The 144,179-nt window shown below is 39.6% G+C and overlaps 1 protein-coding gene across 1 annotated transcript; it reads left to right on the top strand.

Annotated features, from left to right (window-relative positions):
- Window positions 1-20,463: 20,463 nt before the first annotated feature.
- Window positions 20,464-82,106, top strand: LOC121395542 (cAMP-specific 3',5'-cyclic phosphodiesterase 4D-like). The gene is made up of 2 exons (XM_041569255.1): window positions 20,464-20,561; window positions 81,767-82,106. Exons 1-2 carry the CDS (start codon window positions 20,520-20,522, stop codon window positions 82,004-82,006), a joined length of 282 nt encoding a protein of 93 aa, XP_041425189.1. The 5' UTR covers window positions 20,464-20,519; the 3' UTR covers window positions 82,007-82,106.
- Window positions 82,107-144,179: the final 62,073 nt, after the last annotated feature.

Genomic DNA, 144,179 nt, shown 5'->3' on the forward strand with positions numbered 1-144,179 from the left:
AATAAAGCATTCTGTATGAAAGAGAATCTTCTCTGTAATTCACCCCAAGCTATGGGTTCGGGGCGCTGCACCAGGGCCACCCCTCATCATTGGTGAGTGCGAGCATTTTAACACTGATTAAATTACATGGTTTGGATTATACAGTTTATTACATCTCACCCTAAAGAGATGGACTTGGGGAATTGCACCCAAGTCAATTCTATCATTGGGTGAGAATTTTTGGTTATTTGGCTCATAATTGTCATATAAGATAAATTTCATTCGTTTGGATAGAGCCGTGTGTGTTTTTTTCTGTTTCCATTCAGTATGAAAGCCCTTGGGAGAACCCAGATAGAGACCTGCCTGTCATGCAAAAAGCATATGCTTCTAAGAGTTAAAAATGACAGATGTATTAGTAAGGCTCATAACAAGCCTTTGTTATCAAAGAATCGAAGACAGTATAAATAAATAAATACATAAATAAATATATACTGTATATATGTCATAGCAATGGAGGGCACACAAAAAAAATCTACCAACTGCCTGGGTGCCGGGTGGTAGTTTTGTTCCCTATAGTTGCAGCAGAGGGATGCAGCATATGAGTTAGTCTGTACCCCCAGCATTAGAAAGAGTGGATAAATAATAACATGAAAGCCAATATATTCATCATCTAGTTTGATTCATTTAGCCCTTAATTAGGCTGATTAATGGTAGAGGCAATAGATTCTTCACATCAGTAACTGCACATTATTTCCCATACCAAGCAAATGACAGGAAAGCAATTCTAGTGCCAATTATATATTTAACATAACTGACAAAAACATTTAATGTGAAAAGGTTTCAGAATTAGAGAAGAATTTGGCAAATGGTTTTACATCCATGGTTTGATGAAGAGAGAAAGAAAGAAAGAGACAGAAAGAAAGAAAGAAAGAAAGAGACAGAAAGAAAGAAAGAAAGAGACAGAAAGAAAGAAAGAAAGAAAGAAAGAAAGAAAGAAAGAAAGAAAGAAAGAAAGAAAGAAAGAAAGAAAGAAAGAAAGAAAGAAAGAAAGAGAAAGAGAGAGAGAAAGAAAGAAACGTGCCAAACTGATAAATATTTTCTTGGCTGCCTAGATGAAATTAGCACCTATCTAGAAGGTATTACATGACTTGAATGAGAAAAAAACCCTCGTATTTGGTTTCATTGTCTCCTGTGCTACATATGAATCAAGTCCTTTCCTTTATTATTATGTTAGCTGTCACAGAGATATACAGAAGGGATTTATTTATTCCATAAGAGGAGAAAAACAAATTATGTAATTTCCCCGTGTTAACTCCTATTGACAGCCGTAAGAAGAAGCTTTTCTCCTTGGTTTGAACAAGGTCATTTATCTCCCCGAGGTTCCAATAAACAGCAGCTGGAAACATGTGGGTTTTTTGTGCATTGCAGGTTTAAAGTCAACAGCTATTTTCTTTTGACTTCTCAATGGGCTATAGGCTTTTTGCCAGGGATGGGCTGCACCTGAATGATGATGGGGGAGAAGATGGCGAGAGGGTTGGTGAAGATTTTAAACTAGGTGTGGGGGGAGGGGAGAGGGTGCACTAAAGGTCTAACTATTCAGAAGGGATTTTTTCAGTGAGAGCTGTGACAATGTGGAATTGTCTCCCTGAATCAGTGCTACAGGCTGATACATTAAGAAGGGGTGGGATGGTGTTTAGCAAGTGAGGGAATACAGGGTTATGGGAAATAGCTCATAGTACAAGTTGATCCAGGGACTGGTCTGATTGCCATTTTGGCATCAGGAAGGAATTTTTTCCCCCTCTGAGGCAAATTGGAGAGGCTTCAGATGGGGTTTTTTTGCCTTCCTCTGGATCAACTGGCAGTTAGGGAGGTTATATATAGACTTAAAAGGTTGAACTTCATGGACAAGCATCTTTTTTTCAACCAAACTTACTATGTTAAAATCTTTCTTTCTTTCACATTTCAACTTTCAGTTGGAAACATGGATTTTTGCAGTTTTTTTACATCTGCAACAAATTTTTTTGGAAGTTGAAAACTCTTCACAAACACTTGTAGTTCTTATTATACTGTACAACAAAAACCTTACATTTCAATTGACTGCATAGGACAGAGGTGCCCACTCTTAAGGCTAATGAGGTTGAGATGTAGACTAAATGATTGCTTGCTGCTCTAGACAGTGTTGGAACCACTATATGGTTACTGCAATGTTACAATATATAAATTATATAATATATATCTTTAAAACTCTAAGGGGGAATTCACAAAAACGTCAGAAAAGTAAAATGTTGTGTTGTATTTGTCTTCACAGACCAATTTTCCATATTTTTCTGCCACTACCTACAATTTCCAAAAAAAAAGCATTAAAAAGTGGGTGTGGACATTTTTGTGTTGTGTGCATGACTTTTTGGGTAATTAGTCAAAACCCACAACATTTTGACATAAATTTTTCGACCAAAGGGGCAGAATTAAATAGGGTCGAATATCGAGGGATAATTAACCCTCGATATTCGTCTACCAAATTGAAATCCTTCGACTTTGAATATCGAAGTTGAAGGATTTATTGCTATTCCTACAAACGATCGAAGGAATAATCGTTTGATCAAACGTATGATCGATTTCAATCCATCGATCAAAGGATTTTCCTTCGATCAGAAAATTGTAAGGACGCCTATGGGGACCTTCCCCATAGGCTAACATTGGCCTCGGTAGGTTTTAGGTAGCGAAGTAAGAGGTCGAAGAATTTTTTAAAGAGACAGTACTTCGACTATCGAATGGTCGAATAGTCGAACGATTTTTACTTCGAAACGTTCGATTCGATATTTTTTGACACAGCATTTTCACAATGCAAGAACAACTGTTTTTTTTTTCTTGTGTTTACAACACTTTTTTTTTTAAAATTTGCCGGGATTACGACAAATGCTGTGCTTATGATATTTTTCCAATTTGGTGACCATCACTTTAAGAACTGCTAATTCCCCCACTAAGTGGCTTTCTGAACAGATTTCAAGAGTAATTAATAGAAAAAACTCAAATTCAATTGAAATCTGCAGAGGTTCTTTAAAAGTCAATGGCAGGTGTATTTTCAACATTCAAGACATTTTAGTTATTGAGTTTTTTTTTTAAACAGACTCATTGGAAATGAATAGAATAACAGCAATTTTGTTGCTTAATAAAACCCTTATCTTTCTTCTGTTTAATGCAATCACATTTCTCTGATTCAAGTTGTTCCATAAATATAATAGTGATTGAGATTCGATCACACAGAAAACTCAGTTTAGTTTAGTAGTATGTTTTTCTGCAAATCGGTTCCAAACAATATAACACATTCATACATCACCTTCCACTTCCAATATCCAATTTTCACAACACAATTCTTGCAAAAATACTTGACTGACTATAATTTTTCCAAATATACTCTTCTAGATACTGCACATTATCAAGCACAAATACAAACCTTATTTTTGATGATAGTATCCCATTAAAATTACTGTTGTTCATTTTTCCTGTGCAAATCTTACTATACCCCTTATGTGAACTGATGTTTGACAAGTGATCTCTAAATAAGCAAAACATTATTAAGCAAGATTTTCTATGAATGTCCATTATTGCTGCTGGTGGACAAGCTAAGGCTTTTGTTTCTTTGTCATAGAGGGACAGGCAATACTATAACAATAAATAATGTATTTATGGGACCTGTAATCCAGAATGCTTGGGACCTGGTCTTTTCCACATAATGCATCCTTCCATAATTAAGTCAGGCATGTTCAAAGTCCGACCCACTGGTCAATTGTGGCCCGGTTTCAAATTTACAGAGTCTCCGTCATAAAATTAATAATAATCGGCCGCCGTCTTAGCCTCGCTCATGACTATTCACCTCGTCCACGTACCCTCATCGCAATCTCTTTTGCGTTATGTTATTCTGCCCCCGGACTATACCTAACCCAACAGGCAGCACTTTGCAAGCAAGGAATATCAGTCCAACTTCCGGCCCTGGGGTTAGAATAACACAGAAGAGATTGCGATGAGGGTACATGGACGAGGTGAATAGTCACGAATGAGGCTGAGACGGCGGGCCGATTATTATTAATTTTATGACGGAGGCTGTGGACCAGTGTAAATTTGAAACTGGGCCACAATGGGCCCGCGGGCCGGACTTTGGATATGCCTGGTTTACATGATTTTCTAGTAGACTTAAGGTATGAAGTTCCAAGTTACGGAAAGAACCATTATCTGGAAAACCCCAGGTCCTGAGCATTCTGGATAACTATATCTAGTATAGGTCAATCTAAAAACAACTGGACTTGCTGAGTAATCAATGAAGACGTTTCACTACTCATCCGAGCAGCTTACTAGATATACTAGATATACCATGACCTGGATGAATGAAAATCTTCATAGTCATTCTGGATAACTGTACAACAGGAATATTGGGTACGCGGCCAGACTTGCAGTAGTGAGATTCAGTGATATTGCAGGCACAATTAAAGGAGTAGTTCAACTTTAAATGAACTTTTAGTAAAATGTAGAGCAAAATCTTATCATATTCTTGCTGCACAACATTTCCCAAATACAACTGTATCTTAGTTCAGATACAACCAAAAAACTTATCCAGTCTCTTATTACAGTATCGCCCATCTCGACTAGTGCAACTTACTCCTCACAGGTATTCTAACAAGGCAACTTTGACAACTCCAATCTGTTCTAAATGCTGCTGCCAAACTCATTCATCTATCTCACCGCTCAACATCAGCTGCTCCCCTATGCATGTCCCTTCACTGGCTCCCAATCTCCTCTAGAATCAAAATCAGACTACTCACAGTTACATTCAAGGTCCTTAACAATGAAGTCCCTCCCTATATTTCATCTCTGAACTCTCCTTCACGCAACCTTCGCTCTGCTTCTGATCTTCGCCTCACTTTTCCTCTCATTACTTCTGCCCATTCTCGTCTACAAGACTTCTCTCGGGCCTTTGCTTTTCTCTGAAACTCTCTGCCTTGAGCTGTCAGACTTTCTCCTTCTTTCCAAACTTTCAAATGCTCCTTAAAGACCCACCTGTTTAGGGAAACGTATTCAATGTATCTTAATTAATAAATTATATTATAAATCACAAATTTGTTTCTAAAATTCCTATGTCTCAATTGTACCCTAACGTTTCATTTGTAGGGCCTTCTAATCCTTTGTACTCTGTAAACCCTTGTTTGTTAATTACTGTTTGCTCCCTGTTCATTATCTAATGTAAAGCACTGCGTAAATTGTTGACGCTATATAAATAAATGATGATGATATAGAGTGATATTCAGAGACAATTTGCAGTTGGTTTTCATTATTTTATTATTATTATTATTATTAATATTTTCTTTTAGTTATTTAGCTTTTTATTCAGCAGCTCTCCGGTTTGCAATTTCAGTAGTCTGGTTGCTAGGGTCCAAATTACCATAGCAACCACACATTGATTTGCATAAGAGACTGGAATATATATATAGGAGGAGAGGGCCTGAGTAGAAAGATGAGTTATAAATAGTAGCAATCACAATAAATGTGTAGCCTTACAGAGCATTTGTTTTATGATGGAGGCAACAACCCCAATTTGAAAGCAGAAAAGAGTCAGAAGAAGAAGGCAAATAATTCAAAAATGATAAAAAAGAAAAAATGAAGGCCAAGTGAAACATTGCTTAGCTTAGCCATTCTATAACATACTAAAAGTTAACCAAGAGCATCCTTTAAAGTTACCCACAGCACAGTTTCTGGGATTAAGCCATTAGTTTGATCACTGAATACTCTACTCCTTAATAGGTAACATATCTGCGCCGTGTGGAATTGCATGTGCCCAGATTCTCAAGGACTGCCCTTTCATGTCAGGTATGGGGTCCGTTATCCAGAAACCTATTATCCAGAAATAAGAAAAGGCTGTCTACCATAGACTCCATTTGATCCAAATGATCCAAATTTTTAAAAATGATTTCCTTTTTCTCTGTAATAATAAAACAGTACCTTGTACTTGAGCCAAACTAAGATATAATCAATCCTTATTGGAAGCAAAACCAGTCTATTGGGTTTATTTAATGTTTACATGAATTTCTAGTAGAATTAAGGTATAAAGAGAAACCCCAGGTCCCATTCTGGATAACAGGTCCCACACCATATTGCTATTCTTTATTTAGATAGCCCGGATGCATTTACATTTTCCTAGATGGTTCATCAGTTTTTACCCCAGAGGGGCTTACGATTTTCTGTCCCTATCACATTCACACAGTCAGAAGGGTCAGTTTCATCAGGAGCCAATCAACCTGCCAATTTGTTTTTGAAATGAGAGAGAAAATCAGAATCCCCAGAGGAAACTCATGCAAACTCCTTGCAGATTGTGCTATGATCAGATGACAGCAATGATAACCATTGAGCCACCATACTACCCCCCGTATTATAAACCCCCCAGTGCTTTGGGCAAAGCAAACAATTGTAAGTAGTCACTGTGTAATGGTAAATAAATATATCTGTCTGTAGCAGTAACCCAATAGAAGGAAGGCTCGCAAGTAGTTTCTCACACAGCCATCTTATTGGAAGATAATGAGAAAGCCAAAGTAATTTATAGGCCTTTGGCCATTCTGGCTTCCTAATAAAATGATCCCTGTGACCTTTTGCCAAATGAATGTGCAGATGACAATTCCACGCTCCTATTACATTTTGTGGGAGTAACAAATATATTTCTTTCAAGTTTCTTAACGATACCATTTATATTGTTTTTAATGCCAATGTTATCTTTCCTATAATTCAAGTTTAATTGAATGACAAAAATGACTGCATTGACATTTAGGTCAGAGCGGATCATTGAAATGCTCCAGTGGAATATTTTGGTGAATCTGCAATGAAAATAATGGCATTTGCTAGCCCCAGCGTACGCAAACCCCCCCCCCCCCCACAAATGTAAGATAAATCTAATCAGCAAAAGTTATTTCCAAATAGGGGCGTAACTATTGCCTATTTGCTAAAGAAACACAGTGGGGGCCAGTTCTAAAGTTCACGCAGCGCATATTGTTGTATTGCCCATGCTTTTTCCTGAACACTAATATATTGCACTGCTTTGCCCGTCTTTCCAGTTTTTGCGAATTCACATTTTGAAGAAATTTCACAAATGGCTCGCAAATGAGACGGGAGTTTGTGTAAGTGCGCCCACTGTGTGAGGTTGTTGTGCGTGAAAATAGCTCTGACAGTAACTTAAATTCGCAATTTGCAAAACTGTTTTGCGAATATTTTCTCCGCCACCAAAGTTGTAATTTAATTCAAACGCAGAGTGTGCACATAAATATTAGCAATTTGCGATTGTTGGCGTATTTAAAAAGCAGAAGAGCTTTTTAAATACGCCAACAATCGCAAATTGCTAATATTTATGACATTCGCATTTTGTGAAAAAAAAATGTGCAATTCTGTTTGCACGCTCTTATTCAGCTTTATAAATGTAACCGTGCGCCGGGCAACTATTTCCCATGCAACAAACAGAATTAACCACTTGTACAATATGAGTGCAGTGAATAGGGTTTGTACCAACATACTGCCTTTTGCTTTAATCATGAAAATTCTATGTTTTTGTTTTTTCTATAGCTAAACATGGAGACTGAAAGTACTTTATGTTAAGTCTTTGCAAGGAAGATTATTACATTACCAGTATACATCTCCCCTCTTTCAGCCTTGGTTGTGACAGTTTTTTAGGAGGAGTCTATTTTGCAGGGGATTATCTGTATCCTGATAATCTTATTATCTACCATAGAAGGATAAATCATGAAGTAGCTTCAATCTACCTGTTTAGCCCTGTTCCTTTATAGGGGTTTGTAACCCTCTTAAAAATCTAATTTTTAACAATGAAACAAGATACACTTCTAAGCAATTTTCCAATAAACAATTATTAAATATTTCCAATGATTTGCATATTCAAATTAGGGTTCGGTTCTATATTCAAACAAATCTGGAAAAAGTATATGCGGGGGGGGGGAAATGTAGGTAAACCTAAAAGAAACAATAAAACAATTGTACATTTAAATAAAAATGCAGATATTCTTCTATAGGTTCAATTATAAGTTATAAATGACAGAGCCTTCAAGGTAAATATGTGTTTAAGGACTGAGTTATTCCAAGCTTAACCTTAAAATAGTTTAGGGGCAGATTTACTAAGCTCGAGTAAATTTTCAAAGTTAAAAAAGTTCGAATTTCGAAGTAATTTTTTGGGTACTTCGGCCATCGAATAGGATACTACGACTTTGAATTTACTTCGATTCGAAGTAAAAATTGTTCGAATATTCGACCATTCGATAGTCAAAGTACTGTCTCTTTAAAAAAACTTCGACTTCAATACTTCGCCAACTTAAACTTGCCGAAGTGCTATGTTAGCCTATGGGGACCCGCCAGAGCAATTTTCTAAGTTTTTGGGTATCGAAGGAAAATCGTAGGATAAAATCATTCGATCGTACGATAAAATCATTTGATCGTACAATAAAATCATTTGATCGTACAATAAAATCATTCGATCGTACGATAAAATCGTTCGAATCGTATGATTCGAAGTACGATCATACTACGATTGGAATACGATTGTACGATGAATAAAATTCTCCGACTTCGAATTCCAATGTCGGAGGATTCTATTCGATGGTCAAATTTCGAAGTATTTTCCACCTCGAAATTCGACCCTTGATAAATCTGCCCCTTAGTGTGAGGGATATTATTTTTTTTAGAAGACTTGAGTTTTTTAATGAGTCGTGTGGCATAAGGCACCAAATACAACTGATGGCAATGTTGCTTATATAGGAACTGACAGTTTTGGGATGCATTATTCAGAGACCCATTATCCAGAAAACTCCAAATTATGGGAAGGCCATAGAGTCTATTTTAAGCACATAATTCTAATTATTAAAAGTGATTTCCTTTTTTCTGTAATAATAATACAGTAGCTTGTACTTGATGGTAACTAAGCTGCATGAATTCATAGTGGTGGCAACACAATCCTACTGGCTTTATTTAATGTTTAAATGGTTTTAAGCAGACATAAGGCATCGAGATTCAAATTATGGAAAGATCCACTTATGTGGGAAAACCCCAGGTCCTGACATTCTGGATAATAGATCCTATACCTGTTAGGGATGCACTGAATCCACTATTTTGGATTCGGCCGAACCCCCGAATTCTTTGTGAAAGCTTTGGCCGAATACCAAACTGAATCCGAACCGAATCCGAACCCTAATTTGCATTTGCAAATTAGGGGTGGGGAGAGGAAAAAAAAATGACTTCCTTGTTTTGTGACTAAAAGTCACGCGATTTCCCTCCCCAACCCTAATTTGAATATGCAAATTAGGATTTGAATTCGGTTCGGCCGGGCAGAAGGATTCGGCCGAATCCTGCTAAAAAACGCCGAATCCTGGCCGAATCCTGAACCAAATCCTGGATTCGGTGCATCCCTAATACCTGTACAATAATAAAATGCACACACAAACATGTAAATGAAAGTACCACAATGATCTTGTTTCATGGTAAAGTGTTGGGGTGATACTCAGGGGCAGATTTTCCTCCTCACACTCCAGTTGCTCTTTCCCAGCTCCCTCCTGCCCCACTACTTGAATAGTTCCCTGTCTGATTCTACCCCCTTCCCTATGCATGCAACTAGCAAAAAAACAAAACAAAAGCCACTAAATGCCACACGCTTCAGTTATTCACAGGGTTGAAACTAGGGTTGGACTAGGAAGAAGAACTACATGCCTAGGATTTTATTTTTATCTATATATATATATATATATATATATATATATATATATATATATATATATATATATATATATATATCATTTTGGGGTTGACTTGCCTTTTAAGTCAAAGTAAAAAAAATGATTAACAGGAGAATGTAATTAAAAATCACAAGCGTTATTTAAAATGATGTTTATGCAAATGCTCGCAATGTAAAATGATTCGCTGGAGAATATTACATCGCTCGTTATCGCAAAGCAAAGGTCAGCATTTCGTTAAATATTTTGTCTCAGGTGAAAAAACGCTTTGCGATTGTGAAGCTTTATTACATACATTGCTCATGTTCGCGAAAGCCATCTGTGCGCAAACTTTGCAAGGAAGTCGTTGAGGTCTCAAATCAGTCAATTAGGACACAAACAATGAAAATCTTGGTCGATAATGTTGACAAAGGTTTTTTGCAAACTTTTTTGCCACTAAGGAAACACATTAGCTGAGTTACCATCAAGTATAAGGTTCTGTTTTAATAATAAAGAGGAAAAAATAATTTAAAAAATTGCTCATTTTGACATTTTAAGCAAAGTTATTTGCTTAAAATGGACTCTATGGGCTAATGGGGATCACACTGCACATGGAACAACAAATTCTTCCCTTTGTCAGAAATGTGTGAATCGGAATTTCCCAACCACAGTGAACAAGTAGAGCCAGCAGAACTAGGAATCAACATCAGAGCTTTTTACTTAAATGGTTAGCTTCCAAGATCAAGATGACCTCCACCCAACAGAGCTCATAACCTGGTTTATATTGGAAAAAGCCACCTTTTTCATCTGAGTTAAACGATTATTTACTTAGGAAACCATCCAGCCAGGAATTGCTAGTTTGATATATAAATGTTGTTCTATAATCTGTCACTTGTTTCTTGTTTACCAGTATTGGTTTCGGAGTGCAGGCAGATCAATACCCCAATGTTCATTCTGTCACTCATAGTCTAATAAACTCCAGGAAATCCTCAGGGTTTTCTGTACCTGCTACTCTATTAAACTGTCGCTTTTTATAGGACTTTTGATATTATTTTTCTGCTGTTTTGACATATTCATTATTACAGGGCTATAGATTAAAAAGCTCGTCTTGTGTAGACAGGCTGGTTTTGCTTTCAATAAGGATTAATTATATCTTAGTTGGAATCAATTACAAGGTACTGTTTTATTATTACTGAGAAAAAGGAAATCTGTTTTTAAAAATTCGCATTATTTTGGTAAAATGGAGTCTATGGGAGACAGACTTTCTGTAATTCTGAGCTTTCTGTACGACGGGTTTCTGGGTTACAGATCCCATACCTGTGCCTTTTTCTAGCTAAAACCTCCAAAATCGCCAAAACCTTCCCTTGCATGAGTATTTCCACCACCACCACATTTGTAGGTTTTGTGCATGGTTAATTCCATGAAGACTGAAGTTCACTAGTTTCAAACTGGAATATTTATATTCAAGTAAATATTGCCCTTTTACATCTCTTGATGCCACCATTTCTTGATGGTCTGTGTGCTGCCTCAGAGATCACCTGACCAGAAATACTGCAGCTCTAACTGTAACAGGAAGAAGTGAGGAAGCAAAAGACAGAACTCTGTCTGTTAATTGGCCTAACACAGGGGTCAGCAACCTTTACCATTTTGCCCCCAATTCCACTAATGAAAAATAGTCTAGAGCCGCAAAACTTAACACAGCTAATAAACGTTTAAAAGTTGTAACCTTTTTTTAATAGTAACTGTTACAACAACAGAAAACAACAAACGGAAGTGCAGTGTGTATGTGTAGGCCTACTTTGTAATAAATGAAACACTGAATAGCCCTATTAAATGCTAGTGTTCTCATCTGTTTAATTAAAGATTTTGGGGCAGATGCTATCTGTGTAGTAAAGGGCGTGCAAAGGTCCACTTCAATTATAATACATCAATTAGAAACATGCACAGCTTCTCACTTAAAACATTTATTTGGGCATTTTAACCACAGCAAAATTGCATGTTAACACATTAACAAAACACACCACAGTGCATTGTCTCCCCCCCGGTCTGTTTACCTTGTGTTAGAACAAGAGAAGATCGGCACACAGGCATTCAAATTGCAGGGTATACCATGCTTGACAAAGGGGTGTGACCCCGAAACGTTGCATTCCGCACAATAAACGAGCAGGTATACCCTGCAATTTAAATGCCTGTGTGCCGATCTTCTCTTGTTCTATAGCAGATGTGAGGTTGCTGGAGCCTCTAAGACTGTGCACCAGGCTGAGCTGAATAAGGGTGTGTGCTGGTTCTATCTATTCTGATTTACCTTGTGTCAGCCACACCCTCCTGACGCGTTTCATGCTATTGGGTGCTTCATCAGAGGAGTCTCCTCTGCAATTTTGCTGTGGTTAAAATGCACAAATGAATGTTTTAAGTGAGAAGCTGTGCATATTTCTAATTTATGTTCTCATCTGTTTAATGTGACTTCTTTTTCTGAAGCTCAATGCTGATCTTCCCTCTCTTGTCTGGAGTGTGTGACCGCGGTGAGGACCATGATAAATCATCTTGCTTCGTCTTGGTTTTGCCTGTCACTCCTGGGACGTCTATACAGCCCTCGCTCCTGCTGGCGGCTTCCTGAGTGTGCGCAGTGTCGGACTGGGACACCAGGGCCCACCCAAAAATCCTTGACCAGGGGCCCACCAAGTAATCTTAGACCAGGGACCCACTCTCACTGCTATTATTCTTCCTATTCTCACTTAACCTCTATTCTCCTAGTTTCTTTTCTTTACATGTTATAATGTATTATTCCATCTATTTAGACACTTTGTTCTCATAGAAATAGGGAATGGCCATGAAATAGGCCAAAAGTTTAGCAGCACAAGGGCCCACTGACACCTGGGCCCACCGGGACTTTTCCTGGTATCCCGGTGGCCAGTCCGACACTGAGTGTGCGACTGTGGTGAGCTAACCATTAGCTTACCACAGTCGCACACTCAAGAAGCCGTCAACAAGTGTGAGGGCTGTATAGACAACATGACAGGCAAAGCGGCAAGACACAGCCACAGCAAGCAGGATGAAGAGCCGCATGAGGCTCCAGAGCTGCGGGTTGCCTACCTCTGGCCTAACATGTATGGTTTGTTGGTATGTGTGTGAGCACAGGAAATCGTATGATCCCAGAGGGCGGCCCTTATTTTTTTAAAATGGCAATTTTCTATTTATGATTACCCAATGGCACATATTACTAGAAATGTACATTATTATGAAAATGGTTTATTTACATGAAGCAGGGTTTTACACATGAGCTGTTTTATGCAATATCTTTTTATAGAGACCTACATTGTTTGGGGGTATAGTTTTCCTTTTACTGCTTTAAGGCTGGAATGCCAATGCTGTTCTGTTTTGGAATGAAGCTTAGAATACTGATCTGCATAAACTGTGACCACTTTAGGCCCACTTGGTGCTGCTGCTGTCTGTCCTCATACTGATTTACTAAGCAGACAATATTTGTCATTATTTTCAATGTACCTTTAGCATTAGCTGATAAGTAAAAGTACATACTTCAAATGATAAAGGTACATCCATATAGTTGAGTTCAGTGGTGTAACTTGCCGGTGCGAAAAAATCTTCTGAGGGGCCCAGTGCACAACAATGCCTAAATTCCCTCACCCTCGTACTTCACCTGCTCCCCGGCTGCAAATAGGAAAGTGACTGGGGAGAGGGGATTTCTTTGCCCTTAAACAGCTATAGAGAAAGTAGACTGGGCACCCCTTTTCCCCAGGCCTGCTTCCTCTATAGTTATGGCAATAGTTGAGCTTGGATCTGTGCCTTCTGTACTGAATTGAGCCTATTGACATTGGGGGACCCGGGAGCGACCCATATTCCCACAACAGGCTATGTCAGTACGTGCAACACACTAGAGAACACTTTTGATGCCAAGCGAAATTATGAAATCCCAAGATTTGTTGCACTGGACACAATAGCATCAAGATTATTGGGAAAATGGTTCATTCTATTTGGCACACAGCATTAAACTACACTACATTATTTATTATACAGCTCTTTCTTCTTTTTAGAAACATCATATGGAATATACATTTTCAACAGGCAGGCTATACTGGCTCATTTTCTATTTTAGCCTAACCATGTGGGTTCTTCTCTGTCTCCTTATTGTGCTTATTAGTAGGGCGCTACACCACAAAACGTGAAATTATTATTTGTAGTGATGGGTGAATTTATTCGCCAGACGCGAATTTGCCAAACTGTTGCGAAAATTTGCCAGCGAAAATTTTAAAAAAATGGACACCGGTGTCAGTTTTTTTGGATGCCGGCGTCAAAAAATGAGATTTCGCAAATTTTTTTGCCGTTTCGCGAATTTCACAGGAAATTCGTGAATTTTTTCAGCGAAACGCCCCAAATTCACCCATCACTAATTATTTGCCAGTAAAGAAGGAATGGTATGAGGTTTGACTCCATCAGTACAAACTCACAATGGATCACTGCTAACATGTGTATCTTTACATACAGTGTTCAGGATGTATAAATAGAAATATATAAACTGAAAGAGATGGAAAAAAAATACATTGTAATATATATAAAAAGTATAAAAAACAACTTTACTCACAAAGCGTTTGGAAAACAGAATAGTATTAGTTTTATTCTCTCCGTTATATTGTCTGTTATTTTGCCATCCTTTGGGTTTTTCACAGAGAAGCAAAGATTTGTTTTTCATGCTGTCCCTGCGGTTGTTGAGTCTTATTAAGCCATATCTCAGTTGGACACGAAATCACAGAAAACTCTAGTTTATGAAGCCAGAAAAGGCTTAAAGTCAGAGAATTTTCCCCAATGTTTCCTTTCGTATGAAGATATAAAACAAGTTTTCCCTGAAGGACTGTACTGCTGTACTTTGAGTTTTTGGTGGGGGATAATTTATAGATCAGAGAAAGTGACAAGGCCTAGTATTTTTATAAGGAATTAAGAGGTATTATTTAACCAAATGTCTGTATGTTTTTTTTTTTTGCAAAGAAATAAATCACAAGGTGAGCTAAAAGAAATTGAAGGTACATCAAAAAGCAAGCTGGATGACCTTAAAGGAGAAGGAAAGGCTAAAATTAAGTAAGCTTTATCAGAAAGGTCTATATAAATACACCAGTAAATCCTCAAAGTAATGCTGCTCTGAGTCCTCTGTCAAAAGAAACACAGCATTTCTTTCCTTCTATTGTGTACTCATGGGCTTCTGTATCAGACTTCCTGTTTTCATCTTATTCCTCCAAGGCTAGGACTTGAGCATGCTCAGTTTGCTCCTCTCTCCCTCCCTCCTCCCTGCTGTAATCTGAGCCCAGAGCCATGACTTAGCAGGGAGAGACTCAGGTAGGAAGTGATGTCACAACAAGCTAATATGGCAGCTGCTATTCTAAACAAACAGAGTGGCTAATCTATTGACAATAAACTGCTTCAGTACCTTTCCTTCTCCTTTATACACATTGGTTATAATATATATATATATATATATATATATATATATATATATATATATATAAGAATCCCCAATCCGGTGCACTCTCAACCCAATGGCAAACAGCCTGGGTGCAGGTGAAAAGAAACATGTAATCGATACAAAAAAGCCGCACTCCTAGGTCTTATTAGATGAAAAAATAAAAATATTTATTATTCAACGTTTCGGCAACAACACACGTGCTGTCCTGAAGATATATTTTTATTTTTTCATCTAATAAGACCTAGGAGTGCGGCTTTTTTGTATCGATTATATATATATATATATATATATATATATATATATATATATATATATATATATATATATATATATATATATATATATATATAAATATGACCCATTCAAATCAAATGCCATGCCTCTCATAATGGCCCTGAATCACTTCAAGTGGAACAAGCAGGTGTTTAGGTCAAATTTGGGGAGTATTTATTCTCTCACATGTTTATTTTGAAGCTTAGATATAAGTGAGCCAGACCTTAAATGCTACAGTGCTGCCAGTATACAAATAGGAAATGAAAAAAATCCTGTGCTCCCTGTATAAATCATCTTATACAAACTATGCATGATGGTGCTCAATATCCCAAAAGGGTTGGACTGGACTGGCGGAACACCAGGACAAAACCTAGTGGGCCCCTGCCCCCCACTAATCCAGAACCACTCCCCCTGGCAAGAACTGCAGACATAGGCCCACCCTCGATCGACGCTGCACATGGCAAGTTCGGTGTTGCCCAGGCGGCAGCCCCAGTGGATCCCAGACATCCTAGTCTAACACTGCATCTAGATGGCCTAGTCACCATAGAAATACCAAATTTAATCCAAAAGAAAACGAGGAAGACTCTCACCAGTATATTGCAGCAGAGAATTGTTTAGCAACCAATGAATATACTGCTAGGGTGCCATGAAAAAAAGGGCTAAAGGCCATAGATCTTTGAGGCCATCACACAGTATACATTTTATATCTGAAAAAAATATTCCACCTAACTGTATGTGACTGCTCTTTGTATTTTCAGTTATTGTGCAGTAAGTAATATTGCTCTAATCTGACAGGTTAATCCAATATTGTGTTACAGTGGAACACTATCCAGTTATTATAAGAAACAACAAAGTGCCAATATAATATCAATCACTGGAACAAACTTATTTTTTGCTTATGCCCACATTTGTCATTGGGAAAATCCCAAATCCCACAGAAGATGAAAAGAAATCACATACTGTTATTTATATATTATAACAGACACAATCATCAACACTTAAAGGAACAGAAACGTCAAAAAATAAAATTGTTTTAAAGTAATGAAAATATAATACAGTGTTGCCCTGCACTGGTAAAACTGCTGTGTTTGCTTAAGAAACACTACTATTGTTTATACAAATAAGCTGCTGTGTAGCAATGGGGGCAGCCATTCAAAGGAGAAAAAGCTCAAGTTACACAGCAGATAGCAAATAAGCTCTGTCTGTCCAATGGTGTTATCTGTTATCCACTATTTAACCTGTGCCATATAGACTTTTTTCAATTTCCACCATTGCTCCACAGCAGCTTGTTTATATGAACTATAGTTGTGGTTCCGAAGCAAACAGATCAGTTTTACCAGTGCAGGGCAACACTACATGATATTTTCATTACTTTAAAGCACTTTAATTTTTTGGTCCAAAAAAACGGACGCCGGCGAATCTTTGTGACGGTTCCGCAAATTTATTCGCTGGCGGCGAATCGCGTGAATTCGCCCATCACTATTAAGAAATGTTCATATAGATATAGTTTATATATGTGAGTGTATCATTAGGCCTGTATATGTATATGGGTATGGGATCCATGAACCAGAAACCTGATCTCCAAAAAGCTCTGAATTATGAGAAGACCATCTCCCATAGACTCAATTTTAATCAAATAATCTAAATTTTTAAAATGATTTCCTTTTTCTCTGTAATAATTAAACAGTACCTTGTACTAAATCCCAACTAAGATATAATTAATCCTTATTGAAGGCAAAAACAGCCTATTGCATTTAATTAATGTTTAAATGATATTTTAGTAGACTTACGATATGGAGATCCAAATTAAGACTTCTTATCAGGAAAACCTAAGCATTCTGGATAACAGGTCCCATACCTATATAGAAATGTGCTGAGGGTCATTTGTAACTTGATGGGCTATTGTCTTTTTACAATTAGGTAAATATGTAACTAACTATCCTACCTTATAGGATATCTTGTAGGATTTTAATTACTTAGACTTAAAATAAATCAGCTGCACAACATTTTTAAAATGAAAACCAAGTGTATTTAGGAATTGAGGAAAGGCAAAAATATGCAATGTTAAAAACACAAATAATTTAATAGTAGAAACAAGATGTTCATTTATTTTAAAACACACGTATGTTACCTGCTCATAAGCTCATAAGGAATGCATGCAAGAGACATTGGTGAACTTTCTTGCACCGATATGCAAATAATTACCATTTTTACATTTTAAATGTATGGGTCAGTGAGCCAAGTAATAACATACTCTGCTGCATTTACACTACATAGGTATTTCTTGAGTAGAATACAGACGGTTTACTGATTGTGTGCCATGTAATATGGAGTCTATTACACAAGTGTGTTATAAAATTCACTGACCCATTTATTAAACTTAAAGAGCCACAGCAGGTCAAGCTGAACCATAGACAATGAAAACAGGAGGTGTTTTGGTGTGATTCCATTTGTACTAAACATGAGAAGAATGCAAAAACAATGCACTACAGCAGTAGTGTATTAACTATTTACTTGAAATTCCCCAGGCCAAATGTACTGTAGAGGTGATCAGTTATCCAGAAGCCCGTTATCCAGAAATCTCAGAATTATGGGAAGGCCATTTCCTATAGACTTTTTTTTTTTTAAATGATTTCCTTTTTCTCTGTAATTATAAAACGATAGCTTGTACTTGATCCCAACTAAGAAATAATTAATCCTTAATGGAGGCAATATATTTATTGTTTAAATTACAGAAAGATCCCTTATCCCAGAGCAATCTGGATAACAGGTTCTATACCTGTACTTACTGAGAAAAGGCCGGGGAAACTGAAGGCTGGTATTCTCCTGAAAATTACCCCAGCTAAATAGTGCCTTTCCCATGTCTAGACACTCAAATGAGCTCAGCTCCAAGCTTTCTACAGTGAAGTCTGGTGTATAGAGCTGTAGGCTCTCTGGGAGGACAAAGTGAAAATCATTGAGATATAGCAGCCTGACCCAGCATAGTTGCTGTTTAAAAAGGGAAACTTTTTAACATATAGTGATGCATAAAGGTCCTAGGGGGAAATTTACTAAAGGGCGAAGTGGCTAACGCTGATAAAAATTTGCCAGTGTGACGTCATTTCGGTACTTTGCCGATTTACTAACCACAGCTGGCGTAAATTCGCTGGAGTAATTACGCCAAGGAGATAGACTCTGGCGCAACTTCGCCAGGTGAATTTTCGGTCTGGCGAAAGAGCGTTACTAAGCAAAGTCACTAAGTTTTTGATTTTACTGACCGTTACCTCTATCGCCAGACTTGCCTTCGCCACCTCAGACCAGACGAAGTCCAATAGAGTAGATAGGAGTTCCTAAAAAACGCAATTTTTTTTGGGGTACCCTCCTTCCCCCCTACATTTGCTAACATATGGCACCTAAACTATACTGTGGGCACATGTGTAGGGCATTATAACAACTTTATATACGTTTATTAAGTTCCCTGGCCTTGTGTAGTGTAATGTATTTGCTGCAGCATATACGTCCATTGTAATTTAACTGCAAACCATATGCTAATTAGCCAACGCTAGCGTAACTTTGAACTGCGAATTTACGCCTGGCGAAGTGTTGCGATGTGCGCGAAGCCAGCACTGACTAATTTTCGCCAGTTAGTGAATTTGCCCCCTAGATTTAGTCCACAACATACATCAGCATATGTATTTTTTGTTTTTACCTATATATATTCCTTTATTCTGTCTTCCTCCAATTCAGTGTACAGCCACTATAAGTCTTTCCCTTTTATCTTATTTGCTCCCCTTTGTAATTGTTATCCACTATTTATATAGTGCTGACTAGTTACTCAGCACTTACACTCATTGCTCATCATTCCTTGCCAAGCAACTCTTCCTTTCTTGTGCATGTAAGCTTTTCTGATCTCACTAGAATGTTTTCCAGTTATCTCTCTTTTCCCCATAACTCACCTCTACCTATACTTTTGCTTCCTTTTATATTCTCAATAGTAGGGTCGTCTGTACGGATCTTTCCATAATTTGGATCTTCATACCTTAAGTCTACTAGAAAATCATGTAAACATGTAAACCCAATAGGCTGGTTTTGCCAGAGAAAAAGGAAATCATTTTTCAAAATTTGGATTATTTGGATAAAATGGAGTCTATGGGAGACAGCCTCTCCATAATTCAGAGCTTTCTGGATAATGGGTTTCCGGATCATGGGTCCCATACCTGTATTTGCATTTACTTTTTACACAATAATTTTATCTTTTATGGTTGTGTTTTATATAGTGAATAAACTACCCCCTACTGTAAAATATAAGGATATTATAAGTCACAGAGGAGTTCCATGACCATATAAAAGCATGTATTTGATGAATATAATAATGATCAGCAGGGGAGCTATAATAATTGCAAAACTAGGCAAAATTGTTTGGTGACAGTATTATACTGTAAAGCATTTTCTTGTTTGGCCAAGTTGACAACCGGCAAGATCTATTTTGAAGATCCATGTTGATCAAACTGGGCAGATCTCAAAATTTGTCCCTCGGGCCAACAATTAGAATACATTAACATCCCATGTTGTTGCTTTTGAACTATATCAAACAGGATTTCCCACCTAGCTTTATATCCCTCAAAGATATTCTATATATGAACATTTTGGAGTCAAAATCATGTCTATGGGCTAATGGATTAGCCAACAGTGTCCAAGTCTGCAGCTAATGGGCACCTTCACAAAACTGTTACTTTGTAATCTAGAGAGCCCTTGAGTAGGAGAAATCCAAAGTATTATTTGGAGCAGAGCAATCCAAACCATAACAATGATTGGTTTTGACATGTACAAATATATATACACATAATATAATAAAGTGCCATGAAAAATGGTTATAAACAAAGTTTTATATCATAGCTACAGTATGTGCCTTTACAGACTGCAGAATGAATGTGCATTTTTTCTATTCACTTGTGTGTATTTTATTTTTCTCCATTAATAATCGGTAACTGTTAATCATGTTTTTTTCAGGTTGCCAGATGTCAGGGTGCTGATTGACTTCTTCTGCAATATTATTCTAAAGTATTACCACCATGAACAGGAATACAGACTCCTTGTATGCAAGGGGGAAAAGTGTAAGTTGTTTCTACTTTGTTTGGCTCTTCATATTGTACTATGAATCCTTATCATTATTGTTGAATTAGCTGTTAAAATGAAAAATTGGGAGCTGTGATATGTATGGATACATGTACAACAGGCTTACAGACAAACGGATATGGTAAGTGCAATGAGGACCCTGCTCACAAGGGCAGAGAGCACAAGATTATGCCAACATGTTTGTAGATGAGCCTCTTAGCATTATTTTTGCTCCCCATAATTTCATAGTTCCATTCCAGCGATGCATCAAAATTTTCAACTGTGTATGTGCTTTGGCCTGAACTGAATGCAATTGTTCTGATGGATCGGGTCTCATCATGCACAACTTTCAGAAGTTCAAGAAATGTCTGTTGACTCAAATACCATGACTGAAACTAATGGTAGGCAGTGCCCAGGTGGTGGTGGAGTGCTGGGCATGTTCCTTTTCTGCTTGTGCTCCCCTAGGCACTGGAGGGTCTAAATGATGGGCAAAATTAACAATTGCCTGCACTTTCCCCACTGGTGCCCATCATTGCTCTTGGGTGGGGCGGGGAAGAGCACGGACAAGGGCAGGTTGCCAGGGGCATCCATATAACTTGCCTGACAAATACTGTTGATGAATTTGCCTGACAAATACTGTTGATGAATTTTGCACAACTGTGGCCAACTTAGTATGAAATATATATATATGGTCATAAATTACCCCTATTATTACCCGTATTATCTTTAGTTTACCCATACACTGACCATAGGAAATGTTCTACTGTAAAGGTCCATCCTGGAGTTATGATATATATATAGTAAATACAACAATATTTTCCCTTGGGTTTCATGCCTTTATCAGTGAATTGGGATCTATAAACATAAGCACTAACAAGAAAATATTGAACTGAAATGTTGTGTTGGCAGGATTAGCTAGTCCCTGCAGCATATACTGTATATATATATATATATATATATATATATATATATATATATATATATATATATATATATATATATATATATATATATATATATATATATATATATATATATATATATATATATCCTTATAATAAACAAGAGCCATGGATATCCTGTAAATTATATCCTTATGGTGTTTAGTGATGTCATTGGTTCTATTCAGAGCTTAGTGATGTCATTTCTGTCACTTGTGCTTTTATATGGTCATGGAACTCCTCAGTAACTTATAATATCCTATATTTTACATCCTTTGTCAGTATGCACTGTGTATAAGAGCTAGCGCTGCTTCTCTCTATTTGCAGTTCTTCATCCATTCCTGTCCACCTCCTATCAGACTGCCAGGCTCGACTGTTACTTAACAAGGGGTCATCCTACCATCTCACTCCCTCTCAGTGATGGCCACTCTTTACTTCCACCTCAGGTCTCACTTCCCTGCCCATTCATGTTCACTCCATTACACTTCCCCCTCCCATGATGCCTCACTGAACCCCTTTCCTCTTCACATTGCTTCTCTCTGATCTCTCTTCCCCTCCCTCCCACCCACCATTCCAAGTTTTGCTCCCTGCCTTTCTGTGTCCACTCTGTCTGGGTCCCCCCACCATGATGACTCTCCGGTCTCCCTCCCCCCTTGCATGGTCTCTTTCTGTTTTTGCTCCCCCTCTCTTCCATTCACCACCTCAAATTCCACACAACCTCCCTCAAATCTCACTCCCCCTCCCACCTTCACTCTCCAGTCCTGGTTTAGGTATCCCTCCTTTCTAGGGTTCCCACCTGGCTGGTATTTTACCAACCTGGCCGGTAAAAATAATACTTGATGCTAATGTTATTAATAGGAAAAAACGGCAAGAATATAGGAAGGCCAATATTTTTTTCCAGAAAAGGTGGCAACTCTACTCCTTTCCGGAGGGACTAATGGGGACAGGTTACAGCAAGGATGACAGAAGTGAAACAGACTTATTTTGTATTAAATAAAGCAAAGCCAGAGATCTTTAGGAATCAAGACACTGCACACAGACACTGTAGATTATAATGCATTATGTACCCCCTTACTGTAACAGATATTATTAGATTAGATTAGTATTCAGCTCAGAGATGTGACCTGTATAAAAGCCACATAACTCCTCCGTTACTTATAATATATTTATAAATTACAGTAGGGGGGTACATTATCCACTATATATCCGTGCATTTGAAATAATATAAAAAAGTTAGTAACGTTTCAGTCACGGGTTAGTGAACAGAACTGAACATCATATCTTTAAGTGCCTTCTACAGGCTGAAATCTCTATGCGGAGACCTCTTATTGGACTAAATGAACTCACTCCCATTCAGCTACATTCAATTAGATCAACAAAAATGAATTTTTACATATATTATACAATGCTCCCCTAGACTGCAATGTGATTTTATGAGAATCTGCAAGATAAATTATACAGTTTTCTTGTAAAGCTGAATCTCACCCCACAGGGCACATCATTACATCAGTGTATTTGTTCTAATGGATACAATGGCTACAGAGATACAGAGACCAGCCAGATAAGTAGATGCTAATATGGTTCCAGCCAGATAATTAGATGCTATATGTTTAAAAATAGCTAGGGCAGCATATAAGTGCTTAGCCAAAGTTTCACAATATCATTGGAAGGGTAATTTCACTGGCAAATTCATGCCCTGTGACGTATAATGGATATTTGCAAGGATATTATTATTATAAATATTATTAATATTAACGACTTAGGGGCCTATTTATTAAAGCTCATTTTCTTTGAAGGGGAAAACTTGAATTTTTAGAGGAAATAAAAAATCAAATTTTTAGAGCTTTATTATAACCCAAAGCTGCTAAAAATCCAAATATACTCCAGCTAAAGCCTGTTGAGGTCATGCAGAAGTCAATGGCAGATGTCCCTGAAGATGTTTCTTGACATTGTGATCTGCGCAGGTTTTCATATGATAATTGGGGTTTTCGGGCGACACTCTAAAAAATCGAGCGATTCGGGTGTCATCCTAGTAAATTGCTTATTTTGAGGCAAATTTTCTTTTTTGGAGAAAGTTCATTGAATTTGATATTTCATACTTTAGTATATGTTTCCAGCTTTCAGAGACCGGTATTATAATAAATATCTGGTAACCATAGTATTGACCACCAAAGACCCTTTTTAACGATATATTGAGTGTGATTATCAATTTACACCAAATATTTTGCGGGTTTGAGCAAAATATTTATTTTGTAATATTCATTTCTCAGCCAGCCGCGTTCATTATTTTTAAACTGTTTGGTTAGTCTATAAGTAAAGCCATGTGACTGTGGTAAAATCTTTGAAAGAGCTTGGAGTCTTTTCTAGTAGCAATAATATATGTTCTACACAAATGAGTTTGCCTGATAGTGAAGTATTCTGTGAATAGAATGATAAAACCTGTAGACAGTGTCGGACGGGCCGATCGGGATACCAGGAAAAGTCCCGGTGGGCCCAGGTGTCAGTGGCCCTCATGCTGCTAAACATTTGGCCTATTTCATGGTCATTCCCTATTTCTATGAGAACAAAGTGGCTAAATAGATGGAATAATATATTATAACATGTAAAGAAAAGAAACTAGGAGAATACAGGTTAAGTGAGAAGAGGAAGAATAATAGCAGTGAGAGTGGGTCCCTGGTCTAATATTACTTGGTGGGCCCCTGGTCAAAGATTTTTGGGTGGGCCCTGGTGTCCCAGTCTGACACTGCCTGGAGAAGCATTAAAATTCAACACGGAAACAGATGAACAATATATATTAATGACAAAAAATGCCAATGTCGCTAGAAAACTTGTTTTAGTGGAATCGCTAAACAAAGTTCTGTTTCCAAGATATTGGACAAAGCAAGTGATAAAGGAGTCACAGTACTGAACAATACACACAGAGTAATTCTACATTTTGAGAATTTGATACAACGTCTACTGCATGTTTATAGTACAATCTGAAAGGCTCATTTTGTTTTTAAAATGTTTATGTAATTGGAGTCAATGGTTACAGCATGTATGTATCACATTAGATCAGTGGTTCCCAAACTCAGGGACTGATCCCACTTGGGAAGGCTGCAGGACTTGGGTAATAGTGTTGTAGCAAGCATGTAAGAGTGATTTGGGCAGAACTCATTTCATTCATTCCAGAGACTTCATTTGTGTAATTGCAGATGTCTCTAGAAAGCGCATTTAGAGTGAGAACTCAGCAGCAGGACTTAGGTAGTGTTGCAGTAGTACACACAATACAGCATGGAAGAGTGATTTGGGCAGCGCTCATTTCAGAGACTTCATTTGTGTAATTGCAGAGGTCTCTAGAAAGCACATTTAGAGTAAGCACTCAGCAGGAGCCTGCACACAACAGCATGGAAAAGTGCTATGCTATACTGTCAAGAAAAACTGTACAGGATGGTCATAGCTGTCACAATATCCCCAGTAATAAACAAGTATAACTGGGAAAGCACTGGCTTCACTAGGAGTCTACATTTAAAGGGATTCTGTCATGTTTATAGTTTTTATTTTTAAATTACACTGTTTACACTGCAAATAATTCACTCTATCATATAACATTTCATTCCTGAACCAATAAGTGTATTTTATTAGTTGTAACTGAATGAGTCTCAGTGGGACATGGATTTTTACTATTGAGTGCTGTTCTTAGATCTACAAGGGAGCTGTTATTTCGTGTCAGGGAGCTGTTATCTGGTTACCTTCCCATTGTTCTGTTGCTAGGCTGCCGGGGAAGGGGGTGATATCATTCACATTTGAAGTACAGCAGTAAAGAGTGAGCGTAGTTTATCAGAGCACAAGTCACATGGCCGGGGGCTTCTGGGAAACAGAAAATATGTCTAGCCCCATGTCAGATTTCAAAATTAAATATGAAAAAATCAGTTTGCTCTCTTGAAAAATGGATTTCAGTGCAGAAGTCTGCTGGAGAAGCAATATTAACTGATGCATTAAAAAAACATGTTTTCCCATGACAGTTTCCCTTTAAGCATGTTTAGTGGAAAGTAGATTGTCTAGGCTGAGACCCATCTCACCCTGAACTACTTCACCAATGGGTGGTTCTACTACTTTTACTCATAAAACCACTATAATAAAAGTTTCATTTAAAAAAAAAAAGAGCCTTATTAGAAATAAGCTTCCTAGTTAATGTATCACTGAAATATTTCGAGCTGGTGAATTCATAACATATGTTCAGGTCCCAATGGACTCAAACACGTCATACACATAGTGCTTTTATTTCTTCAGCTCTGGCAACTGTCCCTTGATAGGCAGTGGATGATAATTCTGACATTATGAATGACTCTTTTATAGAATTACAGGAGTATCCCAGTGTTGGGTTCTTAAGTTGAACTCAAGGCTGTGCACACATAACACCTTCCAGCAGTAATAGCTTACATGGTTAAATTGACAAATAAACCCATAGCATGCTGGGAAACAATTCACACCCCTGCTTGTGCCCAGATCTGACTTTTACTGTGTCAATAGGTGACAGTTGGGAGGGTAACTCAACACGAGAAGATAGAAGAGATAGATGTTCATGCTGTGATTCCAACCTCCTGGATGTTGTTATCTTTCCATGAAGACATAGCAAAGGCTTTACAGGCTAGTACTGCAGCTGTGAGAATTACTGGCCAATTGGTTATTCTTTACAGGGATGTATAGAGAGATTAGATATTGTTTTCAGCTGCAGTGGGTTTATAGTCAACAAATGCCCATGGTATCATTAACTCCACCAAAAGCAGCCCTGCAGGGGAAACAGTTGGAGGAACATTGTGTACATTCTAATCATTGCATTTTTCTTTTTAAAGGTGTAAGGATTAAAGAGACACTTTCCTCAAAATAAAATATTTCTTCTGTCACTGAAAATTCTGTAAAATGTTAAGGGAAGTAGAGTTGCAAAATGCAGTCCACAATTGGGTCAATTTACTTTGTAGCCAGTTAGCCTAGGGAAGAAATCTAGGAAGAAATTCGGAGCACTTGATAGAAAACCCACTCAACTATGCAACATTCAAACTCATTGCAGATAGTGTCCAGGCCAGAATCAAACTCAGGACTCTAGTACAAATACAAAAGGTTAATTTAACCTCTATTTTTTTAGTATTCTGCATCACTATCAAGCACAATTATGACAATTACAATATGTACAAATTGTACTTTCAATTTGTATCTTGGGTTTATACATTTAAAGAAAAACTATACCCCCAAAATGAATACATAAGCACCAGACAGTTTAAATCAAATTAAGGGACACATTTATTAAAAATGTATTAAAAAAATAGAATTTTTAAACTCTTTTTAAAAAAAAAACTTGAATTTTTTGAGGTTTATTATACCCTGAGTCCCAAGAGCTGCTGTTATATTATTTTTTTCTTTAATGGTAACTCAACACAAGCAAATAACTAGTATTAAAAACCTCAAACTCAAAGGGACTTGTATATGGAAAGTGAAGAAGTGCAAGGATAAAAGATATTAAAAACTAATAGGCTTAAAAATGGATGATCTGTTGTTGGAGATTACTATTACCCACTCTAAAGTTCATCAACACTAGTAAAAAATAGTAAAAACGAAATAAGACAAAATGAAGGTTGTCAATGGGACATTCTATGCTTGTAGTAGGGCTCTTAGTTGGATGCTGTAGAGTTCTGTATTAAGTTCACTTTTTTTAAAATTTGATTCATTAAGACTTGGGGGGCATTGTAAGCAATACAACTGAAGACACATAACTACACAGGCTAATTAATTCCACTCAGGAGGTGGAATCCTTGCAGCAGGATCTTGATTAACTGGCGGTTTGGGGAAAAAGTGCCAGATTTGATTGTTTTTCGACAAAGCACTGGTAAGACCCCCATCTCGAATATACAGTACAGTTTTGATTTTCACTTAAAAAGGATATTAAAGGAATACTATATCCCCCCAAACAATGTAGGTCTCTATAAAAAGATATTGTATAAAACAGCTCATATGTAAAATCCTGCTTCATGTAAATAAACCATTTTCATAATAATATACTTTTCTAGTAGTATGTGCCATTGGGTAATCATACATAGAAAATTGCCATTTTAAAAAATAAGGGCCGTCCCCTGGGATCGTACGATTCACTGTGCACACAAACAAATCAACAAACCATACATGTTAGGTCACATGAGCCAATTAACAGACAGAGTTGTGTCTTTTGCTTCCACACTTCTTCCTGTTACAGTTAGAGCTGCAGTATTTCTGGTCAGGTGATCTCTGAGGCAGCACAGAATGGTGGCTCAAGGCAAGAGATGTAAAAGGACAATATCTACTTAAATATATATTCCAGTTTGATAAGATTCTTTAATATGCCACTTAATATGATATAAACTATCTGTTGCTTAAGTATTCATTTTGGGGGTACAGTTTTCCTTTAAAGAAATTTGGAAACGAAAATTCAGTTCTTAAATTTACCAAAAGGCACTTGTTGCCGCCCCCTCGGTAACAGAGGCAAGGTTCTTACCTTATTTCATGGCAAGAGCGGTCCTGAAAAAGGGCAACTATGGTGATAAAGGGAATGGAAGGTCTTGATGCCTATTTAGAAAAGGATAATATACAGCATAGGTCACTGAAACGTAATCTTAGTACAACGTTTAAACAGTATTTATGAGCTTTGCTAATCCTGCTTGTCTATTTCTTCACCTTGCAATAAGATGCCATTGGGGAAAATCTAGAATTAAGAAAACAAATGTGTGGCTGTGCCTGTATATCCAATATAAGATAAAAAGAGAAATTTCTCCTCTTCAGAAACAATTGCACCAATCTAAATAATTAACAGTGATGGGCGAATCTCTCCCGAAAAAATTCACGAAAAAATTATGAAAATCAAAATTGACGCCCATGTCCAATTTCTGGCGCGCGTCTGAAACGTCGTTTGCGTCAATTTTGACGCCGGCGTTAATGTCAATCGGTGTCTGAATAGTGTTGACGTGCAGCGATTTTGCCGTGAGCGACTTTTCGGATGCGTGTCCAAATTTTTTTGACGCAGGCCAATTTTTGCCGCAAATTTATTCACCGGCAGCGAAATGTGGAAATTTGCAGCGAAATCGTGACAGCCGAATTTATTCGCCCATCAATAATAATAAATAGATATAAAAAAAAATCTGTCTTCAATGAGAAGACACACATGCTGTAATTATGGGAAAAGTGCTGCATTTTGGGCAAAAACATGGCAACATGCACCTGCAACTGAACTTTGCACACTGAGCCTTAAGTAAATGACCCCTTGAATCTTAAAGATTGTGCAGGGATCACAAAAGTCAGAATGAAACTCTTGTTTCATTCTGTATCCCTTCTTTGTCAAGTTATTTTCCCTTGTATGTTATGATAGCATTGTAGGTTGTAGTAACTTGCTGATGCTTAATACCAATTCAATTAATTATGCTGATGACATCATAGTGTTTATTTTAATCACAAGTTTATGTACAACTTGAAACATAAAAATGTTGACTTTTGAATGTCAGGACTATAAAACTTAGCAGTAGTGATGGGCGAATTTTCCCGTTTTGCGAATTTCCCGAGAAATGACGATGGCGACAATTTGACGCGCCTATTTTGTCCAATTGCCGGTGTCACTATTGTCGATGGCGTCATAATTTTCACCGGTGAATTTTCGCTGCAGTTTCACGATTTTATTCGTCGGGGAGAAACACGGAAATTTGTGCATGCTGAATAAATTTGCTCATCACTACTTAGTAGATCTTTTGAGATGCCAACTAGTCATAAGCTTCTGTTTTTCATACAGCATGTGTGTAGCCAAGCTGAGATTTTAGGGCCTATTAGTTTGCTTATTTCTCCTTCTGAACAATGTCATTGGCTTCTAATGTATCATTTATATCACAAGCAGTAAATGATCTGATTGGTGGAGGATGCAGAGGAGGTAGGAGTTTTAACTCTTTGTTAACACTTATTTGCTGTCCAAGAATGATTTGGGAACTTTGGAAAATTGTTAATAAATCAGTGTTTTTGATTATTTGTAACCTTAATTAAGGGGCATAAAAAAGTACAGTACATTTTTATCAGACATATCAGAAAGTCACTGAAGAATAGAAAGTGTGAGCATATGAACCAGATAGGGGCTAGAAGTGATGCCACCACAATTTATAGACATTTTTTCCCAATGTAATCAGGGAAATGTGTGATACCTGCAGATTCAAGGTATAGATAAAGTGAAGGATTTGAGTAGAGGAGGGAACAAATTAAGTAAGCTATTGAAATTGGAAGTAAGGTGGATTTTTACCTTGGATACTCGGTAATCAAATGGACTTCAGCTGCGATGTCAGCTGTTAAGTGTAAGATAATGAATTACTCTGAAGATAATGAATCATTTGGAAGGGAATGAATTTTAGAATATTACTTTTTGAATAAAAGGTTAACAGCTGTCTTTATGAAATGGGTAATTTTTATGAAATTGGCAGATTTAAATATATTAATCCCTTTATTTATAAAATATTCTGTCTTATGAATTGAAAATTTTAAAAAATACAAGGTAAAATGTTTCTTTATCTATTTTTACGGATTTGTTACATGAATAGAAGAAGAGACAAATGTTACTTTTGACTATGGATACGTGTTTCAATTAATGAATTGTACATAGAAATAGAAGTGGTTTGGTTAGAAGTAGATGCTAAATATGTGCACAGCTTTTTTCACATTGAGTAATGTAGAAAGGGTTAACTTTAGTAAAAGAAAGTGCGTCAGTGATGATGCAAGCACTCAATGCTTTTTAACCTAAGGGTCTAGTATTGTTAATTTATGCCTATGACTATGTCTGGGATCACACAAAACGCGTCAGGATAAGATACTGTATGAGTCTGTGAAATAAAGCTGTTTGAACTTTTACCACTGCCTGGAGTTCTGTGAAGTGCGTGCCGTATGCTTTATTCATTGATTATCATAAAGTCAGACAAAAATATACAACTATGGGATCTGTCATCCGGAAACCCATTATCCAGAAAGCTCAGAATTACAGAAAGGCTGTCTCCCATTTACTTGTTTTATCCAAATAATAACATTTTTTAAAAATAATTTTCCTTTTCCACTGTTATAAGAAAACAGTACCTTGTACTTGATCTAAACTAAGATATAATTAATCCTTATTGGAAGCAAAACCAGCCTTTAGGTTTTATTTAATGTTTACATGATTTTCTAATAGAATAAAAGCACGAAGATCCAAATTACGGAAAGTCTGTTATCCGGAAAACTCCAGGTCCTGAGCATTTTGGACAGCATGTCCCATACCTGTATACAATTGGTTACAAATCCCACCTACATATTTAAATTATGTTTTGTGTTAAATTTATATTATTTTTTTATTGATAATAAACAGGGATGTCCAACACTTTACCCATAGCTGTGGCTCAGCAGCAACTGCAAACATCCCAGTTCAATAACGACCGTAGGATCTGCGGTTTAATATCCCTGATGGAAGTAATTCCAAACCACTGATATGAGCCCCATCACTTTTAAATCCACTGGCTTTATTTATAAGGACATTATTATAAGTAAAACAAGATCTCGGATCTAACATCTTAATAATCATACAGATAGAAACAGCCCTATCCAGCAAAGGCTGTAGATTATCAAATATATTAAACTGAATATTACACACATTTATGAATTGCAGACTCATCTTAAGAACAATGTAAATAACAATATATGTATTAAATAACCTCCCATTTAAATGCCATTTAAACCATCTTGGAGTCAGAAAGGATTTTTTTTCCCATCTAAGGAAAATTGGAGATATAAGCAAGTAGACTGGTACTTAGTTGCCCTTAGGAAAATATTCCAGTATCACAACACTCTGCTTCCATCCAAAGCCAGTATTATATAAATTCCAGGGGTGTAGGTGTGGATACAAATGAGCGCAGGAAAATCTGCTGCAAAAGGTGCCTTTATTCAAAACATGACAAGGCAGATTTACCAAGGGTCGAAGTTGAAAATACTTCGAAATTCGACCATCGAATTGATTTACTTCGACTTCGAATATCGAAGCAAAGGTTTTTTTCATCAAATTTGCACTTCGACAGGTTTAATTTGGCGAAGTCAAAGTTTTTTTTAAAGAGACAATACTTAATTATCGAATGGTCAAATATTCGAACTATTTTACTTCAAATCGAATTCGAAGTCAAAGTCGTAGTATCCTATTCAATGGTCTAAGTATCCAAAAAATTACTGCGAATTTTTTTACTTCGAAAATTCCCTCTAATTCACTTCGACCCTTGATAAATCTGCCCGACATGTTTCGAGCTCTTGCTCTTTATATAATATGATAAAGAGTAAGAGCTCGAAACATGTCGTGTTTTGAATAAAGGCACCTTTTGCAGCAGATTTTCCTGCGCTCATTTGTATCCACACTTACACACCTGGAATTCATAAGGAAAATTGGAGAGGCTTCAAAAGGGTTTTTTAAACCAAGGATTACATATGTATAGATAAGCTTTATATTGGATATCCCTGGTGAATCCATGGGATGTAGAAATGGTATTGGGCCTATGTATCCATACATTTATGGATTGTAGTAGTTCTCCTCCCCTTCCATCATAATGTATCAATAAAATGAATTTTGGTAATGTGCTGTTATTTTTCAAGAACACCTTTAGCTATTTCCCACCATGTCCTCATTCTCCAACCATACCAGTATAGCCTGCTGTAAGTCTGCATCTAGATTAATCATTTGTGTGCCTTCAAATTCTTTCCATACATCTTATAACATGTTTATGTTATTAAAGATCCATCCTATCAAAACCACCTGATTATACTGGAACTGAACAAGTATTTTAGTTGATGCTTTGTTCAAAATGACTTTATGATAACATTTTTGATGTCAATAAATATCTATAATGGTGTCAGATTCATCTCATAAAGCGGTGGGAGCAAAACTGTATCCCTTATGCGGTAGCTGTGATTAGTGATGGGTGAATGTATTCGGCAGGCTCAAATTCGCGGCAAATAAATTTATGAAAACGCCACGAAAATTTGCAGGCGCAAAAAAAAATGTCCGCTTCGTGAATTTTTCACCGTTTCACAAATTTTTTGGAAAATTCACAAATTTCTCAGCGAATTGAAATGCCCCAAATTCGCCCATCACTACCTGTGATAATGTGTATTGATTCGTTACCTTGAATGGGTTACAGTGGCCGTCCGATTGATGATCTGTGTTGGTTTCAGTTTGAGTGTCACGACCAGGTTCTGGCGTTTCAAGCACACAGAAGCCCATCAATGATCTTGTGACTGTCTTATATCTTATAACGGCCCCTCTGGCATTTGCCACATTTGCATCAGTTTACAGATCCCTAGTCGTATTCCTGCTAACATGGGAAAAACTATTATTGAACCCCCGATAGAGTTAATATGTGCTGTGAACCACCTATTATATATCAGTTTAGTTGCATTTGCTGTGGATCCTGTTATGTTAAAGAAACATTAAATAAACCCAAGGATTGTTTTGCTTCCAATAAGGATTAATTATATTTTAGGTGGGATCAAGTACAAGGTACTGTTTTTCTATTACAGAGAGAAAGGAAAGCTACGGAGGCATATTATTGCCAATAGATTAGCTGCAATAGTGCAAGCTAGAATGCTATATGTATTCTGTACAATGTTTTACCATACCTGAGTAAAAAGCTCTAGAAGTTTAGGATAGCAGCTGCAGTATTAGCTTGGTGTGATATCACTTCCTGTCTGAGTCTCTCCCTGCTCACTTATAGCTCTGGGCTCAGATTACAGCAGACAAGGGAGGGAGGAGGGAGGGTAAGAGGAGCAAACTGAGCATGCTCACAACCAGGGCAAGGAGGTTTAAGCTGAAAACAGGAAGTCTGATACACAGAAGCCCATGTGTACACAATAGAAGGAAAGAAATGCTGTGTTTCTTTTGACTGAGGATTCAGAGCAGCATTACTTTGAGGGTTTACTGGTATATTTTGGTGGACCTTTCTGATAAGGCTTACTTAGTTTTAACCTTTACTTCTCCTTTAAAATAAAGTCTATGGGGGATGTCCTTCCCCCAATTCAGAACTTTTTGGATAATAGGTTTACAAATAACGAATCCCATTCCTGGATAAGCCCTTCAACAGCCAAATCAGTCCACATGTGGTTTATATATAGATGGATACACTTTTAAGCAGCATCTTCTCATGTAAAGAAAATAGAGATACTTTAAATGACTCTTGTGCTCTCCAGGCAGTGTTTGAGTGAGGGGCTTTTTCATACCTCCCAACTGTCCCTTTTTCGGAGGGACAGTCCCTCTTTTGACAGCTCAACCCGCAGTCCCTCATTTGTACTGGAAAGTCTCTCTTTTCTCTGCACTGAACAGCCAGAAAAAGAAACAAAGTTTCTCACTTAATTGGATTTTAACAGAACAGCTAACAGGTGCAAATAAGATACTTTGTAACAATTTTGAGACACAAAAACACAGTTTAGATAAGGAGAAATATTTTCAAACTTTCATAACCTGCCAAATTTTGTAAAACGAACATGGTAATTAGGGGGTGTGGCCACAGAAAGGGGTGTGGTCAAAAAATTGCTGCGCTACGTGCGGAAAAAAATTTTTTGTCCCTCTTTTTACTTCCAAAATGTTGGGAGGTATGGCTTTTTGTCCCTTTTATACAATTACTGTATTTTTGTCATGCGGCGTATGTACATTAGCTCAAAGATATCTGCAGACATTAGAACATTTAAAAAATCTGACCTTTGGAACCAAATAAAGCATTTTTTTTTGGTTATTACAAAGGAAAGACCTGAGTTTAATTACATATTTTCGTTAGTGATCCTTACGTTATTCTTTTCATAGGAAAAATGTGGAGATTCTTTTGAATTGTAATAGGAAACTTTGAACTGCCTGTGTTTTGCATATATTTAAAATTAAGAAAGTGTATATGTCATTCATTTGAGGTATCTGTGCCACACGAGGGTACTGCTTTTAATAAAACACCTTGTTTTCACCTTCATTCCGTATGTTTTTTTTCTACTATTTATAGTGATTTGCATTGGATGAGAATCCCTAGCAGTGGGAGTTGGCAGTTGACGTGAAACCTTAATTAGCAAATCTCAGTTTGCTGTATAATGCTCAGCACTCTGCATGAAGAAAACATTCGTCGGGGGAAAAAGCAAATGACTAGCTCAAGCAAAATGTGCACTTTGTTGCCTGTAGATTAAGATCATAAAATTCCCTTGGTTCTCCTAATCCAGAAGAAGGCAAGACATGTGAAGTACTTGCCAGGTTTGTCTTTAGGGGGCAAAGGGCTTCCTGACTTTAAAGGAGTGATCAGCAATTTCCTGGGGACAGCAAGTAACACTCTTTACATCCAATGTGTGCATCCATACTTATTTTTAAAGCAACATAACTGACCTTTGCATGTAATAACACTATGGGGTTATTTATCAAAAGTTGAATTTTAGAACAATGTAAATTTTTTAAAACTCGAATAAATTTGATTTTATTCACAATTCGAATGGTATGTTATTTATGAAAAAATTAGAACATCTAAAATTCAATCAAATAGTCCTGACCCGAAAACTGGAATCGAATTCGTCTGAAAAAAAACAGGACTTTTGCGTGTGAATTTTTTTTTGACGCATAACATTTTTTTTTGGCGCACAACATTCCTTTTCTCCCATTGGAGTCTATGAGGCTTCATTTTTGAAGTGAAGGCCATAAAAAATTGGCTCATCACTACTACTGACAACCTCAAATAGTTCAAGGGACCCCAGCCATTGACTTCTACATGAACTCAGCAGGTTTAAGGTCAAATTAGAACTATTTCCAGGGTCAAGGTGTGATAAATCTCACATTCAAATTCGAGTTGGTGGTTTTAAATTAAAATTTGTGAGTTTTGACCAAAAAAAATTCGCAAATTCGAGAACCCAACCCTAACCCGCAACAGTTGGCCAAATTTGAACCCAAACTCGCCCCAAGTGGTGATCAGCCCAAGGGTCACCACTGGTTTTAATATTTTCCCACAAAAATCATTAATGCCTAGTTCCTTTGATTTGACCCAATTGCTGGTGTTGGTTTTTTAGTAGTCACTAATATTATTTTCAACAGGAAAAAAAGACACAAAAGGCGAGGTAAATGGGGAGAACATGGGGGGGATTGTGCCTGAGATGGGAATTGGCTGAAAATTCTGCTTCACCGTGAAAAATGGCCTTCTGTGCACCCAGTGGAAATGCGCTAAATTAAACTAAATGCCTTTTTCCACCTTAACCATTAGTTTGTTAACCATTACCGTTTGTTAATATTTACAGGTGCACATGTTGACATAAATAATACTATGAGTATGCAGCACCTAAGTATTTTTATTGCATTATTTAGCATGCCTGGAAAAGCCCTTCCAACACACTGGGTTCAGTAAATGCCTTTAGCTTTCTATAAATACCACTGATGCATCTTAGTTTACCATGAACTTTTCTTGAGGGGATGTCCCTTTTACTGCTTGCTGCCATTTGTCACTGTCATGCTTCATGAGTTTATATAAAGGCTTGTTTCACATAAGTACATTAGACTTTGCATTCGTTTTATAGGATATGGATGGGAAAATAGGCCACTGCAGCATTGAAAGTTCTGGCATAAACACAGAAACATCCTAAGTTATGAGAGCTTGAAGCATTTTGTGTTTTTTTTCATCATTGGAATCACAAAATTTAGTAGAAATAATGTAAAAAAAATTTCCATACATAGTGAAAAAAGAGCAAAGAAAATGTAATGGTAAAAACAAACATTAAAGGAGAATTCAACCCTAAAGTAAATGGAGTTCACAGGCGGTAATCTTTAGGAGTGCCATATCGGCAATCGGAGCAAACAATACTTTTTAATTGAAAAGTCTGCCTAGAAGATTGGTCCTTGGAAGCGCCTGCTCAATTTTTCTATACGGTTATCCGCTCCCTCAGCTGAAGGTTCAGGGTGGTGCACCTGGACCCCTTCTCTAAACTGGTGAGTTCTTCACTTTGAGACCTGAAAGATTTACTGCATTTACCTACTAGTGTTCATGATGCTAATTTAGTTGCACTTAGTCTCTACACTCTCTCCAGCTCATTTATATCCCTTTTAAGGACTGGAGTCCAAAACTGCACTGCATACTCCAGATGAGGCCTTACCAGGGAATGGTGTAACTAGATATTACTGGCCCCACAGTAAATTATTTTTCATGCCCCCAAAATGTCTAGAGCAGTGATCCCCAACCAGTAGCTCATGAGCAACATGTTGCTCCCTAACCCCTTGGATGTTGCACTCAGTGACCTCAGGTGCTTATTTTTAAATTCCAGGCTTGGAAGAAAGTTTTGGTTGCATAAAAACCAGGTGTCCTACCAAACAGAGGCTCTTACAGGCTGCATAGAGGCTACCAATAGTCAATCACAGCCCTTACTTGGCACTAGCCAGGAACATTTTTCATGCTTGTGTTGCTCCCCAACTCTGGTTACATCTGAATGTTGCTCACGGGTGGAAAAAGGTTGGGGACCCCTGGTCTAGAGATTGACATATTTTACCAACATTTATTGAAATTGGATACGAATTAGGGCCTCATGGGGCCCCTATACCTCCTGGGCCCCCCAGCAGCCGCAGGGTCTGCTTCCTCTATAGTTACGCCCCTGCCAGGGACCTATAAAGAGGAATAATTATGTTTTCATCCCTTGAGTTAATGTCCTTTTTTATACAAGACAGAACTTTATTTGCTTTAGTAGCCACAGAATGACACTGCCCAGAATTAGACAACAAATCCCACGAGATCCTTCTCATTTAAGGAAACTCCCAACACACTGCCATTTAGTATAACTTGCATTTATAGTATTTTTGCCAAAGTGCATAACCAGGGTCGCCATTAGAAATCACAGGGCCCCGTACAACAAATTGTTCTGTTTGGCACTGTATCCACCAGTAAATGTTCCCAGCTGATTGGTTGCTCTTGGGCAAATTTAGTGCCTTTTATAAAATAACCCCATAGGTTTTTATGGCCTAGTGCAGCTAGTGCCCCTAATACAGACATTGCACCAGGACATCTTCTCTATATAAGAGACACAAGTAGTATAACCGAAAAGCTACAACACCATCTTTTTATTATATAGGACAATGGTTAAAGGGGACCTGTCACTCACACTAAAACTGTATAATAAAAATCCTTTTCAAAATAAACATAAAACACAAATTCTTTTTTTTTATGAAACAATCCACAGCTTTTAAAAATGTATCATTTATAAAACCTCAGTCGTATATTGCAATCATACATATGCCTCAGGCATAAATGTGGGGCAGGCATTTACTTTTACTTTCCGTTCTGAACTTCCTAGAGATGTTACTACCCTTCTCATATCCCCCCTCCCATCTCACTGTCTAATTGTGTAGCCATTGCATGGGCATCAGGTCCACCATTCTGGTGCATAAACAAGATTTTGGGGTAATACAATGTTTGTCTCAATAGTTACAAGACTGAAGGGGTTATGCACCCTTGAGTTAACTTTTAATATGATGGAGAGAGTGATATTCTGAGATAATTTGCTATTGTTTTTTTTATTTTTTATTGTCAGCTATTTTTTAGCTGGTTGCTAGGGTTCAAATTACCCTAGCAACTATGCATTGAATTGATTAAGAGACTGGATTATGAATAGGAGAGGCCTAAATGAAAGAGGAGTAATACAAAGTAGCAACAACAATAAATGTGTAGCCTACATTTGTAGCCTTACAGAGCATTTGTTTTAGATGGGGTCAGTCAGTCAGGCAAATAACTATAACAATAACTATAAAAAAACATAAAAAATTAAATAATGACAACCAATTTAAATATTGCTTAGAATTGGCCATTCTATAACATACTAAAGTGAACCACCCCTTTAATATAGTGTAAGTAGAGTTTATTTTGCTTTACTAATAGTGATGGGCGAATTTGCGTTCGCGAAACGGCGCCGGCGCTCGTTTTTTTGACGCCGGCACTCGTTTTTTGATGCCGGCGCCCGTTTTTGACGCCGGCGCATGTTTTTTGCCGCAAATTTTCGCGGGCGTTTCGCGAATTTTCGATGGCGGCGAATCACGCAAATTAGCCGTGAATTCGCGCCTGCCGAATAAATTCGTCCATCACTATTTACTAACACAATAGAAAAAGTTAGGTAGAAGTGCTTGGACAGACCCAATAGTGTGGTATATCCCTTGTACAGGCATGGGATACGTTATCCGGAAACCAGTTATCCAGAAAGCTCAGAACTACAGGTAGGTCATCTCCCATAGACTCTATTTTGATTAATTCCTGTTATTTGATTACCTTTTTTTCTCTGTAATAATAAAATATAGAAAGGAGCAAAAGAGTCAACTTGAAGAGAGAGGAGCATTGGAAGAGTGTGTCAAGTTTTTGGAGGCTTCAGGAACAGCCCATTAAAGGGCAAGGGGAGTTGAATGAATGTACAGTATATCACATTATAACATAGCATCATTAGCAAGCAGGTCTCCCAAAAATGTCTCCCAAATAGGTAGATTGACCTAAGAGTCTTTGAAACACTGCTAAATATTTGCCATAAAGACAAGACATGTTATTCAATATTCCAGTTTAAACCATTCAACAGAAGCTTATTTCAACAAAAAGGCTTGAAAAGCAAAAAGCAAACAGACAACTAGTCTAGATAGTTCCTCAGCAAGAAAGCCCCTGCCATGGACGCATTGTTAATGCAACACCTCTAATTAACACATCAAATTTGCTGAATGCTAGACTTCACTATGACTATGAACTCTCTATTAGTGGTTTTGGAGAGAAATCCTAATTTTCAGCTTCCCTGTTGGTTAATGTGCCAAGAAGCACTGCCAGACAACATCATCTAACTCAGCCGAAAACACAGAGGCTCTGCTTTACACAAACCTATCCATCACTGGACGGATGCTGCTGTCAAATCATTTGTTTCAGAAATTTAACAAGAGGAATGAAGACTAAAATACTGCCACGGCAAACAGTATTAATCCATTTAGTGCTGTATCAGGACAAAGGAACTCCAGCTCACTCATGCACTTATGCATAGCGGCCTGGAGACTTAATAGACTATTTTAATGGATATAAAAATACGCACACACATAAACACTCCTGGTAGACAGATAGATAGATAGATAGATAGATAGATAGATGATAGATAGATAGATAGATAGATAGATAGATAGATAGATAGATAGATAGAAAGATGATAGATAGATAGATAGATAGATAGATAGATAGATAATAGACAGACAGACAGACAGATAGATAGATAGATAGATGACAGATTGCTAGACAGATAGATAGATAGATAGATAGATGATATATAGATAATAAATAAGATAGACAGACAGACAGATAGATAGATAGATGACAGATAGATAGACAGATAGATAGACAGATAGATAGATAGATGATAGATAGATGATAGATAGATAGATAGATGATATATAGATAATAAATAAGATAGACAGACAGACAGATAGATAGATAGATAGATAGATGATAAATAAATAGATAGATAGATAGATAGATAGATAATCTGCTTCCGTTTTCATGGAGACGGAATTGCCAAGAACATAAACTAATATTTGTTATTTAATGATTTCTTCTAATTGATGAAATGGGGTACTACCAAGTTCTTTTTATTGTCTTCTATCAGATTTAGAATTTTCCCGCTGCTCATTCAACAGGGTCAAGAAACTCATGTAGCATTTAAGAACTAGCTTCACGGCCCAAAAATTGGTTTAGAGCCAGTTATCGAATAAAAGCACTTCTTGTCAGAGTGATTGCTTGTCTGTGCTCCCCCTACTATATATTTTGATGGGGTATCAGTTCTGCAGACTCTGTTAGGGGCAGAATACCTAATGCTTCAGTTCTGCATTTGTTTTAGGGGGAGTGATGGAGACGCACCATACAAGTCCGGTGTTGTGGGGGGACATGTGTAAATATGTGTGAGTTATGTCATCTGAACCATCGAGGGACAAGAACAATTTTGAAAGAATGATAATTGCACTTTTACTTCTGAGGTTGTAAAATCAACTCTGTCCCATTTTAACAAGTTCACAAGCTCCACAGACTCATCTGGTCATTTTTCATAGGCTTGCACTTCCCTGCTGAGCTGCAATATCTGAGTCTTGACCAAAACTTGGGTCTCACAGGCTGATCCTACCCCACTGTAGATTTTCTAGCAAAGAGATCTTTGAGACAAACACCTACCTTTAACGACATTAGACAACCACTAACGTGTAATCTAAAGCCTGCTTCCCTGTAGAATAACTCTGCGCTTTGGTAGCAACAACATGAATGTAAGTTATACAGTAAGTTGTTTTGTGTTGTGGCCTCCTTAATTCAAGGATTTGGGGGGATTATTGTGGATAACGGGCTGTGTAACTCTAGGCAATAATGACTACTTAAGCAAATAAAGTTCTGTGTTGCATACACGAGGGCATTAACTCATGGAATGAGAATATTATTTTTGTATAAAAAAAGGAGAACCAGCACAATGGAGCAAATGCAAGCTTGAACCCCTCCCTGTGTGTTTAATTGCATCATATTACAAAATGAAGAGAGCAACATGCAAGGTTGATCCCTTGCACCATAGCTTTATTGGGAAGGGTGTAAACACATAGCAAGGATGTAGTAACGGGAAGGTGTGAAAATGACTACATCCTTATAAGATATGTGTTTACACATTTTCTTTGCTTGAATAAAGGGTATTTCACCTTATATATACATATATATATATATTTCTTTTTATCAGCCTGAATTAATTAACTATGTGGCTGTATCTATAATGAAAGTACAACTTATCTGGTCACAATTGCTTGAGTCTGCTCGGTCAGATTACTCACACTTCTACTGTAGCTTTCTAAAACTAAATATGCATTGATATGCACATATAAACATTTTTATAAACATTTTGTCTGGGAATGAGTGAATTTGTATAGTGAAAAGGGCTCTTTTTCCACTGTGACTTTTTCCACAAAAAAATACATTGTCAATGGGCATTTTCTGCAGAAAATAGTCAAGGAATGGTTTTTCACAGTGAAATTTTGCAGTGGTTTTGCTAAAATAGTAGCCAATGGTGAAATGCAGAATTTGCAGCCTATCCATGCCTGGCGAAAAACTTTGCTCATGACTAGTGACCATCCCTAATGGCTTGCTAAACTCACCCATCTCAGCAGAAATCCAGATTAAACAGAATCCCCTTGGCAAGTGATCGCTGCATCAAATTTTCAAACACACATCTTTTTTTTTTAAATTAAAACTCTTATAGCCTCTCTATTAAGCACTTGCCAAAAAAATGTAAATTACATCAGTGCAGCACAAATGCGTTACTGATTTGGCTTCATGAATGCTGCAGTTTCAGCTAAATGCCATTGGTGTATTGATCACATGCCATAGAATAGTGGCAGTTCATCTTTGTCCAATTATCACTCATCTGTAGTGTCACACTGATATTTGTTACTGCTCCATCAAACCTAACCAGCATTGGTTTAACATCATCAAGATTCTGATAAAGTATATAATAATATATTTCATTGTGTTGATATGCTGGCATGTATCCAAATTTCATGAAAGTTTTGGGTACTTATACACATAAAATAATTTTTGTAAAATGTGCAGTGCCAGATTTTCTATTCTTTCAGAACACCATGCTTATAACTCACCACTAATAGAAGCACGAGAAACGTTCACACAGCAATAACAATATGGTATCATACCCACTATATATATAAAATATTAATATCAAGATCACAAAGTTTTTCTAATTTTGGGTTCTCACACATACAGCTTTAGGAGAATCTGGTTCAGCCTTGGCTATATGCTATTTCTTGGTCCTTAGTCACTAACAGTTTCACTAACCTTCATGTCTGAACCACTGATCTGCTTGTCCTAGGGAACAGTAAAAGGGAGGAGACACACATTCACATTCGGGGAGATTTAGTCGCCCATCGATAAATCGCCTCTTCTTCGGGGCAACTAATCTCCCCGAACTGCCTCCCGCTGGCTAGAATCTAAATCGCTGGCTAGATGGCACTCGGATCGATTTGTTTTCTGGAGTCGGACGAAGTTTCCTTGTGTGGCAACTTCAGACGACTTCGGAAAACGAAACGCACCGATTGGCATCCCGCCGTCGATTATATACATTATATAATTGCCTACGTGGCATTTCGGGGAGATTAGTCGCCCGGCGACAAATCGCCTCTTCTTCGGGTGACTAATCTCCCCGAACTGCCTTCCCACCGGCTAGAAGGTAAGCCGCTTATACTGTAAATATAATGCCATCAGTATATAAACAGCAGCTATCTAGAAAATCAGAAGTAATCCCTTGTTGTGTTTACTCTAGAGGTCAACCCTTTCACACCTTGGATTAGAAAGCAAGATCACAAGAAAGAGAGAGGTTGCTGCTTTACTAATCCTTCTACTGTATATGGGAAAGATCAGTTGACAACCCAGACATAATCAGCTCAATGTGCTACCTGCTTAAAGGAAAACTATACCCCCCAAACAATGTAGGTCTCTATTAAAAGATACTGAGTAAAACCGCTCATGTGTAAAACCCTGCTTCATGTAAATGAACCATTATCATAATAATATACTTTTTTAGTAGTATGTGCCATTGGGTAATCATAAATAGAAAATTGCCATTTTAAAAAATAAGGGCCGCCCCCTGGGATCGTAAGATTCACTGTGCACACATACAAACCACATGTAAGGTCACATGAGCCAATTAACAGACAGAGTTCTGCCTTTTGCTTCCTCACTTCTTCCTGTTACAGTTAGTGTTGTAGTATTTCTGGTCAGGTGATCTCTGAGGCAGCACAGATAGAGTCACGAAATGGTGGTTCAAGGCAAGAGATGTAAAAGGGCAATATTTATGTAAATATATATTCCAGTTTGGTAAGATTCTTTAATATGTCATTCAATTTGATATAAACTATCTGTTGCTTAAGTATTCATTTTGGGGGTATAGTTTTCCTTTAAGATGGTTTTATAACAGAATAGCTCTGTGTTATAACTAAACCCTGGGCATGTTACATAAAGAAACATTATACGGGTCATATATGAACGCAAACTGCAATTTTTGAATGCAAAGTTCCAGAGGGGTCATTTACTCCAGGGTACAAGTGCTAGAGCGATAAGGGGTGCAAGTGCACAGTCCTGAGTGTTCACTTAAGAAGCACTTGTGTCCTGGGGTAAGCTGTGCTAACTTTAATGCACTGGCTGCAACTATGTAAGGTGCAACTCTCAATGGCGGTCACCACCTGAACTTCCAACAACAGTGCCCAAATGCCTAAATGGAAGCAAATTCCACTAACTATGTTCCAACATTTATGGAAAGCCTTCCCCATAAGAGGTGCAGACAGAGGCCAACATACTTTTGGTCATATAATGTATAAATTCATTAAACCGATAAGGTCTAAAAAGAGACTTTAAATTCCAAAGAGAAACAGAGATGCACTATTTCATATACAATGTTGCATTGTTCAGCTTGTTCTTTAAAGTGCATCTACAGTCTATTGTAATGTTCCAAAAATGTATGGAACTGTATGGGTTATGTGCACATAAGTGTTGCTTATTGGGGATTTTAAAGAAAAAAAAATGTCTTTGTCATGCTCTCCAAAATCGTGCTCTTCTTTAGTTCTCTTTTCATCTACACTGTATGTTCAGCTTCCTATTGTGATGCCTGAACTGAGCATAAATCTGTAAGTAAAATGGCTATGTGTTGGTAGAGAAAACTTGTATTTCTGCAATTGTATAATAAAGTTTCAAGAACCTTATTACACATAGGTATAGGGTAGGAAAATGGAATGTTATTTTGTTAGTCCCCAAGGAACAACATTGTAGCTGATGGGAATTACTGATTTACTTTAGGGAATGGACGATATGAACCAAAATAGAATCAAAATCAGTATTTTTGGGAAAACGCTTTGGGAAAAGTAATTCAACTATTTAGGGCACGTTGCAGCTGTAACCAATAGCAACAGATCTTCTTGCACAGCTTTACTTTACAAAACACATTGCTCTCTATGAGTAACCGCACTTCACCTATTTTATCTTACCCATACCTGGCTAGGTCAGATTGTATGTTGCCCTGCACTGTTGCCAGTGTGTGGAATGCCTCCTTCTTTATAGCTCCACTTTGGCACTAGCTGCTGATTAAACATCAGTTTGCATTCACCACTTCTATTTGTAAAGGTGCCCTCGTGTTTCGGCTACACAAACTGGCTGCAGTAACATTGCTAAACCTTTTGTTACAGTACAACTGGCAGAATCATCCAATAGTTACAGGACCATAGGCTGGATAGTCCTTCTATATACAGTATAGCTCATCTATTTTGCCTTAGGCTGTGCCGTATAAAAAACTGGCCGTGCCTTTGGGATTAGTGTATTATACAACAGGGGTTCGCAGCCTTTATTCTACAAGGTCACACATACATCTCATCTCGTATGCAACATCCCAACCAAAACAGGCATTTACAGGGACCTGCACATTATACTACAGCACACCTCAATATAAATCCATAGCCAATAGTCAAACAATCTTTTAACTCAGCATTCTGGGATGAAAACTTGGATTAGGGATGATTTTTGGGATGGTGCAAAAGAAGAAGAGGCTGGCACTTTAATAGGAGCAAGGAATCCACTCAAGCCTCACCATAATAGTGAACATAGCTTACTCCTCTAAGGGTCTGCTTCCTACCCTAGCTTGTATAGTCTCCTTGTTCACAATCAAAGCTCAACGTGTTTTGGGCAAGACACCTGTGACACCTGAGGAGAGGAGTTACTTTCAGGAGGGTTAGTTGTGCAATTGGAGAGAGGACCTCGGGGGATACAAACTCCAAGAAGCCATGTAGTAATAATAATAATGAAAGTAAAAGACAATGGAAAGTGCCTATAAACCTGGATGATCATCACATCTATCAAAGTGCTTCAGTGAAATAAATGTTTCCAGTCAATCTTATTCTCCACTGCACTTCTCTACATTTTCTCAGCTTGACTTGATGACTTCACTGTTATATTTGTGTTTCCTGCCATCAGTTTGCTACAAAGTTCAGAATGTGTCCCGAATATGGCAATTTGCGAACTGCAGTCAACAATTTGACATTCGCCTTATCTGACATTTGGCATATTAACGAAAGAACATTCATTACAAGCAAGAGATCAATAATCACTCACTCTGGTCTTGTAGATGGGAAACAAAATATTCTGGGTTCTCAAAGAGTAATCAGCATTGCTTTATACATAAGCATCTGCCTTCTTTATTATGGAATGGTTCTGACTCTGCGATGGATATAGTTCTCTAAAGTCTGCAAGCCATTGGATTTTATTACAATTATGATAATTATTGTCATAATTATTAATAAGAAACTTTCAGAATCTGTTTTTTCTAACACATCCATTGCATTTTCGGATGTTTTCTTTGGAAATTGCCAGTCCGATACTTTGGTACATTACGTACAGACTAATTCAATAAGGGTAATTTATATTCACAAGTATAGTGTGTAAAGTGCAATTTTAGATGCTAATTACCATGTTTTTATCCACAATACAGCATTTTTACAATTAACAATCCCATATGCAAGGGATGAGTGGAATTCAGAAAACCTCATCCCATGTGGGTCCCAAGTGTTTATGAGTCAGGGAGCAGTGCAGTGGCATAACTTTTGGTAGTGATGGGCAAATTTGCGCCGTTTGGCTTAGCCGGAAAATTCGTGAAACATCGTTTTTTGACGCTGGCGGGCGTTTTTTCCCGAAAATGCACTGGTGTCCAAAAAACAGATGCAGGCGGATTTTCGCTGCATTTCGCGAATTTATTCGCCGGCGACGAATCGCGCAAATTCGCCGCAAATTTGCACCTGTCGAATAAATTCGCCCATCACTACGCCCAGGCCATCTGCAAAATATTTTCAGTGTAACTGTGGCTGCATGATTGCGCCCAATGTGTTAAACCAAATGTAACTGACTCAATATGTGCAACATTTTTTTTAATGCAGCCACATTTGCCTTTGGATTCATAGATGAACAATCTATTATAAGCTCTATATGATTCACTTTTTTGTTTTCCTTTGGTGCTCTTTGTACAGTGAAAGTTTTTCAGCTATATCTCCCCATCAAACGTATTCTGTATCTAGGGATGTAGCGAACGTCGGAAAAAATGTTCGCGAACATGTTCGCGAACTTCCGGACAAAAATGCGAACGGTTCGCGAACGTCGCGAACCCCATAGACTTCAATGGGAAGGCGAATTTTAAAAGCTAGAAAAGACATTTCTGGCCAGAAAAATGATTTTAAAGTTGTTTAAAGGGTGCAACGACCTGGACAGTGGCATGCCAGAGGGGGATCAAGGGCAAAAATGTTTCTGAAAAATACATTGTTGACACAGCGCTGCGTTTTGTGCTGTAAAGGGCAGAAATCACACTACGTCACTCAGGTGATGTTTCTGGACACGGAATGTGAAAAAGCTCACACAGCTAGGTGGCACTTGGTTAAAGACTGGGCAAACAATGCCTGCAAGGGCAACGTATACAGTAGTGGATACGGAATATATTATTGCTGCTTGAAAAACGTCACTCAGGTGGTGTTTCTGGAGACGGTATTATTATTGATATTTAGACAGAATGTGAACAAGCTCACACAGCTAGCTGGCAGTTGTTTGAAAATGAAGAACACACTGGGCAAACAAATTGAAACAATGCCTGCAAGGTCAACGTATACACTACAGCAGTGGATACGGAATATATTATTGCTGCTTGAAAAACTTCACTCAGGTGGTGTTTCTGGAGACGGTATTATTATTGATATTTAGACAGAATGTGAACAAGCTCACACAGCTAGGTGGCCGTTGTTTGAAAATGAAGAACACACTGGGCAAACAAATGGAAACAATGCCTGCAAGGTCAACGTATACACTACAGTAGTGGATACGGAATATATTATTGCTGCTTGAAAAACGTCACTCAGGTGGTGTTTCTGGAGACGGTATTATTATTGATATTTAGACAGAATGTGAACAAGCTCACACAGCTAGGTGGCCGTTGTTTGAAGAACACACTGGGCAAATAATGCCTGCAAGTGCACTACTATTGGTGCACTACTATGAAGAACAGCAAACAGCACTGAACAAGTTAAAGAACAGTGAGATAAGTAAAATAAAAAAATATATATATATATTAAAAAAAAAAAATTACTCTGGTTGGTGCTGAACTACTAGGAGCAGCACACCAGTCCCACTCCCCAACACAGCTAGACTAATAGCACTGGGCTCTTATAGTAGCAAAGTAAAAAAACAAAAAAGAAAATAAAAGCAGTCCTTACAAGGACTATTGGGTTACAGGCAGCAGTCAGCAGATGAGAGATCACAGCAGCTACATACAGAGCACTGCAGTAGAAGGTAGATTACTAGCCAGCAAAGCTACCTAACCTAAAATGTCCCTCAAATCCCTGCAGAGTTCTGTCCCTACAATACAGAGCAGTATCAAGTAGATTACTAGCCAGCAAAGTTACTATCAACTGTCCCTCAAATCACTAACAGCTCTCTCCCTACACTGGCTCTTCCAAGCACACACAGGCAGAATGAAAAAACGCTGCAGGGCTTCAGTTTATATATGGAAGGGGAGTGGTCCAGGGGGTGTGGGGGTGGTCCAGGAGGGAGAGCTTCCTGATTGGCTGCCATGTATCTGCTGGTCTGGGGTGAGAGGTCAAAAATAAGCGCCAGCTAAGGCGAACCCAAAGTGGCGAACGTCGCGCGACGTTCGCGAACATTCGGCGGACGCGAACACCCGATGTTCGCGCGAACTAGTTCGCGGGCGAACAGTCCGCGACATCCCTATCTGTATCCCAGGTGGAAGGAACCACCCCCTAACAATATAACATACAGATATGACAGAGTTGGGTTAAGGTTACAAGAGGCATCTCAAAGTAGGATTTTGGTGTCTGGTCCCACTTTTAGTTCTGGTTTGTGCCATGAGGCAAGATGAGAACCCTGCTTGTGGTGACACTTCATCAGACAAACCAAAAAATCATCCCAGGTAGATTTTGAGTCAAATTTTAAGACCTGAAAATTTGTCTCTTTCGTGCAAGTATAACCTCTGGACTAATGATGAGAGGGTAAGACCAAGGAGGGGGGTTGGTTCCTTAGGTCATTTTGGTAAGAAATTCCTCTGCCAACCCGACCGTTGCCTAAAGAGTATCTATTCACTCTATATAAGAATGCATTTTGCTGTTCATTAAAGCATGCTGCCATAGTTTATTCTGCCCAGGGATCCTTATATCTACTTTATTATATTTTTGGAGCAGCCATGATTGCTCTGATGATATACTGTAACTTCTTTTAAGAAACGCAATGAATCAATAATTTGTGTAGGCCACATCTTAATGAAAAATGATGAAAGGCTCAATGTGATTTATGAAGTAATAACGTTTGAACTAATGTCTCACAGACATGGCAACATCATTATTATTTAGCACGAAACCCCTGCAAAATATTTTCAGTGCTTGCTAACACTTATATTTAATATTATTTACTTTAGTATAAGTTGTGTGTAAGTAACAATTTAAGGTCTGGCAACCACAACAGATGTCCATAGACACCCGAAAATGATGACAATATAATGCCACAGTCTCTATCCTCATCATCATCATTTATTTATATAGCGCTGTCAAGATACGCAGTGCTTTTATCCTCATCTGTATCCCTAAAGTAGCTGATATGGAGAAACATTGAGCATGCTATACATAATACTTTCTTATAATTTTTCAGTTTTTAGAGAAATAAGGGCTCATTTATGATCTCAAGTGCAGTGTGCAGAGTGCAATTTTGAATTGAGTTTTAACCTAGAACGCAGATTTTTTTTCCAGAATTCCCAGCATGAGTCAAGATGGGATCATTTTTTTAGGCACATTTGTTTGACATATTAATGCAGCCCTCAGTATGAGCTCTGAAGCTACAGAGACCTTCAAGATGGGGGGGGGGGGTAGCTTCAGGTTCCCTGCATCAGTTGGTGCACTTGCTTGTGAATTATTTTAACAGACTGTGCAGGTGCAATGGCCCTTGGTGGCAATATGTGCAATTGTGATTAGGATATATTGGAGCAAGTATCTTTAATGGATGGCATCAATATGCACAAACAATGTATCCATTTTTGCACAACTGTGGCCATAAATAAGCCATCTTATTTGTAAACATTTGAATTTCTACGGTAGGAGGAGATTCCACGAAAATAGAGGAGATCTTGAAGATCCATCCTAAGCAGCTAAGTTTTGGTTCCAACCCATAAGTTAATAAACGTTTCTGTACCTGGACCCAGCTACCATTGCTATGACCCTTTCTACAGATCTAATCTAGATTTTCGTTTTCTGGAAAGATCTGCTGGTAAAACGCCATGTTTTTATAGAAAGTAATCACTGTCCTTCCCATGCAGAGAGGCAATGATCTGCTGGGACAGACAGACAGCACTGCTGCTATTCCAAGCAAGAGAACGACAATGTCTCTTGTCTGTTTAAATCGATTAGGAAAAAGTCAGTGTGGTTTCACAATGATTTGTATATGTAACTGTTATTAAAACCATTATTCTATTCTCTCTATTCTCTGCACTGCTCTTTCTGTCTCTTAAAGCAATTTAACAGAAGCCAGCTGACAGACCTTTGAAGCATGCAATGTATTTTGTCAATTGTTGCTTTGGCCGGGTTCTACTACTTTGTTTCAAGACTCAATAAGCCTTTTTTTACAGATGGTGGGGTTGGGTGCAAAGTGCAAAAACACATGTCAACCTGCCATATTTTTTATCCCTTTGCACCATGTAAAACCATCAGCCCCTTGAGGTGCAGGTTCTTAAGCTCCAGAATGGAATACCTGGACCTGTGTTTTCCATATGAATACATCCTTGCTATGCTAGTGTTTCTATGACCTTTGTTTCTTATTGATTTCATTTGTCTGAACATCACTTTGGAAGAGTTAATAGGAAATGGTCTGTAAATAAAATATCATACAATGTAGCTAGGGATGCACCGAATCCAGGATTCAATTCAGGATTCGCCCAGGATTCGGCTTTTTTTAGCAGGATTCGGATTCGGCCGAATTCTTTCTACCAGAACGAACCAAATCCGAAACCTAATTTGACTTTTTCGTCACAAATCAAGGAAGTAAAAAATGTTTTTCCCTTCCCACCCTTAATTTGCATATGCAAATTAGGATTCGGTTCGGTATTCGGCTGAATCTTTCGCACAGGATTTGGGGGTTCGGCCGAATCCAAAATAGTGATTTGGTGCATCCCTACTATGAGCCTTTAAAATGTAGTGCAAAATATAGTGAAGAAAGGACAAGGAGGAATGTCAATTAGCAAATTTTAAAGAATAATAGAAAAATCCATAAAAGTATTGGGGATCTCACTGGTACGGAGGGAACACCATCTCCCATTTCCTGAAAATAAACAAAGAGCTTTATTCTTAGTTTTAAACATCACATTTAATGATCCCTGTTGTGATTATCATTCGCATTGGATATTAAATACAGGGCCTATAGGAGTATGCACTTTACCTTTAAGGCAAATCATTTAGCTTCAGTAGGGTTAGGCATTGGGCAAGTGACCTTGTCCCAGAAACACAATAATTTATTGAATTTACTGAGATAATCTAATTCAGAGGATTGTCACAAAAAGCTGGCTATCGAAAGGAATGTGAAAATTATTCTGTAAAATATGCTAATTGTTATATTGCAAGCTTAGGACATGCAGTTTATTTTCAGCCCCAGGCAATGGAGATTGAGTAAACTTGAATGGAACTGACATAGAAATAAAATTGGATCTCTCTGATCGGCACTCAGCGTTAGAGCTTGTGTATTTCTAAACTGAACTTGTCTCCTTAAAGCCTCTTAAATTGAGAACATGCTTTATATTCTAGAAGGGAGTAGTGCTGGGATTTATAGGGACTGTCTCTATCTCCTTGCTTTGCACAGTGTATTAATATGTTTCTTATCTGTCAAGCTCAAACTGCCATGCTCAGCATCACTCTGGGGAGGGAATTATGGAAGCAGTTTCAGAGCAGATGCCCCTCTATAACTGCCTTGCAATATGGAGCGTAAAATGCAACTGCGTGTAAGGTTGAGCGAATCTGTCCCGCTTCACTTGGCCAAAAGATTTGTGGAACCATGGGAAAAATATGTGAAATCATAACATTTTGAGAAAACACATTGTAGTTAATAGGAGTTTTTTTGTGCAAAATGCATTGAAGTCGATGGGCATTTGTTTGCAGCAGTTTTTTTTTTTGCAATGGGTTTCTCACGCATTTTACATCTGAAAGAATTTATGCCGCAAAATTTTCACAGAAAAATTTCCCCATGTCAAAATTTAGAGTTTCGCCCCAATTTCATGCCTGGCAAAACATTTTGGTCATCAATTAATTAGAAAATAAATAAATTAATAATTAATATATATGGAAACGACGATCTGTTGAACCCCACTAGTGCATATAAGCAGACTGACTCACAATCTAGATATCTTATTCATGCCTCTGATCCAGGCAATAGGTCCAACTGGACGTAGAAAAACGCTCAGTGTAGTTGCGTACGATTTATGTTCATTTTAATGCATTAACCACAATAGTCTCAGGCACATTACAGGCGAAAAAGTGCACTTTGAACCCTGTATGTGCAGTAAGTAAATGAACCTTGCCTTTAGTATAGATATGTGATCTGTTATCTGGAAACCCATTATCCAGAAAGCTCTAAATTACGGAAAGGTCATCTCCCATAGACTTCATTTTATCCAAATCAAATTTTTTTCAAATTATTTCCTTTTTCTCTATAATAATAAAACAGCACCTTCTACTTGATCCCAACTAAGATATAATTAATCTTTATTGGAAGCAAAACCACCCTACTGGATTTATTTGATGCATATTAAAATATGAAAATCCAGATTACAGAAAGAGTTATTTCATGGAAAAACACCAGGCCCAGAGCATTCTGGATAACAGGTCCTATACTTGTATTCACTTTTCTACCAAATATAATGTCTTTTTCTCTTTATGAAAGGTGGGCAGCTTTCAGTTTGTTTCTTAGGTGGCATAAAGAACTTCTAAACTGCCGTGGTATCCAGCCAATGATTACATATGATGATTTGATATTTATTCATATTTGTTACTATTTCTATTGTATTGTTCTCTTCCCACCATTACTGTTCCCACTTAATGTTGAACAAAAAGGCAACTGGCAAGTCTGATAGTTATGCCATACATAAATGCTCTGCTCATAGAAAATGCCAATACATTTTTCTGATGCTCAAGCAATCTTTTGATTGGTCTGATCCTGACTTTTATTCCATGTAGGTACGGCTTTTTTTAAATCACCCAACATGGTTAACGTCCTTATAGCAGGGATTAACAGCAGTGCTCTGTTTGAAATGAACAACAATAATAAGGCACATTACTCTGAGCTGCATTGACCTTGATGAGAGAAAAGAATAATCCATTCCCAGTTTCTCCAAGCGTTTAGGCTGAGATCTTTGTATGAACATCCAGATTGCACTATAACATGCAAAACATAACAAAGCAGTGTTAAAGGACATTATTAGCAGGGCATCCATGTGTTTTCGGAGGCGTTCACATATACAATTATGTCTGTACTATGTCTACAATTTCCATTATCCTACAAACTAAGATAGAATTGATCCTTATTGGAAGCAAAACCAGCCTATTGGGTTTATATCATGTTTACATGATTTTCTAGTAGATTTAAGGTATGAAGATCCAAATTACAGAAAGTGAAAACCCCAGAGTATTCTGTATAACAGGTCCCATACCTGTAATGTTGTTGCCATTTTTTCTGGGGCAAAAAATTTTATTTTCTACCGGCGAAACAAAAGTGTATGGTAATACTCTAATACTGCCATTTGTGGGAGTTTTTTTCTCCTGTTTTTACTGCGCAAAAAATATAGATTTTTTTCAGCCAAACGAAAAATATAGGTTGTCTGTGCAAAAAAATTGTCGGCACTGCCAAAAACTGGAATTTTTTGCAAACAAATCAAAATGAAAAAATGTGCCTAACTTTTAGCTATATGCTGTATATAGATAACTGAAGACATGCCAGGATAATTGAAGTCTACTTACCATAAGTATTGAGAGCAAAGGCTTCTTCACTTAAGTCACTCTTCAATTAATCAGGCAATATCCCATCACGCTTAGGGTCATGGGGCGAATGCTACCAAGGCCGACAACAATTATTTGACCACCTGTGTATTAGAAAACATCTCAGGAACATTGAAAGAGAGATGATTGTTGCAGTACATTTTGCAGGGAAGGTGCAGCTGAGCCTCACAGGGATAATACAATTCTATTATAGGTTGAGGGGTAAAGTGCAAACATATAGAATGTCAGTACCAAAACCATAGATGTTTTATTTTTCCACCACTAGGAAATAACTGTTAAAAAAGATGCAGATGAGAACCCTAGACATTGTTTACTGCTCCTACCCACAAGGACAATATCGGGCTTCAGTATTTAGCTCCTTGGAGCAAACCTACCTTCTAATTCATTCACAGTCCAGCTTGCAGTTTACAGTTCCCTTAATAAGCCACGTAATAAACCACAGAACAGCTGAAGGCAATGAGCTGTAGAAAAACTAACCACAGCTATAAATATGCACCCAAACGGTAATGGATGTTTCATACATCTTCACCGTTTTTAGAATGCTTTTTCCATAGGGCTTTTAAGACATAAGTGGTGTATTAGTGCAATTCCGGGATCTTTGTAAACAACACAGTGGTTTCTGGGAGTACAGTTGTAGGATCTATAATCCAGAATGCTCGGGACCTGAGGTTTCCTGGATAAGGGGTCTTTACGTAATTTGGATCACCAGACCTGAAATCTGCTAAAACTCATTTAAACATTGATTAAATACAATAAGATTGCTTTGCCTCCAATTAGGATTAATTATATCTTAGTTGGGATCAAGTACAAGCTTCTGTTTTATTATTGAAGAGAAAAAGGAAATTATGCTTAAAAATTTAATTTGCTTAAAATGGGCTCAATGGGAGACAGGCTTCCCGTAATTTGGAGCTTTCTGCATAATGGATACTATACCTGTCGTGCATTCCAATGCATTGACTTATACATAAAGGGATTCTGTCATGATTTTTATGATGTAGTTTTTATTTCTAAATCACACTGTTTACACTGCAAATAATTCACTCTACAATATAAAATGTCATTCCTCAACCTCATTCCATTCAAGGAGCACTTCGATTGAGGCTTTTGCTACGCTTTGCCCCTCACACCAGATAATAATTCTGCCTCAAGGTGCAGAACATAGTACCAGTTGGCACAAGCCATAGGTGGTACATACATGTAGGTCACTCCCATTGTGGCCTGCACTCAAGAGACTCCATAACTTGGGTGGCTACACAACACACAAGACAGGTGCCTAAAACCTGGAAAATTACACTTTTTTTGCACTTTGCATCTTGCTCTGTAGGTACTAAAGGAACCCTAAACATTTTAGGATCCATTTACTAAAAATGGGCAAGGTACAGAGTACAAAATTGGTGCAAAATGCAATGTTTTTTGGACAAAATTCATCCAGCCCCATTATCGTACTCAGCTCTGTCAGGAGCAAAACTTTGTGCCATGCCATGCAAGTGGGCGATGACCCTGAGATAAACAGATGCTATGGAAAGGCTATGGTGAACCTCCTTATTAAAAAAATTAAATCTCACAGGCAGGTGAACACTACAAAATCCATTTTAGAGCATAGATATATTTTCCCTTTGAGTGTAATTTTATTTTATAGTCAATACAAGAACTCTAACAGTGCACCATTACTTCTAAAAGACTTTGGCATAAGAGGAGCAGTTAAGTATATTATATATATATGAGCTGAAGAGCATTTCTGGCCTGAAAGTATTTCCTGCTACTGTATTATCCTTTGGCAATTAAAGGCCGTTAACAAAGAAAGGTTTGTTTAACTCATCAAGAGTAATTTCCTGTGTTCTCTTCCAAAAGAATAGCAAAGTAAAAGGAAATAATACTTCATACTGAATCATTGTTATAATTGCTACTTTATCCTTTCTACAGGACATTGGCATTTTGTGGTCCACTTGATTTAGACACAGTTTGAAATATATTTTATAGGGTAAATTCAGAATAGCTGATCTATCCCTCAATTCCAAGTAGAGTGTGTTCTTTGCGCTCTCTGTCCCTATAAATGTCACAAAAACTGCACATAGGTATTTCAATGAACTAGAGATACACTTTTGGGGGCACATTTACTAAGGTTGAGTGAATTTTCAAAGTACAAAAAGTTAGAATTGCAAAGTAATTTATTGGATACTTCGACCATCGAATAGGATACTATGACTTCGTATGACTTCGAATTTACTTAGACTTCGATTCTAAGTAAAAATCGTTAGAATTTTCTACCATTCGATAATCAAAGTACTGTCTCTTTAAAAAAAACTTTGACTTCAATACATCGCCAAATTAAACCTGCCGAATTGCTATGTTAGCCTATGGGGACCTTCTACAAACTTCTACTAAGTCTTTACACATCGAATAAAAATCCTTCGATGGTATGCTAAAACGATTTAATCGTTCGATCAAACAATTTTTATTCGATCATAGGATTGCCAAATTCGGTGAAAAAACGTTGAATTCGATATTCGAAATCGAAGTTTTTCAATTCGATGTCAAATTTCGAAGTTTTTTGTACTTCGAAATTCGACCCTTGATAAATCTGCCCCTATATATCTACATCACTTAATAATGTATCTGTATCGAAATCAGGAGCTTAAAACAACAATTGCATTTCCATAGCCAGGACTATCTAGGATGCGATTAATAGAAGGTGTGGCACAATATCCCTCCTTTAATTCCAGTTCCCATACAGTATGTCACAAAAGCTACAAAACGTTGGTAGATATGGATACAGGTTTTAATTGCACATAACATAGGCAACAACTAGTGATCGGCGAATAAATTAGCCTGTCACGAAGTAACTGCGAATTCCACTGCCGGCAAATAAATTCATAAATCTCCTGCGAAAATTTTGGACATGCGTCCGAAAAGTTGCTTGCGTCAAAAATCATCGCGCGTCAACAGTATTCGGACACCCCTTGACTTTAACGGCAGCTGCAAAATTGACGTGTGTAAGTTTTCGGACACGTGCCCAAAATTGGACGTAGCTGGCAATTTCGATTTTCAAGTTTTTTTTGAGATTTTTTTTGCCGTTTAGAGAATTTTGCGGGAAATTCGCGAATTTTTCAGCAAAGTGAAACGGGAGAAATTCGCCCATCACTGGCAACAAGCAAATTAATATTAATTTCAAACTAAACCAGGACCCTGGTACTCTGGCAGTCTGCATTCATAGGAAACTTGCTCTTTGCTAGTGTTAAGTCACTATTATGGCCAATTCTGCAACAAATTGTCAGATAGTTAAGTCACAGTCTTTTCTCCTCAGTTTGGTCAAACTGCACAAGCTAGTTCCTCAGTTCATGGTTCCCACTTAGAGGCAGATTTACTAACCGGCGAAAATTCACCAGCGTTCACTTGACAACCAGCGCAACACTTCGCCAGCCAAAAATTCGCTCAGACAACGCCAATTCACTAACATGCAGAGTTTCGTACTGGGCGCCAAATGCTGGCGGCATTTCATTAGCGGTACTTCGGTAATGCGAGCATTTCAAAGCGAAGATACTTTAGTGTTCATTTCTGCCTAGCGAAAGGTTCATTGGCATATGGCAGGAAATTTAAAGTTGTATGGACGTCTTTATGTTACATAATGCAGCAAATACTTTACATTTACACTGTTCATTACACATGTCCAGGGAATCTTAATAAAGACAATAGAGTTGTTATATTGCCCTACACATGAGCCCACTGTATAGTTAATGTTCCATATGTTAGAAAATGTATGGGGGAAACCGGTTACCCAAAAAAATTTTTAAGGACTTTTGCAGCCTGTCACTCTTAGATAATGAAAAGTCGACAGCGTTTTTTGAACTTTGATGCATTTTTCACTCACAGAATATGATGTAAGTGTAACTGGCGAAGGCAAGTCTGGCAAAAGAGGTAACGTTCAGTAAAATCTGCATTTTAGTGAATTTGCGGAGTAACGTCCATTCGCCAGAGAGAATTTACCTGGTGATAAAATGCGAATGACATGACCGCTAGCGTGAGTCTTTTTCGCTAGCGAATTGGCACTTGCGCCCGTTAGAAATTTGGCGATGTCCGTGCGTTCGGTAATGCTGGCGAATTTACGCTACCATTAGCCACTTCGCCCTTTAGTAAATCTGCCCCTTAGAGAGCTGATACTTTTTACCAGGTAAAGACTTAATTCGAGCACCTGTACTGTCTTCATCAGCCTGAGAGCTCAAGTGCTTTTTTAACTCAACCCAGTAATCATCTTCCTCAAAGTCACCTCCTTTGCCTTCCTCACTTAAACTGAGCACCAGTGATAGACCCACCCTCTGAGAACTTTCTTCTGAGATGAGTTTCATGCTCCAAAGATGTTCCACCAAAGCTAACACTACTCCTTTGAACCAAGCAAGGGACCTCACATCCCAGAGTCCTTGATGTTAGACAAACTGCTCTTCGGACTTTTAAAAACAAAATCTACTGTTCTGGTTAGATTTGGGGAACCATAAGGCATAAAGATGGAACTCCTATTGAAAGCTGTGGCTAAATACAAGGCCAAAGTAGAATACTTATGGCCCCACAATTAGCATATAGAACATCCCCACTGAAGGTTCAGCAGAAGCAACTTCTGCTGTTGTTTTTTCACTTTGTAAGCTACATTTTAGCATACTTTAATCAATATAATTTAAGCAACATGTCACACAGACTAAAAGCAAATGATTAAAGATAAAATTATTGCTATTTATGAAATGAGGAATCACTTTACCGCCGCATTGGAGAAAGTTTAGTGACAGACACATTAGAAGCAGAATATAATTCTAAAAAACACATCAAATTCTGATGGCTCAAAGAAAAGCCCATGTCAGAAGCAAAGATAATAATATATAATCTTCTACAGACAGTCCATTAATGTTTATATTTATATTCCATTTTTAATCTAAGCTTCATATTTGGCAATACGCTCGAACTATGGTGTATTAATCACTTTACCTTAATGTTCATCAGCCCTGGAATAGTAAATGTTGTTTGTAACTCCTGCAAAACTTTTAGCGAGGTAACAGGGTCAGCTCTCTCAATGAAATTATTATAAACAGGAGAAATGTCCAATTTAGGAGGTTCTTAGGCGATTGCATTCTCCAGGGCTGTTTGAGAAGGGGATCAGAAGCTGCTATCCCACAGCCACAGTCCCTTCCCAGGGACTCTTATCCTACTGTTACTATAGGCACCATCTCTCCCTACTATACCTGCTATCCCACAGCCACACTCCCTTCCCAGAGACTATTATCCCACTGTTACTATAGACACCATCTCTCCCTACTATATCTGCTATCCCACAGTCACACTCCCTTCCCAGGGACTCTTATCCTACTGTTACTATAGGCACCATCTCTCCCTACTATACCTGCTATCCCACAGCCACAGTCCCTTCCCAGGGACTCTTATCCTACTGTTACTATAGGCACCATCTCTCCCTACTATACCTGCTATCCCACAGTCACACTCCCTTCCCAGGGACTCTTATCCTACTGTTACTATAGGCACCATCTCTCCCTACTATACCTGCTATCCCACAGCCACAGTCCCTTCCCAGGGACTCTTATCCTACTGTTACTATAGGCACCATCTCTCCCTACTATACCTGCTATCCCACAGTCACACTCCCTTCCCAGGGACTCTTATCCTACTGTTACTATAGGCACCATCTCTCCCTACTATACCTGCTATCCCACAGCCACAGTCCCTTCCCAGGGACTCTTATCCTACTGTTACTATAGGCACCATCTCTCCCTACTATACCTGCTATCCCACAGTCACACTCCCTTCCCAGGGACTCTTATCCTACTGTTACTATAGGCACCATCTCTCCCTACTATACCTGCTATCCCACAGTCACACTCCCTTCCCAGAGACTATAATCCCACTGTTACTATAGGCACCATCTCTCCCTACTATACCTGCTATCCCACAGTCGCACTCCCTTCCAAGAGAATATTATCCCACTGTTACTATAGGCACCATCTCTCCCTACTATACCTGCTATCCCATAGTCACACTCCCTTCCCAAAGATTATTATCCCATTGTTACTATAGACACCATCTCTACCTACTATACCTGCTATCCCACAGTCACACTCCCTTCCCAGAGACTATTATCCACTGTTACTCTAGGCACCATCTCTCCCTACTATACCTGCTATCCCACAGTCACACTCCCTTCCCAGAGACTATTATCCACTGTTACTATAGGCACAATCTCTCCCTACTATTCCTGCTATCCCACAGTCACACTCCCTTCCCAGAGACTATTATCCCACTGTTACTATAGACACCATCTCTCCCTACTATACCTGCTATCCGAAAGCCACAGTCCCTTCCCAGAAACGATTATCTCCACTGTTACTATAGACACGTGGACCTCCCTAATTTCCCCAGGTACAGGTACACATGGCAACACTTCTGAACTGGTTTCATGGTTCCCATTGTGTCTATTCCTATGGGAATGGACACCAGTTTTTCTTTTGTTCAGAGCTGTTCAGAGCTGATCTCTTCTCCTGTGCTTACAGATCCGCTGGGATATGAGATCACTTAACTCAGAATGTGCTACCAAAAGGCAGGTTAATGCAGTCACACTTACACAGGGTATACAGAGAGTATTTGTATATATTTGTAAGACAGGATTAATGTTTCTACTAATATGTATGTTAAATGTCACATCTAGGGAACATGGCCTGCTGTCTCTGACATGAACACATAGTGAGCCTATCTGGTTTCTTAGGCTATGGGCACACAGGCTGTTGTTAGCGGTTGATCAGTGGCTGTTGTAATTTTTAGTAATTTTGCAGGCTGAGAGAAGCAGATCTGTTCAGTGTCTCTGCTCCATTGATTTGAATCTGGTCACACACAGGCTGAGGTCAGCCCAGTTATGTCTATGATAAAGTGTCCAGGAGGGACACGAAACGCATCAGGCATTTGTGTTGCTCCCCTTTCCTGAAGGTCTGGGGCATGAGCACCCGTACCCACTGTGGAAAGCAGTAAGCTTGTCCTTTCATTTGGATTATCCGTGCTTCCTATGACTCTTATGTATCAGCCCAGTTATGCAGGCTGACAACAGCCTGTGTGTCCATAGCCTAATTCTTCATTATTGACATGCACCCTGTGTTTTTTACTTCTTTAATTTGGCATAGGAGAGAAACCTTATGCAAATCCTACTTATCTGACTGAAAAACATGCAGACCTAGAATTTATTGCTTTAAAATAGCAGTTGTGGGTCAGAGCCTCCATTCTAATTTAGCTCCATGACAATTTCACACAAAGGCAGATTCATGTGTAACACTCCATTATCTCAATGCCTACATGTCACATGATCCTATCTCCTAATCTATCTGTGACGTCCCTCTGTGTGTAACCCTTCTGCTGCTGAGTTACCCTGAGCTGCTTTGTAATAGCGTTTCCACCCTTGTAAGGGAACAATTATGGACTATTTTCTCGGGGTGGTTTGCCCAGACTAAAAAAGGGTCCATTGTGCCAGTATAGTAGTTTCCTACTGGAGTCCATTAAATCTAAACCACAACTGAGGAATGCATAAATATATTCCCATGTACCCCACGTGTTTCTCTGTAAATATAAACTACATACAGTACCTTTTACTACCTGGAACAATATTTTGGTGCTGATTTAGAAATGTTGTACATTATGTTTTGGGTTTCTGTACCAGCCCAAGGCAACCACAGCCCTTTAGCAGTAAAGATCTGTGCCCCCATTTTTAGCCATATTTATTTATAGGGGTTTGATTCTCCTTTTACAGTAACCTCAGAAGAAAGTTGAGATTGAAAATCTTGACGAGAATCAAGGCTAATGCTGGCCATAAATTATAAGATAGGCTAATTTTTTTGTCAAATAGTGATTGGTGTGGGGCAGGCTGAAGGGGCTGAATTAAGCCAGTGGGGAGGCAGGTCTACATGGGGTGGGGGTGGGGTTTTTTCCCCCACAAGTTTTTTCCAGATTTGAAGTCTAAAGTTGAATATTCCTGTATCTTGTGTTTCAGTCTGGCAGCTCAGTGGGCCTGGGGCAGATTATGTTACAATTTGCTCCATTAGTTGATACATTTGGAATATTAGTAACTATTGTATCAATTCTATCATCTGCCTTTAATGAAACTCTGGGATTCTGCTCAGCAGGGACAAACATAAGAAATGTATCAACAAAATGTATCAGTGACCCCCCCTTGTAAAAAATGAAACAAATTCTTCTTCCAAAATTTAGACTCTGAAGAAAGAGACACATTTAATAACATCCTTTATTGTTCCATTATTGGACACGTAACTCCATTATAGTCTAGCCTTAATAATGGTTGATATATAAAAAATACCTATTTGAATTCTTAAAATGCATAGTTATTCTTACATTTTTCTTTATTTCTATGATTTACAAGCATATTCTGTATCTTAATTTCATCTTTGTTCATTGCTTGTTTTTCTGTTACAAAAATAAAAATAATAGAAGTTAAAAAAAACAAACAAAACTTTACAGCATAACTAAAAAACTCTCATAATCTTGTAGGCAATAATGAATAATATTCGGTGCTGGTTTTACCGGCTAAAAATTAATAATATCTTTAAAAATGTCCATTTTATTGGAGCGCCCTATAGATCTGCTCTGGTGCCTGTACTGAATTCAAATGAGGGTTGGATGTGTCCTAACTGTCCCCTCCAGAAGCACAATAGGAGGGGGGTAGCCTACTCTCCTGCACAGCCTGGGAATGGAGGCAGCAGAAAGTGGAACAGATGGGTGGAACTAGTAAGGTTTATCTGAAAATGTTCTCTCTAGGTGCAGAGTAGAAATATTTTATCCAATAAATGAAAATAAAAAGCAACAACACAGACAGCTCTTATGTGCCATACACAAAATATACTGTAATTGGGAGGGATATTAGACTGTAAGCTCTGCTGAAGAAACTAAATTGATGATGAATAATATCTCTAAAGCAGGGCCAAAAATAAGAAATGTGTTGGACACCTTAAACTCATGTTGAACACATTCATTTATCTGGAGTATGGATGTGCTATAATGATCATACAATGTACTCAGAATGGGTGCAAGTGATTTATAAGTGGACAGTAAGAATTAATCAGAGCTAGCGATGCCACAATGGAGAAAACCAGCAACAGGTTAAACACACACTCAGTACAACCTGTTGTCATGTAAATCAGTTGGCCAGACCTCTAGACTTCATCGTTGATTGGCAATTCTCTCCCACAAAGTATAATATGGATAACTATTAACAAATTAAAAAAACACTGTTTAAATAATGCTATTCCCATACTAATGTGTTTGCTGAAACACTTTGGGAATCCAACATTCCGTGCCCAGTGACCGTTAGCAAACATAATTAATTTACTGAAAATCCTTAGTGCTCCTTTTCAAGAACAAATTAATTTTAATAAGTAGGTAAACTTACAGCATGAATATGAGAAAAATAATGATTATTTATAGCTAGCAATCTCCTAAGACTTAGATTTGTGCTCACACAATGATTGATTCTGGAATTAAAGCACAATAAATGCCATTATACGAAATATGTAAAATGCCACTGCTTGTGGGTATTACTCGTGTAATGGAAGCATGACACATATCTGGGGGTGTATACTGATTTTAAATTAAAATTACAAACACATCAAGTAGCTCTTAAACATCTATACTGGCGGTGTTCAGTATTCATACAACATGATGGGCAAATCAAAAGATGGTAATATGGAAAAAAATTCAGAAACAAACTCTAAACTGAAATAATTTTTTACTTAGAATGTTGCCTTGGTAGAAATGTATGATAACTACTCATAGCATCTGGTAGCAATGTGAAAAAATGTAAAAAAACAAATAGGGGGGAACCTTCCTTTAGCTTATTGTAAAAAGTCACGGAGCAACTGCAAGTACCTTTAAATATGGGTCCTGTAAGATATGGGTGTCTAAAGGGCACGATATTGTGTGTATTTTACCAGCATTAGTAAGGTAAACTCCAGGTAAAAGTGTGTTGCCACAGATAGTAAAGTTGTGTAAATTGTGTACCAGCTTAGGAAAATCAGGATAATGGGTCCCTGGAATGAATGGAAAAGAGCAGGGTGGGCTTCCATTTCGTTATTCATAAGGTATTTTGCAGCTGCCTAAACTAGAGGTAGTTAGCTAATTAAGTTGTAGTTAAAAGGAGGTGTTGAGCAACACCTCAGAGCTTTCCCCTAGAGACCTCCTTGAGTGCTGGAGGGTGAGGGGCCACGTGTAAACCTCCTTGAGTGGAGGAAAGAAGGAGTGCTTGTGAGTACCTGGGAAAGAGTGTGATCTCCCTGAGTTGGAGAGAGCTCCAAAGGACTGGAGAGGAAGAGAGAAACCCTCCCAAGAGACCGAGTGTCTTGAGCGAGCCCCAGAGAGGATTTTGGGATTTGTGTCCACTGAAAGCCAGTGCGGGCTAAACAAATGTGACTTTGAGGTCCGTTTACTAAAGTGCGGTAAATCTGACTTTAAGTTTCCGCATGTTATCGCTGAGAATATTTTTACGCCAGAATATTCGCAGCGACTAAGTTTACTAAACAGCGATGCGCTCAGAAGTCATTGCGATCACTTGCGGTAACTACGTTAACGAACCAGCTTACGTTAACGGTAATTTTAGCGAGTTGCGAATTTTCTGGCGAAAAATTAAGTTTTTGCGAATATTTATGCTATAAAATAGTCTTGTTTTATGGCGGTTATTATGGCAATTTTTACTGTGACATTTATGGCCAGAAATGCATCTTCAAAACTCATAAACTTTATTGACTGATGATAATACCATCCAACAACATCACCAGAGTAACACCAATCAAACATGTCTGCATCATATAAACCCTTCTGCCAATAGAATCATAGGAACAAGAAATGATACCAGTCAATCTCTTTGCTTCATAGAAATGCACAGTTTAATGTAGCCAATCACAATGAAACCAAAAAAGCGTAGAGGCTGATGAATCCTTGGACTGTGATGCCGCTGCCAATAATAAGCCTCTGAGCTGAAACTGCTGCTGTTGCACCAGATAGAAGCAGAAGCCAAAACATCCTGTCAGCAATAGCTACAGATCTGTCTCTCCTGTCAGCAAAGAATGATGGGTAGAAAAAAACAGTATTATGGGATATTTCCTGCCCCTTGAGAATTTTCTGGCGAAAAAAATACTTTTACGCCACTACATAGTTGGCGGTAAATGTTTGCGAATATACTGGCGTTAATTTTGTCTTTAGCGCATTTCGCTGTTTAGTAAACCGTGCGTTAATGTGTACGTAGCGAATGCGATAACTGGCGAACAATTATTCTTGTGCAAGAAAATTCGCAAATTTATATTTACCGCAGGTTAGTAAACTGGCGATAACATATTTGGCGAAAATTCTGTCTATATATTGTGCGAATATTTTTAACGCACTTTAGTAAATGGACCCCTTAATGTGTACACCACTGAGGGTGTGAATTGGGACTGTTCATGTCACAAAACAGGGGTGCAAGTAAATATACTTTTCTAGTAGTGTCCCCTGGCTTATACCATCACACACAAACATTCTAGGTTACATGGTCGTCATTTCGGCATTTTCTTTCAAAATGACCATTGCTTCCCCCAACTGGAGTGAAGGTACTATTAGAACGTAAAGGAGAGACAGTGTTCCTATGGTAGGTGCCATTTCAGGAGAGATAGATACCTGTATGTATCCCAGCAGCCACACAGGTGTACATTTTTTTGTTCAGATGCAAATTTGGGTCTGAATATGGGTTTAGTGGAATAAACAATGTGACATTGGATTTAATAGATAGTATTTATTTAACATATATAATTGTTGTGAGAAAAGCAAATTAGAACTTATCTATAATGAATCTAAACCAACAATTAGCCGTCCTAGGAGTTAATAAAATCCTTATCTTCTTTAAAAAGTCTCCTTTTATCCTCTGCAGCGCCAAGTGACCTTTAAGTGTCTGCTTCAGTGACGTTATTCAAGTAATTTGAAATAGAAACAAGCACCTTGCCTGTACGCAAAGGAAGAGCAATTGCCTAGGCTAATGAATGTCATTTATCACAGGTACAGTTATACAGGACTATTACCAGGATGTTTAAATAAACCAGTTGCAAATCCAAACGAAATTATTTGAAATGCCTGACAAATTTTGGATATCAGGAGTAAATGCAATATGTTTCAGCTGGCCAACTACATCAAAGTCATCCCATATCTGGCCAATCCTACACTCAATTTTATCTGATTCATTAAGAATTCTATCACTTCATTATACATTTTACAAAGGGACTACGTTTTACCTGCAACCTACTAGCTGCTTTCAAAGTAAAACTCCCAAACTTGGCTGCCCTTTTATTAGACACCAGTGGGATCACCTTACTATAGCTGGGTTGGCCAGCTTAAATATATTGCAATATATGGACAAACAATCCCTGTTTTGTTTAAAGGGTAAGGCATTTTTCAGTAGCAGTATGCACAAAGTCTTAAATATATTGATAATGGGTTGAGTGCAGAGGACTCTTGTATTTGACTATATGTATTTTGTGGTCACAGCCTCATTGCATTGCACTCCCGCCTAATGGTTTTAAAAATTAGTGGTGAGCACTTCTTTTTCTTGTATATCTATCTATCTATCTATCTATCTATCTATCTATCTATCTATATATATATATCCCTTTTGACACCTCTTTGTCGGTGTTACACTCCACATGTGGCGCTTACCTGATGGCACGTGACAAACCTAAGCCACTCTGCAGTGGTATTGGGAGAGACTGGGTAACTGGTACTTACTAGCGCAGTGTTTCCATCTAGTGGGATTCGGGAATGCACCTACAGGTGGCCCCACTAGGAATACAATAATAAAACAACGCAGTTGAATAGCTGTTTATCTAAAATTGAATGGCCAACTAGTACCAATAGCACTCCTAACCAGGTGGGAGTAAGTGCCTCACTAACCAACTTGCTTGCGCTAACTATCTAGCTTACTAAAGAAGGCAAAGTCCTTTAATGTCCTTCCACAAAATAGTAAAAGAATTACCTAATTTCCCCTAGGTCTCTCCTGGTAATAGTTGCCCGGTGCTGGCTGGAGGGGTCGGCGCCTTTCCCAGAAATATCTGCAAAGAAGATTAGCCAAACAACACAGGCTGATGTAGCGGGGATCTCCCCTGCACGTTTATTTCGTGGAAATAAACGTGCAGGGGAGATCCCCGCTACACCAGCCTGTGTTGTTTGGCTAATCTTCTTTGCTTCCACAAAATAGTATCTGTATCTTCAAGCGCTTCTTTAGGGTACTGTCTCTTTAAGCAGGAAACTACTCCAAATGCCCTTTGGATGCTTTACAGTTTCTCTTCAGGCGAGTCCAGCACATTCAGACATACAGTGCGATTACCAGCCCCTTTGGATGCTCAGATAGGAATCTCCTGCTGTTTGTTCCTCCAGTCTGGATTCCTTTCACACTCTCTGTCCCTCCAGCCACAGTATCTGGCTTCCCTGTGCCAGCCCGATCCAAATATCTGCTTGAGTTGAAGCCTCTCCACTTTATGGGTGTAAGGGATACTTACGGCTCCGGTGCTGCCTCCTCCGCATCTCCTAATCCAAGATGGAGGCGCCCACGGAGTCCTCAATGTCGGCACGAACGCCAGCATCAGAATAGACGCAACGCAGTGACGCCGGCGACAGAATGAACGCAGCCTCACACGACAGAAAGGTCGCAGCGTCATGACGCAATCACACTCGATTTTGGCGCCAAATGATGACTATTTTTTTTCACAACTACAATTTTTCTTCTTTTGTGGAACATTAACTTCCTCAAAAGTCTCTTCACCCGGGTGAGTGGGTTCCACACCTGAAAATATTTTTAGTCTCTTATAAATGCCATTGTATGCCAGCTTTTTTTTTTGGGGTTTACTTCTCCTGATGAACATGTCTGTATGTGCTCTTTAAGCCCTCTGAAGGACATAGTTTATTTATGGCTTTAATCTTTGTTCCTATATAGTATCTGTCTTAAAATATTGTTCCCAATGGCATAACAGACACAATAACAATAGATTTCCTGGCAAGAATGTAACATGGCTGGTAAAATCAAACTCAACAAAATCCGATGGCACACAGGACTACAAAGCGGAATGCAAATGCAACGTTTCAGGGAATAAAATCCCCTTTGTCAAGCATGATGCTTGACAAAGGGGATTTTATTCCCCGAAACGTTGCATTTGCATTCCGCTTTGAAATAAAAATTTGGACGAATTCCTGTAGTCCTGTGTGCCATCGGATTTTGTTGAGTTGTACCCTGTCATGAGGTGGCCGAGCCTCTACCCTTGTGCACCAGGCATCTTTGTCCTTCTACAGGGTGTGCGAGGTCCTGTACTGCTTGAACCTTGGTAAAATAAAAGGCTGCCTGTGTGTGAGATACTAAGGGGGTTATTTACTAAAATCCGAATTTATCTCATTATTTAAATAAAAAAACACAACCAAATTCCCATACCTTATTTATTCTTAAAAAAGCTCAATCTAATCAGTTCTGGTTAAAACATGATAAAAATGAGCTAAAACCTAAATTGTAAATCTTAAATGGGTTTTTCCAGAATTGCTTGATTTTTTTCTCCAAATAGCCTTAATTTTTTGTATTTTTGCCCAAAAAGCCCAACCAATTAATTAATTTGGAGTATAGTAAATTACCCCCTAAATGTTTTGGTACTGAAATGGTGGAAATTCTACCAGGAGGCATATTCGGGTACAAATATTGTGGACCTCAAAAGAAAAATTACCCAACTGACTGGAGACCTCAAACGTCCTACATGTATAGGGCTCCAAAGTTTCAAGAAGGTTTCTGACTGCTTTATGTGGATTTTTAGATGTAGTACAGGTATGGGACCTGTTATCCAGAATGCTCGGGACCCAGGGTTTTCCGGATAATGGATATTTCCGTAACTTAAGCCTACTAGAAAATAATTTAAAAATGAAATAAACCCAGTAGGCTGGTTTTGCTTCCATTAAGGATTAATTATACATTATTTGGCATCCAGTACAATGTATTATTTTATTATTAAAGAGAAAAAGGAAATACTTAATGAAAATTTAGATTATTTGGATAAAATTTCCGTAATTTGGAGCTTTCTGGATAACGGGTTTCTGGATAACGGATCCCCAGAATTTCAGATGTTTCCGTTTTCATTTCCCAGTTTTTGGCACAACATTAAGGGGGTTATTAACTAAAATCCAATTTTATTTCATTATTTAAATAAAAAAACTATGACCAATCTCCCATACCCAATTTTATCTTATTTATTAATAAAAAAAATTCCATTTAATTCGTTTGGGTAAAAACCCAATAAAATTGTGCAAAAACCCAAATTGTAAGATTTTTTTCAGGGTTTTTTCCCAAATTGCTAAATTTTTCAGTTTTTTCCTAAAAAGAGGCCATTTTATTGGATTTTTGGCCAAAAAGCCAGAAATGGTCGCATTTTCGGGGTTATCGCAGTGCAGACCACTGAAACTGCCAAATAGGTTAGGGACCTTGGCAGGTCTGAGATGTAGGATTTTGCCACAAAAAGCCTGACCAGATAAATTCAGAGTTTAGTAAATAACCCTCTTAGTTGAGCTTATAGAATCATTACATACATACAAAAATATAATAGTCATGGTGATTATCCTAGGCAGCAAATGAGTATTGACCGCAAATTTATTTGACATGGCCCTCAGTCAGGCCAGGGGCATATTTATATATAGAAACTGCCGAGGACCTGTGGCAGATTTTGGGGGGCAGCCCACGCGTGCCTTAGGAAAAAAAAAACACTATAGAGCAGGCCGCACGCATTTGCAGACCAGAAGTGCCATAGACCAAAATTGACACCTGTGCATGTGATGTTGAATAAATAGGATGCCTAGGGTGGCACAGGACCAAAATATAGCCCTGAGTCTGACCGCAAACCCCTAATTTTGCCTCTTTACAAGCCACACCTATTGGGAACCTCCGGGCTATAGTGATACTGATAAACATTGACACTAATTCTAACACAGACACCAATTCTAATACAGATGTTGACACTGATACTGGCACTGATACTGAATCTAACGCTGATACTGACTATTTCTACTTGCTTATAAACCACATCACATACAGGGCTGAATTAAATGGAGCAAATAATGCTAATAATGCTGGCTGGAATAGGTTTCCACGAATTTTAAAGCTCGTATTGAAGGAATATTATTCAGTCAATTTACCAAACATTTGAATTTTCTGCATATTTATGAGTCTGCTCTTCTCTCCCTGATTATGCACATTTATAGCGGCAATGCAAACTGAGGGATATAAATAAATAAATATGGGAGTGGATGAAAACTTGCAATTTATTTAGGAAGGTGGAAATTTAGTGAAATTAGAGGGAAGGGCTTTAGATTCCATGACAAAAAAAAACAAGGGCTGGTTTGGGAACACAGCTAGAATTGTGCTTGCATAAAACGTGATGCGCTTGTATGCATTGCTGCCATTTATTCAATTGCACATAAACACGTACTTTTCACCTGAGAACATTTACGTCAAGCACCATTGAGCTTGCCCTGTCTGTTTTGATTAGTAATTAAAACATTTTCACCACCACAACAAAAAAACACCAATTGACAAAAAAGGCAGGAAAACACCCATTGACCTTTTTTCAACGATTTTGCAAATTTCCGAGAAGATTCACTAGTTCTGATTATTTGCATGAAACTGTACCATTGATGCAGGAGAACCCGGAATCCCTGAGGGTGGTGGTAATTTCAGGGAGCCAACTCATGGTTTGCATCAATCGGTTTGCATCAATAGATGCAGCAGACTTGCACCCAAAGAATCATTTTAATGCTTATTACTTGATATGATTAAAAAAAAACAAAATATGCACGTTATCTCACTTTAGGCATTTATTTTATCTGCATGAGGTTTGGAGACACAGATAAGACACTGCCATGTGGTATGTAATTAATGTGTTTATTTAACACAAAATTCTTACAAGTTTGGTGAATTTGCACAAATAAATGCCTGAAGTGAGATAATTTGCATATTTTGTCTTTTTGATAATTTCAAGTAATTAGCATTAAATGCATTAAAAATCAGGCCTGAACTTGCGGGGAGGTCAGAAAGGCCCGGGCCTAGGGCGGCATAAGTTAAAAGGTGGCATGACGCCCAGCCGCACAACCGATAATTCCGGAGCTCTAGCCACTAGGCGCTAGTGCTCCGGTTAGAAGAAAGGATGCATATGCGCGCGATCCCTTGGGAGGGAGGGACGACAGAGGACGCCAGCCTTCGAGCACCCTCATTGTTAATCTGGCCCTGTAAATAATGTTCTTATTAGGGAGCTGTCACGTTGTCCCCCTGGGGAAATGAGGCACAGTAAGTTCTGACAGTGGCGTAACTACCAGGGGAGCAGTGGGTGCGATTGGGCCAGGGCCCGCACCCCCTCAGGGCCCCCCGGCAGCTCGCGCCACTCTGTTCTAATGTGGCCGTTTCCGGCCGTACGGAGGGGGCGGGGCCCGGCTGCACGTCCCTTGCCAGGGCCCGCCCCCCTTTAGTTACGTCTCTGAGTTCTGAGCAGCAATAGGAGTCACCTATTGTCCCTGTGCCCACACTGGCATGAAATTTTAAATAATTTCCACAACCTGGGATCAATGATTGATTGAAAGTCTTAATTCACCAACTTCCTGGGTGCACTATTCTGACGCATACAGTAGTTCTGATATTCCTGTTATTTACTATTGGGTTGTTCCTGATTATACTAAGCCATTCCTGTCCTAACCTGTGCCTCATCCTTGAATTCATTTATGTTTAACTCTTGGTACCACACTTTCCTCCCACACTCTAAAAACATACAGGCAATTGACCCTACTGTGTGTGAATGTGATAGAGAACTTACTGGGGGCAGGGACTGATATGAATGGTGTATATTCTATGTAAACCCTCTATGGAATTTTTAATTAATAATAATAATAATAATAATAGTTGCTTGCTTCCAGTAACACTGGTTGATGCACTTGTGCACATGTAGCGAATTTCAGTAGTGAAGGGAAAGTATCCCAAAGGAAGCAGAATATTCTGATTAATTATATTGCCAACGGCATTATAAAACCGATTCAATATTTTAATTTCTTGATTTATTTTTACCTAATTCTTATTTTTTTTATAGTAAGTACTCAATAAGAATAAAGGGCTTAGTATTTTTCATGTGTGACCAGATGGGCCTCTTCAGTTCTAGTTTTCTTCTTCAATTTTCTGTTTGAAAATGTGGCTTGAATCGTGTGTACGTTGGCTAGAATTTTCATGCAACAAAGACAATACAGATTATAACATTCATGAATGGGTACAGCTGCTGACGTCTTGCTCTATTTGGGTCAATACTCACTGTTTGAGCATCATGTATCTGCATTTCTCAACCACTGGAAATTTGCCTAATATTTAAAGACAAATATATCTATAACTACTGTATATATTTTAATTCTTTTTTTTTGTCTAGGTGACATTCTCTAATTTTGGTGGTATAGTGTACTACCTCAACAATATCTAAAATAGGAAGAGTGATGAGGTATCAATGCAATACTTATTACTTGTGTCTAACCTACTGACCTGTGACCTTCTAAGGCCACAGCATCTACTCATCATTGTATTCTTGGAGAGAGAGAAAATGATTTTTTAGACGGCTTTGTTTCTAGGCAATTCAGATGCTATCATTGTTTGTTCCACCAGGTCACGAGATTGATTATTCCTAAACAGAGGTGTCTTCATTGTCACTTGCACCTTAAATTTTTCACATTAACCCAGCATTTACTTATGATGAGGGTTTTCTATGTTTATTGCTATAAAACAATTTTCAGTTTAAACTTGTTTACATTATAGCCACAATGTGTGTATAGACGGTAAACTCCACAAGCCAGAGGCTGAAGAGTCTGTGTAATGATGCTATTAGACATAGTAAAATATTATAACACAGGCCTAACCTTTTTAAGGTTTCACTTGTGAAATCATAGCAAATGAAGTGCTTAAAAGGGCTCAGTTTGCAAAGATGTGATGTTTAGGTGAAATGGATCCCAACTATACTGAAAACACACACCAGGGTTTTATTGACATGAATCCTCTTTCATCTCCCATCATAGACCATCTGTTTTCATTGCAGCTATTAGAGACAAGTATATGAGACCAATCAAAGGGCATCATTTATTGATGGAGATTGTAAAGGAACACTGTTAGCCGAAGAGATACAGAAAGAGAAATTCAGAGAGACAGGGAAAGAGAAGGAGACTGGACCATTTTCCCTTTTCTAGAGTAAATTTGCCCAGAAACTGAATGAGACATAAAGAAGGTCCTGTCTTTGGGTACAAGAGTAAACTTTTTTACTTGAAGGATGGTGGTGGTAGGAGGGGTTACTAACTTTTTATTTGCTTTTTGTTGGAATTTGATTTGGAGTTTGTGTGTTGTTTTTCAGTCCCAGGATTGTACACTAAAGTGGCACTAAAGTTGGGCACACACTATTAGATCTGCACATTTGGCGACATCGCCAATATGCTCATCAACGGCAGGGCTATATCCATACATTAGGCACTAGGATCGGATTATAACAAGGAACAATGGGCTCTGACGGGTCAATCACCTGAAACATTAAACCTTACCGATCAATGTCGTGGCCAGATATGGATCGGGTAGACCCGTCTGAAGCACCCATACATGGGCAGATAAGCTGTCGCATTGGTCTAAAACAGGGCTGTCCAACTGGCGATCCGCTACCCCCCCTTCTGTGGCCCCCACATGCTGTGTCTGCTTACCATATGTAAGATTTAAAAGGTATCACTACAGAGGTTAACTGGCCCCTGCATTGTTTAAACCTCAAATTCAGACTCTAACCCCCTTTATTGTTCACACCTGTGATCCCCCTGTATTGTTCACACCAGACTGAAACTGCCCAAATTGTTCACCTGTTCACAATTTATTCAAAATGCTAATGGGGCACCATCACTGTGTCACTGTATGTAGTACATATTAGAACGATAGCTTTCCCTGTCTTCTGCTCTGTTCTGCCTTCCCTCCCTGTGTGTGCCATTGTCTGCTTGCCCAGTGCTGCTTGTGTCTGCCATTCTCTGCTTGCCCAGTGCTGCTTGTGTCTGCCATTGTCTGCTTGCCCAGGGCTGCTTGTGTGAGCCATTGTCTGCTTGCCCAGTGCTGCTTGTGTGTGCCATTGTCTGCTTGCCCAGTGCTGCTTGTGTGTGTCATTCTCTGCTTGCCCAGTGCTGCTTGTGTGTGCCATTCTCTGCTTGCCCAGTGCTGCTTGTTTGTGCCATTCTCTGCTTGCCCAGTGCTGCTTGTGTGTGCCATTCTCTGCTTGCCCAGTGCTGCTTGTGTGTGCCATTCTCTGCTTGCCCAGTGCTGCTTGTGTGTGCCATTCTCTGCTTGCCCAGTGCTGCTTGTGTGTGCCATTCTCTGCTTGCCCAGTGCTGCTTGAGTGTGCCATTCTCTGCTTGCCCAGTGCTGCTTGTGTGTGCCATTCTCTGCTTGCCCAGTGCTGCTTGGGTGTGCCATTCTCTGCTTGCCCTACGCTACCTGTGGGATGTAAACCTGTCAAGGGTTTGTTCTTGGGGGTTGTTAGCATTTGGAAACTGTTGTTAGGGGCCCCTCAGGTGTTTAATCATGTGTTGGGGGGTTGTTGTATTATCCTGAGGGGGGGATGAGACATATGGATTTAAGGGTAGGTTTTTAACATAACTTCAATTTTTCACATATGAGTGATGAGGGCCCTGCAGTGAGCACCAACCATTTGGTTTTTTGGTGTGCTACCACCGTTGATGTGGATATGATCTTAAAAGTTCTTGTGGTAATATGGGTGTGGTTAACAGTGGGTGTGGTTTAAAAGGGGGAGTGGCCAACACTGATTTCCATTATCGGCCCTCCTCCACATAAGCCAGTAAAATTTTAGCCCTCGGTACCACAGAAGTTGGACAGCACTGATCTAGTGGAAAGCATTCCCAGAAAAGCAGAGGCTCTTATAGCAACAAAGTCAGGACCAATTCATATTAATACTTTTGGTCTGGGAAGAAGATGGTGGCTAGGCAGTTGTCCGTCTACTTTTGGCCGTCTAATGTATTTGTACAACTACCGGTATGTGCTTTAGCCCTCAGTAAATAAAGGGATTTTCTGTATGACAGAAATTTGTATATTGTACAACCAGTACTTATTGGGTTCAGTTTTGGCTCAATGTTTTGTAAGGCCCAACCTAGGTTATTATAATGATACAGAAATATTTAATACAAGTATGGGACCTGTTATCCTGAATTCTCAGGAATCGGGACCTGAGGTTTTCGAGATAAGGGATCTTTCTGTAATTTGGATCTCCATACCTTACATCTACTAAAAAATCATTTAAACATGAAATAAACCCAGTAAGATTGTTTTGCCTGAAATAAGGATTAATTATAACTTAGTTTGGATCAAGAACAAGGTTTTATTATTACAGAGACAAATTAAATAATTTTAAAATATTTGAATAATTTGAATAAAAGGGAGTCTATGGGAGATGGCCTTCCCATAATTCAGAGCTGTCTCAGTAATTAATCTTCTCTAATTTTAAGACAATATGTCGCCTAAAATAAGCCCTCACCCTAAATTCTACTCAGGCTGTCTACCACCAGAGAAAACTCGACTTCTGAGTCGACTGATCTTTTTCTTTTTTTAATCTAAAGCAGAAAATATATTATTCTATAACTCAGGGCATGGCTTGATATTGCCAGTAGAATTGCTTTGTAAATGCTGAGACAAACATAAAAAAAATGATGGATTGGATGAATGCAAATGAATGCTGACTTTTCCGTCTCTAGTTCTCATCACTGTCTCTTGTAACTAGCAACAACTGGAAGCAAAAGATGAGCTTATGACTAAAGTTGCTGATGTCTGAAAATGTTTGTACTTTATAAATAGCTTATCGTTATCGTGGTTAATCATTTTAATTTGATTTTATCGGTTGTCATATTTTAATTGCGTTTTTCAATTAGCTATTTTATGTTTGCAGATCCGTTTTAGAGGAAATTGCCATGCTGATGGTATTTCCAAGCACTTTCCAGCTCATCCATGTCACTGTTTTCTCATGGCTCTTTGCGTATTCTAAAAACTCCACCTACAGTGCAATAACTTATTTTCTCTTTGCTCTTTCTATTGATCTGTTATTCTTTAAGAGCTTTCCCTTTCCATCAATCATTTGGTATCTTTTCAGTACACTCTATTAACCAACGCTGGGCATTCCCCACTCAGTTGGGCTTATATATTTTAAAGGAGAACTAAACCCCCCCGTAATGTGAAAAACCCCATCAAACTACCCTCGATAGTGCCCCCTCCCTGCTTTCTCCCTGCATCGGGCAATAGTGAAAAATGTGTCCTTAATTGTGAATCTCATGTATACGTGCAGAGTATCGCATCGGAGCTCAAGGACGCCATCTTCCAAATCTGTTTTCTTCAGAAATGGCCCACCGACGCTAAGATATTTGGCGCATGCGGAGTTGGAGCCACTCCGGTGTTTGTGCCAACTGGGCATGCACTAGAAACTCCAACACTTGAAGAGGATCCAAAGAAAACCAAAGATACGGAAGATGAGTTCCGCTGTGCTACTCTGCACAGATATGTGAGATTCACAATTAGGGACACATTTTTCACTATTGCACTATGCGGGGAGGAAGCAGGAAGGGGGCACTATAGAGGGTAGTGTATGGGGCTTTTCCCATTTGGGGGAGGTTTGTATACCCTCAAACAATGTAGAACAGTCTAAAAACCCCTGCTTCATCTAAATTCTAAACCATTTCATAAAAATATACTTTTTTAAGCAGTATGGGCCTTTGGGTATTACTAAATAAAAAAGTTTTAAGTGCTAATCCCCTATGGCCGTTACATTCACAGTGCACTCAAACAAAACAAGGGCACACATAAATGTTAGGTCACATGAGCCAATTAAGTTCTGTCTTTTCCTCCAAAACTTCTTCCTGTTACATCTAGATCTGCATTATTATTATTATCTGTTGCATAAGTATTCATTCTGAGGGTGTAGTTTTCCTTTAAAGCAACATGTACTAGTCACTGCATGTACAGTGTCCATCAAATAAGGGGTGTTAATAGGTTCTCAAAGGGAACCAGGACCAAGAACTGTTGCTAAGGCTATGTATTAAACACATGAAGGCAGTCTGTATTATCAAGTAAAGATTACGAAATATTACGATTTAGGATGCAAGTGCAGTCGTACTAAAATGCTCGCAATTGTTGCACGTATTGACGTTATTTAAAGATACAGATATGGGATTTGTTATCCAGAATGCTCTGGACCTGGGATTTTCCAGATAATTTATCTTTCTGTAATTTGGACCTTCATACCTTTAGTCTACCAGTAAATCATTTAAACATTAAATAAATCCAGTAGGCTTTTTTTGGCTCCAAAAAGCATTAATAATATCTTAGGATCAAGTACAATGTACTGTTTTATTATTACAGAGAAAAAGAATTTTTAAAAATGTGGATTATTTGGATTAAAATGGAGTCTATGGGAGACCACCATCCTGTAATCAGGTAATTCCAAACACAGCCCTGCACTTCGGTATAGTTTTGCCATGAACCATTGCTTCCATGCTGCTGAATCACGGGCAAGTTCATCTATTGATGCAAGGGAAAACTGAAGCCACCACCACACTGTATATGGTGCCCCCCCCAGCCACTGGTCACCTGCCTTGCTGAGAATCAACTTAATTTAACTGAATCAACAAGCCTTCAGACTATAGTTACAAACTGAACCATATTCATTTTTCATTGAGAAAATTCCGCTATAATCCATGGGGTGACCTATAGCAGTGACAGGCCCGGACTGCCAGAGGGGCTGCTATAAGATGCCATAGCAAGTGACTACTAAGTGGGCTGGTGGGAGCTATTTGGGCCTCTTTGTACTTGGAATGTCAGGGCCTATTCTGAATAGTGATGGGCTAATTTATTCGCCAGGCGCAAAATCGCCGCAAATTCACACGATTCGCCGCCGGAAAATACATTTGCGAAACCGCCGCGAAAATTTGCCAGAGAAAATTTCCCAGCATAAAAAAAAATGGATGCCGGTGTCAAAAACGAGACGCCGGCGCCAGTTCGCAAATTTTTCGCCGTTTTGTGAATTTCACAGGAAATTGGGGAATTTTTCTGCGATGCGCAGGTGCAAATTTGCCGCAAATTCGCCAGGCGCAAATTCACGCAAATTCCCAAGATTCACCGCCGGTAAATACATTTGCGAAAGCGCCGCGAAAATTCGCCAGAGAAAATTCGCCAGCATAAAAAAAAAAGGATGCCGGTGTCAAAATCGAGACGCCGGCACCAGTTCATGAATTTTTCGCCGTTTTGTGAATTTCGCAGGAAATTGGAGAATTTTTCTGCGATGCGAAACGCCCCAAATTCGCCCATCACTAGTAACCTAGAAATGTATATAGAGGGATGGTTTTGTTTTTACCATATTGCATCAAATTTGGCAATGCAGTGAATATTGGATAATCTTTGAATAAAAACAAGTTCAAAACCTTGACATTTTTAATACAAATGACAGTAAAACAATTATTATATTCTAAACATTTCCCACAGAATTGTGCTTACTTTAGGTGTATTCCTAAACTTGCACAGAAATATGTCATTGTTTTAAACAGGCTATAAAAAATGTAGGGATTATTTATGGGCTTGTTATGATGGCCATGCCCCCAATCCTTTAATGCCAGTCCCCACAGACTGCAAAGGTAGGAACCTGCATATTCTATATTATGGGTTTCACACAGAATAGGAGTCATTTAAATTGTGATATGAAACCTTGTAGCCTGCCAGTCTAAAGCTGGACATACATGCAGCGATAAAATTATTTCCAATTCTGTTCCATCTTGATAAACTTCTCAGAGTCATGCGGTACAGTATATACACAGGTAGTTGCAATAATTAAACACTAGTATAACCCTATAGTTAATATATAACATAAAAGTAAAGCTTGCCTTCTGAATTTAATTAAAAATAGACCATTGAGCAGAGAATTGTGTGCCAAAGCATCTGATATAAAAAAATCACACTAGAACATGTGCCTGGTTGCTTTTCCTAAGGGGATTATGAAACTGCAGGAAGGCTATAGGAGAAGACAAAAAGTGATGATTAACACAAGGGTTCTCAGATTGATAGGGTAATAGTTTAAATATACTCTATCTACAAAATGTTTTTTGTGCTTGATATTCATTATTTATTACTTATCTACCTTAAGAATTTCATTTTGCTTTCCAATCAATAACATTAAAGTGATGCTTGCAGCTTGATGTTGGTGATGGTTGCTGTCTGGAGAACACATCCAGTTCATCTTTGCAACCTATACCAGCTGAGCTTTAAGACGATGACATGGGTTTCTTGGTTAAGAACCTGTAACTCTAATTAGATCCCTTGGAACTACTGCTGGCTGTAACAGGTAGCTATAATTAAGGAAGAACATGGCTTTCTCAACTTGTCTGCAAGGACTCTGTCCAATAATGTGCCCAGGAGACCAGTATGTGCAAAAGCCCTAATGATTTTTTTTATCAGACAAGCATCTGAAAGCTGTTTATTTGAAGATACTTTAAAGAGGTTCGTATCTTTTGAAATCCATACCCACGGTGTCTTAACTCGCTTGAACATTTATGAGAATAAACAATAAACATCTTTTTTATAATCTAATAGCTTTTAAGGAAGCACAGTGTTTAGTGAGAAAAAGAATGAATAAAGAATGATAAATAACTCTACGCAGGAGCTAATAACAAGATTTCCAATCCACATGTTGTCCACCAAAACATTGATCTGTATGAATATACCACCCTGCATACCAACAATTAAATATATTAAAAAAAATACTGAACAATGCACTAAAATATCTGAAAACTTTTAACATTTCAAGTTTTCCATCAATTACTAGCAAAAAAATAAAACAAAAAAAAACCGGACACCTCTAAAAATCTGAATGGCTTAAAAACAGGTCCAATAGGATCAGTGCAGCTTTCATTGACTTCTATTGGACCTCAACTGTTTATACTTGGTGAAGTTTTGGATTAGAGTTTTTAGTGGTTTTTACACATTATAAATGAAACATTTGTAGGGAGGAACTCCACGGGCGATTTTGGCACGATCCGACGTGCTACGCAAAAACGCAGGCGTCAAGTCGGATGTGACGGAAATAAGGTAAGCAACAGGAATGTCGGATGGTGTCACAGCATTCGCCAGATGCATCACGACTGTCGGATGCAGACGACAGTCGTGTCGCATCAGATGAACGCTGCGACTTGTTCTGACATTTTACCTTATTTCCATTGCATCCAACTTGACGCCTGCTTTTTGCGCAGTGCGTCGGATAGCGAATAAATCGCCCCTGGAGTTCCTCCCTTAGAGTAGTATAAAAATAATGTTCTTATTGAAGGTTATCTGTGTAAAATCTGAAAAAAAAATATATGAAAAGCAGAGTACCCGTAGCGTTCCTTCTAGTTCCATAGGCCTTTTAATATTTTATGTAGATTAGCATCACTTCCCCTTATTACAAACACAGTACATTTATAAAAGAATTCAGTCAACCCTTCATGGCTAAATTTACCTTACTAACCGATTTCAAATCCACAGGGTATGTTTTATCTGTCTCTTTTAATCAAATGCTACCGGTGTTATATGATCTTGCTCACTTTTCTGAGACTTAGCATTTTCAGTCTCATTTGGCTGAATTAATGGTAGAATATGCATTTTACATGCGTGTGGAGTTCAAGGTGAGTTCATTGCTGTGTGAGCATATAGCAAAATGCTCAGGTATCATGTTTATGTCTATATCTTGTTTTTGTAAGGTTTGGCTGATTTTTCATGTAGATTTAAATATTTTAATACATTGCACAATGACATCTAGGACAAACACACAATATATGCATTCATGTACTGACGTGCAAATGTGTGTGCCGTTTTTACAGAAATAAGTGTTGATTTATTGTGAATCTTCTGCAATTCAGCTGCAAATCAGTCCTTAATCTGCAAACTGATGAATAAATTCCATTGGATTAGCATGTATGCAGCTGGAATTTATCTCCAAAAAGCTTGCATAGTAGTTATGAATCTCTGCAATTGTGTAACCTGTTCACTTATCCATAGGGCAAATGGAATTACTTGATATTTGTGCATCTCCTCCTTTTAGATGTATGTTTATATTAAAAAGTAAAAATGTATGTATATTTTTATTTGAATAGCGCTCCTTGAGGGCAAAGCACTGTACAGCAGAACAATAAATTATTAGAACAAACAGGGGGTCATTGCAATAATAAACAAATAAGTACAAAAATATAATACATATAAATATAAAGTATAGTTACAAATTAGTGCTTGGTGTCAAGGAGACAAAAGGATGGATGTCCCTGCCCCATAGGGCTTACAGTCTAAATGGGAGGGTAACATACAGACACAATTCAGAGGGATATTATGGGGCCCATTCACTTTGCTCGAGTGAAGGAATAGAGGAAAAATACTTCGAATTTCTAAGTGTTTTTTTGGCTACTTCGACCATCGAATGGGCTACTTCGACCTTCGACTTCGAATCGTTCGACTATTCGACCATTCGATAGTCGAAGTACTGTCTCTTTAAAAAAAAACTTTGACCATCTAGTTCGCCACCTAAAACCTACCGAGGCCAATGTTAGCCTATGCGGAAGGTCCCCATAGGCTACCTATAAATTTTTTGATCGAAGGATAATCTTTCGATCGATGGATTAAAATCCTTCGAATCGTTTGATTCGAAGGATTTAATCATTCGATAGAACAATTATTCCTTCGATCGTTCGATCGAACGAATTGTGCTAAATCCTTCAACTTCGATATTCGAAGTCGAAGGATTTTAATTCGGCAGTCGAATATCGAGGGTTAATTAACCCTCGATATTCGACCCTAGGTAAATTTGCCCCTAAGCATTGTAGGTTACAGGGGATGAAAGTGCCAGTTTAGGTATGAGTTAAGGGTACAGTGCACCATTCACCTCTTACCTATAAATCATAAAGGGCTTGCAAAAAATGGCGTTGATTATTTCTATACATATGCTATACAAATTAGTCAATGGAATTTTTCTGTTCTATTTTATAGGTGTCAGAAGAGGCCCTTCATTCCAAAACTGAAGAAGATCATATTTTCCAAGAGATTGAACCATGCCCAGTAAGGAGACTTTCTTGCCGAGCCATCCATCTTCCTCCTCTGGCCTTCAGACTTGCAGAACAAACAGAATTGGAGAGGAAATTTGATTCAGAGAATCCACAAAGGCCAATCTCCTTAGCACTCAGGATCCCCCCACTAATTGCAATCACAGCTGCGGAGAACACCAGGTAGGATTGTGTTTCCATTTCAGAAACCTGCAGCTGATCTCTAAAGCAAGGGTAGCTAATCATAATATAGAATCAGCCTTTATACTGCACTAGCTGGAACTAACACTACAAATGGATTTGCAACTAGGGATGTAGCGAACGTCGGAAAAAAAGTTCGCGAACATATTCGCGAACTTGCGCAAAAACGCGAGCGGTTCGCGAACGGTTCGCGAACCCCATAGACTTCAATGGGAAGGCGAACTTTAACATCTAGAAAAGACATTTCTGGCCAGAAAAATGATTTTAAAGTTGTTTAAAGGGTGCAACGACCTGGACAGTGGCATGCCAGAGGGGGATCAAGGGCAAAAATGTATCTGAAAAATCTGCCTGTGTGTGCTTGGAAGAGATAGTGTAGGGGGAGAGCTGTTAGTGATTTCAGGGACAGATGATAGTAAGTTTGCTGGCTAGTAATCTGCTTGATACTGCTCTGTATTGGAGGGACAGAAGTCTGCAGGGATTTGAGGGACATTTTAGCTTAGGTAGCTTTGCTGGCTAGTAATCTACTGTTCTCTTTAAACAACTGCCATACGTTGACCTTGTAGGCATTGTTTGCCCAGTTTTTTTGGACGCAGCCACTGAAGCACAGTTGCCAGAAAAAATATGCCATATAAATGCTGAAAATAGTCATTTTTCGCCATACGTTGACCTTGTAGACATTGTTTGCCCAGTTTTTTTGGACGCAGCCACTGAAGCACAGTTGCCAGAAAAATTATGCCATATAAATGCTGAAAATATAAATTTTTTTGGTTGCAGCCACTGAAGCACAGAGGCCAGAAAAATTATGCCATATAAATGCAGAAAATATGCATTTTTTTGGTCGCAGCCACTGAAGCACAGTTGACAGAAAAATTATGCCATATAAATGCTGAAAATATAAACTTTTTTGGTTGCAGCCACTGAAGCACAGAGGCCAGAAAAATTATGCCATATAAATGCAGAAAACATGCATTTTTTTGGTCGCAGCCACTGAAGCACAGTTGACAGAAAAATTATGCCATATAAATGCTGAAAATATAAATTTTTTTGGTTGCAGCCACTGAAGCACAGAGGCCAGAAAAATTATGCCATATAAATGCAGAAAATATGCATTTTTTTGGTCGCAGCCACTGAAGCACAGTTGCCAGAAAAAATATGCCATATAAATGCTGAAAATAGTCATTTTTTGCCATATACGTTGAGTCAACGTATGGCAAAAAATGACTATTTTCAGCATTTATATGGCATATTTTTTCTGGCCTCTGTGCTTCAGTGGCTGCGGCCAAAAAAACTGGGCAAACAATGCCTACAAGGTCAACGTCGTTGACCTTGTAGGCATTGTTTGCCCAGTTTTTTTGGCCGCAGCCACTGAAGCACAGAGGCCAGAAAAAATATGCCATATAAATGCTGAAAATAGTCATTTTTTTGGTCGCAGCCACTGAAGCACAGTTGCCAGAAAAATTATGCCATATAAATGCTGAAAATATAAATTTTTTTGGTTGCAGCCACTGAAGCACAGAGGCCAGAAAAATTATGCCATATAAATGCAGAAAATATGCATTTTTTTGGTTGCAGCCACTGAAGCACAGAGGCCAGAAAAATTATGCCATATAAATGCAGAAAATATGCATTTTTTTGGATGCAGCCACTGAAGCACAGTTGCCAGAAAAAATATGCCATATAAATGCTGAAAATAGTCATTTTTGCCATACGTTGACCTTGTAGACATTGTTTGCCCAGTTTTTTTGGTTGCAGCCACTGAAGCACAGAGGCCAGAAAAAATTAAACCAGTAGGGTTTGCACCCTAGTTTGTAACGGTGGCGGAGGGAGGAGGAGGACGCTAAAGGACAGCTGTGTGTGGAGTCATGAGGCTTGAAGAGAAGGACAGCTGCATAGAAGTCAGAACAAGTCTTCCGGCGTGCAGTAACCCTCCGAGATCCACCCCTCATTCATTTTAATAAAGGTCAGGTAATGGACACTTTTGTGACCTAGGCGAGTTCTCTTCTCAGTTACAATCCCTCCTGCTGCACTGAAGGTCCTTTCTGAGAGCACACTTGAGGCTGGGCAAGACAAGAGGTTCATGGCAAATTGTGACAGCTCTGGCCACAGATCAAGCCTGCGCACCCAGTAGTCCAGGGGTTCATCGCTCCTCAGAGTGTCGATATCTGCAGTTAATGCCAGGTAGTCCGCTACCTGCCGGTCGAGGCGTTCTTTGAGGGTGGATCCAGAAGGGTTGTGGCGCTGCCTTGGACAGAAAAACATTTGCATGTCTGACGTTACAGACTGGCCAAAGGGCTTTGTCCTTGCAGGTGTGCTCGTGGCAGGATTACTGGCACCTCTGCCCCTGGAATGTTGATGAGTTCCTGAAGTGACATCACCCTTAAAAGCATTGTACAACATGTTTTGCAGGCTGGTTTGTAAATGCCGCATCTTTTCGGACTTGTGGTATGTTGGTAACATTTCTGACACTTTATGCTTGTACCGAGGGTCTAGTAGCGTTGCGACCCAGTACAGGTCCTTCTCCTTAAGCCTCTTGATACGGGGGTCCTTCAACAGGCATGACAGCATGAAAGACCCCATTCTCACAAGGTTGGATGCAGAGCTATCCATCTCCGCTTCCTCATTATCAAGGACTGCATCATCCACGGTCTCCTCCCCCCAGCCACGTACAAGACCAGGGGTCCCCAAAAGGTCACCACTAGCCCCCTGGGAAGCCTGCTCCTGTTGGTCCTCCTCCTCCTCCTCCACAAAGCCACCTTCCTCCTCTGACTCCACTTCTGGCACCTCTCCCTGCGTTGCAGCAGGTGCCTGGGTTCGTTCTGGTGATTCCGACCAGAAATCGTGCGCTTCCAGCTCCTCGTCACGCTGGTCTACAGCCTCATCTGTCACTCGTCGCACGGCACGCTCCAGGAAGAAAGCGAAGGGTATTAGGTCGCTGATGGTGCCTTCGGTGCGACTGACCATATTTGTCACCTCTTCAAAAGGTCGCATGAGCCTGCAGGCATCGCGCATAAGCACCCAGTAACGGGGGAAAAAAATCCCCAGCTGTGCAGATCCAGTCCTACCACCCAGTTCAAAAAGGTACTCGTTGACGGCCCTTTGTTGTTGCAGCAGACGTTCCAACATAAGGAGCGTTGAATTCCAGCGAGTCTGGCTGTCAGAAATCAAACGCCTGACTGGCATGTTGTAGCGCTGCTGAATGTCAGCAAGGCGTGCCATGGCTGTGTAGGAACGTCTGAAATGGGCCGACACCTTTCTGGACTGGGTGAGAACGTCCTGGAATCCTGGGTACTTGGAGACAAAACGTTGGACTATTAAATTTAACACATGTGCCATGCAGGGCACATGTGTTAAATTGCCTAGTCTCAACGCTGCCAACAGATTGCTTCCATTGTCACACACCACTTTTCCGATCTGCAGTTGGTGTGGGGTCAGCCACCGATCGGCCTGTGACTGCAGAGATGACAGGAGTACAGATCCGGTATGGTTTTTGCTTTCCAGGCACGTCATCCCCAAGACAGCGTGACAACGGCGTACCTGGCACGTCGAATAGCCTAGGGGGAGCTGGGGGTGCACAGGTGTGGAGGAGGAGAAGGAGGACCCAGCAGCAGAGTAAGAAGAAGAAGAAGAAGACGAGGTAGAGAGCGATGGAGGAGTAGAGGTGGTGGCAGAACCGCGTGCAATCCGTGGCGGTGACACCAACTCCACTGTTGTTGTTGAGCTACCCATTCCCTGCTTCCCAGCCATTACCAAGTTCACCCAGTGGGCAGTGTAGGTGACATACCTGCCCTGACCATGCTTGGAGGACCATGCGTCAGTAGTCATATGGACCTTTGGCCCAACACTAAGTGACAGAGATGCGGTAACTTGGCTCTGCACAGACTTGGCCTTCAGACTGTGTGTGCTTGGAAGAGATAGTGTAGGGGGAGAGCTGTTAGTGATTTCAGGGACAGATGATAGTAAGTTTGCTGGCTAGTAATCTGCTTGATACTGCTCTGTATTGGAGGGACAGAAGTCTGCAGGGATTTGAGGGACATTTTAGCTTAGGTAGCTTTGCTGGCTAGTAATCTACTGTTCTCTTTAAACAACTGCCATACGTTGACCTTGTAGGCATTGTTTGCCCAGTTTTTTTGGACGCAGCCACTGAAGCACAGTTGCCAGAAAAAATATGCCATATAAATGCTGAAAATAGTCATTTTTCGCCATACGTTGACCTTGTAGACATTGTTTGCCCAGTTTTTTTGGACGCAGCCACTGAAGCACAGTTGCCAGAAAAATTATGCCATATAAATGCTGAAAATATAAATTTTTTTGGTTGCAGCCACTGAAGCACAGAGGCCAGAAAAATTATGCCATATAAATGCAGAAAATATGCATTTTTTTGGTCGCAGCCACTGAAGCACAGTTGACAGAAAAATTATGCCATATAAATGCTGAAAATATAAACTTTTTTGGTTGCAGCCACTGAAGCACAGAGGCCAGAAAAATTATGCCATATAAATGCAGAAAACATGCATTTTTTTGGTCGCAGCCACTGAAGCACAGTTGACAGAAAAATTATGCCATATAAATGCTGAAAATATAAATTTTTTTGGTTGCAGCCACTGAAGCACAGAGGCCAGAAAAATTATGCCATATAAATGCAGAAAATATGCATTTTTTTGGTCGCAGCCACTGAAGCACAGTTGCCAGAAAAAATATGCCATATAAATGCTGAAAATAGTCATTTTTTGCCATATACGTTGAGTCAACGTATGGCAAAAAATGACTATTTTCAGCATTTATATGGCATATTTTTTCTGGCCTCTGTGCTTCAGTGGCTGCGGCCAAAAAAACTGGGCAAACAATGCCTACAAGGTCAACGTCGTTGACCTTGTAGGCATTGTTTGCCCAGTTTTTTTGGCCGCAGCCACTGAAGCACAGAGGCCAGAAAAAATATGCCATATAAATGCTGAAAATAGTCATTTTTTTGGTCGCAGCCACTGAAGCACAGTTGCCAGAAAAATTATGCCATATAAATGCTGAAAATATAAATTTTTTTGGTTGCAGCCACTGAAGCACAGAGGCCAGAAAAATTATGCCATATAAATGCAGAAAATATGCATTTTTTGGTTGCAGCCACTGAAGCACAGAGGCCAGAAAAATTATGCCATATAAATGCAGAAAATATGCATTTTTTTGGATGCAGCCACTGAAGCACAGTTGCCAGAAAAAATATGCCATATAAATGCTGAAAATAGTCATTTTTTGCCATACGTTGACCTTGTAGACATTGTTTGCCCAGTTTTTTTGGTTGCAGCCACTGAAGCACAGAGGCCAGAAAAAATTAAACCAGTAGGGTTTGCACCCTAGTTTGTAACGGTGGCGGAGGGAGGAGGAGGACGCTAAAGGACAGCTGTGTGTGGAGTCATGAGGCTTGAAGAGAAGGACAGCTGCATAGAAGTCAGAACAAGTCTTCCGGCGTGCAGTAACCCTCCGAGATCCACCCCTCATTCATTTTAATAAAGGTCAGGTAATGGACACTTTTGTGACCTAGGCGAGTTCTCTTCTCAGTTACAATCCCTCCTGCTGCACTGAAGGTCCTTTCTGAGAGCACACTTGAGGCTGGGCAAGACAAGAGGTTCATGGCAAATTGTGACAGCTCTGGCCACAGATCAAGCCTGCGCACCCAGTAGTCCAGGGGTTCATCGCTCCTCAGAGTGTCGATATCTGCAGTTAATGCCAGGTAGTCCGCTACCTGCCGGTCGAGGCGTTCTTTGAGGGTGGATCCAGAAGGGTTGTGGCGCTGCCTTGGACAGAAAAACATTTGCATGTCTGACGTTACAGACTGGCCAAAGGGCTTTGTCCTTGCAGGTGTGCTCGTGGCAGGATTACTGGCACCTCTGCCCCTGGAATGTTGATGAGTTCCTGAAGTGACATCACCCTTAAAAGCATTGTACAACATGTTTTGCAGGCTGGTTTGTAAATGCCGCATCTTTTCGGACTTGTGGTATGTTGGTAACATTTCTGACACTTTATGCTTGTACCGAGGGTCTAGTAGCGTTGCGACCCAGTACAGGTCCTTCTCCTTAAGCCTCTTGATACGGGGGTCCTTCAACAGGCATGACAGCATGAAAGACCCCATTCTCACAAGGTTGGATGCAGAGCTATCCATCTCCGCTTCCTCATTATCAAGGACTGCATCATCCACGGTCTCCTCCCCCCAGCCACGTACAAGACCAGGGGTCCCCAAAAGGTCACCACTAGCCCCTGGGAAGCCTGCTCCTGTTGGTCCTCCTCCTCCTCCTCCACAAAGCCACCTTCCTCCTCTGACTCCACTTCTGGCACCTCTCCCTGCGTTGCAGCAGGTGCCTGGGTTCGTTCTGGTGATTCCGACCAGAAATCGTGCGCTTCCAGCTCCTCGTCACGCTGGTCTACAGCCTCATCTGTCACTCGTCGCACGGCACGCTCCAGGAAGAAAGCGAAGGGTATTAGGTCGCTGATGGTGCCTTCGGTGCGACTGACCATATTTGTCACCTCTTCAAAAGGTCGCATGAGCCTGCAGGCATCGCGCATAAGCACCCAGTAACGGGGGAAAAAAATCCCCAGCTGTGCAGATCCAGTCCTACCACCCAGTTTCAAAAAGGTACTCGTTGACGGCCCTTTGTTGTTGCAGCAGACGTTCCAACATAAGGAGCGTTGAATTCCAGCGAGTCTGGCTGTCAGAAATCAAACGCCTGACTGGCATGTTGTAGCGCTGCTGAATGTCAGCAAGGCGTGCCATGGCTGTGTAGGAACGTCTGAAATGGGCCGACACCTTTCTGGACTGGGTGAGAACGTCCTGGAATCCTGGGTACTTGGAGACAAAACGTTGGACTATTAAATTTAACACATGTGCCATGCAGGGCACATGTGTTAAATTGCCTAGTCTCAACGCTGCCAACAGATTGCTTCCATTGTCACACACCACTTTTCCGATCTGCAGTTGGTGTGGGGTCAGCCACCGATCGGCCTGTGACTGCAGAGATGACAGGAGTACAGATCCGGTATGGTTTTTGCTTTCCAGGCACGTCATCCCCAAGACAGCGTGACAACGGCGTACCTGGCACGTCGAATAGCCTAGGGGGAGCTGGGGGTGCACAGGTGTGGAGGAGGAGAAGGAGGACCCAGCAGCAGAGTAAGAAGAAGAAGAAGAAGACGAGGTAGAGAGCGATGGAGGAGTAGAGGTGGTGGCAGAACCGCGTGCAATCCGTGGCGGTGACACCAACTCCACTGTTGTTGTTGAGCTACCCATTCCCTGCTTCCCAGCCATTACCAAGTTCACCCAGTGGGCAGTGTAGGTGACATACCTGCCCTGACCATGCTTGGAGGACCATGCGTCAGTAGTCATATGGACCTTTGGCCCAACACTAAGTGACAGAGATGCGGTAACTTGGCTCTGCACAGACTTGGCCTTCAGACTGTGTTGCTTGGAAGAGATAGTGTAGGGGGAGAGCTGTTAGTGATTTCAGGGACAGATGATAGTAAGTTTGCTGGCTAGTAATCTGCTTGATACTGCTCTGTATTGGAGGGACAGAAGTCTGCAGGGATTTGAGGGACATTTTAGCTTAGGTAGCTTTGCTGGCTAGTAATCTACTGTTCTCTTTAAACAACTGCCATACGTTGACCTTGTAGGCATTGTTTGCCCAGTTTTTTTGGACGCAGCCACTGAAGCACAGTTGCCAGAAAAAAATATGCCATATAAATGCTGAAAATAGTCATTTTTCGCCATACGTTGACCTTGTAGACATTGTTTGCCCAGTTTTTTTGGACGCAGCCACTGAAGCACAGTTGCCAGAAAAATATTATGCCATATAAATGCTGAAAATATAAATTTTTTTGGTTGCAGCCACTGAAGCACAGAGGCCAGAAAAATTATGCCATATAAATGCAGAAAATATGCATTTTTTTGGTCGCAGCCACTGAAGCACAGTTGACAGAAAAATTATGCCATATAAATGCTGAAAATATAAACTTTTTTGGTTGCAGCCACTGAAGCACAGAGGCCAGAAAAATTATGCCATATAAATGCAGAAAACATGCATTTTTTTGGTCGCAGCCACTGAAGCACAGTTGACAGAAAAATTATGCCATATAAATGCTGAAAATATAAATTTTTTTGGTTGCAGCCACTGAAGCACAGAGGCCAGAAAAATTATGCCATATAAATGCAGAAAATATGCATTTTTTTGGTCGCAGCCACTGAAGCACAGTTGCCAGAAAAAATATGCCATATAAATGCTGAAAATAGTCATTTTTTGCCATATACGTTGAGTCAACGTATGGCAAAAAATGACTATTTTCAGCATTTATATGGCATATTTTTTCTGGCCTCTGTGCTTCAGTGGCTGCGGCCAAAAAAACTGGGCAAACAATGCCTACAAGGTCAACGTCGTTGACCTTGTAGGCATTGTTTGCCCAGTTTTTTTGGCCGCAGCCACTGAAGCACAGAGGCCAGAAAAAATATGCCATATAAATGCTGAAAATAGTCATTTTTTTGGTCGCAGCCACTGAAGCACAGTTGCCAGAAAAATTATGCCATATAAATGCTGAAAATATAAATTTTTTTGGTTGCAGCCACTGAAGCACAGAGGCCAGAAAAATTATGCCATATAAATGCAGAAAATATGCATTTTTTGGTTGCAGCCACTGAAGCACAGAGGCCAGAAAAATTATGCCATATAAATGCAGAAAATATGCATTTTTTTGGATGCAGCCACTGAAGCACAGTTGCCAGAAAAAATATGCCATATAAATGCTGAAAATAGTCATTTTTTGCCATACGTTGACCTTGTAGACATTGTTTGCCCAGTTTTTTTGGTTGCAGCCACTGAAGCACAGAGGCCAGAAAAAATTAAACCAGTAGGGTTTGCACCCTAGTTTGTAACGGTGGCGGAGGGAGGAGGAGGACGCTAAAGGACAGCTGTGTGTGGAGTCATGAGGCTTGAAGAGAAGGACAGCTGCATAGAAGTCAGAACAAGTCTTCCGGCGTGCAGTAACCCTCCGAGATCCACCCCTCATTCATTTTAATAAAGGTCAGGTAATGGACACTTTTGTGACCTAGGCGAGTTCTCTTCTCAGTTACAATCCCTCCTGCTGCACTGAAGGTCCTTTCTGAGAGCACACTTGAGGCTGGGCAAGACAAGAGGTTCATGGCAAATTGTGACAGCTCTGGCCACAGATCAAGCCTGCGCACCCAGTAGTCCAGGGGTTCATCGCTCCTCAGAGTGTCGATATCTGCAGTTAATGCCAGGTAGTCCGCTACCTGCCGGTCGAGGCGTTCTTTGAGGGTGGATCCAGAAGGGTTGTGGCGCTGCCTTGGACAGAAAAACATTTGCATGTCTGACGTTACAGACTGGCCAAAGGGCTTTGTCCTTGCAGGTGTGCTCGTGGCAGGATTACTGGCACCTCTGCCCCTGGAATGTTGATGAGTTCCTGAAGTGACATCACCCTTAAAAGCATTGTACAACATGTTTTGCAGGCTGGTTTGTAAATGCCGCATCTTTTCGGACTTGTGGTATGTTGGTAACATTTCTGACACTTTATGCTTGTACCGAGGGTCTAGTAGCGTTGCGACCCAGTACAGGTCCTTCTCCTTAAGCCTCTTGATACGGGGGTCCTTCAACAGGCATGACAGCATGAAAGACCCCATTCTCACAAGGTTGGATGCAGAGCTATCCATCTCCGCTTCCTCATTATCAAGGACTGCATCATCCACGGTCTCCTCCCCCCAGCCACGTACAAGACCAGGGGTCCCCAAAAGGTCACCACTAGCCCCCTGGGAAGCCTGCTCCTGTTGGTCCTCCTCCTCCTCCTCCACAAAGCCACCTTCCTCCTCTGACTCCACTTCTGGCACCTCTCCCTGCGTTGCAGCAGGTGCCTGGGTTCGTTCTGGTGATTCCGACCAGAAATCGTGCGCTTCCAGCTCCTCGTCACGCTGGTCTACAGCCTCATCTGTCACTCGTCGCACGGCACGCTCCAGGAAGAAAGCGAAGGGTATTAGGTCGCTGATGGTGCCTTCGGTGCGACTGACCATATTTGTCACCTCTTCAAAAGGTCGCATGAGCCTGCAGGCATCGCGCATAAGCACCCAGTAACGGGGAAAAAAATCCCCAGCTGTGCAGATCCAGTCCTACCACCCAGTTCAAAAAGGTACTCGTTGACGGCCCTTTGTTGTTGCAGCAGACGTTCCAACATAAGGAGCGTTGAATTCCAGCGAGTCTGGCTGTCAGAAATCAAACGCCTGACTGGCATGTTGTAGCGCTGCTGAATGTCAGCAAGGCGTGCCATGGCTGTGTAGGAACGTCTGAAATGGGCCGACACCTTTCTGGACTGGGTGAGAACGTCCTGGAATCCTGGGTACTTGGAGACAAAACGTTGGACTATTAAATTTAACACATGTGCCATGCAGGGCACATGTGTTAAATTGCCTAGTCTCAACGCTGCCAACAGATTGCTTCCATTGTCACACACCACTTTTCCGATCTGCAGTTGGTGTGGGGTCAGCCACCGATCGGCCTGTGACTGCAGAGATGACAGGAGTACAGATCCGGTATGGTTTTTGCTTTCCAGGCACGTCATCCCCAAGACAGCGTGACAACGGCGTACCTGGCACGTCGAATAGCCTAGGGGAGCTGGGGGTGCACAGGTGTGGAGGAGGAGAAGGAGGACCAGCAGCAGCAGAGTAAGAAGAAGAAGAAGAAGACGAGGTAGAGAGCGATGGAGGAGTAGAGGTGGTGGCAGAACCGCGTGCAATCCGTGGCGGTGACACCAACTCCACTGTTGTTGTTGAGCTACCCATTCCCTGCTTCCCAGCCATTACCAAGTTCACCCAGTGGGCAGTGTAGGTGACATACCTGCCCTGACCATGCTTGGAGGACCATGCGTCAGTAGTCATATGGACCTTTGGCCCAACACTAAGTGACAGAGATGCGGTAACTTGGCTCTGCACATGTTGGTACAGGTGTGGTATTCCCTTTTTAGAAAAAAATTGCGGCTGGGTACCTTCCACTGCGGTGTCCCAATTGCTACAAATTTGCGGAAGGCCTCAGAGTCCACCAGCTGGTATGGTAAAAGCTGGCGGGCTAAGAGTGCAGACAAGCCAGCTGTCAGACGCCGGGCAAGGGGTGACAGTCAGACATTGGCTTCTTACGCTCAAACATGGCCTTCACAGAAACTTGGCTGGTGGCAGATGACTGGGAATGGGAACAGGTGGTCAAGGTGGAAGGCGGAGTGGAGGGTGGTTCAGACGGGTCAAGGAGAGCAGAGGTAGAGCAGTAAGATGCTGGACCAGAAGGAGTGTGGCTTTTAGTTTGCCTGTTGCCTTTGAGGTGTTGCTCCCAAAGTGCTTTGTGCTTGCCGCTCATGTGCCTTCGCATAGAAGTTGTACCTATGTGGCTGTTGGGCTTACCAAGGCTCAGTTTCTGACTGCACTCATTGCAAATTACAATGCTTTTGTCAGAGGCACACACATTAAAAAAATCCCACACTGCTGACTTTTTGGAAGTGTGCGATCTGGCGGTAACAGTAGAAGTTGGCGGAGTTGGCGGTATTGGCGGCAATGGCGGGTGCGTTTGGCCGGCTGAACACAGGTGCCGATACATGTTGTTGCCCTGCTGATCCCTGCGGGCTGTCCTCCCTGCTTCTTCTAAGTCTTATTCTCCTACTGCCTCTCTGACTCTCCGTCTCTCCATCTGAACTACCCTCCTCTTGCTCTCTTCTACTAGGCACCCACAAAACATCAATCTCCTCATCATCATTCTCCTCAGATGCATCAATTTCTTCTGACACATCACAGAAGGAAGCAGCAGCGGGGACCTCCTCCTCATCACTCATTATGTCCATCTCTATCGTGTTCTCTGCCAGAATTAAATCTGGTGTAAGGTCCTCATCTCCTTCATCTTCTTCTGGCAATAATGGTTGCGCATTACTCAGTTCAAGAAACTCATTGGAAAATAACTCCTCTGACCCCAGTGAAGAAGGGGCACCGGTGGTGGAGGAAGTGTTACGTGGGGTGGCCATAGCAGTGGAGGATGAGGAGGATGTTGTGGTAAAGTTAGAAACGGTAGAGGATGGGGTGTGCTGTGTAAGCCAGTCAACTACCTCTTCAGCATTTTGGGAGTTCAGGGTCATTGGCTTTTTAAAACTGGGCAATTTGCTAGGGCCACAGGATTGCATAGCAGCACGGCCCCTAGCACGGCCTCTGCGTGGCGGCCTGCCTTTGCCTGGCATTATTTTTAAAAAAACAACAACAACAACAAAAACTCAGTTGGTTTTTCTGGAAACGATAATACACACAGCTAGATGGCGGGTTGAAGAAAACACTGTGCAAATAATGCCTACAAAGTCAACGTATACACTACTACAGCGGTGGATACGGATTACGTAAAATATATGAATGCTGCTTGAAAAAAAGTAACTCAAGTGGTTTTTCTAGAGACGATAATATTATCAATATTTAGACAAAATGTGAACAAGCTCACACAGCTCGATGGCGGGTTGAAGAAAACACTGTGCAAATAATGCCTACAAGGTCAACGTATACACTACTACAGCGGTGGATACGGATTACGTAAAATATATGAATGCTGCTTGAAAAAAAAGTAACTCAAGTGGTTTTTCTAGAGACGATAATATTATCAATATTTAGACAAAATGTGAACAAGGTCACACAGCTCGATGGCGGGTTGAAGAAAACAGTGTGCAAATAATGCCTACAAGGTCAACGTATACACTACTACAGCGGTGGATACGGATTACGTAAAATATATGAATGCTGCTTGAAAAAAAGTAACTCAAGTGGTTTTTCTAGAGACGATAATATTATCAATATTTAGACAAAATGTGAACAAGCTCACACAGCTCGATGGCGGGTTGAAGAAAACACTGTGCAAATAATGCCTACAAGGCCAACGTATACACTACTACAGCGGTGGATACGGATTACGTAAAATATATGAATGCTGCTTGAAAAAAAGTGACTCCGGTGTTTTTTCTGGAGACGGTAATATTATGGATATTTAGACAGAATGGGAACAAGGTCACACAGCTCGATGGCGGGTTGAAGAAAACAGTGTGCAAATAATGCCTACAAGGCCAACGTATACACTACTACAGCGGTGGATACGGATTACGTAAAATATATGAATGCTGCTTGAAAAAAGTGACTCCGGTGTTTTTTCTGGAGACGGTAATATTATGGATATTTAGACAGAATGGGAACAAGGTCACACAGCTCGATGGCGGGTTGAAGAAAACAGTGTGCAAATAATGCCTACAAGGTCAACGTATACACTACTACAGCGGTGGATACGGATTACGTAAAATATATGAATGCTGCTTGAAAAAAAGTAACTCAAGTGGTTTTTCTAGAGACGATAATATTATCAATATTTAGACAAAATGTGAACAAGGTCACACAGCTCGATGGCGGGTTGAAGAAAACAGTGTGCAAATAATGCCTACAAGGTCAACGTATACACTACTACAGCGGTGGATACGGATTACGTAAAATATATGAATGCTGCTTGAAAAAAAGTAACTCAAGTGGTTTTTCTAGAGACGATAATATTATCAATATTTAGACAAAATGTGAACAAGCTCACACAGCTCGATGGCGGGTTGAAGAAAACACTGTGCAAATAATGCCTACAAGGCCAACGTATACACTACTACAGCGGTGGATACGGATTACGTAAAATATATGAATGCTGCTTGAAAAAAGTGACTCCGGTGTTTTTTCTGGAGACGGTAATATTATGGATATTTAGAAAGAATGGGAACAAGGTCACACAGCTCGATGGCGGGTTGAAGAAAACAGTGTGCAAATAATGCCTACAAGGCCAACGTATACACTACTACAGCGGTGGATACGGATTACGTAAAATATATGAATGCTGCTTGAAAAAAGTGACTCCGGTGTTTTTTCTGGAGACGGTAATATTATGGATATTTAGACAGAATGGGAACAAGGTCACACAGCTCGATGGCGGGTTGAAGAAAACAGTGTGCAAATAATGCCTACAAGGCCAACGTATACACTACTACAGCGGTGGATACGGATTACGTAAAATATATGAATGCTGCTTGAAAAAAGTGACTCCGGTGTTTTTTCTGGAGACGGTAATATTATGGATATTTAGACAGAATGGGAACAAGGTCACACAGCTCGATGGCGGGTTGAAGAAAACAGTGTGCAAATAATGCCTACAGGGCAAATAATGCCTAAAAGGTCAACTTATACACTACTACAGCGGTAGTAAAATAAAAAAAAGTAAAATAAAAAAAAAATGAATATTAAAAAAAAAAATTAAAGTTGGTGCTGCTGAACTACTAGGAGCAGCAGATTAGCACACCAGTCCCACTCCCCAACACTGCTAGACTAATAGCACTGGGCTCTTATAGTAGTAGTAGTAGTAGTAGTAGTAAAACAACAAAAAAATAAATAAAAGCAGTCCTTACAAGGACTACTGTTATTGCAGCAGTCAGCAGATGAGATCAGAAGCAGGACAGCTGCCCACTGCAGCTACATACAGAGCACTGCAGTAGAAGGTAGATTACTAGCCAGCAAAGCTACCTAAGCTTAAATGTCCCTCAAACCCCTGCAGACTTCTGTCCCTCCAATAACAGAGCAGTATCAAAACGATTACTAGCCAGCAAACTTTCAACTGTCCCTGAAATCACTAACAGGCAGCAGCTCTCTCCCTACACTATCTCTTCAGCACACACAGGCAGAGTGAAAAAACGCTGCAGGGCTTCGGTTTTTATAGGGAAGGGGAGTGGTCCAGGGGAGAGCTTCCTGATTGGCTGCCATGTACCTGCTGGTCTGGGGTGAGAGGGCAAAAAAAAGCGCCAACAATGGCGAACCCAAAATGGCGAACGTCGCGCGACGTTCGCGAACTTCCGGCGAGCGCGAACACCCGATGTTCGCGCGAACAAGTTCGCCGGCGAACAGTTCGCGACATCTCTATTTGCAACTACCTCGTGCTACCCACAATGTTGTTTGGTAATTATTATTGCTATTGCAATCTCTGCTAGCAATGCGAACTCCCTAGCAGACCTCATCCAGTTTAGGAAAGGTAAGCGCTAGGGAAGGTGGGTGGTATGGCAGGAGGCTGCTACACAAATCATCCCTGAGGAGTAACAAATAATCCACAGATTCATAAGCACAACTCTGATCCACCCAGCCATGCTCCTTTATTCTAAAATGTTTCCCATGTTTTACCCATCCCCATCCTCTCCCCTATTAGAGCCCTCCACAACCCTCAAATTCACTTTGTCTCTTGGGGACATTTTGCCATGGGATCCCTTCCTGCAGTACCTCTCGCACCTCCTTGATAACAGTCCTGGACCTGTGCAGCAGCAAGTTTGTAAACTGTGGATAACACTCCATGGGGGCAGGAGTGGAGATTGCTTTCCCTCAATAGAAGATGCACACTAGAATGAAAGATTTAGGAATCCTGGGGATGAAAGCCAGTATCCAATGAAAATGTATATTTTCATGGAAGACCCCATAGGCTAAAGCTCACCCACTGGGTCTCAAAGCACAAGCCAGAAAGTACCTAGTGTTGTGCAGAGACTGATATGAAATGTAAGAATATGGTGGCATTTTAAGACAATTTTAAGCTTGTAAAAATTTAAGTATTGACAGGTAATTTAAAACACTGTGTTTCAAAGGGACGGTGAACTAAAGAACTTTGTCAATCAATATTATGTTGGGATTATGGAAAAGGAATATATTAAAAAAAGTGGTATTAAGAAAGAGACTCCATCAGTAGGTGCTGTTTCAGATGTACAGAAAGAAATCTGTGAAGTGTAGTTTATCCAGTCATATAAAAAGCTGCTTTGTAGGTCAGTATTGAATAATGTAAAGTTAGATAAAGACTACATTATAAATTATTCTGCTGGTATATTTTGCTGTCCATATAAAACCTATGTAAGTGGAAGTTTAAATATAAAACCTATGTAAGTTTTCAGTGCAAACAATAAAAATGGATGAATGTGATACATTAAATTTCATGGGCAGATTTTCTAAGCGTAAAAAATAAAGAGTGGAAACTATAAAAGGGGAATGTTATTGTAGATTGACTTAAAAATAATAGCTATGGAACCATTCATGTGTATGAGATTTATTCTGTAGATTTGAACTGCTTGTGTTTTTACTTTGTGTAATTCTTTTTTATTTACCCTTTTCATTTAATGTTGACATTTTGGAATGGTTTTCTTCTGGTCAAGCGGTGCATCTTGACAAAAGGTTTGAGTGGGATGTAGCTGTAGTAATCCAGATAGCAATTTGATATGGGAAAGCTAAAAGCTGAAAGAAATAAAAAAAGCTGCATAATATTAAAAGGTATGGCAGATGGGAAAGTCATCTGGCATGTCAGTGCTTTTTAGTGGAAGAAGTATCTTGGAAACATGGAAAGAGGTCCACTAACATCTCCATTTAGCAGAATCTGTTGGTGAGTAGAGAACCTTTCACAATGAAGTTAGTTATTTTTAAATTCTAAAAGTCTCCTTTTAACTAGTGTCTCTATCAACTGTGATATACATACAGAATTTTCTCTTTTTTAGGGCAATATCACATGGGGCATATTGATTGTCTTAAAACTCTGGTGATCAAAATTGTCTGCAGTTGCTTCTCTTTGCTATGGTGGAGCTAGGTCTGTATTTCTTTTCAAGAAATCATGGAATCACTCTTAGAGTTAGTTGTGGGTTGGAATTTACATGTTATAATTTTATAATATAGCAATGTTATGCCCAAAAAATGAATCATTTGGACTTAGACCCTGGTTAGTTTGGAAGCACATTCACATTGTGCTTTCAGCTTGTTCACATACTCTCAACTCTGAGTAGAAACAAAGCTTTGATTGTTATTGCATGGGAATAGTTAATCATTGTGTACTTTTGTGCATCATCAAAAACATTATTAAGGTGGCCATAGACATAGAGATCCGCTTGTTTGGTGATTTTGCCAAACGAGTGGATCTCTCCCCGATCTGCCCACATTGAAGTGGGCAATATTGGGCTAATCCGATCGTGGGCCCTAGGGCCCAATGATCAGATCATAATGCATCCAAAACGGGCAGTCGGATCATGGGACCACATAAACGCACAGATGTGGCCGCGATCCTTCAGGATTTTTTAACCTGCCTGATCGACATCTGGCCGACTTTCGGCCAGATATCGATCGTGGAAGCCCATCGGATGGTCCCACAAATGGGCCAATAAGCTGCAGACTCGGCCTATCGGCAGCTTTTATCTGCCCGTGTATGGGGGCCTTAAGAATAGTGTTGGGTTTATTCAATGATTTATCAGGGTAGGGACCGTATTGTAAGTTTGTTTTATCATAGCCTGTTGTAAGTCCAGGACTGGCGGTCATTTGGATATTACTCAATCCCTGCAAATGTGGATTAGATGGGTTAGGCATTTAATAAGGGGACACAGAGACTGTAGTACTAATGTATCAGTAGGAAGCAAGCCCTATTGCTTTCTTGCCCACAATCCATTAATCTGATCAGGTACTAAAGGCAATTGGGTGAGGGCAAAATGTACAGTTTGTCCATAACAAGGAAGCAAACGTGTATCTGCATTGATAAAGAAAATGGTTTTGTGTGAAGTGATAACAACACAGGGAAATACACAGGCACTGGTTTTGCTTGGTTTGTTAACCTTGTTGTTAAATCATATTTGTAAGTGTTCATTTACATCCACAACTGCAATAGCAATTAATTGGAAATCAACAGCATTATTTAAAGGTACTTACTTCCAAAGCCATTACTTGCACTTGAGCATTTTGGGGTCAAACACCAGTGCTCCCCACCAGTCTGTTTGGATGAATCACACGCGTGCGCCAACTGACACTGGGCAACCCTGTTCTTCTGACATCTAAAAGGTGCCAGTAGCTCCAGGGTGTCCAGTATCTGAATGCACAGCAGAACTATACCAAATAAATGTTGGAACCTATGGAGTAACTATATAACCAATAAATATACGGATCATCCAAAGATATCGATTTGGCTCCCTTTTGATTCCTTGAAGCAAACAACTAAACTGGGGTAATTTAATGAAAGTATTTACTGGCCAGCTTGTTCATACGGCTTATTAGACATGGGCAAAGTACATGCCCTTTATAACAGAATGAAACATAGAATGTTTTTGATGGTTGTAAATTCTTACACAGTACAGTATTTTCTAATTGGTACGCTACTGACTGCTTACACGTATGTAATGAGCCCCCTAAAAGTGATAAATGTAAGATCTTTCACACTAATTACACTAAAGTTTGGCCTGTATGGCTGCCAAGGCAGCTCATAGCCATTAACCAGAATATATGAGCTATAAATACAGAAAGAGAGGGTGCTGATCTCTGATTAATTGCTGGTATCAGACCATTAGATGCTTATGCTAGAACATCTTTGCTTTAGATACCTTCACATATGAGAAGTGTAATTAACAGATTATATAGCTGTGACTCATTAAAAGCAATAAATGATTTCACAGACAATGGTGAAATTATATTCAGGGATTTCTTTTTATATTTTTAGATGGTAGTTTCCATTGAAGTTTATAATGAAGATGTTATTCCTCGTGTAAAATTATTCTGCATTGCCTGGATGCTAAAATGGAGAAAGGGTAGGAGCATATTGGGGCTTAAAGGAAAACTATTCCCCCGAAACAGCTCTTATGTAAAACCCAGCTTCATGTAAACAAACCATTTTCATAATAATATACTTTTTTTTACTAGCATGTGCCATTGAGTATTCCTAAATAGAAAACTGCCATTTTAAATAATAAGAGCCACCCCCTAGGATCCTTCGATTCATGGTGCACACAAATAAACCATACATGTTAGGTCACATGAGCCAATTAACAGACAGAGTTGTGTCTTTTGCTTCCACACTTCCTGTTACAGTTAGAGCTGTAGTATTTCTGGTCAGGTGATCTCTGAGGCAGCACACAGACCATCATGAAATGGTGGCTCAAGGTAAGAGATGTAAAAGGATAATATTTACTTAAATATATATACCAGTTTGGTAAGATTCTTTAATATGCCACTTAATTTCATACAATCTGTTGTTTAAAACCTTGAGTGCAGACAGCAGCCCCCCACGCTGCTCAGTGTGCTCCCTTGTTGCTCTTCCCAGCCCACAATTGTGTGTTTTAGGCATGGGTGAAATGGCTGACATAATTATTAATTTTATTAGATATCGGATTGTACTGGTGAGTATAATTACCTGGCCTGAGACTGCAGCAGAGAATTAAATTAGCAACTGATTTATATGCCTTCATCACTAAATGCATAAATTGTGAAACTTGGAATAAACTATAAAACAGAACAATGCTTCACGTGCAAACCACCTTAGAGATGCTCCTAATCTTCCAATTACTATAATGGATGGGTATTGAAGGAGCAACTATGACAGCTGCTGTTCTTTCCATCTCTCAATATGAGTTTTTCCTTTCCTTCAGTAGCTTGCCTCTTCAACCCTTTATATGTCCTATAATGTACAAGTATATTACTGCACTCTATTCCATTTCAGTTCTTTAACTTTATAATCGTGTATAAAGCAAAATAAGCAGGTTGTCCTCTGGGGGAATAGGTAAATGCATAGCATCTATGGGGGTTGAACCCCTAAATGAAACTATTAAAATAAAATATTAACAGTAATTCATTTTTTCCTAGATATTCAGCCTATGCTTAGGTCAGGTGAAAAGAATGATAATTGACTTGTGTAGAGGTTTTTGCAGTCAAGAAGGCATTCCAGTGTATAAAACAAGACACTAAAAGTTCCTCGGTTGTAAGCACAAAATGATCACCAATCCACAGGGCAATCAGTGAACAGGAAAGGTCAGAAGAAAGGACAGTCATCAACTGACTGTTGAATTCACAGGCGGGCTAGAGAAGGCAAGGTCAATGTGGTTAGCTTAAAATAGAAAGTCAAGCCAACTGCTGAAACTGTCTTGTAATAAAACCTGCTGAATTCCAAGTCAGGAAACACAGATTCCCAAAATGTACTGAGATTTTACTTCTGAAAATTAACCAACAAGCATTCATATATATCAGTCCTAAATTACATATGTTTTTTGAAAGTAGAGTTTTAATTCCTTAAAGATGTGTGTATTCACTGACAGTGTACATTAGTCTTGTTTTGTACTTAGGATGAATGTATTTTGGAAGTAGAAGGGGTGACTCTATTGACTTCATATTTGTATAAGATTGAATTAGCATATATATTTTCAAACCAACCAAACAATTGTGTAGTGACATCACAGTCAATGTAAAAGGGGCTCTGAACAGTAAAGTTTGGCTTTTCATGTGTGTGACCATACTGTAACAATATCACACTGATTCGCTCACAAGTCAATCAATTAGATATTCACAAAGTTGACATTGGTTTGGCAAACTTCAGTGTTTGGAAAGTGATGCTGGAGTTATTGTTAAATTAAACATTTATAGTAATATCAAGGTGGATACAGATAAATCATAATTACACAAAAATGTTGTGTCAGGGCCTAATGGCTATTATTGAAGTTGGAGTCAGGACCAAGAAGGAAGCGACTATGCAGACAGTCAGGAACAGTCTAATTTGCGATGCACAACGGGTTAAGAGGTTAAGTCGAAATCCAGGATCAAAGCAGAGAAATGTTGTGTTAGTCAATATAACAAATTAGCGCTCCCGAGGAATCACAGATGTAAGGATCTATGTTCAGGCATTCAACCTGGGTCTTTGGCATAATTTTATTTTAAATTTGGAGCCAAAGCATCACACAAACACGTCATTATGTTGGCACCACAATGCATGTGAGAAGCATGGGCAACGCCACCTTGGATAAGGCACCACAGAGGCAAGGAGCGCCACCGGGTTCTCCTCACATGTTGGTCCAAAGGAAGATGCACAAAGTACATTAATAAGTTGGGGGGAGCCTTCCTGACTCCTTTAAAAGCAGATTTCTAACATTAACTTGTTATAAACCTATTGGTATACCAAAGTACAACCATGAGTAGGAATAAGATTTCCAAATCACTGCTAAGTTAGAAACTGTAACATTTTTATGGAAATCACAATGCTTTAAAATCAAAGGGGTGATTTATCCAAATTCAAAAATATGTTTTAAAATCAAAGGGGTGATTTGTCAAAATTCAAAAATCTGTCTTGACTTTTCTTGCCAATTTCACTGATGAGAAATGTCACTGATCCTTCCTTTCAGTTTTCTTGAGTGTGCTAATTTTTCAAGTCAAGTGCTAGTTTTAGGGTTACATTGACTTTTATGGTAAAGCAACTGAAGAATTCTCAACCACTGAATAATTCTTGAGTAAGTGGAGTGATAGAAAGAGCTTGTAAAATCTCTAGAAAAGAAAAGAGCCAACGAGAAAATGCCAGAAAACATAACAAGTAAATAAAATATAAAATTTATTGGGGGAGAAACATTTTTTTTTCATTAAGAGTGAGTAAAATGCATTTTGTGTTTCTTTTTTAAATGTACAGGAAGCTAACACATGCAATATCCATTTAATATGTTTTCTGACTAGTATTACTGCTCCTTTGAGTCATTTTTAAAAAATAATAGTACATTTTCTTTAGAAATGCACCTGATTAAGAACGTGATTGTAGGGAAATTATATCCAGAGTTCTTTAATGGCAATAGCTGGTTATGAAGTTAAAGGAACTGTTCAGTATAAAGATAAAAAGTGGGTAAATAGATAGGCTGTGCAAAATAAAAAATGTTTCCAATATAGTTAGTTAGCCAAAAATGTAATGTATAAAGGCTGGAGTGACTGGATGTCTAACATAATAGACAGAACACTACTTCCTGCTTTGCAGCTCTCTTGGCTTCAACTGATTGGTAACCAATCAGTGACTTGATGGGGGGGGCCACATGGGTCATAACAATGTAGGGACCCTGAGGCGTAAGTTCCCCTTTTCATTCGGAGCCTCATGGTGGATACAGGGTTTCCTAAAGGGGCAGAGCCCTTGTGATTGGTGCAGCATGGCTGATCCCAGGGGCAGCCACAAGATGTCACTGCTGCCCCTATAAAAGGAGATTGCCATGTGCTCAGTCAGTTATTACTGCAGGAGGATTTCTGCTGATTGTACTTTACTAAGGAGTAGTGAGTTCAGCTGCCACTATGTAGAGGCAGGAAGGCCTCTGTGGCTGGGGTGGCCACCCCATGCCTGGGAGCTCGATCAAGAGGGTCGAAAGCTCCGGATTTTCTCAGCTGAATGTGAAAAACTTGCACTATAGACAGTCCTGGGAGCTACAGTTCAGCTATGGATTCAGCAACAGAAAGCTCGTGCTATAGACAGTGCTGGGAGCTATGTCTGAAGGATAACACAAGCTGCATATGTTCATGGAATGGATTCATCATGGATGCCTGCTCCAGCTCTAGGTGAGCCTGCCCGTCTGAGTGAATCCCCAGGGTGAGTGATGCCAGGGGAGGGTGGAAAAAGAGAGGATCCAGCATATTCCATTAGTGACCCAGGCTTTGTTTATGCCTGCCACAAGGGAGAGGTACGAGGGAGAGGTCCTAAGGGAGAGGTATTTGGGCTACTAGTGCTACTTGGGACCTATTGTACTCATGGGACTGAGACTTTAATCTGCAAATGAGTAGTGTGGGACTTTGCCTGGCATGGAGGGCCAGGAAATGGACTTCCACAGGTTCCCATTAGAGTAGGTTATATTTGAATGATGTAAATGTGTTTTACTTACCCTTTAAATTACACTTTCTTTATATAAAGTTGTTGTTTTTATAAAAGCAAAGTGTGTGTTGCATGTTATTCCTAATGGGGCCACCAGCAGGTATATTCCCAGATCCCATTAGGTGGAGGCACTGCCGGAGAAAAATTCCCAGTACCCTTTCACCTTGCAAAGGGGACTCAGGACCTGTAAGTCGGAAACATTGTGATGTACCACCTTGGCACCAGGGGGGTGGCCAAAAATGCGTTACAACAGTTTGCTTTTGAATCTGAGCTGCATGCCGAGGATCAATTGCAAACTGAACAGGTATGTCCCTTGTGCACCCCCTTAAAGTTAGAGAGCAGAAAATCAGGAAGTGTCTGTTATGTTAGACATCCGCTCAATTCAGACTTTATAGATTATATTTTTTTGCACAGCCTATCTGTTTATCCAGTTTTTATTTTTACACTGAACTGTTCCTTTAAGAACATATTTCACCTATATTACTGGAAAATGGCATTCTAATAAATAGTTCTACAAACCGTTCTACAAACCGCTCAGCTTAAATCCCATAATTACAAGTGTATTTGTTATTTTTGTAATTGATGTCTGCTCTTATTGGAGCCTTCTGTAATCCTTTATCCCTTTTATTTCACTATTTCAAAAAGTAGCACTGGTTAAATGGGAAAGGCTGATGTTCCAGGGATGCATTTGTTTTCATTTAAACTCTCTTTTTGTAGATAAAATTCCTAAATGACTTACTACATTGCCCACTGAGAAGCTGCAACCAAAGGAGCCGTAAAGGGTTTGATTAAAGAACAAACAAGTGCCACATTTATTTTGTATTAATTATAACAAGATATACAGAAAAGGGACCTATTATCCAAAATGCTCAGGACCTGGGGGTTTCTGGTTAAGGGGATCTTTCCGTAATTTGGATATCCATACCTTAAATCTACTAAAAATCATTTAAACATTATTTAGACCCAATAGGATTGTTTTGCATCCAATTGGGATTTATTATATCTTAGTTGGGATCAAGTACAAGGTCCTACAGAGAAAAAGCAAATTAAAACATTTTAATTATCTGATTATAATGGAATCTATGGGAGATGGCCTTGCCTTAATTCAGAGCTTTCTGGATAAAGCGTTTCTAGATCACAGGTCCTATATATGTATTTTTAGTAGTTCTCAGTCCAGATCACTTTTTATTGTAGAATACATGATTGGTAAATAAAATATAAGTTGGCCAACTATGTAGTTGTAGTACACGTACGCCTTTAGCTGTTGTTGATTGAAGAGCACTCTGTATGAGCTCAAGTCTATCAACAAGGCGTGCTTATCTTAGCTCTTTAACACTTGATATTTCAGTGCTGCCAATACAGAAATGTATTCTCTAACTAACCTATGCAGGAAACTGTCACCTTAGAAATGAATGGAGAATACTCTAGCAGATGTACTAGGGGAATTATTATTTCCAAGGCTCTGACCTTTCCGTGAGTTTGTTATGCATCCATCTCTCTGTGAGGGAGGAAACTCCTTGCTGTGTATCATACATGAGGATTCCAAAGATTTTTTACATTATTTGCATTATTTATTTTTTGCATTATTTGCTTGGATACTTGAATTAAAAATATAGAAGAGGACACTTGGATGTAATTGCTGGAAACATACAAATTCATCTAGAAATTCCCCGGTAAACAAGATTCCCCCCCGAGAGGGTTGATACATCTGTCTGTAACCCCACTTGGCAGCTTGAAAAATCTGAGTGGTGCAAATCAACTGTTTAAGAGTAGTGATGAGCATATCTCGCTCATTATGCTTTGCTAAAAAAAATGTCAAAAAGTAAATTTGGATTTTTTTGCGATGAAGTTTTTACAATAAATTGTAGACTACTGAGGTTATGTAAAAAAAGGCACTAAGTTTGTCCAGGGGCAGTAACCCATAGCAACCAATCAGCAGGTAGAGGTCACCTGTTTAAATGCAAGCATCTTATTGGTTGCTATGGGTTGCTGCTACTGGACAAACTTAGTGCCTTATATTACATATGGGGGTATGGGCATTTTTTTGCTGCAAAACCATCACTATACAGGAGATTTATTTCAGATGCAGAGGATAAGAACTTACACTGTTGTTGAGAACATGCCAGGCAGTATTGGGTGGTAATAATACTTGGCATGGCACTGCTGGCAACACAAAAAAATTAGCCTATTGCTTGTCGCTAGGTAGACTGATAGTGTGTATGAAATCAGCTGATGCCCAAACTTTAGATGTAATGCAAAGGGATAAATAGCTACAAAGGGGTCGTATAATAAAGGGTTTGACTGTTGCTACTACATTAGTAACCTAGACTGGATAACCAAGAGAAACAAAGCTCTGAGGACAATGGCATACTTTTTAAACTACAATCAGGCATACAGTCCCTAAGCTTAGTTTCTCAACAGCTGCCCAGAGCACATTAAAGGAAAACTATACCTCCAAAATGAATACTTAAAGGAGAAACAAACCCTTAAAAAACCCTACCCCCCTACCCTACATAGACCCCCCTTTACATCTCTTGCCTTGAACCACCATTTCATGATGGTCTGTGTGCTGCCTCAGAGATCACCTGACCAGAAATACTGCAGCTCTAACTGTAACAGATAGAAGTGTGGGAGCAAAAGACACAACTCTGTCAGTTAATTGGCTCATGTGATCTAACATGTATGGTTTGTTTGGTTTGTGTGCACCGTGAATCGTAGGACTCCAGGGGGCAGTCCTTATTATTTAAAATCACAATTTTCTATTTATGATTACCCAATGGCACATGCTAGTAAAAAAGTATATTATTGTGAAAATGGTTTATTTACATGAAGCAGGGTTTTACACATGAGCTGTTTTATGCAATATCTTTTTATAGAGACCTACATTGTTTGGGGGGTATGGTTTTCCATTGTTACTGACCAAAAATATAATATGGCAAGCTCCTGTGCAATATTTTGAAGGCCCTGATCATTACTGGTATATGATAGTTGAATCTCTAGGCAAGTCCAGTAAGTTCAGTATATAAAAATGCAATTTTTTTGCCATATTTAAGAGCTAGTTTCCCTTTAAGTTGCACATTACCCTACTTCTCATGTTTGGTTTAAAAGATTTATTTTTTATATTGAAAACAGTCGTATAAATACTTAATGGTAATCTTTTCTAGTCAACGGCATTGTTATACTGCTACATGTCTAAATGCTTTTCTTCAAACTTCAATAAAAATTTAAAAGAAAGAAAATAATCCGATAAAACACTTTTACAAGTCTTATCAAAATGAAGACTGAACATTGTTTTTATGCTTGCTACTTTACTACTTACGCAATAAAAAGAAGCGGATCGTCAGCACTTAAACTTATGTGCCTCTAATAAGAAATGTTGCCTCGTAGAGTTGTCTCCTGCAAAGCCGGATGCAAGTTATTCGATTCATATGATTATGGCAATCTGCACGGAGTATCAGCATTGATTGTCAAGGTTTTAGAAGGCCCATTAGCAATTATAGAAAGCACTTGTGTATATTTGTAAATGGCATTGTCAACAATGATTACAAAGGTATTAAGAGTTAAAGGAGAATTTAAGCTTAACAAAGAAGTAAGGTAGAAATGCTTCCTATTATGTTTTGTGCTTCTGTACCAGCCCGAGGCAACTACAACCCTTTAGCAGTAAAGATCTGTGTCTTCAAAGATGCCCCAGTAGCTCCCCATCTTCTTTTCTTCTAATTCACTGCACTGGACTGCTGACACTTACCTGAGCTTAGGGACCAACTAACAATATACTGTTTATTTAAAATATGAAAGCTATATTTTAAATGACTGATTAGTAATTAATTCAATTTCTAATTACATGCCAGCTCAGAATTTCAAAGCAATCCCTGTAGCATGAGTTAATTCATTTTATGCTTGGTGACTTGCAACGACTCCTAAGCTTAGCTTCTCAACAGATGCACAGAGCACAATGTGTCAATGACGCGCTCAAACTGGTTTAACAAAATCTAGGATGATGATCTCCTGTGCACTTTGCAGGCCAGGTTCATTACTGGTATAGAGCCTGGTGCACTGTTTAGTATATAAAATACAAAACAGTTCACTCCGCTTGCGCTCCTCTTCAGAAAAGGTGATCCGGCGATCCATCATGTGGCGCTTGATTTCTCCTCCCTGCCTTCCTTATAAGGGATAGCCAGGGAGGAGAAATCGAGCGCTGCATGATGGATCGTTGCCCTGCCGCCTTTTTGAATTTTAAAAAAAAAATTGATGTTACTGGTACTTTAAGTGCTAGGTTTCGTCTTTAAGTTGTGATACCCTGCTCCTTATTGTGTTTGCAGTACTGGAAAATCTATATGTAGCGAATCACCATAGTGTATGACAATTTAAACATTGCACTGTGGTTAAGAATGCAGATAATTACAAGCATTCATTTTAACTAGGATGCCTTCAGAGCTTAAAATAGAAATATATAAAACCGAATACACAAAGCTTAATTTCCCTAACAGAACCAGATTGCTTTGAAGTAGAACTGGTTGTATTTGCAAGATTAACTCCTTTCAATGATACAGCTTTATTATTATTATTTATTATTAACAAGTATTTTTAGAGCATGCACATATTGCGCAGCTCTGTAAAAGGAATGTGCTTATACAAAGAAATCACATGAATTACATACATATAAAATACAGAGTTACATACATAACAACCAACACCGCTACAAAAGGTGAGGAAAGCCCTGTGCAAAAGAACTTACAATCTAAAGGGGAAGGGAATGAGATTCAAGGTGTGGGAGTGAGCAAGATCAGAAATAAGCAGGTGAGAGATGTAGCATTTGGTATTACATTAGGTAGCTAAACAGAGTGAGGGTAGGTTTCTCTAAATAAGTGTGTTTTAAGAGATCTGGGGGAGTGGAGGGGTGCAGCACTTGCAAAGTCTTGAATGTGACCATGTGAGGAGGTAATGAGAGAAGAGTTAAGGAATAGATCAGTAGAGGAGCGTAGTAAGCGGTTGGGTGAGTTTCTAGAGGTGCAGGGAGGAACAGAGTTATGAAGTACTTTGAATGTCAGGGTCATTAGTTTGAATTTTATTCTGAAAGGTAGCAGCAGCCAATGCAAAGATTGGCAGAGTGGCATGGCAGAAGAGGAGCAGACATGATATGATGAGAGAGTGAATAAGACAATTATCATATTTTGGATATGTTCTTTAGGTGAAATTGACATGACATTTATGTATAATGAATGTACCTGCTGGAATGTTACAATTCAGTGCATAAATTGTTGGGATGTTTTATGGTTGGTTAATTACATAGTACCATGGTAAGTTGGGTTGAAAAAAGGCAGTCCATTGAGTTCAACATTTTATGTCTATATTTAACCTGCCTAACTGCTAGTTAATCCAAAGGAAGGCAAAAAAAAAAAAAACACGTTTAAAGCCTCTCCAATTTACCTGAGAGGGGGAAAATGTTTTTCCTGACTTCAAAATGGCAAACAAACTAGTCCCTGTATCACCTTGTAGTAAGAGCTTTTTTCAATATCCCTGTATTTTGTTACTTGCTAAAAAACCATCCAACCCCTTCTTAAAGCTATTTAATGTATCAGCCAGTACAACTTGTGAAGCTTAAAATCAGGGGATGTAAAATTGAGCTTTCACTGTATTAAGATGTTACCTCCTTTTTTATTATTAATACACTTAAAAATAATTAATATACTTAAATATTAATATACTTAAAAATAAATTGTGGTTAGTCTTAGCCTGTGATGCAATTTGTTCCTCATTTTCTATCTTTGGCTTCCTGGTTGCTGCTTTACAACACTTATTATTATAATGTTTATGCTCATTAAACCCAGCTGGCGTCCCCTCTGAAATGCCTCTAAATGCCTTCTTCTTTTTTCCTATTAACTTCCTAACATATGAATTGAGTCATACAGGGTGGCCCACAACCCTCTTACATGAACTTTCTAAGGGAATAAATTGAGAGCAGTGATCCTTGAATATCATGTTAAATTAAGGAATAGATTATTAGGACTTTTTGCTTACTGGCTATCTTTTTACTCTTCTCTATAGAGATAATTTGTAGGTCTCAATCGTATTACCCAGCAATGTTCTATTATTAGCTATATGAAACAATGATGCAGCCAGAAAGATGGCCAGCATTTATCTCAGGTGCAGCTTGTTAAGTTATTGTGGAACCTTTATAAAAACCTAATCAGGACATTGGTTTACTCCCTCTCTATTAGAACATCCATGTGTTTTTACTGTGTATTTCTGCTGACCATCTATACAGGGGTGGGACTACCCGAAACATTAAAGGGGACAGAAAAAAATGTTTCTGAGGCTCCCTTAGGATTGATAACAGGGGGGGTTCTGATGAATCAAAATATTCCTTAAAAATTACTGTGATTAAACCCAACATATGGAATGAGTTATGGATTCAATTAGTGCCACTCTTTTATTCATTGGTAAATAGCAATGGCCTCCCTTTACTTCTTTGGCTAGTTAAGATCCAGAAATGGTGTTGATTATAAACTCATTGCAGGTCAATTCTGATTTAGAAGACTATCCATTAGTATAATTCCTAGTAAAATATGGAAGAAATTGAACGTATGTGCTAGGACAGCTCTAGATTGACAATACTGTTCCAGATTAATACATTAATTAATATTTCCAGATCTGACTACATACACACTAATCAGCTGCATGATATTGTGTTTTCTTACCAGCTAATTATAAGTAATGTATATCCATACATGCGACTGAATACATTAGCGGCCATAGCATGTACCTATAAATCAAAGCTTAGTGAGGTCAATTTGACAAAGCACTGTCATTTACTGCCTGCAGCACTAATTAGATAACCTGTGAATTAAGGGCAATTTTCAACACTGTTCTCTCTGACCCGACGTTCTAAAAATAAAAAGGCTACGCTGAAATGTATTTCCACAACAATGTTTGGAGACAAGCAACAATTCCTTGCATTTCCTACTGATATGTGAACCGACCCAATAAGAGATAATTTGACACTGAATCAGCCAAGTGTGTAAAACATCACATCTCAGAAGTAACATATCCCCCTGATATAATGTGCAACCTGAACCTTATTATCCAGGTATTAAAATAAAGTCCCACGGCTCTGAGATTTAACCTAACAATAAAGATTAACAATGAAAAAGCCTAGCAATTATTCAGTAGCATCAACAGTTTTAAAAAGACATGGGACCACATTCAACTTGTTCATTTGTTGTCTTCACCTTGTGAACTGACTACCCGAGACCCAATGAGCCAAATAATAAATCACTGTTTTGGGGGTGTGGAAAGTTTTCTATTAATGATGAATAATTCTACTTAGATAAATAATGCTTCTAGTGTCAGACTGGGGGCTCCGGGGCCCACCGGGGCTGCAGCCCAGGGGCCCCCTGCCCCAGTTGTGGACTTTGGTGTTATACTAACAAAGTTGGGTTGATATGTGAGAAACCTGAGGCTGTCTATGGTTATTACTTTATTGCATTTTTGATATACTTCCATTTTTAGCAGTTTTTTTTTCATATTTTTCTGGTACCACCATTCCACTTAGTTTATATGACACCATTCAATTGGTGTGTAGTTTTTTCTCCCATACTGGCAGCTACTTTATAGACTACACTATCCACAATCCTCTGTAAATCAAGGTGTGGTCGTTGAATTGACAAATCAATAGAAATTTTTGGTGGTCCCTCACTCCATATGTTTCAGGGTATCAGGTGCTTGATGAAGGATATTTATATCCGAAACATGCTGTGATAAATAAATTACACTGAATTTGCTGTGGGTCTCCAGAGTCTATTCTTAAACTGATTTGGTAGTTGAATTGATATATCTGAGCGTTACTTTGGACAGTGCCAGGTTGCTATCCTCTAGGTCTATAATCAGGGGCGCCATCAGAAATTGCAGGGCCCCATCCAACAAAATTTCCTGGGCCCCCTGGGCTGCACCCACCGCAAGCCCCACCTATAGGTCCACCCTCCCCACCCCACAGGTCCACCCCCCACCACACAGTAAAAAAAAAAACAAAAAAACATTGGTGGCTAGGGTTCCTACATGTTAATAAAAAATAAAAAAAATATTGGTGGTCATGGCCCCCCAATGAAAAACATTGGTGGTCAAGGCCCCCATAAAAAAACATTTGTGGTCAGGACCCCCCATTAAAAAATATTGGTGGCTAGGACCCCACATGGTAAGAAAAAAAAATTGGTGGAGAGGGCTCCACCATGTTATAAGAACATTGGTGGCTAGGGCCCCCCTTAAATGTCCATGTAAAAAACTTGACCCCCCCAGAAGTTTAAAAAAAATTATTGCCCAGGGCCCCACCACACAACAGGGACCACAAAGGGTTACCTTTAGGGGGGCCCTGCAATGCTGTACTTACTTCATTAGTGTGGCCCACCTGCTGTAAGTGAGCTGCCACTAATCTCCCCGAATCTTCCTGTGTGCCCGGACCCTTAAGGGGGATTGACTGACCTCAGTATCCAGCGCTCTCTTTTGGGTTCTGCTACATTAGGGGGCCCTGACCATCAATAGCTTTTTATAACTTGGGTTACCTTTTTTAGCGCTGATGTCTGTGTGGTCTTTTAACTGTGGTGTGGAGTGGGCGGGATCTGGGGTGGGGCCTGGGTGGGTAGGGCCCAGGGGGCAACAAAAATTTTGTTGTACGGGGCCCCCGTGATTTCTAATGGCGGCCCTGCTCGTGGGTGATGCATAATAGCCTAATAAAAAAGAAACAGATACACAAATCAATTGGTCATAGAAAAGCAGCAGGTGAAATCTCCCTTGGGCTTTTCTTTGATCACACTTATTCTAGACTATACTAATTTTAAGAAACCAATATATTTCCTAAATTTGCACTGTATTTTTGCTTGCTGTTCAGTTGACCCACCTATGATTATACATTGCCTTGTCTTACAGTCTGTGCTGCTGTGTAAATACATTTATTCCAGCTTTCAACTTACAAAACATTATTCTTCCGTCTATCACGGTTGTTCTGTTTTATCTCAAAGAACAGGTTTATGAGCCACAGATTAATGAGCGTAATTAAACACATCTATTTGGTAAGGTCATGTTTATCTTCTGCTAGGTTGTAATTATTTCATAAAAAATGGTGCATACAGTTGTGTAAATGAATATCTCCAGAAACAGGGACAAAGGAAATGTTTGCCCTGGAAAGGACAATGATCTTATGATGAGACTGCTGTATCCAGATATGAGACACATACAGCTTCTTCCATCTCATTGTGACATTGCGTATTTAACTACAACTATCTCATTGAAGTGTTCTAATAATAATAATAATCTAATAATAATAATAAAGATTTCTTCTCAATTGTAAGTCAACATCACCCATAGTAAAACTCACAGCATAACGATACTATGGTATAGTAAGTTCTTCAGACCTCAATGCTAATGCTCAGAAATTGGTTGGCTTATCAGTGGGACAAATACTTGGGCAGCCAAACCTTTCTAATGGCCATTCACAAGGATTGCGTGCAGGGTTGGACTGGGCCAATGGGATATTGGGAAAAAACCTAGTGGCCCCGGCCCTTGTGGGCCCTGCTGACCTAGGCTTGCTCCCCGCCCTGGGTGCTGCACCTTTACTGTCCACCCCCGGCCCTGATAACGGCCACTACAAGATAAAATAAGGTGCGGGGGGCTGAGGTGGGTTGCAGCTGGAGCGGGGTGCCAGAGGTGGAGGGGAATTGTGGCTGGGGTGAGGGGCCTGGGAGTGTGGCGTCCTGAGTCAGCAGCCTCAGTGGGCCCTGGACCTGACAGTCCGATGCTGATTGTTTGCCTTATACCATAGGATATATAATGTCCCATTTATGTGATCTGCTTAGAGGTTTAGAACATATTGTCAATGACCCATTCCATCCCAAGCAGACACAGAAAACATACAAACTCCTTGCAGATATTAGCCAGGTTGGAATCAAACCTAGGACCCAAAGGTCAGTTACATAGACCCTGGAAATGTCCCTTCATTCAGAGAGCACTGTCTGAAGTCTGGCTGGACCGTGTACCATGTGCTGGATAAAAAATCTGGCATGTGGTTCAAAACACAGAGTAGGGTGCCCAAGGCACAAGGCACAGAGTAGGGTGCCCATACATATCGCAGGCAGTAATTAGAGGCCCCATTGTGGCCTACAGTATGGGGAGGGTTGGGAGTCTGGACACCTACTTGCCTCCTACCGCCACTCATGAATACATTACTATTTAGGCAGTGCTGTATTCATGAGGGGCATGCTCAGTTTTGCAGGAGTTTGCCTGTCCTGTACATAGTAAATGACAACATAAAGGGGTTGTTCACCTTTAAATTAAAGGGGTTGTTCACCTTTACATTAACTTTTAGTATGATGTAGAGAGTAAATTCTGAGACAATTTGCAATTGATTTTAGTTTTTTATTATTTGTGTTTTTTTAGTTATTTTGTTTTTTATTCAGCAGCTCTCCAGTTTGCAATCTCAGCAAACTGGTTGCTAGGGTCCAAATTACCCTAGCAACAATGCTTTGATTTGAATGAGAATATGGAATATTATTAGGGGAGGGTCTGAATATAAAGATGAGTAATAAAAAGCAGCAATAACAATACAGTTATAGCCTTCCAGAGCATTTGTTTTTTTGGCTGGGTCAGTGGCCCCCATGTGAAAGCTGGAAAGAGTCAGAAGAAGAAGGCAAATAATTAAAACACTATACAAAATAAATATGAAGACCAACCCAAAAGTTAGTCTTTAACATACTAAAAGTTAACTTAAAGATGAATCACCCCTTTAATGTTTTATTATGATGTAGACCAGTGATCCCCAACCAGTAGCTCGCGAGCAACATGTTGCTCTCCATCCCCTTGGATGTTGCTCTCTGTGTCCTCAAAGCAGAAGCTTATTTTTGAATTCCAGGCTTGGAAGCAAGTTTTAATTGCATAAAAACTAAGTATAGTACCAAGTAGAGCCACATAGGGGCAACCAAAGAGCCAATCACAGCCCTTATTTGGCACCCCAAGGGACTATTTTATGCTTGTGTTGCTCTCCAACTCTTTTTACATTTGAATGTGGCTCACGGGTAAAAAAGGTTGGGGACCCCTGATGTAGACAATGCTATTCTGAGACGATATGCAATTGGTTTTCATTTTTTATTATTTGTGCTTTTCAGTTATTTAGCTTTTTATTCAGCAGCTCTACATTTTGCAACTTCAGCAATCTGGTAACTAGGGTCCAAATTAATAAGAGACTGGTTATATGAATAGCTTTTTAGATGGGAATTCTAGAGTTACAAGAAGAAGCCATGTAGCTCAAAAACTAAAAAAATAAATTATTGGGACACATTGAAAAATGTCTTAGAACTGACCAATCTATAACATACTAAAAGTTAACTTAAAGGTGACCCCCCCTTTAACTTAATGGCTATTGTATATCACAGTCCTAAGATGTTCTGCTAATTGTACTTTGAGATAAGGTGATGGCAGACAGATGCTCTACTAATGAGTCAGGATAGACCTGAGGTTTTTAGTTCTAATGACTAAGTATCTTCCTGTATGGAGGAGGGTTTCCAGAACAATTGGAATGGTTGAAGCTATTGTCGAATTAGAGAAATTACATTATTAATATCTTTTCGAGACAAGAAGCCAAATACATATTGTAACCGCCTGATTCTTGATATGTTTAATGTAATGGATGGTAAGGTTTATAACAGAGTAATTAAATCTGAAAATGATTAAGAGTACGTTTACTAGAGATGAAGACTGCACAAACGGGAAGATTAGAAGGAGAAGAAGATTCCTAACAATGAGCAAATAAATGTCACTCAGCAGTTCAGTGTTGGAGGGCAACTTGATGGCTGATAAAGACTAAATAGGTTTTAACAAATTAGAATTTGAACATAATAAATATAGAGTCTCATAGTGTTTTTTCAAATGAGTAACACTCACATTTGATCCTTTATTGATACTTCCATTTTTTAATCTTACAGTGGTTTTAATGGAGGAATATCTGGGCTATCGAATAAAACGTTAGACTTTATGGTGCTTATATGAATTATATGAGTATACCATTTATATTTATGTTTCTTATAGATAGATGATAAATAGATGATAGAAAGATAATAGATAGATAGAAAGATAGATAGATAGATAGATAGATAATTGATAGATAGGGATGTAGCGAACTGCCGATTTGGTGTTCGCGAACGCCGTTCGCGATCACCGGCAAAAAATGCGAACGTTCGCGAACAGTTCACGAACTTCGAACACCCGCTAAAATCGTTCAATTCGAACGATCGAAGGATTTTAATCGTTCGATCGAAGGATTTTCATTCGAATCGAACGATCGAAGCCATTCGATCGAATGATTTTCATTCGATCGAATGCTTACAATCGTTCGAACGAATGGAAATCGTTCGATTTTTAGCGGTCGAAGGAATTCGAATGGTCGAATGGTCGAACGATCGAACGCGAACTCAAAATGCGAACGTTCCCAAACGTTCGCGAACATTCGGCGGACGCGAACGGTCGAAGTTCGCGCGAACTAGTTCGCGGGCGAACAGTTCGCTACATCCCTATTGATAGATAGATAGATAGATAGCAGATAGATAGATAGATAGATAGATATAGATGATTGATAGACAGACAGACAGACAGACTGACTTTTATATTTATTTATTTTTTATTTATCTACCATTTATATTTATGTTTCTTATAGATAGATGATAAATAGATGATAGACAGATAATAGACGGATAATATATAGATAGATAGACAGACAGACAGACAGACAGACACAGATAGATAGATAGATAGATAGATAGATAGATAGATAGATAGATAGATAGATGATAGATAGATATGTAGATAGATCTAATATGACCATATTTGTTGAACTGTACCATAGAGCATGTATTTAGTTTTTCACCCTATATCAAGGTCAGACTGGACAAGCGGGACACTGGGAAAAAACCTGGTGGGTTTGCAGTGGGGTTGGTTGGGGGACTGCATTGGGATCATTGTATTGGGTAGGGGAATGTGCATGGGAGAGTTTGTCATTGGAATAAGAAGAGCAAGCCCTTATGACTGGGGCCCTGTGGGTCAGGACCCCAAGTACGACCCTGCCCAATATATTGTGTGATCAGCATCTAAAGAGTTTGTAGGTTACAATGCTGCAGCTGAAAAACACAATTAATTGTCTGCTTCATGTTATTCTGACATATTATATGTCTATATCAAGAATAACAATAGGTAGAAGGTAGGAAGAGACCCAATCAAAGTTTCCCTGAACATTAGTGATGACAGAATCCTTAATGTCATTTTTTAAAATTTGCTCAGATTTTCATATACAAATTTGGGTTTAGATTTAACTTTTGGCAAGAACCAAAAAATGTTGATTCAGTGCTTTCCTTCTGATTATATACCAGAGAAGCTAGCTTCTTGGTTTCCATTGCTGCCTGTTCCCCTTTCGTGACTGACAGTCCATATGTAGATAGACCAGCCCATCATTACACTGTCTGCATCAGAAAACCTTTTGCCCCAGTGCACTTTTAGTATTTGTGCCTAACAGGGCCAGAATTAGGGGTAGGCAGATTGGTGGGGAAATGGGGAAAAGGGGGGCTGCTGAGCACATACTCCTCCTTCCTGCATTCCCCTAGTTTTGGCCAATCTATAAATTCAGTCCAACAAATCTCCCAACAAATCACTCCTGTGCTGCTGCGGGGGTATTACTATATATCTAAATATCCTGATTATTAAAGATACGAAATATGTTTTAAATGCAAAATGTTTATATAATATATATCTGGAACGGTCTAAATCCTAAGACGGACGAATGGCTAGTGTCAGAGGGTTGATATTTGTCACCCCCGCCCTCTATGACGCCATAACGCTATAGGGCCCAAGGCAGGATGGACTATAAATATAATGGTCTACTGTGGACAATGGTCACTCATATAGCTTATACTAGGCCATACAAACAAAAGATCATCACTCTGTTACTTAAATTCCAGAGTGTCAGCATAACGCCAGCCTGTCTGGTGGGGCCCCTTTTTGCAGAAGTGCTTCTCAAATTACTGGAAATACCACAATGGCCTTTGTTAGCCAATAGATGATTGCGAGGTTGTGGACCGTTGGAGCTAGGCACAGTATGTTACAACATTCTTTTGATAACATGTATGACTAAGTAAATCATTTAGACATTAATTGTACAAGGCGGAGTCAGACTATGTATGGTATTTCCGTGAACCCCTTGTCACAATTACTGAAAATGCCTTCTGAAAGCTATATAACGCCTGGACCAAGAGGTGGGTCTTTGGTGAGTCCTTGGCTGACATTCTGTGTGTTACTCCAACAGCTTACCCAGACAAAACTGTTATGTTGTATTATGTATGAATAAATTGCCTGACTATTACTAAAGGTTTTCCTTTACTGAGTTTTGTCTTACACGAGGTCAAAATGGTACTACTAAAAATACCATCAAAAATGACTCCATAACTCACTAGCTATATCACAATGTATTAAATTCAATATATCTAATATATGGGATCTGTTATCCAGGTTGAGTTTTCCGATAAGGGATCTGTTTTTAATTTGGATCCTCATACCTCAAGTCAGCTGAAAAATCTTTTAAACATGATAAACCCAGTAGGATTGTTTTCTCTCCAATATGGATTCAAGGATCAAGTGGCAGGTACTGTTTTATCATTACAGAAAAAAAGAAAATCATTTTTAAAAATAATTTTTATTATGTGATTAAAATGTAGTCTATGGGAGATGGCCTTCCTGTAATTTAAAGCCTTCCTGATAACATACTGTATCTCGTACCTATGCAAGTAAATACTGGGTGCACTCAACCTATCAAGCAGTAGCCAAAAATAAAAGAGATCTGCACATTATAAACATCAAGTTCTTTATTGCAAACTCTTACCCTTTAGCTGGGCTGCCAGAGGAAGACTGAAACATTGGTCCTTGCAGTAAAACAATTTCTCTTCTATGTGAAATATATATCAGACAATACTTCTATTAAAGTAGCTACTATTGTTGCTGTTATTATACTGCACAGCTTAATCCCCACTATATACTCAGCATGGTCATTCCTCTCAATAAGATAAATCCTACCGAAGATGTGATTTTCATTGTAAATGCCCGCGGATCACTGAATTCTCTTTCAACTCCAATATCACATCGTCCAGATAGAACAATCATCTATGCCTTGTGCAATTCATCTTTAATTCTTCATTGCAAAGCCAACTCAAGTGTTTTCGTGTTTGAAGGAACCTTTTCAGTCTCTAAATGTCTGTTTTAAAGGCCCCATGTTTCTGCCTCCCTCCATTGTTAATTGCGAGCAGTTGAACGTGATTCATGCTGTGTGGGATATATAGTTTAAGTGCTCTCCCTGTATCAATAAAATGGTCACGAATAACAAAAAAAAACATCAAGTAAAAATAGCAAATGTTTATTCAGTCTTCCACTATCTGGATTGTTTTATTTCTCTGTAGTAACGTAATCTAGCATGTTCATTGTGCCCGGGTCGGTGTTTATACACTTGCACTTGGCAGGTTCAAGCTGCACAGAAAGCTGTACATAAAAAAAAATAATTTCCAATGGCACCCTTGCTCATTGTGTTCCCTGGTGCTACACCATCTACATCAGTGATCCCCAACCAGTGGCTCATTAGCTACATGTTGCTCACCAGTACCTTGGATGTTGCTCTCAGTGGCCTCAAAGAAGGTGGTTATTTTTCAATTCCTGGTTTGGAGGCAAATTTTGGTTGTATAAAAGCCAGGTGTACCGCCAAACAGAGCCTCCTGTAGGCTGCCAGTCCACATAGGGGCTAACAAATAGCCCTTTTGGCATCCTCTGGATCTATTTTCATGCTTGCGTTGCTCCCCGACTCACTTTATATTAGGGTTGCCACCTGTCTGGTTTTGACCCGGTATTTTGAAGGGCTGCCCGGGTCAAAATAGGAAATAAGGAAAACCAGGCAGGATTCACTTGATTAGCGGCCCATCGCTAATCACCCCATCGAAGTCCCGCCCCTGATGTCACTGTCACTCTCATATACATCATGGCCCCGGCCACTGATGTCACGGCCCCTGATAGGTCTTAGTCGTACGGACAGGTGGCAACCCTACTTTATATATGAATGTGGCTCATGGGGAAAAAGCTTAGGGACCCCCGACCTAGAACATTCTGCTGCACAAGCTAAGGGTTTTCCAGGGGTCATTCACATATCATATGAAGTTCTTTGGAAGACAGATAATGCAGCATAAAATGTGATGTACATTCTAGGAACACAAAGATCTGCACTTCAAGGTCAGTGAACAAATTTGTATAGAGCAGAGTGCAAAAATTTGGGCTATAGCTGTATCAAATGACTGATGCACGTGTGTGAGGCTAGCATTACTCTTAGGATTATTAAAAGGTACAAATGTACTGTAATTTACTCAAGATGTTTTTTTTTTTTTGCTTCCAGTAGATACTTTTTAGTTTTATTTAGTACTTCATTTTTTGAAGATTTGTTTTTCTTGGTGATAATTAGAGAGTAATTTTATAACTGAGGACAGTGCTAGACTGGGTCGACGGGGCACAGAGAAAAAACCCAATGGGTTCTGCTTGCCCATACATGCTGCTCCCAACTGGAAACTGTGAGCTCTCCCTCAAATCCCTTGGGGTGGGGACCCCTGTGGGGGTGTGCACTTGTGCCAGGTGCATTGCTCCCCAAGAGTCACAATAACACTGGAATCATGGGAAAAAATGCTGGTGTGGAAAAGAAAATTGTGAATGGGTGACACTTAACACAATGCACATATGTTGGTAAATGGCCCCCTAAAACTTCAGGTCCCAAGCATTTTGAATATTGATTATTGAATATTATATTGATTACTTTGTTAAACTACAGGTTTACTCAAGTATTCAGCTTAACAAGGTACATTATAGCACAAATTATCCTTTGTAGTGAATGGTTTTTATAAGCATCACACTGGGTCATGCTCATCTATGATTTTTCATTAAATGCATTTATTCCATTGATTGTTTCCTGCAACTTCAGCGTTTTTTTTCTATCCAGATGTTTTGCTGTTGGTTAATCAAATTACCTCTTCCCTGGTCCTTTGAACTCAATAGTCCTCACCTTTTCAGCCAGTGCACCTGGTTTGTTTCCCTTTGTTTAGAAACTGTGTCTGTTTGCTGGAGACAGAGTCTCTGGTGTGTTTCCAATAGGCAGCAGAAATGAGGGACTCCAGTAACAATAGGCATACAGAAGGCAGAAGAACCACACTCAGGAATACAGTGCAGAGAGAATAGATTCATTAAATAAGAAGTGACAAAGGGCTTGGCAAGTCATCAACTACTCAGGGGCGAGTAACTCAGTAAAGGAACAGTTTGACTCCTGAATGTGAAAGAAAGAAGCAAAACATTACATTCCTAATACAGGTGGCGATCAATAAAACATTAAATGCAAAAAAGCTAATAGTAAAAAAGACTTTATGCTCTTATAAGAGTAAGGGCACACCTGGAGATTTGGGGAGATTTAGTCGACTAATCTCCCTGAACTGCTTCCCTGTGTCTTCCGCCTGCTTCAATGAAAAAACGCCTGCTCCAATGCCCTTGCTGCGCTTCGATTTCCAAAGTCGCCTAAAGTTTACTCGTGAGAAAGCAGGCGGAAGACACGTGGAAGCAGTTCAGGGAGATTAGTCACCCCAAAGAAGAGCCGACTAAATCTCCCCGAATCTCCAGGTATGCCCTTACCCTAAGAGTAGCAAAGTCACATTGTTCAAAATCTGATTGGGTGGCCTTCAATTCTCTGGTGTACGCTCCCAGCAATGGAAGGAAAGTAGCTGTGCCTTATCTGCATCCATAATTAATCAGTGTCTTACTATCCAACTGGAACATACAGTAGGTAACTATCAGTTTTAGATTTTAAAGCAGCAACTGGCCATAAAACCCTGATGGCATTTATTTGTATCATAAAATCTGGAGGGCTAGTTACTGTCCAAGCTTCCACTCCTTATTCTAAAGTATCGCTATACCTTTAATTTTGGCTTTTCATTTGTATTGCTTGATATTTTGCTGTCCTTTTTTATGTAAAATGTCTAGACTTCTGTGAGTTACTGACTAGCATTGTAAGACATGCCTAAGCTTGTAAAACAGTGAAAAGGTGTTAGCATTTCATTAGGGTGTTCATTGTAGAGAGCTTTGTTATTAAAACAGGAACGTATGGAGCTTGCGGGTCCTTGGAACTGAAGCCAGAGGCTTCATATAGGGGTGTGCGATAGATTCTCCCTGTTCTAGAGGCTAAAGGTGAGGGTGGGCAAAAGGACATTGGGGATTGCTGGATGTGCAACTGTTAAATGAACCTGTATAAAGTATAATTGTACTGTCTGGGAATGAATGTAACAGCTATGAAGTGTGAATACTTGTACCGCCAAGCATAAAGCATGTGTTGTGATTTAATGTGATTATTGGACAACTGATTATTGCAAATTCTGATTCCCTCAGTATCTTTTGGAACATCTGGCTAAGGCTATGGGCACACAAGCAGAAATACACAGGCTGAAAACAGCTGGAGCATTCTGCTAGTGTGCCCATAACCTAAGGGCATATTTGCAGAGGAGTAGGTATTATTTTTATTTATGTGCTAACAAGCTGCCATTGTCTCTCAGTCTGACTAGCCAGAACAATTCTTAGCCCCTTCCCCAACCCTCTTCCATTGTGTAAGGATCTTTTAATAATACAGTAGGGGCTTAGCCTAGCAATTACAGGGTCTTACATCACTGGAAGCTTGGTCAGCCACATAGGGCCATAAACTGCATTCTCCATAGACAAATACAGATTTCATCACCCACACAAAGCTTAACTAAGGTTATGGTAGGGAATATGTCGTACCGGAAGAAGAAGCTTGGGTTATGTAATAAAAGGCACTGTGTTTACCCAGGGGCAGTGACCTATAGCAACCACTAAGCAGGTAGAATTTGCTGGTCACCTGTTTAAAGCAAACTGTTGGTTGCTATGGGTTACTGCTCCTGGACAAACTTAGTGCCTTTTATTACATATGGGAGAACATGTTCAGCTTCTACTGTAGATTGTGGGTTATTTACTAAAACTTATATTTTTCTGCTTGGCCTCTTTGGCGCAAAAACTTTTTTGTGCGAAAATAATACTCAATTTTTTCAAGATTTATAATGCTCTGATGCTGCAAAAAGCCGGAATCCGAAAATCCGCCATCTCAAACCTGTCAAGGTCATGTATAAGTGAATAGGAGATGTCTCAATCCCAATTTGAAGATATCTTGGTTTGAGATAGGTTCGGGGTGTTTTGCCAATAACCCAAAAAAACTAGCTATTCGGAGAAAAGTCAGAAAAAATTGTGCAATTCGGGTTTCTGCACGATTTTATTGTTTTTCCTCGATTTATTTGAGTTATTTTAATTTTAAATAAGACAAAATTATGGATGGGAGTTTGGCAGAGCTTTGTTTAATAAATAAAAATCGGATTTTAGTAAATAACCCCCTAGATGTTCAGCATTACATAGACTGCACTGTTGGATTTCAGGCCCAATAGATTCAGAAGATTGGTACCACCATATAGCATTGTAAGCCCCTGAAAGAGAAGTTGTACTTTATACTGGCTTCGATAAACGTGAGTAGGACTAGACTGTACTTTGTAATCAGCTCAAGAATTAATAGAGGTTGGTCCAAGTTCAAGACATTTGATCTATAACAATTCTTGTGACATCCATCAACCTTTCATGTTAAAACTCCCTCTGCTATTGACCTAATCTGACAGTTGACATGAATCAATTTAGCACTTTTTGGAACTGACAGCTGGATTGTACGTTTAAAGCTAAATTGCTCCCTTTTTTTTTTCTTGCTAACATTATAGTGGGTATAGTATATCTCTGTGTAACTGTATATTCACCAGCATTATTGATAGAACTGTGAAATATGGCAGCCCTCTATAAATAGGACATAGTTACAATCTTGTACAGTATTTTTTCTGCAATAAGGATGTATGTCACTTACAGATATCAAAAAATGTCAAAGTCAAAACTGACCCTCCTGAGAATTTTTGGAATCAAAAAATGAGTTGCTGTTGTAGCACAATGAAAGGCCTACAGCAAAGGTTAATATTCTCTAGAGTGAAACTTATGAATTAATGGAACATGCAATATACACCCAGTGGGCATTTGTGGTTTGAACAGAAACTCTTAAGAGCTATGCTCAGCATATTTCTGTATATTTAATATATATTATATAATCTGATACATAGTCCACAGAACACAGTGTATCCTGTGCATTCACTATAAGCTGTAAAAGAATACATATATTTGTAATGTCTAATAGCAGTGATACTGTTTGTGAGGCCATGGTTACTTGCAGATCTAGCAGGTAATGGGTGAAAATTTCACTCCCCATATTTGGCAGGGACTACTGATATTTCCTCATTGCGGATCTATTTAAAGTGCAAATACATTGCATTGCATTTGCTGTTGGTTCCACAGGTATTGGATCCGTTATTTGGAAATCTCCAAATTACCGGAAAGGCCATCTACCCTAGACTCAATTTTAATCAAATAATTAAAATTTAAAAAAGGGTTTTCTTTTTCTCTGTAATAATAAAACAATGCCTTGTACTTGATCCAAACTAAGATATAATTGATCCTGATTGGGGCAAAAGACTCCTATTGGGATTATTTATTGTATAAAATGCTTTTTAATATATTTAAGGTATGGAGATCCAAATTACAGAAAGACTACTTATCCAGAAAACCCCAAATCCGAAGATTCTGTATAACAGTTCCTAAACCTGTACTTTATTCTGTGTTCGCTATCTACAAATACTCTGCGCCTGAGTTACGCCACAACTTTGGTGGCGGTGAAACTATTTGCAAAATAGTTTAGCAAATTGCAAATTTAAGTTACTGTCAATGCTATTTTTGCGCACAACAACCTCGCACACAGGGCGCACTCACGTAGACACCTGTCTCATTTGCGAAAATATATTCACAATGCAATAGCAAAAACCTGAAAGACATGGCCAATACAACCATTTGCGAATAAATATGCACTGCGCAACCTTTATAAATGACCCCCACTGTCACACTTTTAATCCAAAGCAATAGAAAGCTGCACAAAAACAAAAGCATACTTGAAATAGCCTGTTAGATCCCTGATTTGAGTTGAGTAGCCATGAGCAGGTATTTTGTTGGATACAGATAGGACTTATGGATACAGGTATGGGTGCTGGTCAATGGGTTGTATGTCAGTACATTTTACTACTATTCTGCTTTTTTTCACCTCCCCTGTTTTCTGTTGATGCCACTTCCAGTTTGTGATGGCATCGCATTGCTTCTAGCTTTGAGGTCTCCATCAGGTAGAAGGTCAGGTAAGGCAGATAAGGCAGTTGCGTATAAAAATGTGGGGCTGGGTCCAGACCGCTTTAAGGTTTCAGAAATGAGACCCGCAAGACTGCAGACTGTTTGTTACTAGCAGCAACTAACAACTTTATAGCATAGCTTGTACTAATAAAAAGCTGTAAATCAAAAAATCCCCCCAAAGCAAACTCCTTAACTAGTTGTATGTCTATCTGTATTTAAACAATGTCCTGTGCTTCAGTGTCATCCTGGTATTAATTAGTGTTACAATGGCTAACGGGGGGTTAAGCGAGGGTCAGCTGTCTAATTGTGCTGAGAAATGATTATCAGCTAATAAATAACTATCAAAGGATGTCTTGCCTCTGACTGTTCTGACCTGGACTTTCTCATAGATGAGCACTAGCTGATCTATCATCAACAGATCTACCTGACCTATAGGCCATGGAATGGTGTATTTGTCAGGCAAGGGGATGGCATATATTTCTTTAGGGAAAATTATATGCAAAATAAATACATATTTAAATTCCCTTTTGACTAGATCTTGATCAAAACCCACTGAAGCTCAAGGTGAACTGCATAGACAATAAAGGGATTCTGTCATGATTTTTATGATGTCATTTTTATTTCTAAATTACACTGTTTACACTGCAAATAATTCACTCTACAATATAAAATTTCATTCCTGAACCAGCAAGTGTATTTTTTTTTTAGTTGTAATATTGGTGTGTAGGAGCCATCTCAGGTCATTTTGCCTGGTCATGTGCTTTCAGAAAGAGCCAGCACTTTAGGATGGAACTGCTTTCTGGCAGGCTATTGTTTCTCCAACTCAATGTAACTGAATGTGTCGGAGTGGGATCTGGATTTTACTATTGAGTGCTGTTCTTAGATCTATCAGGCAGCTGTTATCTTGTGTTAGGGAGCTGCTATCTGGTTACCTTCCCATTGTTCTGTTGTTAGACTGCTAGGGGGAGGAATAGGAGGCTGATATCACTCCAACTTGCAGTACAGCAGTAAAAATTAACTGAAGTTTATCAGAGCACAAGTCACATGACTGGGGGCAGCTGGGAAACTAACAATATGTCTAGCCTTATGTCAGATTTCAAAATTAAATATAAAAAAATATGTTTGCTCTTTTGAAAAATGGATTCCAGTGCAGAATTCTGCTGGAGCAGCACTATTAACTGATGTGTGATGAAAAAAATGTTTTTCCCATGACAGTATCCCTTTAAGAAGAAAAATTATTTTTAAATAAGATATTCCACATGTAACAAGTCACTGCACGGAGCACTTGCTCCCCAATCCAAGTTGCTGCTACCCACTGGCACCCACTATGTACCCCCCTGTCCTTTATGGATGCAGCATGGTTAATTCTCATGGGGGTGCCCACCCATCTCTACACTCTCAAACAGAGCACAGCAACCTTAGGCCAGGTGTCCCCAACCTTTCTTTTACCAATGAGCAATATTCACATGTAAAAAGAGTTGGGGAGCAGACCACAAGAGGCTCTGTTTGGCAGTACACCTGGTTTTTATGTAAGCAAACCTTGCCTCCAAGCCTGGAATTCATAAATAAGCTCCTGCTTTGAGGCCACTGTGAGCAACATCCAAGAGGTTGGAGAGCAACTCTGGTTGGGTATCATTGCCTTCGGTAAGTAAGAGTAGAGTGGAAGCTAGGTACTGTATAATAAAAGCTCAGATTACACCCTTGTTTAGCATCTTGCACCCTGTCTTCCACTGTGTAAATGACCTCAGGCTTTGAAGGCAGACGACATAATAAATGCAAAAAGATGAAGGTGGGGAAAAGTGTTTGTATGCCCTCAGCCTCAACTGTCCTCTATTCAATATATTTCCCTATTGCTATTTGTGATACCCATGCTCTGTTTGTATGTGGGTGAAGGTATCTCAGAATATATGTTAAAAACTAAATCTGCTATAGAGTATGGTTTTTAATCACAGCTTGCCATCATGCACCCCCCACACATCTATCGAGTGCAGAGAGTAAAATGGCAGATAAGCCTCTCAATGAACCATAGCAGATACAATCTCAATCAGACAGAATGCAGAGAATCTCAGGCCTGGGGTGCATCAGGGATTTTTAATTAAATCAACAGATAACATTCCCCTGTCCCTGCACCCAATCTATTTGTGTGGCAGCTTTCTCTGTTTGACAGAGGCAATGAGCACAGTGGGGATAGATAAGGTTTTTTTCTTTTTAATTGCATCATATAGCTATTATGGCCTTACCATGCTCATGTGGATATCATCTTTCCAGGTTTCTCCCAGGGCATGTTAACTGGAATTGAACCACCATAATTCTCAACTTCAGGCCCTTAGGCCCCTTGTTAGACCAGGCAGACGAGTTAGCACTCCTGCAATGACTGTTCGGTAGAACATGCAAAGCATACCTCCCAACTGTCCCTTTTTCGGAGGGACAGTCCCTCTTTTGACAGCTCAACCCGCAGTCCCTCTTTTGTACTGGAAAGTCCCTCTTTTCTATGCACTAAACAGCCAGAAAAAGAAACAAAGTTTCGACTTAATTGGCTTTTAGCAGAGAGCCCAGAACAGGTAACAGGTGCAAATAAGATACTTTGTAACAATTTTGAGACACAAAAACACAGTTTAGATAAGGAGAAATATTTTCAAACTTTCATAACCTGCCAAATTTTGTAAAACAAACATGGTAATTAGGGTGTGTGGCCACAGAAAGGGGTGTGGTCAAAAAATTGCTGCGCTACGTGCGAAAAAAAAAATGTTGTCCCTCTTTTTACTTCCAAAATGTTGGGAGATATGTGCAAAGACCGGGAACACAGGGTTATAGAAGATAGCTCATAGTACAAGTTGATCCAGGGAGTTGAGCTGGAGTCAGCAATGAATTTTTTCCCCTCTGAGGCAAATTGGAGAGGCTTCAGATGGGGTTGCTTTGCCTTTCTCTGCATCAACTGGCAATTAGGCAGGTTAAAATAGATTTAAATGGTTGAACTTGATGGTGAGACTTTTTTCAACCTAACTTACTATGTTATGTTACCTAAGAGTATGCAACATTCCGCACGTGCATTTATAGGCAGCCGCATGGGGCACATTCATTTGCATAATATCTAAAGCAGCAACAAAATGAAGATGCCAGTGTACAGGGGCGCTCCACCAATGAGGCGAGTTGAGACACTCGCCTCAGGCGGCAGCGCCCCCCTGGTTACCAGGGGCGGCAAAAATGCCGCTCCTGGTAACTAAGAGCCGAATTTCCGGTTTTCAACCCGGAAATTCGGCTCTTCTAGTGCAGAGAGCGCAAACGCGCTCTCTGCACTAGCGTCGTGCATCGCCCCGACCCCCTCCTGCGCAGAAAATGTGAGCGCCGTGAGGAGGGGTCGGGGCGGCAACGGAAGGCCGCCTCAGGCGGCATAAAGGCGCGGATCGGCGCTGCCAGTGTATGTGCAACATCAAGAAAATCCCTACAGGGACAGAAGCAAATATGAATTCACAAGACACGTTAATCAGTTTAAGTGCAAGCATAGCACACCAGATGTTGAATGAGCTGGTTACCACTCGGCTTGTTCCCTTCTGAATATTGCCCAAGAGATTTTATCTACAAAGAATTATACCTTCTAACGCTATTCCCTCAGGCCAATATAGTTATTTCCCAGCTCAGTTGCATGGACTGCAGAATAATACTGTTATCCATACAAGGTATTTAGTCCTATATTTCCATAGGGATTAGCCTTCACATGAGCTTTATGGATGCTTTTCTGCTATCTTAAAATGTCTGAGATTGGTATCTGTTACTGTACATGTAGATGAACATAAGATGACCTGCGTCTTGGAAACCTGGGTTCCTCGGTTTAATGGTAATAGAAACATTCAGGGGCCATTTAAAAGAATATATTACTGTCCTCAAAATACCATTTTATTAGGACATTCAAAAATTAAATACAAGCTTTATAAGTTATCTTCATTTCCCTTTAAATATAAAGAAACAAAATATAAATGTGATATATACAGTATTCAATACAAAGTATAATTGATTGTGTACCAATGGCATTCCTTCTCTGTATATTTCTACTTATACTTATCAGTGGGAATTATTATATTTCCCTTTTATATGTACAGGTATAGGATCCCTTATCTGGAAAACCGATATCCAGAAAGCTCCGAATTACAGAATTACAGTCTCCCATAGACTCCATTTTATCCAAATAATCCACATTTTTTTAAAAATTTTTTCTGTAATAATAAAACAGTAGCTTGTACTTGATCCCAACTAAGATATAATTAATCCTTATTGTAAGCAAAACCAGCCTATTGGGTTTAAATGATTTAATGTTTAAATGAATTTCTAGTAGACTTAAGGCATGAAGACCCAAATTACAGAAAGATCCTTTATCCGGAAAGCCCCAGGTCCCGAGCATTCTGGATAACAGGTCCCATACCTGTAAATAGAATGCTCGGGACCCGGGGTTTCCCGGATAACAGACTTTCTGTAATTTGGATCTTCATACCTTAAGTCTACTAGAAAATAATTTAAACCTATAATAAGCCCAATAGACTGGTTTTGCTATTAAGTACCTTGTACTTGATGCAAACAAAGAGGATTAATATTATATCTTAGTTTGGATCGAGCACAAGGTACTGTTTTATTGTTACCGAAAAAAAGGAAATCGTTTTTAAAAATTTGGGATATTTGGATAAAATGGAGTCTATTGGAAATGGCCATCCCATAATTCGGAACTTTCTGGATAACGGGGTTCTGGATCCCATAACTTTACATAGCACCGTTATAATACACAACCCTATACAAACAATTTTCACATCATTTATATTAGCCCCTGGTCCAGTATGGCTTACAATCTAATTTTTCTTCTGTACTAACACATATAGGGGCAGATTTACTAAAGGGCAAAGTGGCTAACTCTAGCGACTTTTCGTCAGAAATCACATTCGCTGGGATATCGCCAATTTACTAACAGAGGCAGACGTTAATTGGCTAGCAAAAGAGACCGTCGCTAGCATTCTTTCGGACTCGAATGGTCGTTAGTCCACTGAACTGAACGTTACCTGTTTTGCCAGATTTGACTTTGCCCCCTCAGACCAGGTGAAGTGCTTAAAAGCAGCTAGATCTTCCTCAATAAATTCTCTTGTCTTTATTAAGGTTCCCTGGACATTTGTAATAAAAGTGGTAACTTCAAGCATTTGCACCAACATTTATAATAAAGACCTCCATAAAACTTTAAATTAACCGCTGTATGCAAATTGACCTAAGCACAAGATCGAATTTTCGCTAAGCACAAATGAATGCTAACGAATCTTCGCTATGAAATGCTCGCACTGCCGAAGTAACGCTAGTGAAAAGTCGCCAGCACTCCACACACAGGGCGTTACTTCGCATATCAGTGAATTAGTGTAGTGGCAGCAAATTTGTACCTGGCGAAGTGGTGCGATGTGTGGACTGCTTCACACACATCGCCCTTTAGTGAATCTGCCCCATAGATGGGTCCGTTTGATCAACAGCTGATTATCTTTCGTTTGGTGTGGGAGGAATCCAGAGCAGCCATATTGATTGTGTTCTGTGAGACATTTGGAATGAGCAGCAATAAAACAGAATCAAATACAATAAATAAGGGTACTGTTCTTTGACAATCAATGTGGCACATATCATGCTACTGAGATTTTGATTTTCACTCCAGAAGGTAAAAATAGACTTTCTCAAGCTTAAAAGGTCTTATTCCCTGCTCATCTATTAGACTGAAACTGATGTTGGGCATTTTTTTGTATTCATTTTTGTCAGCAGTTCTCAACTAATCATAGAGTTTATTTATTCTTACTGACCTGTGGTCTTGTAGTTCATCCCATAATCAGCATTCTTGGCTTTTCCCCGTGGGCTTACTAACCCTGGTGCCACATGATTCTGCAATTAATTCAACAATGAATCAGCAAAAAGTAGGATATAATTGAAAGAGAGACTGGCACCGTTTTAATAATTGCTCTTTTCAACCCTTACTTCCTTGAAACGTATTGCATCCAAAATTGTGCAGTTTAGTATGATTTGTTTCTTCTTTGTGAATTGTTGGCACTCTCATGTAATACCATAATCCCCATAAACCCCATAAACCCCATAGATGCCCATGTTTTAAAAATGTTTGCCTGCTTTAATGAACACTGGGTGCCAATCAGAGAAAATACAATGCATGAGTTAATCAATTGATCAATCAATTGATCTGATGCATGAATTTATTAATGAATGTTATTTATCTATAACTCAGCATTTCTCCAACTGCGTGAGCAATTGGTTATCATGTTATTAGGATATGTCGTACAGGTTTGCGACCTGTTTTGCAGAATGCTTGGGACCTGGGGCTTTCTGGATAACAGATGTTTCTGTAATTTGGATTTTGATACCTTAAGTCTTATAGAAAATCATGTAAACATTAAATAAACTCAATATTTTGGTTTTGCTTCCAATAATATCTTAGTTTAGATCCAGTACAAGATACTGTTTTACTATTACAGAGGAAAATAAATATTTTTTTAAAAATGTGGGTTATTTGGATAAAATAGAGTCTATGGGAGTAACATAAAAATATAATAATTTCTGAAATCTGGAGCTTTCTGGATAACCTGTAATATATTATATCATTGTATTATTTCATTCAGTGATGCATAAGCTACTACCCAACTGCTGTTGCTGTGCTACAACACCTTTTTGGACTTCAAAGAGTTGCAGTTGAACAGCTGGTGGACCACAGAATTGATATTGCTGGTTTTTATAAAAATATCTATATCTAATATTGAAAACAAAATTATGTTATAATGTAATATGTCCTTTGTGCTTTCATTACCTTTTCCCCACATTTTATTACATCAAAATCAAATCAAAATAGACACAGGTATCTATGGATTATTTGAATAAAATGGGATGGGAGGCGGCTTTCGGAGCTTTCTGTATAACAGGAATCTGGATCATTCAGAGCTTTCTGGACAACGGGATTCTGGATCATTCTGAGTTTTCTGGATAACAGGATTCTGGATCATTCAGAGCTTTCTGGATAACAGGATTTCCGAAAGCTCCAAATGATGGGAAAGCCGCCTCCCATAGACTCAATTTTATTCAAATAATGCAAATTTTTAAAAATTATTTCCTTTTAATCTGTAATAATAAAACAGTACCTTGTACTTGATCAAAACTAAGATATAATTGATCCTTATGCGATGTAAAAAACAGCCTATTGGGTTTATTTAATGGTTACATGGATTTCTAGTTGACTTAAAATATGGAGATCCAAATTATAGAAAGATCCCTAGTCTGGAAAACTCCAGATCCTGAGTATTCAGGTCCCATACCCGTACCATGAAAATAATTGGTGCATGTGATATCATAAATAAAGAGAAAGAATAGAAAGAACAATTGATTGGTCCAGATCTCTTGCCTTCATTGCAATGATCCTTATTCTGACTACACAGATACATATGTATGGCAGAATGGTTTATTATTTGAACTGAACTGAACTAAAGAAAACTGGCGAGGTATCATGCATTCCATCTGGGCTTCAGTTTGGAATTTTGCTTAATCTTGAAAATGTTTTGCAATGCAAACCTTTACATTCTGGTTGTGTATCTCCACTGGATAACTGAAGACAGAGCACATTTGCTTGCAGAAACGGAAGCTGTGTTAAGGAGAGCCACATTTAGATTTCATATATCCACATTAGGAACCAGTTTAGGATCTGAGCTAATCATTGGCAGGAGGATTCAGTATTCAGTCAGATGGACAGATGATGGATTATATGCATCCCAACTAGTGAGAATTGCATAGGAAAGAGATGGATGTGTGCGTTGGGGCTAGTGCTGTGCAAAGCAGCTTCTACAGCATGATTTGTGTCTAGCTGATACACACAAATATATGGAATGTTGTTTAGAGATATGTATAAAAGGCAGACATTACATAAAGAGCAATAGTGTTGTTAGTGCTTCTCCAGTGGAAGTAATCCATCCTCTTACTCAACTTATAGCAAAAACGATACATAATGAATGTGTTTTTGTTTGCCGACATGTGATGCTAGTGATTCATGCTGCACATGGCCTGTGGTGTACAAGCTGTCATCACTACAAAGGAATTCTATCACTCCATGGAAGTCCCTGAGATATGTTCCAGTGGCATTTATTTAGCTTTTCTTTTCCAAGCAACAGAAGGTAGGATTCTCTAGCATGCTGGCAACATACCAGTCAACTTCATACTATTGGTGGTTACGCACTGTTGATTGAACATTGGTTTCTTCAAAGCATAGGAGGCATCACAGATTCACAGATGGAAGATAACAGGAGTTAGAGCTAAAGGAACCATCTAGATGTCTGGAAGCGAGCTGAAACTGTAGTAGTAGCAGCTGCAAAATAAATACATGGAAAAAGAACATAAAGATCATATTTCCTCTGATAGAAACATTTCCACCCAGTGTTGATTAAAGTGGTCAAGCATGGTGTTTATTATAATCGCATAGAATCATGGCTAGGGATGTAGCGAACGTCGGAAAAAAAGTTCGCGAACATATTCGCGAACTTGCGCAAAAATGCGAGCGGTTCGCGAACGGTTCGCGAACCCCATAGACTTCAATGGGAAGGCGAACTTTAACATCTAGAAAAGACATTTCTGGCCAGAAAAATGATTTTAAAGTTGTTTAAAGGGTGCAACGACCTGGACAGTGGCATGCCAGAGGGGGATCAAGGGCAAAAATGTATCTGAAAAATCTGCCTGTGTGTGCTTGGAAGAGATAGTGTAGGGGGAGAGCTGTTAGTGATTTCAGGGACAGATGATAGTAAGTTTGCTGGCTAGTAATCTGCTTGATACTGCTCTGTATTGGAGGGACAGAAGTCTGCAGGGATTTGAGGGACATTTTAGCTTAGGTAGCTTTGCTGGCTAGTAATCTACTGTTCTCTTTAAACAACTGCCATACGTTGACCTTGTAGGCATTGTTTGCCCAGTTTTTTTGGACGCAGCCACTGAAGCACAGTTGCCATAAAAAATATGCCATATAAATGCTGAAAATAGTAATTTTTCGCCATACGTTGACCTTGTAGACATTGTTTGCCCAGTTTTTTTGGTTGCAGCCACTGAAGCACAGTTGCCAGAAAAAATATGCCATATAAATGCTGAAAATAGTCATTTTTTGCCATACGTTGACCTTGTAGGCATTGTTTGCCCAGTTTTTTTGGTCGCAGCCACTGAAGCACAGTTGCCAGAAAAAATATGCCATATAAATGCTGAAAATAGTAATTTTTTGCCATATACGTTGAGTCAACGTATGGCAAAAAATGACTATTTTCAGCATTTATATGGCATATTTTTTCTGGCCTCTGTGCTTCAGTGGCTGCGGCCAAAAAACTGGGCAAACAATGCCTACAAGGTCAACGTCGTTGACCTTGTAGGCATTGTTTGCCCAGTTTTTTTGGCCGCAGCCACTGAAGCACAGAGGCCAGAAAAAATATGCCATATAAATGCTGAAAATAGTCATTTTTTTGGTCGCAGCCACTGAAGCACAGTTGCCAGAAAAATTATGCCATATAAATGCTGAAAATATGCATTTTTTTGGTTGCAGCCACTGAAGCACAGAGGCCAGAAAAATTATGCCATATAAATGCTGAAAATATAAATTTTTTTGGTTGCAGCCACTGAAGCACAGAGGCCAGAAAAATTATGCCATATAAATGCAGAAAATATGCATTTTTTTGGTCGCAGCCACTGAAGCACAGTTGCCAGAAAAATTATGCCATATAAATGCTGAAAATATAAATTTTTTTGGTTGCAGCCACTGAAGCACAGAGGCCAGAAAAATTATGCCATATAAATGCTGAAAATATGCATTTTTTTGGTCGCAGCCACTGAAGCACAGTTGCCAGAAAAATTATGCCATATAAATGCTGAAAATATGCATTTTTTTGGTTGCAGCCACTGAAGCACAGAGGCCAGAAAAATTATGCCATATAAATGCAGAAAATATGCATTTTTTTGGACGCAGCCACTGAAGCACAGTTGCCAGAAAAAATATGCCATATAAATGCTGAAAATAGTCATTTTTTGCCATACGTTGACCTTGTAGACATTGTTTGCCCAGTTTTTTTGGTTGCAGCCACTGAAGCACAGAGGCCAGAAAAAATTAAACCAGTAGGGTTTGCACCCTAGTTTGTAACGGTGGCGGAGGGAGGAGGAGGACGCTAAAGGACAGCTGTGTGTGGAGTCATGAGGCTTGAAGAGAAGGACAGCTGCATAGAAGTCAGAACAAGTCTTCCGGCGTGCAGTAACCCTCCGAGATCCACCCCTCATTCATTTTAATAAAGGTCAGGTAATCGACACTTTTGTGACCTAGGCGAGTTCTCTTCTCAGTTACAATCCCTCCTGCTGCACTGAAGGTCCTTTCTGAGAGCACACTTGAGGCTGGGCAAGACAAGAGGTTCATGGCAAATTGTGACAGCTCTGGCCACAGATCAAGCCTGCGCACCCAGTAGTCCAGGGGTTCATCGCTCCTCAGAGTGTCGATATCTGCAGTTAATGCCAGGTAGTCCGCTACCTGCCGGTCGAGGCGTTCTTTGAGGGTGGATCCAGAAGGGTTGTGGCGCTGCCTTGGACAGAAAAACATTTGCATGTCTGACGTTACAGACTGGCCAAAGGGCTTTGTCCTTGCAGGTGTGCTCGTGGCAGGATTACTGGCACCTCTGCCCCTGGAATGTTGATGAGTTCCTGAAGTGACATCACCCTTAAAAGCATTGTACAACATGTTTTGCAGGCTGGTTTGTAAATGCCGCATCTTTTCGGACTTGTGGTATGTTGGTAACATTTCTGACACTTTATGCTTGTACCGAGGGTCTAGTAGCGTTGCGACCCAGTACAGGTCCTTCTCCTTAAGCCTCTTGATACGGGGGTCCTTCAACAGGCATGACAGCATGAAAGACCCCATTCTCACAAGGTTGGATGCAGAGCTATCCATCTCCGCTTCCTCATTATCAAGGACTGCATCATCCACGGTCTCCTCCCCCCAGCCACGTACAAGACCAGGGGTCCCCAAAAGGTCACCACTAGCCCCCTGGGAAGCCTGCTCCTGTTGGTCCTCCTCCTCCACAAAGCCACCTTCCTCCTCTGACTCCACTTCTGGCACCTCTCCCTGCGTTGCAGCAGGTGCCTGGGTTCGTTCTGGTGATTCCGACCAGAAATCGTGCGCTTCCAGCTCCTCGTCACGCTGGTCTACAGCCTCATCTGTCACTCGTCGCACGGCACGCTCCAGGAAGAAAGCGAAGGGTATTAGGTCGCTGATGGTGCCTTCGGTGCGACTGACCATATTTGTCACCTCTTCAAAAGGTCGCATGAGCCTGCAGGCATCGCGCATAAGCACCCAGTAACGGGGGAAAAAAATCCCCAGCTGTGCAGATCCAGTCCTACCACCCAGTTCAAAAAGGTACTCGTTGACGGCCCTTTGTTGTTGCAGCAGACGTTCCAACATAAGGAGCGTTGAATTCCAGCGAGTCTGGCTGTCAGAAATCAAACGCCTGACTGGCATGTTGTAGCGCTGCTGAATGTCAGCAAGGCGTGCCATGGCTGTGTAGGAACGTCTGAAATGGGCCGACACCTTTCTGGACTGGGTGAGAACGTCCTGGAATCCTGGGTACTTGGAGACAAAACGTTGGACTATTAAATTTAACACATGTGCCATGCAGGGCACATGTGTTAAATTGCCTAGTCTCAACGCTGCCAACAGATTGCTTCCATTGTCACACACCACTTTTCCGATCTGCAGTTGGTGTGGGGTCAGCCACCGATCGGCCTGTGACTGCAGAGATGACAGGAGTACAGATCCGGTATGGTTTTTGCTTTCCAGGCACGTCATCCCCAAGACAGCGTGACAACGGCGTACCTGGCACGTCGAATAGCCTAGGGGGAGCTGGGGGTGCACAGGTGTGGAGGAGGAGAAGGAGGACCCAGCAGCAGAGTAAGAAGAAGAAGAAGACGAGGTAGAGAGCGATGGAGGAGTAGAGGTGGTGGCAGAACCGCGTGCAATCCGTGGCGGTGACACCAACTCCACTGTTGTTGTTGAGCTACCCATTCCCTGCTTCCCAGCCATTACCAAGTTCACCCAGTGGGCAGTGTAGGTGACATACCTGCCCTGACCATGCTTGGAGGACCATGCGTCAGTAGTCATATGGACCTTTGGCCCAACACTAAGTGACAGAGATGCGGTAACTTGGCTCTGCACATGTTGGTACAGGTGTGGTATTCCCTTTTTAGAAAAAAAATTGCGGCTGGGTACCTTCCACTGCGGTGTCCCAATTGCTACAAATTTGCGGAAGGCCTCAGAGTCCACCAGCTGGTATGGTAAAAGCTGGCGGGCTAAGAGTGCAGACAAGCCAGCTGTCAGACGCCGGGCAAGGGGGTGACAGTCAGACATTGACTTCTTACGCTCAAACATGGCCTTCACAGAAACTTGGCTGGTGGCAGATGACTGGGAATGGGAACAGGTGGTCAAGGTGGAAGGCGGAGTGGAGGGTGGTTCAGACGGGTCAAGGAGAGCAGAGGTAGAGCAGTAAGATGCTGGACCAGAAGGAGTGTGGCTTTTAGTTTGCCTGTTGCCTTTGAGGTGTTGCTCCCAAAGTGCTTTGTGCTTGCCGCTCATGTGCCTTCGCATAGAAGTTGTACCTATGTGGCTGTTGGGCTTACCAAGGCTCAGTTTCTGACTGCACTCATTGCAAATTACAATGCTTTTGTCAGAGGCACACACATTAAAAAAATCCCACACTGCTGACTTTTTGGAAGTGTGCGATCTGGCGGTAACAGTAGAAGTTGGCGGCATTGGCGGCAATGGCGGGTGCGTTGGCCGGCTGAACACAGGTGCCGATACATGTTGTTGCCCTACTGATCCCTGCGGGCTGTCCTCCCTGCTTCTTCTAAGTCTTATTCTCCTACTGCCTCTCTGACTCTCCGTCTCTCCATCTGAACTACCCTCCTCTTGCTCTCTTCTACTAGGCACCCACAAAACATCAATCTCCTCATCATCATTCTCCTCAGATGCATCAATTTCTTCTGACACATCACAGAAGGAAGCAGCAGCGGGGACCTCCTCCTCATCACTCATTATGTCCATCTCTATCGTGTTCTCTGCCAGAATTAAATCTGGTGTAAGGTCCTCATCTCCTTCATCTTCTTCTGGCAATAATGGTTGCGCATTACTCAGTTCAAGAAACTCATGGGAAAATAACTCCTCTGACCCCAGTGAAGAAGGGGCACCGGTGGTGGAGGAAGTGTTACGTGGGGTGGCCATAGCAGTGGAGGATGAGGAGGATGTTGTGGTAAAGTTAGAAACGGTAGAGGATGGGGTGTGCTGTGTAAGCCAGTCAACTACCTCTTCAGCATTTTGGGAGTTCAGGGTCATTGGCTTTTTAAAACTGGGCAATTTGCTAGGGCCACAGGATTGCATAGCAGCACGGCCCCTAGCACGGCCTCTGCGTGGCGGCCTGCCTTTGCCTGGCATTATTTTTAAAAAAACAACAACAACAACAAAAACTCAGTTGGTTTTTCTGGAAACGATAATACACACAGCTAGATGGCGGGTTGAAGAAAACAGTGTGCAAATAATGCCTACAAGGTCAACGTATACACTACTACAGCGGTGGATACGGATTACGTAAAATATATGAATGCTGCTTGAAAAAAAGTAACTCAAGTGGTTTTTCTAGAGACGATAATATTATCAATATTTAGACAAAATGTGAACAAGCTCACACAGCTAGATGGCGGGTTGAAGAAAACAGTGTGCAAATAATGCCTACAAGGTCAACGTATACACTACTACAGCGGTGGATACGGATTACGTAAAATATATGAATGCTGCTTGAAAAAAGTCACTCCGGTGTTTTTTCTGGAGACGGTAATATTATGGATATTTAGACAGAATGTGAACAAGGTCACACAGCTAGATGGCGGGTTGAAGAAAACAGTGTGCAAATAATGCCTACAAGGTCAACGTATACACTACTACAGCGGTGGATACGGATTACGTAAAATATATTATGGCTGCTTGAAAAAAGTCACTCCGGTGTTTTTTCTGGAGACGGTAATATTATGGATATTTAGACAGAATGTGAACAAGGTCACACAGCTAGATGGCGGGTTGAAGAAAACAGTGTGCAAATAATGCCTACAAGGTCAACGTATACACTACTACAGCGGTGGATACAGATTACGTAAAATATATTATGGCTGCTTGAAAAAAGTCACTCCGGTGTTTTTTCTGGAGACGGTAATATTATGGATATTTAGACAGAATGTGAACAAGGTCACACAGCTAGATGGCGGGTTGAAGAAAACAGTGTGCAAATAATGCCTACAAGGTCAACGTATACACTACTACAGCGGTGGATACGGATTACGTAAAATATATGAATGCTGCTTGAAAAAAAGTAACTCAAGTGGTTTTTCTAGAGACGATAATATTATCAATATTTAGACAAAATGTGAACAAGCTCACACAGCTAGATGGCGGGTTGAAGAAAACACTGTGCAAATAATGCCTACAAGGTCAACGTATACACTACTACAGCGGTGGATACGGATTACGTAAAATATATGAATGCTGCTTGAAAAAAGTCACTCCGGTGTTTTTTCTGGAGACGGTAATATTATGGATATTTAGACAGAATGTGAACAAGGTCACACAGCTAGATGGCGGGTTGAAGAAAACAGTGTGCAAATAATGCCTACAAGGTCAACGTATACACTACTACAGCGGTGGATACGGATTACGTAAAATATATTATGGCTGCTTGAAAAAAGTCACTCCGGTGTTTTTTCTGGAGACGGTAATATTATGGATATTTAGACAGAATGTGAACAAGGTCACACAGCTAGATGGCGGGTTGAAGAAAACAGTGTGCAAATAATGCCTACAAGGTCAACGTATACACTACTACAGCGGTGGATACGGATTACGTAAAATATATTATGGCTGCTTGAAAAAAGGTCACTCCGGTGTTTTTTCTGGAGACGGTAATATTATGGATATTTAGACAGAATGTGAACAAGGTCACACAGCTAGATGGCGGGTTGAAGAAAACAGTGTGCAAATAATGCCTACAAGGTCAACGTATACACTACTACAGCGGTGGATACGGATTACGTAAAATATATTATGGCTGCTTGAAAAAAGTCACTCTGGTGTTTTTTCTGGAGACGGTAATATTATGGATATTTAGACAGAATGTGAACAAGGTCACACAGCTAGATGGCGGGTTGAAGAAAACAGTGTGCAAATAATGCCTACAAGGTCAACGTATACACTACTACAGCGGTGGATACGGATTACGTAAAATATATGAATGCTGCTTGAAAAAAAGTAACTCAAGTGGTTTTTCTAGAGACGATAATATTATCAATATTTAGACAAAATGTGAACAAGCTCACACAGCTAGATGGCGGGTTGAAGAAAACACTGTGCAAATAATGCCTACAAGGTCAACGTATACACTACTACAGCGGTGGATACGGATTACGTAAAATATATGAATGCTGCTTGAAAAAAGTCACTCCGGTGTTTTTTCTGGAGACGGTAATATTATGGATATTTAGACAGAATGTGAACAAGGTCACACAGCTAGATGGCGGGTTGAAGAAAACAGTGTGCAAATAATGCCTACAGGGCAAATAATGCCTAAAAGGTCAACTTATACACTACTACAGCGGTAGTAAAATAAAAAAAAGTAAAATAAAAAAAAATGAATATTAAAAAAAAAAAATTAAAGTTGGTGCTGCTGAACTACTAGGAGCAGCAGATTAGCACACCAGTCCCACTCCCCAACACTGCTAGACTAATAGCACTGGGCTCTTATAGTAGTAGTAGTAGTAGTAGTAAAACAACAAAAAAATAAATAAAAGCAGTCCTTACAAGGACTACTGTTATTGCAGCAGTCAGCAGATGAGATCAGAAGCAGGACAGCTGCCCACTGCAGCTACATACAGAGCACTGCAGTAGAAGGTAGATTACTAGCCAGCAAAGCTACCTAAGCTTAAATGTCCCTCAAACCCCTGCAGACTTCTGTCCCTCCAATAACAGAGCAGTATCAAAACGATTACTAGCCAGCAAACTTTCAACTGTCCCTGAAATCACTAACAGGCAGCAGCTCTCTCCCTACACTATCTCTTCAGCACACACAGGCAGAGTGAAAAAACGCTGCAGGGCTTCGGTTTTTATAGGGAAGGGGAGTGGTCCAGGGGAGAGCTTCCTGATTGGCTGCCATGTACCTGCTGGTCTGGGGTGAGAGGGCAAAAAAAAGCGCCAACAATGGCGAACCCAAAATGGCGAACGTCGCGCGACGTTCGCGAACTTCCGGCGAGCGCGAACACCCGATGTTCGCGCGAACAAGTTCGCCGGCGAACAGTTCGCGACATCTCTAATCATGGCACATTCAGTGTGATTGCTACTGCTAAATGCTGTTATTTTATTAGGTAAAACAATTGAATGTATAGGTATGAGATCCATTTTCTGGTAACCCATTATCCAGAAAGCTCAGAATTAAAGTCAGGCCATCTCCCATAACTTCATTATAATCAAATATAAAACAAAAACAAAATCCTTTTTTTCACTATAATGATTAAACAGTACCTTGTACTAGATCCGAAGATATCATTAATCCTTATTGGAAAGAAAACAATAATATTTGGTTTAATTATTGTTTCAATAATTTTTTTAGTAGACTAACTAACTGATGGAAAGACCTGTTATCCAGAAAACCTCAGGTCGAATGCATTCTGGATAACAGATACCATACATGTACTGCATATGGGTAAAGATGACATTTAATAATGGAAACTAAAACATGGAGTATATTTATACTGCCAAAATAAAGCAATCAACCACCAAAAATTACTTTACATACAAATACAGTATCTGACACGTGCCTGTCCAACATCTCTTTCCCAAACCAAGGGTATTAATATGAAGTAATTCCTCCCTTTATTGCATAACTTTACCCTTCTCTTCTTGGAAGACTTTACTTAAGATGTTGGAAGATTGTTTGTGGAATTTGCTTCCATTCAGCGACAAGAGCATTAGTGAAATTGGGCTCTGATTTTGAGATCAGGTTTGGTTCTCTGTCAAGTGTTCCAGTTCATCCCACAGATGTTCAGTTGGGCTGAGGCTTTATTCAGGCTGGTCATGTTCTTCCACTCTCATCTCACAAAACCTATTCTGTATGAGCTTTACTTTGTTCGTGGGGGTGTTATGCTGAAATAGAAAAAGGCCTTCCACAGAACTGTTGCCTCAAAGTAGGAGATACAGAATTCTCAATATGGTCATTGTACACCGTAGGATTAAAGTATATATATATATATATATATATATATATATATATATATATATATATATATATGTTATTATTTCTGCATTTAATTAACAACAGTTGTGAAAAGAGAGAAAAAAGAGGAGGGTTGGAAAGGAGAGAGTAATCCACAGCATTATATATGTCATTATACCATTCTACATTTAGGGGGTTATTTACTAAACTTTTTAAAAATATATATTTTTTTTAAACTCAAATTTTTCAAGATTCATTAAAGTCCAATGCAGCAAATCCGAAAATCCACTATCTCAGACCTGCCAAGGTTGTGTATAAGTCAACGGCAGAGGTCCTATTATCCTATTTTGACGTTTCTGTGGTCTGCACTGGAATTAGCCTGAAAATCCTGAAATTCATACAAAAAAGCAAATATAAGACCAAAGGTCACACTAAAATGGATACAAATGTTGTGCTTATTGACGCCATTCATTAAAGGTTTTTGCTTCAAAACAAGCTCCTTGTACTTCCATATAGTTGTCCCAGGCATCATTGTGTCCGTCCTGCATCCAAAGCTGAATCGCATCCAAGTGCACTTATTAGTTATATGGAATACTAGAGCTGGAACTAACAGTAAATTCATAGTTCCTACTACTGGTTGCTTAAATAGACACAGCAGTCTAGCAGCAAAAAAACATAGCAATTTGCATCTAAAATTGCACTTTGTACACAGCACTTCTACATGACCCCTAAAGTGTTTCCACAGTGTATCCATTGCAAGCTTTCGACCGTTGACCTGTGGTCT

Source organism: Xenopus laevis, chromosome 1L (assembly GCF_017654675.1).
Source record: "Xenopus laevis strain J_2021 chromosome 1L, Xenopus_laevis_v10.1, whole genome shotgun sequence".
NCBI classification, from domain to species: Eukaryota; Metazoa; Chordata; class Amphibia; order Anura; family Pipidae; genus Xenopus; species Xenopus laevis.

Bases quoted from the DNA above. Each gene is read 5' to 3' on its own strand.
- LOC121395542 (XM_041569255.1), top strand. From the start codon at position 20,520: ATGAACAGGAATACAGACTCCTTGTATGCAAGGGGGAAAAGT. The intron at 20,562-81,766 runs GTAAGTTGTTTC...TCTATTTTATAG, and splicing joins TGTATGCAAGGGGGAAAAGT to GTGTCAGAAGAGGCCCTTCA.